The sequence below is a fragment of the Molothrus aeneus genome, chromosome 4 (genome assembly GCF_037042795.1).
Source record: "Molothrus aeneus isolate 106 chromosome 4, BPBGC_Maene_1.0, whole genome shotgun sequence".
In the NCBI taxonomy this organism is placed as follows: domain Eukaryota; kingdom Metazoa; phylum Chordata; class Aves; order Passeriformes; family Icteridae; genus Molothrus; species Molothrus aeneus.
The window spans coordinates 41,224,152-41,368,330 of NC_089649.1; the positions used below are offsets into that span (position 1 = coordinate 41,224,152).

The 144,179-nt window shown below is 41.0% G+C and overlaps 5 protein-coding genes across 12 annotated transcripts; 2 read left to right on the top strand and 3 right to left on the bottom strand.

Annotated features, from left to right (window-relative positions):
* Positions 1 to 5,499: 5,499 nt before the first annotated feature.
* CASP3 (caspase 3) lies at positions 5,500 to 17,762 on the bottom strand. Its single transcript, XM_066548319.1, has 8 exons — positions 17,653 to 17,762; positions 13,383 to 13,519; positions 12,203 to 12,295; positions 11,238 to 11,362; positions 10,612 to 10,740; positions 8,569 to 8,744; positions 7,959 to 8,076; positions 5,500 to 6,896 (listed from the first exon to the last, which is right to left on the bottom strand). The coding sequence occupies exons 3-8, from the start codon at positions 12,274 to 12,276 to the stop codon at positions 6,670 to 6,672; spliced, it is 849 nt and encodes a 282-aa protein (XP_066404416.1). The 5' UTR covers positions 12,277 to 12,295; positions 13,383 to 13,519; positions 17,653 to 17,762; the 3' UTR covers positions 5,500 to 6,669.
* Positions 17,763 to 17,813: 51 nt separating this feature from the next.
* PRIMPOL (primase and DNA directed polymerase) lies at positions 17,814 to 34,025 on the top strand. Of its 6 annotated transcripts, none has more exons than XM_066548321.1 (14): positions 17,814 to 18,093; positions 20,231 to 20,301; positions 21,513 to 21,697; positions 22,774 to 22,865; positions 23,832 to 23,973; positions 25,427 to 25,574; positions 26,907 to 27,191; positions 28,835 to 28,997; positions 30,193 to 30,290; positions 30,702 to 30,788; positions 30,874 to 30,982; positions 32,158 to 32,240; positions 32,319 to 32,365; positions 33,354 to 34,025. In XM_066548321.1, the coding sequence occupies exons 2-14, from the start codon at positions 20,283 to 20,285 to the stop codon at positions 33,657 to 33,659; spliced, it is 1,764 nt and encodes a 587-aa protein (XP_066404418.1). In that variant the 5' UTR covers positions 17,814 to 18,093; positions 20,231 to 20,282; the 3' UTR covers positions 33,660 to 34,025. The 6 variants fall into 6 exon arrangements, with proteins under 6 accessions (XP_066404418.1, XP_066404417.1, XP_066404421.1 ...); XM_066548320.1 differs by having other exon boundaries at positions 17,814 to 18,038; XM_066548324.1 differs by having other exon boundaries at positions 17,814 to 18,038; positions 33,529 to 34,025.
* An 84-nt stretch (positions 34,026 to 34,109) lies between these two features.
* Positions 34,110 to 44,918, bottom strand: CENPU (centromere protein U). Of its 2 annotated transcripts, none has more exons than XM_066548328.1 (12): positions 44,805 to 44,918; positions 44,632 to 44,700; positions 43,146 to 43,263; positions 41,746 to 41,851; positions 41,334 to 41,424; positions 40,567 to 40,636; positions 39,431 to 39,548; positions 38,971 to 39,049; positions 37,885 to 37,932; positions 36,487 to 36,548; positions 35,113 to 35,269; positions 34,110 to 34,451 (listed from the first exon to the last, which is right to left on the bottom strand). In XM_066548328.1, the coding sequence occupies exons 2-12, from the start codon at positions 44,680 to 44,682 to the stop codon at positions 34,314 to 34,316; spliced, it is 1,038 nt and encodes a 345-aa protein (XP_066404425.1). In that variant the 5' UTR covers positions 44,683 to 44,700; positions 44,805 to 44,918; the 3' UTR covers positions 34,110 to 34,313. The 2 variants fall into 2 exon arrangements, with proteins under 2 accessions (XP_066404425.1, XP_066404424.1); XM_066548327.1 differs by having other exon boundaries at positions 44,632 to 44,703.
* A 1,402-nt stretch (positions 44,919 to 46,320) lies between these two features.
* Positions 46,321 to 84,454, bottom strand: ACSL1 (acyl-CoA synthetase long chain family member 1). The gene is made up of 21 exons (XM_066549073.1): positions 84,349 to 84,454; positions 75,261 to 75,488; positions 69,217 to 69,331; positions 68,783 to 68,847; positions 67,452 to 67,553; positions 63,761 to 63,860; positions 63,415 to 63,593; positions 60,657 to 60,689; positions 60,428 to 60,479; positions 59,586 to 59,659; positions 58,747 to 58,824; positions 56,294 to 56,428; positions 54,603 to 54,737; positions 53,778 to 53,873; positions 52,690 to 52,762; positions 51,909 to 51,997; positions 49,453 to 49,569; positions 48,952 to 49,095; positions 48,328 to 48,429; positions 48,153 to 48,224; positions 46,321 to 47,953 (listed from the first exon to the last, which is right to left on the bottom strand). Exons 2-21 carry the CDS (start codon positions 75,453 to 75,455, stop codon positions 47,813 to 47,815), a joined length of 2,097 nt encoding a protein of 698 aa, XP_066405170.1. The 5' UTR covers positions 75,456 to 75,488; positions 84,349 to 84,454; the 3' UTR covers positions 46,321 to 47,812.
* Positions 84,455 to 136,397: 51,943 nt separating this feature from the next.
* On the top strand, positions 136,398 to 137,843 carry HELT (helt bHLH transcription factor). Of its 2 annotated transcripts, none has more exons than XM_066549088.1 (4): positions 136,398 to 136,506; positions 136,876 to 136,980; positions 137,127 to 137,223; positions 137,347 to 137,843. In XM_066549088.1, the coding sequence occupies exons 1-4, from the start codon at positions 136,480 to 136,482 to the stop codon at positions 137,841 to 137,843; spliced, it is 726 nt and encodes a 241-aa protein (XP_066405185.1). In that variant the 5' UTR covers positions 136,398 to 136,479. The 2 variants fall into 2 exon arrangements, with proteins under 2 accessions (XP_066405185.1, XP_066405184.1); XM_066549087.1 differs by having other exon boundaries at positions 137,350 to 137,843.
* Positions 137,844 to 144,179: the final 6,336 nt, after the last annotated feature.

Sequence of the window (144,179 nt, forward strand, 5' to 3'; positions counted from 1 at the left end):
AGAGAAGCTGTGGCTGTGCCATCCCTGGAAGTGTTCAAGGCCAAGTTGAATGCGGCTTTGAGCAATGCAGTGTGGTGGAAGCTGTCCAGGCCTGTGGCAGGGGGTGTTGAAACTAGACAGTCCCTGAGGTCCCCTCCAACCCCAAACATTCTGTCAGTCTGTGCTTTCACCCAGCAGCATTTCAGCAAGCAGAAGCTACCAAACATAAGGCCAAGCTCCTGCTGTGCTGCTGGAGACGCAGTAAAGCTGGATCCTTCTTCTGATGCTTCTCCCATCTTCCGTAGCTCTCAGGAGACAATTTTATCACAATAGTGCATGCATTCTTGTGTAGAACACATCCTGGGAAAGAAAAGGTTTACCAATTATGGACTCTTGGCTTTAAAGGTCGAGCCTGAAGAGCAGTGAGATCAAAGCCCACTTGGGGTTTTTTATTGGCTTCCTGACGTCTTAATAACAGGCAGGCTGAATGAAGAAAGCAACACCTGTGAGGTCACTAGTTGCAATGGGACCACATGGCAGGTGGGGAAGCCACAGTCTCCTGAGTGCATGTCCAGGCTCAGGACCTCCTGCAGCCACAGCATCCCCATCATCTAAAGGTCATCCCTCATCCAGAAAGCTCATAGACCCAGCTGAGGAGAGGTGGGAGTGTGCTGGGCACTGGGAGCCAGCTGAGGATGAGGAGGCAAAGAAGAGTGAAGAGGCTCAGCAGGAAAAGCACTCAATGCAGAGAAGGTTACTCCTGCCTTCAACCAGCTGCTTGCATTGCATCATGCAGGAGAGGTATGGGCTGTGCATTTGAGGAAGTGGCTTGTAGCTGAATGGAATAAAAGGGAACACAAAATGTTCTTGTGTTCAGTATCAGAAATAGAAAGAGGAAATGCTTGTGTCTCTCTTAAGAAGGATTTTGCAAATTTAAATCACCCTGTTAGTGTTTACTATAAATTATGTTTTTATGCAGATGTTGGCAGCACTGTGCACAGTGATGGCTCTTTCCACTACTCTTTGTAAAGGTCTTGTGGTTAAATAAATAGAAACAACAATTTTTAATGGTCATGGAGTACTGTGGTTGGTACATCTTTGCATCAGATACTCTCACACCACTCAGACAATATTACTACTGCTTTATGCCTATTCTGGAAAACCCGTTACTGCTCATCCTTCAGCGGTAATGAGAGATTTGCAAGGTAGCTTTCTGTATACAATTTGAAACCAGGAGAACCTATTAGATCATCTAGGTTGGTCTTTTAACACCCCATCCTATGGAATTTCATCAGGTAAGTCCCTGTAAAGCTCACCATGTTCAACCAGACAGAAATATTCTGGTCTTGTGCTCAGAAGCAAAGGTAGAGCGTCACTGCCAGTCCTTTGACAGTGGGGGCAGCACTGGTGAGTTATTTAACCTGATGTCAAATCTTGCCTGTAAACATTAAGCAAAATCACTTTTGGAAAATGACTGCTGTGCATCTTGTTTTCTTTTGACACACTTTAATTATGCAACCATCTTCATGAAAGAACATCTTGGTCCCTAGGAAGAAAAGAACATTTCTTCATTTGTTAGGAGAAGACAGGTCCTAATTTTTTGGTTTGTGATTATGCAGGAAAATCTGAACTTCAGAATTTATTCGAAGACATAAAATTAAAATTAAGAGCTTGCAAGGTTTTGTTCTCTCTGTTTCCACTAATTGTCATGATGGAGGCAAAGCAAGCTATTGCACCAGTTTTGTTTGAAGACCATCACCACAGATACAGCAGAAACCTGTTTTGGGGGGCTGCTGTATTTTTGAATTAAATGTAACAGGACTATCAGTGGTATGACAGGGATCTGCAGGGGGACATGCTCCATAGTTGGAAGTATTCTCTGTGTAGGTCTAGGGCAGCAAAGATAACCCTTTTTGCCTCAAAATCAGCCAATTCTTGTTTACTCTGATATGCAAAAAGACAGTGTGGCTTTCTTGGGAAGCAGCAATACAGTGTTCTCCCATGCTTTGGGATGCAAATCCCAGGATGTAATAAACACACCAGCTGACGGCAACCAACCAGTGACAGCTGTGAAAGCATTGCTTCATTCTGCAGGCCTTTGGATTTCATTTTGCATGACTCATTAATGTGGGCTTTGGAGATTATTGTGCTATCTGCAGTGACACCCGGTGGTGATGAAGCAGTAGTTTGTTCACCTCTGGCCCTGGTCCCTCAGAAAGGCAGAGTTCTGTGACAGTTCTGCTGTCTGCAATCAAGAGCAGGAGGAAATACACAGCTGAAAGGTAGTTTTTCCTGGTAATGAGTACCATTCCTTACAGAATATGAGGTGACAAGTCTTAATTTAGCTGTTATTATTCATACTGCTAATATTTCCAATCACTAGATGTGATTTCATATGCATACTGCCTGGGTTTAGCAAAAACTAACTGATATGCATGTGATTGTATTGTAATCCAGTGAATATATAGTAATGCAATTTAAAATTCTAGGAGAAACCATAGAAACTTCCAAGAGCAATGCATCAAGCACAGAAGGAGACCCAGTACATGTTAACAACCATATCATCATAGAAGCAAAGAGTGATTTGTGTTGGAAGGGACCTTTAAAGGCCATCCTGTCCACCCCTCCTGCAGCAAGCAGGGATACCTTCCACTAGACCAGGTTGCTCAGATCCTGTCCAACCCGACCTTCAGCATTTCCAGGGATGGGGCATTTACTGGGCAACGTGTTCCTGTGTTTCACCACCCTCATCATAAAAGAACTTCTTCCTCAAATTTAATTTGAATCTACGCTCTTTTAGTTTAAAACCATAATGCCTTGTGCTGTTCCAACAGGCCCTACTAAAAACTGTCCCTAGCCCCCTTTAGATACTGACATGCTGCTCTAAGGTCTCCCTGGAGCCATCTCTTCCCTAGACTGAGCAACCCCAAATTTGTATTTTAAGTAAGTTCCATGAGTTTTCTTATGGAGCAGAGTACTAAAAGTGTGGATTTTGTTCTCAAGGAAAGACTGTTTCCATGGGGCTTACTAGCATTAGTGTCTGACTTGCCTTCTTTTAACAAACTCATATTTGAAATGGGTACTCCCAGGGACTGTTAGAGGAAGAAGGCAGACTGACTGCACTCAAAATAAGGATTTGCTTAGCCAGAAGGGAGTATTTGACCTGCTGTAAACCAGGCAGCATGAGTTGCCTCCTCAGTTTCAGCCTGGGTCTTTACTTTCTTTCTCCTTCCATTGCTTAACATTAAAAGTGTTTATTCAGAAAAGAAATTGGTGCTGGTCTTATTGGTTTGGTTTTTTGTTTGTTTTGTTTTACTAGAAAACAGTGTAAGTTTTTAGGTATCTCGTATGCCATCTTTTTTAACCTCTTAAATTTTGAAAAGTTTGTGGCTCTGTTGGCTTTTCAAGTCAGCAAAATACTAATATCAGAATTCTTAAAAGCCTTCTGGACATGATTTAACTGGACTTTATAATCCAGATAGTCACAGACCTTCAGGTGAAAACAGTTGTTTACTTTGCAGCTCAGCATGGAAACTGCAGCCATGGCTGGCATGAAAGGGCTCCCTCGTGCAAGTGAACTGCTCCCATCTGGGTGATATATTCACTTTCATGGAAGTGTTTTCACCCAGCCTTTCACCTGACTTGGCTTGGCAAGGAGGTGGTGAGCTACTGAGCTCATGGATAATTAGGAAAATGTGATCTAGTAAGAAGGTTGATTATGGGTAGGAGGCAGTGAGATGAATTATTACAAATAGGGTTGTTTAGGAAAGACATGAGAAAAATAGGAGAGACAAGTAAGATGTGAGCAAAAAGGATGTTATCACCTCTCCTTCTGCCTTCTTCAACAGGCTCTGTCTCTACAAGCAAGTCCTACACACTGCAACACCATCCCTCAGTCAGAAGTATCTAGGTGTCTCCTTGGCACTGCGAAGGAATCTACCAACTTGGAGTAAAACATGGCTCTTGTCCTGAAAGGACTTGATGGGAACACCTCATATCTTAAGCCCTACCTCTGCTAAATGATTGGTGCTTAGAGTATAGAAATTCATTAGAAAATAAACTCCCCTGCTTTCCAACTAGTTCTCAGAGAAGCTGGATAGGGCTAATTAAATTTCTGATTATAACCAATTCAGCACTGTAAGTCTGGCTGTGTTCAGTAAGATCTCAGATGCACAATGTGGGCTATGCTCCAAGTCTGGTCTCATTCATGACCACACATTAACAAATAGTGCAGTTCACTGGAGCAACAGGCAATTAACAGATTCTTGTTGGATTGCCAGTGATAAATTCACTGACCTACATAATCTGAGAGCACAGCACTATGCACAAGTATTTCCAGGCATGCTCTGGTACAGGTGGAAATCTTACTGGAGATGTCCCTGGTTTAGGGAGGAGACAGGAGCAAGCCCATCACCCTGTCTGCATGGTGGTCACATTCCCATCCTCTGCCATGGAAGATTTCAAATACTTTCTGGAGAAGTGAAAGTGAGACTGTAGTCAAGTATCCTGTTACTGTCATCATGAACACTGGGTTGGTCCAGCCACTTTTATACATAAAAGATGGATATGGAGAGAGTTACAGAGAGAGAAACTACAGAGACTGTGGGTCATGCCCAGGGTAGAACATGCAGTGTCACTCCCTCTTCCATGTGGCCAGCTGCAGAGCTAAGGTGAGATCAATGAGAGCCCCTGCCCCCCATCACCAGGCCAGCATGCCCACTGTAATCCCTCCAGCACCAAATCTCATGGCATGCCTCAGGAAATCCCTTTACCACATATGCCTCAGTGTATCTCATGGGTGCAGGCCTCATTCCTCCAACTGGATACTCATTGTGGCCTAGCCTAGGTTTTGCTTTGCTCTGTTTTAAGGACCATTGAAAAAGCTGTACAATAATTTTCCTTTAAAGGACCAAGACAAATCCAGACTAGAATTCATTAAATCTAAGGGAAGAGCAAACTCTGTGACGGGAGTTTTTCATAGCAAAATAACTAATAACTCAAGGAACATCCCTCTGCCCCATTACTCTGAAGCAGATTAAGAGAAGTCCCGTCAGTTATTTACAACCTAAAACCTTGCAAATGCTTGTTGTAATTCATAACCTATGAGAAGAAGAGGCCCATTTAATTTTGCAACAGGAGCATGGGCAAGAATCTGCCCAGAAGTGAAATTTCAAGGAGTTAAAATAGACCTACCCTCTCTCACAGAACATTTCTATACGAGAGAGACAGAATTGCTCCTATCCAGCAGGCAGTCATCAAGGAACTCATTTACAATGTTTAAAATTGCCTCCTCTGCATCCCTTTTGAACCTGCATTTCCCATGTCTCAAGTCACTATTCTACCACCTGGCTATACAATGGCATTCAATGCTTTAAAGGGGATTCTTTTCAATTTCAGGTGGTAAGGTCGATGGGGGAGAAAAAGGACAATAGTAATTTGAGGAAAGGATAGAATTAAAGTTCAAACTAATTTGCAAAAGCTATCAGATCCTAAACAAATAACACACATAGAAAAGCATGATACAATCCAGGAAACAGTATTTAATTTAAAAAAAACAAGTACAAAATGCCTCTGGAAGTGGACATCATTTTTCCAGCATTGTTTTTGCTACAGAATTTTAAAAGGGTTTCAAGTCTTGTTTTGCAAGCACCTATAATAATATCATATTCTTTCACTGATCTTAAAAAGACTGCTACAAGTTGAAATATCAGCAAAAATGTTTTGCAATTTTGTAAAAGTCTGTCTCACAAAATTCAGAGTCAAGAGATATAAATTTACTATTTGTTAACACATGGAATTACCATTATGAAGTGAAATTTCTCCAGTACCACAAATCTAGGTTTTCACACAGATTACATGTGACATACACAGAGCCAACCCATTCTTATTTAAGGCTAAATAGAGGAAAGCAGACTGCTCAGAATGCAGACTCCCTTTTGCACTGGTTCTTATAGCCCCAAATATGCCCCAACAGCTCCACCCTTAGGGAGCTGCAGAAAAAGACATTTTGGAAGACTGGTCCCTTAGGCACTCAGCTTCAAGGTCAGAATACAAAATTTATTTTGAAACAGCTACCATGCTGATATAATTGTTTTATCTAATATTCCACACACAAAGTTAGTAAATTATCACAAATTATCAGGAAAAACTGACTGTACTCTAGACATGCTTTGTAATTGTATGCAAAAATATGAAATGGCTGTTTTCCACAGTTTATGCCCAAAAGTGTAAAAATAGTTTAGGTTATAAACTGACCTAAACTTTGAGAACTTGAGTTAAGAAGAAATGTGTGATGACACTACTATTGTATTACCAGCAATGACACTCTGAATCTTCTTTGTAAGATTTGAAACCAAACTATTTACAAGAGCTGTTTATTTTCTGTGCCCCTTCGGCAAAGTGAAATGTAGCACCAAATTGCTCCAATAAACAATCTGATCTTTCTTCAGTCTCCCTTTCCTAATTTTCTGCAATACTCCAAGCACTACTTTCAAATCTGCTTCAGCTACTCAGCTTTGCATTTCTACACAGCCATACTATGTTTTATCTCTAACAACAGACAGATATCTAACTTTGAGACACTTCATTGTGCCACACACAGTAGTGAACAGTTATCCAGATTTAAAAGTGGTATTTTGTACTAATATTGCATATAAAATGCAGATAAATAGCATGAACTGAAAAATTATTTTAGGAAGGGAAATAAAATTCTTTGGTGAGCATAGAGACAATACATGGAATCTGTTTCTTTGCATTAAAATCCTGTTGAGTTGAGCAGGACTCATACTCTGCCACTTTGCGATTGACACGAGTTAAAATCTGCATGAGTTCAAGTTTCCCTGCATGTTTCTTCAGCATTTCACACAGTGACTGAATAAACCATGAGCCTTGAACTGCATTCCTCCAGGAGTAATAGCCTGTGGAAAAGAGCAATGTCAAAGTGATGAGAGGGAGCAGCCTTTGATACAGGACAGGTCAGCAATTAGGAGAACAATGCATTGTTTCCAATGGCAACCAATATTTTAGAATAATTCAAAACCACCAACCAATAACATTTAGATTTTATAATCTCCACAAATTCCAATTGAAAATTTTTTCCTAATCCTGTCATCTTTTATAATCTAAGAAAATCTTAAGTAGGAAGAAAATCAAAAGTCAGGAAAGTTATCTTCTGCGGCAGCAATCTTAGTCATTAATCACTTACTACTTTTCATGGGGTACACAAATACAAAGAGGTGACAGTACAGATGGAAAACGGGTTTCAGTGTCATTAATTTCACAAATACGTGCAGAATTAAAGACTGAACCTACCTCTGCTAAGTGGAAATAGGACATATGAAGGGCTCTGTCACTACCAATTTTGCTTAAGGATGCAATACAAATACAGTCAATAGACAAGTAACATGCTGGTACTTATCATCCACTTCTGCACATCTGATTATTTTGTTCTCTGAGAATAATATCTTTTCCTCTTGCTGTAAATTATTTGCACAACTCCAATTAACTGAATTTCCAGCAGATGAACATTTGGGGGTTTGCTAGTGAGAAGGATATATTCAGTTTTGTAGGAACTGAGAATAGCAACTACTTCAACAAGAAATCAAGTCAAATTTAAAAAAGTGATTGAGGGAAGTAAATATTTATTTCCATGAAGGACTGTATTGGGTCTGGCTGAGCAAGAGTTCATTTTCCTACAGCAGCCCTCAGTGCTGTGCTCTGCACTGGCAGCTGGAAATGTGCTGATAACACCCCAGTGCCTTGGGGTGTTATCAGCATATTTGGGAGCAGTGCTGCCTCCCCAACATTCCCCCACCAAGGGGCTGGGACTGGGCAAGAGCCCCTGAGGGGACACAACTAGGACAGCTAACCCAAAGTGACCAAAGGACATTGCACACAAGTGAATTCACCCACTGGCTGGGTGCCACTCCAAGCTGTAATTTATAGCATGAGTACAGGCTGACATGGATACAGTGCCTCACCTGGAGCTGTAGAGTAGGCATACAGGAAGTCTGCCTCTACAGGTATTTTCTGACACACAGTTTCTTGTGATCCACTGTCTGCCTCAATACCAGCATCTAATTCTGTCCCTCTACAAGCCTATTTGGTAGAAAGAATGGAAAAAAAAGTTAAAATAGAAAAGTAAAATAATGTTAAAATAGAAAAGTAAAGGCAGTGATCATTATAAAAACAATGATATTTTGTGTTTTAAAAATTATATCATGATTAAAAAACTGCAAAAATAACAAGAATTTATGTGTCACATTTCCATTAGACAGACTCAGAAGATAACTAGTAACATTTATTTAAATCAACTACACAATTTGAGTATTCATTCAAAAGTGCACTCAGAAACTCATTAAAATATTACCTAATATTTTATTTAATGCATAGAATTAACACAATGCCAGCTGTTATAAATACAGCCTACCTAACAGGGAAAATTGTGCCACTTTAGAATCTTACTCTGAAAATAACTACATTCAAATCTATTTTAGAAAGGATTAACTTTTTGCACTAATAATTAGTGGGAAATGGTATTTTTTTTAACTATCTGGCTGATTTGATCATCATTGTTCAGCTGTACATCACCTGAATGAAAAAGAGCTTGGGTTTTCCTGCTAAGCTTCTGCACCTGTCACCTCTGAAAAGGCTTGTTAGTGCCTTCAGTTCAAGAGGCCCATCTGTACCATAGATCAATCCTTCGTCGCCATGGCTCAGCAAGACACAAACAAAACTGCTTCGCTCGCTGTGATCTTCTTCAGAAACTTGAAAGAAAAAAGAGAATTATCTTAACTTCCTGTACTCTGTAAAAATTTGGAGTATTTGATCTGTCCTTGGTTACAGAAGTTTTTAAGAACTAATTAGCATGTTTAGAAACCTCCAAAGAGTTTTCACTTCTAAACACAAGAAGCCTGCCTACTTTACTTCAGGAGGTTGGGCACAGGAAACCCCAAATTAAGGGCCCACCCTCCCAATTGCAAGACATGGCCACAGAGCTAGGCCAGGAATAGTCAGGAGACAAAAAGGGTATGCCCACAGTGTCTCCAAGCTGGAATGATACAGCTCATTCATGCAATAATGGTCAGCCTTGTGGTCTGGGATTGGACTGACAGAATACCCTGGGGTTTGGGAAAGAAAGGAGAAGTCCTTCCTCTCTTTCCAACTGGGGATGCTTCAACTACTTGGATTACATGGGAACTAAATTTAGCATGACCATGGCTGTTGCTGCTCCTGCAGGTTCTAGCAGTACACTTCTCTCTCACTTTTTACCTGTGATGAGGTCTAGGAAGATTTCTGAATCCTCTTAATTTTGTTCTTACAGTTATTTAAGCTTGATATAAAGTGTATGTAGTTTTATACTTTTTTTTCATCTTGTGGTATACAAATAGCATAGAATCTATATTCTCCAATGTCTTTTGTTGTCTGACATTGTGGGAAATGTACTTGAGGACCAAGATGACTTTTTCAAATTTATGAAAAGATACAAACAAGGTTAAAAGAAAGGATCCAAAAGAAATTATGAGTGGTGATTCAAAAAGATGTAAGAGTTTGTAGATGAAAAATAAAAACTGTCCCTAAAATCTGAAGTCTTACTGTTTTGTGCTTAACAAAGCACTAAATTTCTGTTCTGGAAGAAATTAATTGCTTCAACTTTACTCAAGTGATGTACACTCAGGCATTTCTACAATTATGGACAAGCACTGCATTTAGAAGAGTCACATTTTCAGCTACTTTCAACAGACCAGCTACAACAATACTAATGAATTAACCACGTCTGGGAACACTTTCTGGCATAAATATTAACTGGCACTAAAGACCTACATCTATGTTAGCAAACACTTTCATTAAAAAACAAACAAACAAGAAAACCCCAAACAAAACCAAACACAAAACCCAAGACCAGGATCGCTGCAGGCTAACTGCTGTTGGGAATAATCACTGGAACACTTTCAGTGTTTAAGTATGACTTGGAACAGTCTGGGAGAGCACTAGTGGGCATGAGGCCTAGTCATGGCAGAGAACCTTGCACAGTTAACTGTAATGGCCTGTTCCAGGGCACTGATACCTCCAGCACCATTTAATGTACAGGTCTAGATGCAGCCAAGTCCAAAGCAAGCAGGACTGACACAGCAGTATAAAGCTCTCACTTGAAAGAAGGGTGTTTTGTTTCACAAGGTAAACAAAATGTGAGTTGTTTATCCAAAAGAAAATTCAGTCTACACACCTGCAGTTCTGGTCCCTCAATCAGAACCTTTCTTTGGGCTACACCATTAAGCATTAAGCACAGAACCCCTCCACCCAATCTAGCAGCTTTCTTTCCAACTCACAGAGCTTCAGAGATCCCAGGGTCAGAATATAAATCAGTCTGCATTTAAGTTTCAGCCTTTTTTCCATCCTTCTTTAGAAGATGAGAAAGGATATGGATACAACAGTCATGGCACAAAAGATGGAGAGACAGCTAAGATGAATAAACATAGAAACTATGATGTACGTGTCATCCTTAGCAATAAATCACCAGAAGGTGTGAAAAAGCATCTAAAAGAACCCAGAAAGAAGAGATGTGAGGGCAAGAGGTGTATTTGGAAACAGCAGTTGACTTAATGTACACACACACAACATATAATAACTTACCCTTTTTCAATAGTTTAAAAATGTTCCCACATGAAAGATCATTGTTGATCTTTACTTTATATCTCAAATTCATAAAAACTTCTCTGACACTTGCAGCATCTGCATCTGTACCTGAACGGGACGACATCCCTATACACAAGAGAACTGTGTTATTTCTTCATATTATATAGATGACATGGTCTGATTGAGCCAAATTATTTTTCTTGTTTAAAGCTGTATCAGTCTGAAATATTCCATTACTCCAGATCCACTCTAGCAGAGAAAACATTGCACTTTTACATGGGCATACCATCTCCCACCCTCTGTACCGATTGTAGATTTATCTGCATCTTATTCTTATATCTACTTCCCTATTTAAGGACATGAGAATTTCATTTGCAAAACAGAAATCATGACTAAAAGGTAAGAGAGACTTGTATTGCAGATCAGTTTTCCTCCTCATTACTGCTACACCCTAACGTGCTCCCTCTATGCATATTTGGAAGAATGGACTGAAATGAATCACACCCATGACTTAATTTTAGAGTGCAATCAAAACTGGTCTGCATATTTAATTTTGAAGAGTAACACACAGCACAAATTTATCTAAATTAACGAAAAAAGTAAAAAAAACTTGTGAGTGGTACTGGTATGTGGCTGGAAGTTCTTATTGTTTATTATTACACATTCCCCCATCTCTGGATAATCCATTCTGTAACTGTAGTCTGGCAGAATTCCAGAGTCCATAGACTTGCTAGCAGGTAGGCTCTTTCTGTATAGGAACCAGACAAAATGTAGGTGTTAATTTCTGATCTCTCTTTTCAAAATAATGACAACAATAGGCTATTTTAGCAACCCCAATGGAACTGGTGAGATTGCATTTGTAGCAACCTTCTGTGGAACTTGCAACAAGCTCGAAATTAAAAGAATCAAGGAAGAACTGTGTTTAAAATTGTAATGCCTCTGCACAGGAGAATATGAAAACTATGAAAACTTATTTTAAGGATGCCAATTACTGTATCAACAAGAAATCAGTTGGGCTTTTTTACTATCATCTTTTGCAATCTATGTACCTGGAGGATAGGTTAGCTCTGAGAAAGCAAATCTGTTCTGAATTCTAAACAGAAGTTATCATTGAATTTACACAAGAAAACATTCAAAACCTAAAGAGATGTGGCAGATGTGTGCTCCTTTTCTGCTTAAGCAAAAGCTGCCAGCGTGATGGCTACACCTCGATGAAGCTGGACTTTGGGATACAGCTAACACAATGGCTAAGAGCCATAAGTCTTCCTCAACATCTAGGGGCTAGCTGAGCATGCACTATCCCAAAACATGGCTCATAAGCAAGTTTGACTGTAAGTCACTTGTCCTCCTCCACATACAGCAGGCTGCACACCAGGATCTCCCTCAAGCAGAGATGCCTCTCTCAGTTACTCCTCGAGGCTGAGACACCCCTTGCCACAACAGCTTCTTGGTAAGTAATTGGTAGCATGCTAAACTTTAAAATCTTAGCTCAGTGATATCAAGGATTGATTGTGCATATATAATCCCTTAGACATAAGCTGCTGCCCAGACTTATATTGAAGACTTAAACCAAAAGTACCTCACTTACCCTTTAAAACCTGGAACAGATTTTGCATCTGTCTGATCTTCCCCCAGATGTGGTCCATCTCCCATTTCTGTCATTATTGCTTTCAATTATCAGCTTGAAAATGCAAGAAAATAGAAGTATTATGACAGTTCACAGAATAACTTTAGCCAAGGATATTAGTAGGCAAAAAAAAAAAAGCTTTCTGAGTAATCTCTACACATTTTATATTTGAAAGAAGAACATTATTGCCTTCTAAAAGAGCTCTGGGGAAAAGTCTGCAGATCCCTAAGATCCCTATGACCAAATCTTTGAAAAAACCTACAAAAAGCAAGGTAAGAGAGAAACAAATCAAAAACAATCTTTAAAACATTGTAATGTCCCCAGACGCAGTAGAAATTAAGAACCAAAAATCAAGCAATACAAGTTATTAGATATGTGCAAAGATTAACACAGATTAGAAATTAGGTCATAGTAGCTTGAGAAATGAGTAATTTCTCTGCATTCCATTTCAAATGAAACATCACTGCATCCCTTTCTAACTGGTGTATGTGAAGGCAATTGCTATGGTAGTAAAACAAAACCACAACAATATAACTTAAATCATTTGATGGAATGACCCCTATGCTGTGGGCTATTTACTTTTATGAGAATACAGGCCAATAAATTATAATGGATACCAAATCAGAAATCAATTTAAAAGCATTAAACCTCCTCCATGGTTACTTTGTGTATATTCATGGAACATACTACCAAAAGTTACCTTAAACTCAAGTGTCAGAAAACAATTATGCATCAAATTTAAACCACCAGATAGGACAGAGTAATAATTGCTTAGTAGTGCCAAGACCTCAAGAAGGTCAAACAAGGCATTTCAAGGCAAGAATTTTAAAAAAACTTACTTCAGCAGATATATTTATGGTAAATAAGAAGGTATGAGTAACCAGACCAAGTAGCAAGATTTGCTGGTCAGATATGATGAAGATTCTTATTTAAGGCTTAAGTTCTTTGGGGCAAACTATATTTGCCATCTTACATAATGATATTATTATTATTATATTAAGTCTCAACTTTGTATCTGTACTCTTGTTAGTACAACACAAACACCCCTTTTTGTGGCAACAATTACTGATGCATCAGAAGCAGTAATTTGGTTATGTATAATCTGCATTCCTAACCTTTTTCTAGGAAGACATTTACTTACATTTTTAGTGGCTTCAAAAGATCTTCTGTGTTGCTCTGAATGTTATTTCAGAACACTGATGTAATTAAGTCTTCTTCTTCACCAAATTATTCCAGACTTGACAACTGTTTTATGTAATGCAAGAAACAGGAAATTTCCTGAAAATCAAATGACCAAAATACAAAATAAGCTTAGTATTTTAGAAATATAATGTCTAAAATACATTTTATCATTATATTTTAGATATTTACTTTAAAGACAGTATCATAGGGTAGGAACTAAATCTACAATGCTGAACTAGACTGCCTAGCCTCTTGATCTGGATTCATCCATCCTAACTTCAAAGTCTAACTCATTATAAGTATCTTGTGGGAAGAAAAAGTCAAGAAACTCCAAAGGGCAATTCAAATACTTATGACCTGTGGCATGACAAAGATCCAACCCTATGCCCTAGAGAGCAGGGAACATGAGCACTGCCAGCAAAGTCTAGTCTACAGTGACAACTGGTGTGTGCACCCAGCTCTAACTGGAGGGCAGAGCTTCTGATCCCCAGCAATTGAAAAGAACACCTTTAATTGACAAGGATGCTTTAAAGTTCTGCTCCAGCACAGCCCAGCTTCAGGAGTTTCTATGACTTTTTCAACCATCCCTACTACAATATCCTTTGGTTTGGGTCCTAGCTTTCCTGAGCTCTCAGCCTGAGCAGAATTTGTAGGAAAACATCCAAGGAGACTGACCCACCATTCTGATGCCACTCATACTCTTCCTTGCCCTGGAGAAGAACTAGGTGCACAAGCACAGCCCACACCCTTCAATGTGGCTGGGATTAATAAGAGATAGGGAAATTATTACTGTTGTTAGCCAAAGAACAGATGAAGGAAGTTAATAATCAGCCAAACAAAACAAAAAAAGCACAGCATTATGTGCCATCTCTATTATCAAAACCAGCTAGCAGGTGCACAGACAGCAGTGCAGCCATGTCAGCACAGAAACCAACTTCTCCTAAACCCCAGGTGCTGATCCCAGCTGCCTGGCACTGTGAAGTTCTGCAGCGCCAGTGCTGCAAGTCCATGAAGGAGAGAGTGTGAACTAGTAAATATGTGCTTCCATAAGCTGTGGCTAGCTCCTGTTTATCAGATGAGCCACATACCAAGAGCTACTTAAAGAAAGACTCAGCCAAAGTACAGGGAAGGCTAACACACTCTGGCCAGCAGATGAGCCCCTAGAATCTCGAGGGAGGCTGAGTGGCTTATTGGGCTCTCCTGCATTCACATCAACCAAACTACTGAACAGCTGCAGCCTTAACTAAGCAAACTGCAGAACCCTGAGAGCACTGAATGCTTCTCACAACATAAATACTAAGGCAGGATGCAAACACTAAGAGAGATATTCAACATTTAAGTGACCTTAAAATAAGACTTATGTCTTTGACACTTTAGCGACCTTAAATTTTAAAGCTCTCAAACTGCTGTCCTTGATCCAGCACCAAAGAAACAAAGAAATTGGAAGTAGGTAGCAAAACCTACAATTACAACAAACTATATTAGTTTCTTTCTGAAAAATTTAAAACACAACATGCAATACTGTATCATAAAAATATTTCTTACTAAGGCCTCTGGGAGCCTAGTTCACAGCCTACAGTTTCAATTGTTCAGTGAAGTGTTAGAGCTTCCAGCACTCTGCTTCATCACAACTGGAGCTGAGAGACTTTACAGAAGCTATAGGGATTGTCTAGAAAAGCCGGTTATAACACGTTGAGTATTTGAAATGCACATGGTTTATCTTCAGAACAGAACCTGTAACTCACTTTTAATATCCATCAATTCCTGAGCACTCTCAGGCACCAGGTCACTGCACTCTTTAAAGAACAAAAGACACCCACAAAGAGATTTCTCTTTTTTTGCTCGGCACTCCAATACGTGTTTGAGCCAGGAGGGTGTTCTGTGCTCTAAAGCAGCAGTCAGGGTAACAGCAATGCTCTCTGGAGGATGGTGCTGATTCTGACCAAGGCCACTAAGAATTGCCTCATCTTGCTTTAGGTAATGCAGTGATGCCATGCATTTCCCTGTGGAGGATGATCTCATCCTGGTGGGGGAGATGTGGGGGGAAGAAATCACAGCAGTGCTTTAAAAATTTATTACAGATTTTTATTCTGCTCTTTGATATTATTTTCTCTGAAAGCTTAGATAAAACGAGGTTTCAACTGTAAAGAAATATAAAAAACAAGGTCTTGAAAAGAACAACAGCATTTTTATATCTAACAAAATAGATTCTGTAGATTTTAAGAAGCTTATTTTATAATATTGTATCTGAAAAAAAATACAATCAAAAAAAAACATGAGACAGAGACAGCAAATATAAAGGTGATGCTACAATGATCTTTACATATACTAAGTAGTAAGAAATAAAGTGGCTCTAAAAGGTCCAAAGCTATGCTCTGCAAGCTACCAAAAATGACCAATGTCTTTCTGTACAGCAATAACAGCAAAAATATTTTTCCCCAACATAAATGCAGTTGTTCTAATGCTTTTCTTTTGATAAGAGAAAACAATAAATAAAAAACAATAAATAAAACAACTTTTTACTCCATTCCAGCCTGGATTTACTTATTCTACCTGGACCTAAGGAAAATAAATTCATATCATCATGTGTCACCACTGCCATAAGAACCACCAGGTTGCTTTTTAAAGCAATAATTATTTGAAATGAGAATCAATTCTCATCAACAGAAATGAATGGTATAGTGCTAAAAATAATACCAAAGCTTCTGAGATGGGAGAAAGCAAATAACTAAACTGTCTTTAGTTACCAACTGGATCCTTAAATATGCAAACCACAGGAGACAACACAACATAGTTAGTATCTATCTGCCACTACTAAGCAATGAGTACAGCACTATTAAAACACATGTTCAAAACAGACATCAGCAATGTAAAACATCTCCCTAAAGATAGGAAAAGGGCAGTTTTCTACATCACATGACTGCAAGAGAAAATGTCAAGCATTCAAAGAAGTATTTTTTGTACATGAACATATACATGACATATCATGATACTAATGCAGACGTGCAAATTAAAAATTTTCCCCTCTACAATGTGTAACGCTAAACAATCATTATCTGACTAGTAACAGAAGGAAAATATAGATACAGACTATATGAAAAAACGAAAAACATTTGAAATACATCATTACGTTTTCTGTGTGACACTATCCCCTTACTAAATACTGCTACCACAGACGGAAGCAGGCTGAGACCGCTCTTCCCATTGCTTCTGGTCTGGATGCAGTTGCTGGAAAGCCCTGACACTGGGCCAGCATTCTGATCTTCCAACACTCAGCATGAAGCTGTAAAATCAGCTGAAATACTCTGAGTGTAGCTGGGAGCCTTGAGTTATTAATTTGCCTGTAGCTATTAGTCACATCACCACCGCTATAAGCAACAGCCACATCGTGTTCCTTAAAATGAAGGGCACGGTGTGCTAGTTCTAAACCTACCACCTGGCAAGCAGATAGTTGAAAGAAGAAATGTGAGTTACAGGGTAAAGGACTACAGATGGCCAGCCCTATCCTTCAGCCGAGCCGGGAACAGACAGGACACAACCCACCTCGGGCAGGGCCTTTTCCATGCTATCTAAAGTCAGCCACAGTGCCTGCCAGGCCCCCAAGCATGCTTTCCGTCAGGACAGACGGGGTTTAACACGCTTTGTTCTGGAAGATCCAAATACAGCTCTCGACCCCGTGTTTCCGGTCAATGGGTTCCGAGGGGTCACCAGAGAGCAGCTCGGAATTACAGCGCCTTTCTTTGCTTTTCCTTCTTTTTGCCCTCTGTTTCAACAGCTTCTCCACAGAGACAGGCTGAAAGGGCACAGGCTAGCTGCCGTAAGCGTCTGCAAAGCTAACACCTGATGCCATGGCTCTGCTCCCGCGCAGGGGAAGCGGCGGGCGCTGGGCTGGCACCGCGGCCGCTCTCTCCTGCCTGGCCCGCGGGCAAGGCCCGGGCTCACCCTCATCCGCCCCCGCCACGGACCGACCGACGGACGGACTTGCGGGAGCCCCGCGGGCAGCCGGGGGAGCGGCGCTCTCAGCCGGGCCCGCCCCGGGCGAGACGCTGCTCCCTTCCTGCTCCCCTCAGGCGACTTGCTCCGGGAGAGATGCGGGCGGCCACGCGGACCTGGAGAGCCACAGCCTCGTCCAACCTCCCCCCCGCCCCGCTTTGTTCGGCTCCCCCGCCGCCGCCGCCGCCGCGCCCGCATCCCGGCCCCGGCCGCGCCGCGGCACCGCCGCCACCCACCGGCTTCGCCGCCTGCTCGCTGCGCTCCGATCCGCGTTTTCCCGAGCCTGGCTTAGCTAAGCGCTGCTCGGCGCGGAAAAAGTCCCGCCGCCGCCGCCGCCCAGCCCGCCCCGCCCGGCGCCCCTTGGGCCCGCCCCGCGCAGGGCGGGCCGCCCGCTCAATGGCGGCGGGCGGCGGGCAGCGGCCCCGGCGGTGATTCGGTGCCGGCGGGAGCGGCGCGGGTGAGGCCGGCCTGGCCTCTGGGCTCTCCCGGCGCGGAGAGAGGCGTGCGAGGCCTGGCTGAGGAGGCACGGGGTGGCTCCTCTGCTCTCCCGGAGCTCGTCGGGCCGGGCCCTATGGCGGAACACTGAGCCGCTGCGCCCTGCGGGCTCTGAGCGCTGAGCTGGGTACGGCTGTCCTTGCTGCTCCTGGGTGCGAATGGTGTAACCCAAACCTTGTCAGGTTTGCGCTGTTGCTTGAGTTCCTCTGCCTGCTGAAACAAATGTGCCGTTCTGGTACATTTACACTCATATTAAATGCAGTGTGCAGTTTTGGGCACAGTGAGAATGGTGAAGGGCTTTGGGGGGAAGGAAGCCATATGAGGAGCAGCTGAGGTCACTTGGTCTGTTCAGTCTGGGGAAGATGAACAGACCAAGATGAAAAGAGGCTAAGGAGAGATCTCATTGTGGTCTTCAGCATCCTTGTGAGGAGTCCAAGAGGAGGGACTGATCTCTGTGGTGACCAGTGACAGGACCCAAGGGAGCGGCCTGAAGCTGTGTCAGGGGAGGTTGAGGTTGAATATTAGGAAAAGGTTCTTCACCCAGGGAATGGCTGGGCACTGGCTCCCCAGGGAAGTGATCGCAGCACCAACCTGACAGAGCTCAAGAAGCATTTGGACGACATTGTTGAGTACATGGTGTACGTGGTGACTCTTGGAGGTGGTCATGTGTAGAGCTGGGAGTTGGATTAGAGATGATCCTTCCAACTCAGAATATTCTGTGATTCTGAAAAAATGGTGGTTTGTAAAGGAAATGGCCATCTAGAGTAATCAGTGGGGATAATTCCTAAATGAGCAGCCCTCCTCTTGATCTCAGTGAGCGAGATCCCCGTGGGTGAGCTGGCCTGTACCACAGCAGGACCACCCTCGGACAGGGTTTTTGCCCACCTGCATGGTGACTGTCCCTGGCTGCCCACAGACCTGCCTTGCGTAACAGTGCTCTGATGCTGAGGGCTGATTTTGGCTTTATCATCAACTTTCAGGTCAGTTGGTTTCATATTTGTACATTGATCTTCAGTAGCAGAAGTCAGATGACATTGGAAGCTGTGTATTCCAGCTTCTCATAACAGGTACTAACCTGTTTTTGCAGGTCTTATCACCGGGTCTGATGTATGGAGTTTTGCACTTGCAATCCTAATTTGAGGAACAGGTTGTCCAGAGGAGTTGTGGAGTCTCTTCCACTGGAGATACTCAGGAACTGACTGGACAAAATCCTGTGCCACGTGCTCTAGGATGAACCTGCTTGAGCAGAAAGGTTGGACTAGGTGACCCACCGTGGTCCCTTCCAGCCTGAGCCATTCCATGATTCTGTAATTGTAGAGGCCACTTCCTCTGCTAGGAGGGCAAGAAGAACGTTTGTTGTTGGGAAGATGAGTAGTGTTTGTTAATGTGCCACTCGTCAGCTCAACCTAAGGATAGCTAGGCTAATTTTCACTATTGTTAAGGAATTTAATGTGTTCTTCTAAGGCTGAATCAGTAGCTTGGAGAAAATCTCAGGGATTTATTTGCGTCAAGGACCATGAATTCTGCCATAGAACTATGTTGTATGATACATACCAGCCAGGAAACAAGTGTAATGTTATTTTGGGTAGCAGCTGATTTGCATGTCTCAGCTTCAGTTGTCAGGAGGTGTGCGTAATATGTTTTGTCATTATCATGAGAAGTAAAGGGAGAAGTAGTCTTCCATAAAAAGGGAAAATGAAATAGCAAGTTCTTAAAGTCAGTGCTCAGGAGACATTTTTCCAGACTCTCCATGCAGTCATCCTGCTGAGTCACTAACACTGAAGTCCAAACATGTTGGTGACAAAATTTCTTTCAGCCAAGTCAAACACAAATAAGTACTGCCCTTACTTCTGGTGGGACATAGGAGAGGAGGATGAAGTGAGAATTTCTCAGTGAACTCAGAAGACTGGTTTGTAAATGTTAATTGTATGTGCTCTAAATAGATGTGTTGTGGTATGGTTCACACAGGAATTGAAATTGCCTTGAAAAGACTTGACATGTTGGACTCTTGAGAGACCAAGTGTTTGGGCTGCAAGAACCATGATAGGTTTCAGTTTAAAGTAAGGGTCATTGCTCTTCTCCCAGGTTCAGGTATCCTCCCAGCTGATATAACTAGCAAGTTTAAAATTAATAAAGAATTATGGGGCTTCTCCTTTGCTTTCCTTTTTTATTGGTCACCTTGTGGGAGAATGCTGATGTAGGGATGTCCTTTTCACCCACCCAGTTAATTTACAGCCAGCAATATCAAAATGAAACTGAAAGTTCTGTTAGCACTTCTGAGAAATGCTGATTGCCTATAATCTAACTTTTCATTCCCAGAGAAGAAACTAAGAGCACAAAAAAGGAGTGAAGAAAATGCACAGGTCAGAAGATGGACAAGGGGGATAGAGGTAATATGTTTGACCCCTGTTGCAGAAAAAACATTCTGGTTTTAGACTTGATGCAGGCACTGACTATCAAGACATTTGCAGGCTTAGAACAGTGGGCAGAAATGTAAGTGTCCAGAAATGTCTGCTGTGGAAAACTTGGAGGGGGAAATGAGAGGATCTAAAATTTGGGCTTTGGGGCTCCACAAGAATATTTAAGTACTTAATTTGCCTTGTGGATCCAGCTTGTTAAATGTTTGAATACTTTTGAGTATGCTTATTTTCATTTTTATCTTTCACTGCAACCCAGGGGCTGTTAGGAGAAGCAGATGGTTGTGCTGGGCAGAACAAGAAGATTCCCCTTCATGTTTGCTACTTCCTGCCTCTCTTCCTCTGTTTCACAGTTTCCTGGCAGTGCTTTTTACTGATTTGCAGGTGTTCCACTTACAGATAATTGTACATATGTGTGTTTATGCTTTACTACATTACTCTGCAGCATTTGGATTCCTTTATGGGAATCTAGAAGCTTAAGGTTGCAAGATAGCAAGATTTACTGCATGGTTCTATTTCTTGAAAAGAGATAAGATTGCTGTTTTAAGGTTGTGAAAAATACATGAGCTTTTAAAGCAGGTGAAAGTATGAGTGATCAATAGCAAAGGTCAGCAGTGCAGAATGGAGCCCTCATTTTTGATTTCAGTTCTTTTACTTCAAGATACAGAGCTCAGAGCTAAAGTCCTGAAGTCTTAACTCCTCCTCTGAACTCAAATATTGTACTTCCCATACACTTAATTATCTCATTTGTCTCCCCAGCCACAAAGGAAAAATATTTTTTTATTCTTAGCATTTTTTTACTTTTAGTATTTTTTTACCCCTTACTGATATAATGTGCCTAGCCAACAGTTTGTATCCTTTCTGAGGAGTGTAATACCATTCTGTAGACAAAAATGAAAATTCCTAGGCCTTGTTCTGTCACTGTCTTTATTCTGTTGTGTTTATCTCTGATAGTGTTAATATGAAGCTCTTGTACTTCCAAAACAGTGTAGAGACATTTAATATTAAAATGAATATCATAGCTAGGTTGGGCATTGATTTGGAATATTGGCTACTCCCAGTTAATTAATAAATTACATTCAACAAAACCAGAATCAAAAGCAGTGAGGAGTACAGGATATCTTCAAATTAAAATTGCCTTGCAAATGGATTAATACTGATTTGACTATCTGTAATTGCTTTAGGAGAAATGGAGAGAAAATGGCAAGAAAGACTGAAGAAAGTGGAAGAACTAGCATCTCACTATGAAAGAAATCCTCTTCCTACAGTTTACAGACCAAGACTGTCCAAACCCTCTATGCCATCCTCTGTTTGGAAAATATTTTCTCGACAGGCTGAAGCATTTAATTATGTAAAAGCCTGTGAAGAGGTATGTTAGGTGTTAGGGAAATGTCTCTACTCTTTATATACTTCATCATAAGACTGACATCATTTAAAATTGCTGCTGGCAAGTGAAGGCTTTCTCAATTTACAAGATCTCTTTCCTCCTAATCCTGAAACTGCAAGTATTTTTTTTTTTCCTTATAGGTCACGTTGCACTGGAGGTCTCTCTAAGTTGAAGTACTAGTTCTGTTCTAACATACAAGTTGATATGTGGTGTTAACTTTGAACAGTAAAATTGCTTTTTGAGAACATTGTAGTGATAAATTTGCTCCTCAAGATGAACAAGCTGTCAGGGTGGGCAGGAGAATGGGAAGGTTAGTGAGAATTGAGTAGGAAGAAAGAGAAGGGAAAAAATAAGGAAGAAAAAGAGATAAAGAAGAGGCAGAGACTAAAAACAATACAACTCTCCAGTGGCATCTGAGTAGCAAGTTCAGATGATTAGAAGTTATTAGCCAAATAAATATTGTGTGAAAGGTATCCTCTGCTTTCAGTTTAACACTTTTTAAATCGATTGCTATTTTTAAAGAAAGTATTGTGTTTTTCTCCATACTTGTTTCAGGTATTCAAGTCATCCTAGCAGCCTGTTTAGCAAAATGGGTTCTCATTGGCTTGGCAGTAGTTTTTTTTTTCTATTTTCTTCTCAGATTTCCATTTTTGGATCTAAACAACATAATGTCTGAAGAATATTTGCCCATAAAGCTTATACGTCATGTCCATAAAGCTTATACATCATGTCCATGAGGCTGCTCCTTTCAAAACATTGTTCCTCCTCCCTTTAGATCCACCTGATACTGATCAGAAAGAACAAGAGTTTAAAGAGAAAACAGTTTAAATTACTGCACAGCAAAGAAAAGCTTCAAAGGTTTACCCATGTAACTGAAATCAGAACGGTGTTCCAAATTAAAATTAGATGCTACTGAGTGTGGAAAAGGATAAGTGATCTGTTTATAGTTCTCTAGTATTTACTAACCTTTAACTGATGCCAAGTAGGAACTTAGGAAGATTTAAACTGGTTTTTTGAATAAAACTAACAAAAAAATGTCAATGTTTTTACTTAAAAAGGATGTTCATGTATTTGCTTTGGAAAAGAACACACAGAGTGGACAGAGGTTTTACCTTGTGACAACATACAAAGAGCTTTGGTTTTATTACACGTGAGTATTGGAGCAGGTGCTCTGTATGTTACTAAAAGTTAGTGGTACACTGGATATCCTACCTAGTAAGAGCTGTCAGTGGACAGTATTCCCAGAAGCCATCTGCTGCTCTGAGTAGCACAGAGCTGGACTGGGTTACCTGAGGTTTCATCTTGGCAATGGGAAAAATCTTTACAAGGACAAAACAATATATTCTATAGTGGGTTTCAACTTTCTTTTGAGTAGCTGGTTGCCATTATTTCCTGTGAATTAAGTACTCTGTCTGTTGAACTGAAATTTATTAAGAGTAGATTTGCTTTTGCTGTCAGCTTTCCTCAGGGGATCATACCAACCCATGACAAAAACATACTTCTCTGACTAGTCATACACCAGTTTCAGTGGGCGTTAATGCAGGTGTCTGGAAACTGATTTATGGGTTTGCATTTGCATGATGTAGTTCCAAGTATTGACAATTCAGTCATGTACTGAACTTTCCCCCCTATTTGTTTTGCAATAAAACATTTGGCTGTGAAGTGAAAGAAATCAGACTCAATCTTTATACGTAAAACTTGATTTTTTTTTTCTCTGAAACTGATGATGGGATTATTTTTTAATTTAATTAGAAAAAACTCCATATAATCTCTTTGTTTGTGCTAAAGACATATGAGTGATAACTTAAGTTTTTTTACTGTAGTTTTCATAGTTCCTTGAATTCTCAACATTTCTGTATGTATTGTAAGACTGGGGGGGCGTGGGGAGGAGACTACTCTACAAAATTAATTCTAGGCCAGACAATCTTGGCTGACACTTGATGCTGGTGTTAGTTACAAATTTTTCAAAGCATTATAGGGCTACTACGTTTTTCACATATGGATGGTTGATTGCAGAATAAAATATATGGGATCCTTGTTTGCAACTGATAAGCATGTTTATCATGCTCATAATGTTTATCATGAGAGGCTGTGATTTGTTTTTGTTTCTCCTTAGTCAAGGTTGCAAAACAAGTCTTATGCATTGCTATGAAGTAATTCCTGAAAAAGATGCTTGCAAACTTTACTTTGATTTGGAGTTTTACAAACCAGCAAATCCTGATGCAGATGGCAAGAGTATGGTCATGAAGTTAATTGAGGTAAACTGGAGCAAAGTCATGCTGTGGATGAATATGAATTTGTTGTTAATTTAATAAGAAACCAAAGTATTTACCACTTTATATTGATTATGCTATAGTAAAATTAAAAGAATTGCAGACCCAGTGTAAAAGTAAAAATCCTATTTTAAATAAAGCAAGGGTTTGATCTAAGAGAGACAAAAATTTAATTGAAAGACAAAGAATGACAGCTGTTGGACTGTTTGTATTCATGGTAGGTTTACTGACATTGGTAGATTTACTTTTGAAGATTGTGTTATGTGCTCTGCCACTTCAAAGCTGTAAAACTGAAGGAATGTTTAGGTACTCTTTAAAGTAGCATCAATAAAAGTTCCATTCATATATTCCTCAGTTCATTCCCTTTGCCTAATGGTGCAGTCCTATATCAAGGCTTAGATGAATCTCTCCTGAAAGTTTCTTTAGATGACAGTTCATTATAATTTAATTAAATGATGATGTAGAGAGCATCATGTGACTGCATGTACCAATTTGATACCTAAAATTAAATACCTTTGCTAATTATAAATTTTTATTAAATAGTGCAGTTTCCATTTTATTGCAATTTTTTTGGTAAATGAGCTCTCTGCAAGTTCAATATGGCATTCATATGTTTTTAGAAGAATATCTTCTGTTTTAAAAAGATCTAATTGTGAGTGGATGTCTGTTTGTGAGACTTCTGTCACCTACATGTCTCTAGCTAGAAGTGAACAAAAGTAAAAGATTATTGAGGTAATTCCTTCATAAAGAACCCTTCATTGATACAGAATCTGGAGGGGTTTGTCCATTGTGGATTTCTGCTCTGAAATTTAGAGATTCCTCAGGTTAAGAAGAGGATTTTGGATTTGCTGGGTGGAGGATCTGAGCTGCTGAAACCCAGAGCTTCCAGATCTTTAGGTTCTGAGTCCGAGTCCTAAACATGAGTAATCAGTAGCTTGGTGGTTTATGAAAGGTTTTTTTAGAGCTAATTTAGAGTGAAATCTGTTTTCTGCTTAGTTGTTGTTCATTGGGTGGTACCAATGAATTAGCTAAATCATCACAGTGAATTATCTCACCCGTGCTGTGTATCATGACAGCCTCCATCTTCTACTCCTGTGAGTCTGCATTGCAAACATTGTCACTGTGGGTGTGAACTGCTTGGTGGTGGAAAACAACCTGCAGGGTAAAGCCTCCTCACCAGACTTTGACCTGAGAAACTGGAACTCTTCTCAGCTTATCACTGTTAGTTAAGTGTTAAGTGACTTGCATGTTTAAGGAAATAAAGTCTATGTCAAACTTGGTTAAAACTTGATATAGGTTAGTTTGAATAAAATTATTTGTATGCTCAAAATGAGGGAAAAAAAAAGAACTTGAGAAAAATGTAGAATCTGAATTTGTATTAGGTTTTGTAGATAGAACTACTAGAGTAAAACAACATAATTAATGTTTATAATTTCAGCTTGTTAGCCAAAAATTAAAAGAATTTTATGATGTAAATTGTTCATCAGAAGATGTCTTGAACTTGGATTCCAGTACTGATGAAAAATTTAGTCGGCACTTAATTTTTCTACCCCAAAAGACTGTATTTAAGGATAACACTCATATTGGTAAGTGTGTTATTTCTCTTACACCTAGAAATAAAAGGTGAGGTTTTGACTTTATACAGTGACAACTCCCATACAAGTATTTCTTTTAATGGAATTATATGTAGAAACAAATATGTATTCCCAGCATACACATAATTACTCTCTATTTCATTAAGCCTCATTTTTTTCTCATCTTCTACTTTCTTTTCCTATAATTAGCGTGTGTTTACACGCTAATTATTAAGTAACTTTATTATTAAGGATTACACGCTATTATTAAGTAACTTTTTTTTGTGCCTGTATGTTTTATTTACAAAAATACTGATTTCTATGAAACTGGCAAGTCTATGGCTCCTTAATTTTCAGATTAATGTCAGTCTTAACAATTAAAGCTGCTGGTTTTTGCTCTAAGTACAGTTAATTTCTGCTCAGCACATTGTCAAAAAGGCAGGAGAAAGATGATTTCAAGCCACCTGTGCATAAACATGCTTAAGAGAAAGCTGAAAGCAATTTTAATTGTTTACATGAGTCAGGATTTCTCAGATATGGAAACTCCAACACAGAGAATTGCCAGTTTAGGCTTGTCTTGACTCATTTGTGTGGCCCAGTAGTCCTGTAATGAATTATGAGGATGATTTTGATGCTTGATATGCTGAGTGATTCTGCTGAGATGTAGCATGGGAGGAACAGTATTTCATATTCATTCATGTTCCCCATGGAAGCTTCATCCCACAGTGCAGAATCATCCTTGCCAGTATTCCTTCCACTTCATAGTTTTTTCCCCACATCTGTATTTATTATCTTCTCTTGCTTTCTCCCTAGAACTAATTTGGCCATGGTTTTTATTTGTCTGTCTTTGGTTTCCATCTAGCAGAGCCTGGAGTTACAATGGGAGTTGAAATACAATACTGGGAGTTGGAAAAGTCATTACAAAATACTTCTGTAAAAGTAATTGTTTGTTTGAGTAAGCTTTGGTCAATCTCGTACATCAGTAAATACAACATTTCAATCATTCTGAAAGTGAAATTAGGGAAAGCAATAGTGAGGGGACAGTCACAAGCTTTTTAGAATCCTAAAGCTGAGCTTGTTACTATTTAAGTTTTGGGGTTTTTTTAAGCTGTTTAGTACAGATTCTTGTGAGGCATTGGTTTCTCAGTCACTGGCCAGAACCATTTTATACAGTGGGCTGGTCATAAGATTTCTTTTTAAATATCCAGAAGGGCTAAAAAATCCCTGAACTTCAACCACTTCCATCTTGGCTGTTTTGAAAAATGTTTGCACAGAAACTCTCTAAGTTCTTTCTTGACTCATAAATGACTTCTCCTGCTTCTGGCCTTTTTGGTTGTTTTTAAGGTAACTTTGTGAGAACCATTTTGCAGCCTGCCATAAGATTAATGCAGAGTAGGGCTGCTGTGATTCCAACAGAAGAAGCAGGGAATGTTTTCCAGTGTTCTGCAGGAGCTGGATTAGATGGTTCTCTTACAAACCTCCCAGCTGTTGAAGATGATTCTAAAGACAGGCCAGCCATTGCTCATAAAACAAAGGATGTGGAAATGCCACACCAGGGAGAAAATTTGGATTTTTCCTTCCTAATAGTAAACGATAAAGAAGGCAACAAGCAGCTTTTTGTGGATCTAGGTAAGTATAAGTGTTTTTAAACCCCTTTGGAATGCAACAAAGGTTAAGAATGAAATGTTCCTTAATCTTTGATTAATGTTGTCCCTATGGTCAGACTTGAAATACATGCTGAAACTGCCATCATAAGTGCTGTTCTTTAAAGGAGCCTTAGATTCATGGTCTATGCAACTTCTTATATTACTACATTTAATTATTTTGTTCTGAAGTTTAAAGTGGTTCTTTCCACACAAGACATTTTTTTTCCCTTAAGGGCTTAGTGCTCCCATTTGGATTGAAAGAGGATAGCGTGTATTGCATTTTTGTTATTTCAGTTAAATTAGAAGCTGCTTAATAAAAGAAGTCATCTTACAGGCACAGCTTTCTGTATTCTTCTACTTGTATGAATTGAGCCTTCTTTCCCTGTTTGGAATGGCAGCTGTTAGCTTTTAGTGATGAAATAATAGAAATTTTGGATTGGGCACTTCATGGCCCAGCTGGGCATAGCCTATTCATGGTATTAAAATGTTACAAATCTCCAGGAGCATAACTCCCATAGTCAAAATAGAGTTTGAAAGTTCCATCCTCCTTTAACTCCATATCTTTTTTTTTTTTGCTTTTTGCCTTATCTCAGGGAAATGAAAATAGCTTAGCACGCTTTTGCACAGCAGTGTGTTACACGTTTCAGGATTTTACCTTGGGCTTTTTATTCAGACTCTTCTGAAGAACTTCCATTCCTTCAAATTCTTCTCATGGAATTCAAGATCACTTTTATTGTGGGCCTCTTCAGTATGTCTGATCTATTGAAATGTAATCCCAAAGTTGGCTACAGTAGGCTTCTCTGTTACTGAGTCAGAAAGGTTACTTTCAACTACTGTTCAAAATTTCTTCAAGCATATTTGTAAATGGAATTCAAATCAAAACCATTTGTTTCCTGTCTCACTTTTTAAGAATTTGATGTTAGTTTCCCATAATTAACCATCCTCAGTATTTATGCTATGCACATTACCTCAGAATTGGAAAGCTAAAGTCAAAATTGCTGAACTACTGAATTATATAATGAGGCTGCAGTGACAGAAAGCTTTGTGGTGTTCTTCTTGTATGAGCTCTCTAAGGGCTTTTCTCTTAATGAAAGTCAAATGCAACCTGCAAATAAAACTCACCTTCTCAATTAATTATTAGATAGATTATGCCATGTTAAGATACCTGATTGTTGTTTTGTTGTTTGTTTTTGAGATTGGAATTAAGCTTTCCCTATACACGTCTCAGAAAAGCTGTGAAGAAGTCCACAGAAAACAGAAAGGCTGATTAAGTTCTTTCTGGTTAAAATAATTGTGCAGCTTTTTGGGCTCAGTTGTATTTCACAAAGTAATTGTGAAAGAACCAATTTGTTGTACTGAAGGGAAACTTTTAACAATTCTAATGTCAGAATGATTAAAATGCCTGTGTAGAGGTGTTGAGCATTTGCCTTAATTTGTAACATAAAAGTGTACGTGTGTGCATGATCTTGCTGTGTTGCATTTCTTTTATGGGATGTGAGCTAGTCAGTTTTTGTCCATTCATTAGACTCTTAGCTGGACCTAAGGAAAATGGTTTAATTTACAAGTGCTCAGTATCTTAATTCCTAGCCAGCACTGCTGTGGTAAGAAATATCTTTTTTCCTGTAGGAGTTTATACAAAGAATAGAAATTTCCGGATGTATAAGTCATCAAAAGCAGGAAAAAATGTGATTCTGAAGATAGCAGAGGATAATAAGTTTATCCCCAACTGTGAAAAGGATGTTTCCTTGGAAGAAGCATATTTTCTTTCCTCTTTAATCTGCAACATTGGGTAATTACTTAATTCCAGTCAAATGTACAGTATTTTTAAATATCTATTTTAATGATAATTCTCCTGTAGCAGTTATAAACAACTATTATGAATAAGCAGTTATTCAATTAACATTGTTACAGTGTAATTTAGGAGTTCCTAGTAGAATTTCTTGGTTTTGAAGAAAAAAAAGTCTTGGCAGTCATTATTTTGTTAAACCTGCCTTCAAATTTGTTACAGCCTCTGAATTGTGCCTCATTTCTCTATACACACTCAAAATGCCAAAACATAACCATTATTAAGTTGGTCAGATTCTGTGTAGTTCTGGAAGCAAAACTTAACAGGTTTCTAGTCAGTTAAATATGAGAATTCTGAATATTTTTCAAAGTAAGATAAGAAATAAAAGGGTTTCTGTCTGTGTTTTTTGCATACCAGATTTCCCATTTGATGCAGCCCCCTCTGTAGGCTGGGTACTTGTACAGACAATAATCAAGTTTTCTGTATCTAATCTAAACCTCTGATGTGTCATACCTTATCTTAAAAAGATCCTAATCATTGCTGTAGCAGAAAGGTTAAAATAGTATTAATATATTTATTGAAAACATGTATTTGTTCTGACTTCAGGTTTTATAGCCTGAAGTGTTCATTATCCTGAACTGATGCCAGTAAAGCACACAGTGTATTCAGATCATAGGCATCAGCTGAATCCACCATAAATATGGATGAGAAATTCTGCTGTGTTGAATTCAGACTTCTGTTATCATCTGGCTTCCAGTTAGCAATATGGCAGAGAAAAACAGTTCATTGTAGAGAGAGGGGAAAAATAAAAAGAAACCTTCCAAAGGATATATTTGCATCAATACTACATCTAGAGCCCATCCTGCTGTAGGAGTGTGGACCAGCAGTTGTTAAATGGGTGGGTCCTGGGACTCTGGCCAAGAACCAAATGTTGCTGCTGGGGAGGAGAAACCCCTGTCCTGTGATGGGAGTCAGGGAAACTGCCAAGGCCAGAAGGGAAAGTGCTCCAGGAACAGGGAAAGGTGCACAGTGAATCACAGGCTGGTCAGGGTTGGCAGGGACCTCTGGAGGTCTCCTGGCTCACCCCTGGGCCCAGGGCTGTGTCATGTTGTTCTACCCTGTGGGATGTTACAGGGAGTTATATTGTACTGTGTTATGCTGTAAGAATCTTACTCTTTGTATTCTCCCCTTCCTTTAGAGCGATTGATGACGTAAAAGTTCTGTCATCTGGCTTTTCAGAGGAGGAGAGAAAAATGTCTGCTTTTTTAAACAGTAAAACTGCCAGAAGCAGCAGAGGTACCTCAAGCCTTTTCTACTGCATAGAAAAAAAAATACTCTTAATGTAGATGTTGTGTGACTTGTACACCTGGTAATTTCTGGGAGGGCCCTTCTTCAGCTGCCTTTCTGCAGGAGGCAGAGTACATCTGCACTGAAGGATGCTCTGCAGCACCTGAATGCCACTGACCCTCCCTCCTGTACCACAGCTGTCTTGCTTTGTCCCAGCTCCCTCTGCACCTTGGGGATGGGGGTGGCACTTTAGAGACCTACAAGAAAGCAACAGTGGCTTTCTCCCTGGTTTTATTTAAGAGTGTGATGTGATTCATGTACATTTTCTACCTGTGGTCTATATAAAGTGTAAGTGTTCCAATGTCATATTACACTGGGGAACCCTCTAACAGTGTGTGTTTGTGGCCTTTGGTTTTACAGATCCCATGGAAGGTTACCAGGGTTCGCCATATCCAGAAATCGATAATTTTGTTCGTTCCTTGGTTAATAAAGATGGACTACAAGGAGGTAAAGAGACCACCTTACATTTACAAATGAGTCTTCTGCTGCACTATTTCTAAAGAATTTAAAGATTTTGGTTTTTTTTCCTCAGGGATAAGACAATGGAGTTACTTCTCTCTCAAAGAACTACTTATTTATGATATTTCTGGTTACCGTTGGTGTGAAAATATTGGAAGAGCTCACAAAAGTAACAATATAATGTATGTTCTTTAACTATTCAGCTTTAAACAGCTTTATTTATTTTCCTGATCAACTGTTATTCTCTAGAAATACTGAAAAAACTCTTATGGGTAGAATCAGCAACTGTTACAACTTCTGCTGTCTTGCTCTGTGGGGATACAATGTTTTAATGACAAAAAAACCCCCACAAAACCAAAGAAACTATTTATGCCCTCCCCAAGTCTACTTTGTGATAACTGGACTTTTATTTCTACTAATTCTTTGCAGTAATCTTCATGGTATTTAAAATATGGCCCCAAAGATGCTAACATAAAAGTCAGAGTATATTAAAGCTATTAAACAATACTATGGTTTGATACTTCCCAGCTAGGAAGCTGAAAAATAAGAAAGCAAGCAGATTGCTTTTAAATTAATTTACAGTGCTTCTTAAATGACATTCTTACATTATTAAAATGACTCTGTCATTTTAACAATTGAGAATTGGTATTTTAGAATGGTAATTCCTGCCACATGAATCAAGATAACTTTTGCTAGTTACTCTACAAGGACTCAGACTTCCCATAATTTTAGCAAAATAAATGACGGAAAGTCAGTTTTTTAGATTATATTAGAATTACGGTATATAATTAGTATAAATATTTTAACTTAGAAATAATTTTATGTAACATTTGAAATCACTGAAACATAAGGAATGTGTTTCTGAGAAAGAAAGATATTCAAAAAACCCCACAGCTGGATGAACTTGCTGTTTCTCAAGTGAGTTGCTTGAAGTTTGGTGTTTCTAAAGCACAGTTGAAAAAGCTGGGTGGCCTTATCAGCTGACAGAAAATAGTGATTTCATGTGGCTTTTATAATTTCATTATCTGTAACAGCAGCAGCAGCAACAAAATCTTATCTTACACTTAAGTCCCATATGCTAATCTTAATTTGATGACTTTCCAAGCTTAATGTAATGAAATTGACTAAATTTCACTTTCAATGTTAGTCTTAAAAATTTATTCCTTTAAACTTAAGAAATCTGAAGTTTTCTGAAAATTCTACAAAACAAATGCGTAGTAAGTATGCCAAGAGTATGAAAGCAATGTCCCTAGCTGAGGACAAACAAAACCTGTTGATTTAGTGTTAGAGTTTCCTACCATATGAATTCACTTCATTTATGTACTGATACTAAAAAACAAAATAATTTCCTTCTTAGGATTCTGGTAGATCTAAAGAATGAAGTCTGGTATCAAAAGTGTCACGATCCTGTTTGCAGAGAACAAAACTTCAAATCACAAAGTATGTAGCCTGTGATCTCAATTATACTTAATATATTTTGGAATGTTAACTTTAATTAACGTCTTATATTTGATTTAGGTTTTCCATTGCCGCCTGGGATATGCCTCCCATCTCTTTTCAAAGAGGTACGTTTTTGTCCTGTTGAGATGCTCAAGTTCTTGTGAGGCTCTGGAAGCCCTTGGATAATCCCACTAACGTCCCAGTCTGCTGGGAGAGCTCCACACATTGTTCCAGTGGTATAGGAGAGGTTTCCAGAGCAGCTGTGCTGGTGTGGTAGCTCCATATATTCATTTTTAAGTTCTGCAGCAATGCTAAGTTACTGGAATTGTCTAACTTCACCTGGGACTCAAGACTTTCTGTTCTGATGTGAGCAGCAGTTCTCAATGTCTAAGCCACAAGGTTGCTCCAGGTGCAGAACAGAGAAACTGCCCAAGTTTAGATCTGCTGCACATGTCTGACTTCATGCAAAGTAAAACAGAACTGGTTCTGGAACACTGGAGTCAGTCAGAGCCAAATGTAAGGCAGCAACCCTTATTTCTGAAATTCATTTATCTCCACTGTAGTGTACTAAAGCAGCAGATTTCCCCAGACAGACAGAATATTTAAACTGACCTGATCCTGCACCTAGACTCTGGGTGAACTCCCTGAACAGACGAGTTTTTCCAGTGCTTAGGCACTAAGAATTGATATTTTTTCAACATTTAAATTTAACTATACAGCTCTAAATATCATACAGCAGAATGGCATGTTAAGCTCTACTCAAGCAGCTCAATAGCTATTCATTTTCAGAAAGTGTCATTTAACTAGATTTTTCAGGTCCTGACAGTATCTTTGAACAGAAACTTATCTTAGTTTTAACCTTGTGTTATTTTATGAAGCTGTATTCAACAGGCTACTTGTAGGGTGCTAGAAAAACAGTGGATTTCTACTCCTATTAAAATAGGCTTCCACAGGTTAATGTGGCTATATATAATATGCTGGAAAGTCTTGCAGTGTTGGCCAGCTTTCTGCAGTGTCCATTCTGTGTGACAGCACAAACTCCAAACTTGCAGAGCAGTTGAAGGTATCAAGAGTATTTGCATATGAAATGAGTAGTGTTCTTGTTTCTCAAAGGAAAAAGAGTCCATGCTAGTGGATGACAGGGGGCACACAGAAGGAAAAGTACATCCACATTCTAATGTGTCAGAGTTGTCAAAAAGCTCAGTATCCCCAGAGAACAGCTGGTCTCAAGACTTCCTGTTGTCAGACAGTGAGTGGGAAAACACAAGTGATGATGCCTGTTTCCTAGAAGCTGCTGAAGATGTGGAACTAGCTGAGGCTGCAGATGACAGTCTGAATTATGCCATGGAGGAAATCCCAGATGAAGTTCTTTTGGAAGCTTTAGGGAAAGAAGACCTCCACACTAAAGAAAGCAAGTAAGCACAGGCCTGGCCAGCAGTGAATGACACTTGTGTGGCTCATGTTGGTGTGAAAGGTCCTGCAGGGTGGTTCACAGGCACCACTCCAGAGCTGCAGGACAAAGAATGGAGTGCCTAGGTGAACTTCAGCAGGCGTGAGGAGATCATGGAAGGTTACGTGGGGGCTGAAGAGAACTGGATTAAAATATTCATTATGAATGCTGCTCCAAGCTTAGCACTTTTAACGCTCTTTGCTGTACAGTTTCTGTTTTGTTAGTGGTACGTCCAAGTTTTACTGAGAAGCCAACAAAACAGACTTCTTATTTCCATAAACAAGATTAAATTATTTATTTCAAATGCAAATTTAATAAAAATATTTCTTTATTCATCTTTGTTGAACCAGAGTCTGTGTTCTTTTTATGAATATAGTCTTCTCAAGATAACTTTAATAGGACAAGATTAACACCCAACATTGTTCAGAGTACAGAAAAGTTTTATTAACTGTGATCACTATTTCCTTTCATTGATATTGAGACTATTTAACAATAAAAAGAAAAAATCTCTAAGTTGCTGACTTCTTTTAAACACTGAAACAAAACAGAGTAACAATGATTAAACAAGCTTTAAGCACTGACAATTCTAATAACTGTTCCTACTGAATGTCTTAAAAGGACACTTAATTTTTCTTTGATTTCTGCTCTTTTTGTACAGCCAGAGCCTCTTCGAGTTTCATATTGATACTCTCAAAGTGCCTTTCTGCTCCTAGAATTCTCCGAGACTCCACCAGAAGAGCAGGGAGGCTGGAAGGTCCATACTGTTGATAAGGAAATAAAATTACAAGGCAACATTTTTAACTCTTGGAAAGATCACTTACATATCAATATTTATTTTTCCTCTAAAGTAGTGCAAGATGACCTTTAAAAGTGAACAGCCACAATTAGAGCGTCTTCTGAAATGTGAGGATTTCCCTTGCACAGGGCAGGCGTGTAAGCCTTGTCCACAGAAAATACCACACCAGGTCCTGGGTACAACGGGAATGGGTTCTAAGGCTACATGAGAAGTTACTCTGGTCATGACATACCAGCACTGTTCTCAGCATTAAATATCTTACATGGAAGTGCCAGAGCTTTCCCTACTTCTGAAAAACAACACAAAAAATTAATTACTTCTGTCCCATTGTTAATCTTCAATTTCTATAAAAAAAGTTACAACTAAGGACAGCTCATTTATTTCTATGTCCTTTGAATTCCTGGATACTGAGAGCAAGGCAGCAGAATCTGCTCTGAAATACTCCAGCTTCTAATATGAGACCAAAAAAAACAAGTGAGATACTACAATAAAGTTCAGCAGTGATTCTCAAACTGCTTCCACAAAGACAATTAACATAATACTGCTACTTAAGAGATGTTAATAAATGTCATAAATTAAAAGAAAAACACTTAGAAAACTGAAACACATGCAGAATATGTACTTACTACCACTTTTTTTTGGGGGTTTTCTTCTCTATAATCCAAACAGTCTTGCTGTAGCTCCTTTAAATCAGTAATTAATTCAATTGTTTGCCTCAAGGAAGATTTCCTTTCCTGTAACTCAGCAAATTCTCTTTGTAGTTGCATCAGTTGCGGTTCAGCTCTGAAAGAAGATCAAGACTTTGATGCTTACATCTGCATATTTATTGCATGAATAACTATGACCCTATTTCCTCTGAAGGAATTCTTAAAAGGTTGGTCAGAAATACAAAACAAAGGTTACTATAGAATAGTGCTTAGGCAGAACAAGCATAGTACTTAAACAGGGGCACGAGTCCAAATACACCAAAAAGACCCAAACCTGTCTTTTGAGTCTGCCACTCTTAAGAAAAGCATTTATGTTTTTGAAGTGTAGTTTCTTAAATACAAGGTGTTCTATTTCTGCACACCCCTGCCTGCAAAGCTGTTGGTCAGTGCTTATGCTGAAGCATATTCAGGATCTACAAACTACCTACACCTCTGCTAAATAAACTGGAGTGCTTAATCTGTTAAAGTAGCACTCCAAGAACTGAGCACCAACAGCGATTTTCATTTAACAGGGTTGCAGGAGAAAAAACCTTCTAAAATGATCAAAGGATTAAAACACAACACATATAAAAATGTGAAGACAGCTTTCAGGGGCTTCAAATAGTTCTTTGAGAAAAGTTTGTCCATAGTACTACCAAGAAAAACACCTCTCATGGCCATAGAGAAAAGGTTTTTGCCTTGTTTTTTGTGGATCCAAGCCCGTGGTTCCCTACAGAGTTACCTTACAGGGTGTGTGTTAAATGCAGCTTCAGTACAAAGCTTGTCACTAGCAACCCAAGGGCTTTGGGGAAGTCTAATGGTTCTTCCAACCACATAATTCCTGTGCTGTGTATCTAAATGACACTTAAGATTAATGCCAAGTTAGAGAGGGGGAATTGTGTGGCCACATGAGAAGGGAATAAGCCATGTACTAAGAGCAACCCCAACCCACCTGCAGAGCTGAAATACACTCTTCCACCTCAAAACCAAAGAAGTCCTCTGTATTACCTTTCTAATTTATGATTCAGCACCTTTGCAATTCAAATCCTAACACTGGTGTTCTTCCTATGAACATATGGTGAGAAACACCCTCCCAGTAACTAGTCAGCTAAGGGAGCTTGCAAGAATGAGTGCCTAGGCAACTGAAATATGTAAAGGAGAGGTTATCATGAGCTTTTGTAAAAACAAAAAGCAAAGTGGCAATTTCATCAAAATAAAATGAGAGAACAAAAGAAGTTACTTTCCCTTCTGAGTTACAAAATACCAGAATCTTTAAGTTCTTCAGGCTATTATTGTCCATTGTTAGAAACACACCTAATTAGCTCTTCTCTGACTCGCATCAGTTGCTGTCTTTTCTTTTTGATGTTGGTTATTGCCTGAAACAAACAGTGAGCAAAGTCTGTGAAACAGTTTCTAAAACTTCAAAGGCAAACAACTCAAATTTTATTGCCTTTTTTTTCTCTGACGTTTTATGCCGATTGTCATTGTGGACCATTCTAAGATACCAGATCTGAAAAACTGCCATATGTTACATCTCTATTTGAAACAATTTAAAGCTGTTTAAAGTATCAAACTCTAATCTCCATCCAAAATTTTTCTTAAAAAACATTGGATTTACAAGCATACAAAAGGAGTTTGTGACTTTTTCATTTCAAACATTATGGACTCTAGGAGGTTTTAGGTTTAAAAATGAAAATTAATGCGAATGTATGTTCAAGATGATTACCATAACTAAGCTTTCTTTAATATAACATGCAACTAAAAAAGTAACACCCAAAACTCATAATAAATTTAAATTTAGCAACTAAAAATTTAATTTTAAGCAAATGTCTAAGAAGCAAACTAATGATACATCCGAGTGGCTGTGAATGCTCAGTGTGTATTAAGATTTTCATTTCACATGCAGATTAGTTTACCATATCACCCCAAGTCAACAAGACTTTAGCATATTAATTGCTACTTCCCAGGATAAGCTTTATGGTGACTATTTGTTAAAGCTATTTTGCCATTGAAAATTTTGCAGAGGATGTTAATTTGGGCAGAGATCCAGACAGTGCCTCAGCTGCTCTTAAATCTCTCCTCTGTAGGGCATTCACCTCTCCCTGATGAAACCACTGCAATGTCTTTATGCCCTTACACTAGTGCCTCCTTCTGACAACATTCCTATTGCATTTTCAGCAAATTCCTACTTGCTATAAATGAAGAGAGGAACTGTTTTCCTCTGAACAAAAATTCTGCATCTATTTAGGGAATGCAGCTGCCTGAGTCTTCCCTTCTTTAAATTAAGCAATGCCATTCTATCCTCACAGGTTTCTATCTCTGCTGCTCTCCTAGATTTTATATTCATTTATGTTTCTTTAAGGTTACCTCTCATTATTTAACTGGCTCTCCAGAGGCCTCAATCATTAAAAAAAAAAAAAAAAACAAACCAAAAAGACAAAAGAGTAATTGACATGCACAGATCTTACCCATCCTAACATGCACTCATTCTTTTTACACCATATAGCAGTACACATCTGGAGTTTGCAATCCACAACATTTACTCAGATCTTGTCCAAAAAACCTCCTGTAGTTCCCTAACCTCTGTTTGTGCAGTTGATTCTGAGTACAGTACACCTTTCTGGAAATTATTTTGTCTCTTCCAGTCAAGTTCTCAACATTTCAATGTCCACAACTGTATGCTCTACAATCTAGTGATATGTATGTGCTTACCTTAGCATTTTTCTTCTTCATATTCTTTAATTCCTGGACTCCTGCTATCTACAGAGAAGAAGAATTAGAGGTTGACAGGTCATCACTATGCTCCTAAAAACATGGCTGCAAGAATTACTTTGGAATACCATAAAAAGTTGTTTTTTATTTTTAAAAAAAACAACCCTGGTTCAAAGGGACATCACAGTTGTGTACTGATTCTTTGCTCTCTCCTCATGCCAGAGGAAAACTGTTGCACAAAAGGAGCTTGTGCAAATAATACTCCTTGTACCAATTCTTGTAATATTACCTTCCTTAATTTTTCTATATCTTTATATAGATGTATAAATCAGGTAATCCCAAAACTTGTTACTGCTAAGGAACCACTCAGAACTACAGCTTTAGTACTTAGCCACTGTACTTGGCACAAGTCCTGCAAAGTTCTGAGTTCATTTTACTCATCAGAATCACCTTGATCTTTCCTGCCAATAAATCACAGGATAGCTCAGGCTGGAAGGGACCACAGTGGGTCTCCTGGTCCAACCTCCCTGTTCAAGCAGGGTCATCCTAGAGCACGTGGCACAGGATTGTGTCCAGATGGTTCTTGAATATCTTACACTTACAGATATGTTCAAAATGTTAATTAAAAAAGGATGATTTTTCCTGGAATATGTTAGAGGTCTTACTAAGAAGTCACTGGGACAGCACAAAAATTAAACCCACCTTTTAAACCTCTAGTCAATGAGCTTTGAAAACAGTGTTTGACATAGCTGTAAGCTCATCTAAATGATGCAGCTCACCAGTTTTACTACATAATGACTTTAATATGACTAACACTTCAGGATTATTGGATGCTTCCCTATTCTCAAAAGGTGACAATTTGGCAAAGTACTTGCATGACCCCAGCATTGTGTCTAGAGGCAATTCTTGTGAAAACCTGCACAGAGGCAGCCAATTCTAACCTGCACACAACAAATTGTGTTTTCATATTTCTTATACTGACAAGAGACTGGAAACTTTTACAGCTTGTAAAATGAATGTGTAAAGGGCAATATAAAACCATAGGTATTTTGACCCCAAAACTGATTTTATCTCTGGTGTACTTACAAGATCAGTGATTTGATCCTTGAAAGTGGAAGAAAAGTCACTGATAGCCTTTCTGCAAATGTTTGATTCTATGCTTTGTCTGAAGAAGTCAGAGGGACAAAACATATTTGGTTTAGTAAAGGGGAAATCTCATCCAAAACCCTTCCTTTGAGTAACAAATAAAACCCAAAGTTAAGCAGATAGACAATGGAAGATCTTTCATATACTAGCAATAGCTTTATTTCTGCCTTGCAAAATAGCAGCTGAGATGTGCTGTTCATGTTTGGAAAAATACCAAATCCCTGGAGACCATGTCAAGATTACATGTGAAGAAACATTTGTATCATAGATACATAATAATCCTTAACATCAGAATGTAACCATGCAATACTGATTCTCTAAAGGAGAGCCTATTACCATAACCACAGCTATTTCCTTTTAAAACTTTGAATATCCACTCATGGAAAAGCAGACTATTTACCTGTAATTTGCTGCTATCTTCTCAACCTCAGCTAGAACAACATCCAGTTCTGTAATATCTCTAGGAGATCTCTTCAGATCTTTGGGACACCAAACCTGTACAGAATGTGGGTTATCCACTGGAACAACAGAATGAACATAAGCATTGCACAATTCTGGTACACATTGTAAAACAATAGAAAAACTCTGGTGCCCACCATCAAAATAACCATCCAAAAGTTATGAGTATTTTAACATGAAATTTGAGAAGAGGAATATTCCAATTATTTCATCTGTCGTTGCCTGTGCAACTGTGATAGATTTACCTGGGAACACCTTAGAACTGGTATGATCAATGACATGTAACTTAATTCTTATTATTTATTGATTCAAGCAAGCCCAGGAATACATCAGTAAACTAAGTAATAAACTACATTGTGTACTGTAGATGTGATTTTTTGTGTTAAAAAACTATTAGCCTGAATTTGCAACTTGCATTACTCAAAGAATCATGAGCTTTTGTATTTGTATACATTCTTTTATTAATACCACATATGCTCCAAAAACCCCACTCCACACAAATGCATTTCTTTAAACTTTGAAATAGCATTATAAACCAATTCCACAAAAAGTTAAACCATGTTTCTTCACACACTCCCTAGTGTAAATCTAGTACTAAAACGTGATGGGGTCCTGTTCAAAGGAAGCAAGATGACCCAAGGGACAGTGTCTTCCTGCTGAAAAATGCCACTGTCTTGGAGCTCCCTGTCTCAAGGGACCTCACACCGACAGCTGCTCCTGCACTGCAGCCAGGGGCGCTCCAAGCTCTGCCCCACAGCTGCTGCTCCAGGCTTCAGACCAAGGGATGTACTGACACCTCCTACAGCTTCACAGCCATAATTCCAGGCTTCTCTCCAAAGGAAACCAGGCTGACTTAGAGATGTAATGCACACCTATGCTTTACCCCTTCAGGAGAGGAACAGCCACATCCAGGGATGCAAACCATGGGGATCAAATGGGGGTCTATACCAAAACTGAAACTGAAACTTCCCATTTCTAGAAGCACTGTGTTGCTACGTTCCAGAAATGAAAACCATTGAAAAACTTTGATCTTGAATAAAGAAAAGATATATGGGAGTTCTGAAAAGTGTACTTTACCAGAAGGATCTGATGTGTTCTCCTCTGAAAGCTGCTCCTTGTCTTCCTGGAATTTAGTATTCAGAGTTTTCTGTGACACGAAAAGCAGATTAACTTCCAGAAGAAACCCTAGGTATAGTCATCTGAACTCCTGAGAGATGACAATCAGGCAGCATGCAGAAAGCATTTCCTGACTGAAGCATCAGTAACATTTCCTTTGGCCTGTTCCACCAGTCCCAGCCCAGTGGTCACCCTACTGCAGGACAGAGGCTGCCTGACTGCCCTGGCCACTGATCCTCCAGCCACTGGCCAGGCAGCAGGGAGTGGAGTAAGTGTTCAAAAACACTTATTCAAAACTGAATGGCTTTTAATTCTAACACATATTCAAAATTAATTTTATCAATATTCTTTTTCCCATAAACCTGTTTTGCTTCAATACCAAACAAGTACAAAGGATTCATGTTCCATCTAGTATGCCATTCCTTGAGAACATATATTCCAGATAATTGAAAAAAGGAAAGAATATACTCCCAAACCAGCAAGAGAATAGGCTACAGGATCCAAGAACACCTGGCTATTATATTCCTTGATGACATGATGACTTGTAGCTTTGAGCATTTCACTTGGCCACCTCATTGGAATACTCTGAGGACTGATTACCTGGGATACAATTAAGTACTAAGAAACAAATGGAAGGTCTTTGTCTCCCCCCACCCTCTAATGCAGGCATGGCATGAAGTAAACTAAAATTAAATTGACTGAAAATAATCATGAAACTTTTTTGGTACCGCAGTCTCCTTAACGGGTTCCTCTCCAGCATCAGCTGTGTTGAATTCCTGAACATCACCACTGGAGGGCTTTGAGTGACGCTGTTTTTTACTGGGAAAAGAAAAACATACACTACTACCCTCTGAGGAAGGATGAGCCATATACACAAAACTCTGTGTTTTGGGGAACATTTGTACAGCTGTATCTCATACAAGTACTATTAAAGTTCTTACTTGAATTAAATAGCAAGACAATTTCAGATTTAAACCAAATTGGATTATACATATTGGAAATATACTAAAATTTTAATTCAAATATTTTAAAAATAATTTTCTTTGTTACTCATAATTTAAGCAAAACACTTTTCCCTTCAAATCTAAATATCTAAAGATTAAATTAAACGCTGACAATTTTATTTTTTTTCCAACAGACCGTCTGTCTGTATTTTGCCTTTGTGGTGCTGAAACACGACCAAGTGCCTCGTTTTGTGAATATTCCTCTCCATAAGCATCCACAGCAGTACTGTGCAAAGGGTGATCTATAAAGAACAAAAAATAAACTGTGTGAGCACTGCTCCCATCTGTTAAGGCAAAGAGCACTGCCAGCCATGAAGCATTTAGTTAGAATATTTGTGGTTTGCTAACTAATAAAAAGGAAGTTCTTGTTACAAGTATTATTTGAGGATTATGTAAAAATATAGAGTGAAAGGTTTCATAGTTTCTGTACCCATCCACCTGCTATTTCTTTATGAACCCAAATCAAAGGTAGCTCAGCATGTACACATGGCACAGAACAAGTAAAATACTTGGTACAGTTTATTTCAAGTTCTTCTTTGCTATGGCATATATGCATAAACCTTCTACACATTTAAACAATTACTTTCTTTTTCTTTAAATAAAATTTTAGTAAATGTAGAATTCTTGAAGATAGCTACCAAAATAATTAGAACTCTGAAAAATTTAGGTTTTATCATGCCTTCCACAGCATAAAATTCTTTTTCAAGCACACTGCCACAAAACTTTTGTGTTGGTTTACATTAGTGCCAGTGGGCATCCTTTTTGCAGTCTAAATACATACCACAGAAACAAGAGCTTTTCATTTTGCAGCCTTGCCTTACAAACAACTCTTTTGCTAAATTGTTTTTATAGCTCATTGTCAATGCTGTTCCTAAGTTGCATTTATATTTCATGGTTTATTCAGAGTAATAATTCTTACAGTTGAGAAACAGTTCTTAAAAAAAAAGTACAGATAGCTATAACAGAGGACTCCACACAGAAGGGCATCTGCCCCATCTAAATTGATTCTCTTCCTGTGTATTGAGGCCTCATTACACAAGTCCAATATAAAGCATGGAAGTGGTTTTAGTCCTTCACCACAAATTGTATGGCTCTATGTTATTTCTTTAAGTAACACCTGACAGCGGCAGAAAAACACCCCTGCAAATGTCCAGGTCTACTACCGTGAATGTTCTTACAATGGTAAAAATGTCACTTCATAATTTGTGTAATTTAATAGAGAATAAGTTAACTTTGGTTTTTAACTGTAAGTTCTTACACAACTGCAATACTATGATGTGTGAAATTCTACCATTCAGACTATAAAGGTGGAATAGCCAGTATTTTCCCATTGACTTTTATTTGCACATACCACGGCATTATTCCTGTTACTTCCTAAATTACAGAAAATAACACAAAATCCCATCTGTCTTTCCTCTCTATTACTTTCTCTTGCAGAGAACCAAAACCTTTTCCTAGGAAAGCACCTGAAGTATTTTGTCCATGTGGTTGGTTTGTGAAAAACATGCATTAAATGACATTCAAGATACTACTAACCAAAGGAATCATCAAGCTCCTCAAGTTGGTTTGTTTCTGCTACTTTCAATATCCTTGAGACATCTGGTTCCTCAAGCGGAAGAGATTTCCAACGAAGATTGGAGTTGGCTTTGTGCTCCTGCATGGGTATGAAATTAACAGCCACTTTACCCAGTTTTCTGAATGTACAACAGATTAAATGTGACAATACATTCCAAGAACATTTGGCTAGGAATACACTTAACCAGAGCCATATTGATTCCTAAGCTATGACATAAGGATTTGAAGCATATTTTTGTCTCAGGCTGTGGGGTTTTTCCCATAAAAGAAGTGATGGTATGAAATGTTTATGTTCTGCTATTTGATACTGTATTCTACTGCAAGCTTTGTCTTATTTCATAAACGTACACAAGCTTAGAAATCTTATAACACTCTAATACCTGGTTTCTATGACCTCTAGTCTTTCTTTTCAGGTACTAAAATATTTTTCTTTCATTTCTATATCACATAAATTTCCACCCTTGTCCAATTTAATTACTTTCATCTTAAGAAACTGAAAAGCTATAGAGCAACTTCTTATAAAAAATGGTGGAATTTACAAATCAAGGATTACAGAGACATTCCTGTAAAGCAGAAGGGTAAGGGAAAATGACACTAGTTTATAAAACAGCTGTATGCCATTCACAAAATGCACAAGTGATTTTCCTCACTAATTTCTGTGTGTACCTGTAGGGTGAATTATAACCAGAAAAGACTGACTACTGGAGCTTTTTAATTTTACCAATGCTTAGCAGTGCCCCACCATTTCTATTATAGTACCAAATATACACATCAACTACTTTCACTATAAATCTTCTTTTATGAGATTGTTTTTAAACTTTTGCCTGTTTGAAAGTCAATGATCCATTTTGTGCTACTCCTAAAAGGAAAAAAGAAAACTCCACATCAGCACCCCAAGCCCACCCCAGCAGTTCCCAGTGCAAAACAAGCCCTGCATTAACCCCTGTGCATCCACCTCCGGAGACAATGCCATAACTGCACAGCAACACAACACAGAATCACAGAATATCCTGCACTGGAAGGGACCCACAAGGCTTGCACAGGACACCCCAAGAACCACACCCTGTGCTCAAGAGTACTGTCCAAACAGTCCTTGAATTCTGTCAGGCTTGGTACTGTGACCACTTCCCTGGGGAGCCTGGGCCAGTGTCCAACCACCCTCTGGGTGAAAAACTTCTAATATCCAACCCGAACCTTTGAGGCCGCTCCCCTTGGTCCCCTCGCCGGTCACCAGAGAGGAGAGATCAGTGTCTATCCCCGCAAGCCCTTGGTGAGGAAGCTGAGCCCACGATGAGGGCTCCCCTCAGTGTCCAGCTGAGCAGACCGAGACCTCAGCCACCCCTCACACACACGGCTTCCCCTCAGGGCCCGTCACCTTGCCCGCCTTTGAACACTACAGAACCGAAACACTGGCTGTCTGAATTCCGCCCTGCCTAGCGAAACTTACCTCTGGCTTAGAGCTGGTACGATTCTTCTTTATTTTCTTCTTTGAGGACATTTCGCTATTCAGTATACGCTGCTGAATACAAAACCGAGGATGAAGTTAGTGAGAAACTGTCCACGATAGAACTCAGCTTTCTCTGTGTCGGCACTTGGGAGAGAACGGGATATCTTTGTTACCTCAAACTATTCTTTGTTCCTTCAAGCTATTACGCTCAGCTCACTTCAGAAGCGGTACAAGCCCGTCCCCGCCGGCCCGGCCCCTCAGGGCAGCCTCCCGCCGCCTTCGGAACGCGCGCGCCACGGCGGGAAGGAAGGAAGGGGAGGAGCGGCCGGCCGGAAAGGGAAGCGGGACACGGGACAGCGCCGCCCCCAGCCCGCTCCGCCGGAGGCCCTTCAAAGCTCCGAAGAATTCACCTAAACATCACTCTCCTCCGTAGTTTTCTGTCAGTTACTCTGATTAAATACAAAAAATAAACCTCAAGTAGTTCCCGGTTTTTTCTCCCCTCCCTTTCCCTAAACTGACGCTGTGCATCTGGAAAAGCAAGCGAAAGACATCGCTTCCGCAAAGATAAAGTGAAAGCTACGGTCACAAACAGTTCAGAAATTAATTTAAACAGCGCCAAAAAAAAGTAGGCTTTAGCTTGAAAATATAAAATTCCATCTCTGGCAATTAAAGTGTTAAGAGGAGATTTAGCAATTTGTCACGTCCCGTCAGTTGGAGGGACTGCCACAGCTCTTTATCCACTGGCAGTGGTGACACCGACACCCACACACACCCCTTTGGCTTTAGCCAGACAAACTAAAACGGTGAAATACACACTTTAGGCTTAAGAGGTGGTAAGTTCTCTTTAGACTTCTATTTTGCTGGCTATAGCACCTAGCCCCATGAGCCACAAATAATACAGGACAAATTTGTTTCTGTAGTGATAGATGCTTTTCCAGAAAGGTTTCTTCAATAGAATGTTGTTAAGAACATAAACCTTGGATCCAATTCTCAGCTAGCTCCAGTAGGTGATGTGTGGTGACACTTCCCTGCCTTTCCAAGCAGCATAGACACAGATTTGAGTATGTTATTCAGTAAGTGACAAATTTGGTTTAGGTTTCCCTCAGTATGGAAGAAATGTATAGAAGAAAATACAAAATTACTTGAGAGGAGAAACTCTATAGTGAGTAGGAGCAGAAGTTTGCTTAGCATCTTGCACTGACATCTATATTCTCATGGAGCTTTAAATAATGTGTGGGTGGTGGTGCTTCCTCTACCCTGGTCTGGTAACTCCATCCCTGAAATCTCTCAAACCATACCCCTGATTTAAGCCAAATGCATGGAGTGAGGGCAGGAATAAGGAAACCCACTACCACCCAGGCAGTGTTTCAGAAAACTCCACCTTTCACTTAAGTCATTTGAAGTGATGGTAAGAACACTGCCAGGAAAAAGACAAAAATAAAATATTTGCTTGTTTAGTAAAGAATTGAAAGAGCAAGTTACATACAAGAGCATCCTTTTCTTACAAATATTGGCCAACACCTTAAACATAAAAAGTCACTTTCCAAAAGCAAAAGTGTAAATAACCAGCCTTTATACTGTATTTAGTATGTCTGTAGCAGTGGAGTTTTACACCTTGTCAGTTAGCATATTACACCTGGGCTCATTAGTCAGCAGCATTTTTCCTTGATAAACAAACACATCACAGCATTGAAATGCAGAAATATTTATTTTGGTTTCCTTCATTGGTTTTGAAAATTGTTTTGGTTTTATAAAACATAGAAATAGCCAACACTAAGCAAACATTTGAATTTCAATGTAAAACTACTGCTCTAACAGTTGACTTGGATTTGTGTACCTGAATTGTATACACATACGAAATTATGCTACAGAGTAGTGCATTACAATCACACACAAATCTTAGTGCAAACCTTGTTGTGCTTGTATTTTACATATATCCATGTTTTCAAAAAACAGCAATGAATGTTAATGCAAAACCAACTCTGTTAAGGATAGCAAAAGACTTATGCTGTAATAAGGCTTATTTCTGCTGATTTTTCAAACAAAAGGTAATAACTAGTTATTTTGCAATTTATCTGGGAATTAGGTTTTTATCCCTGAACAAATACCTATCCTGGGCCAACACACAGTTCTGTTGGCGTGTATAAATCATTCCAATTGCTGCAAAGCATCAGGCAAAAACATTCTACCTGACCTATTTTGCTATTCAGTGAAAAGTACTCCATGGCTCATACATAAAGCACAGAAAACAGGTTATGTCAGAAGCTCTTCCACTTAGAGAGGGCCTGGCACATTTTTATAAAAACACATTTTAAATACAAGTTCATTACAGGGCAAAAAGTGTCTGGTACAGGTGCAATGTTTACCCTGACTGTTAGCATAGCCCAGCCTTCTGATTTGGTTTTTAGGTCTCTAGTGTTCTTGCCAGAGTTGGGATCTGCTCATTTGCAGGGCTGGCACCACTCCAGAATCATGCTAATGTAGCAGAGGCTACACTTGCTGAATGAATTGCATCCACACAGTGCAGAACCACCATATGCAGACTCTGAGAAACTTCTATTCATCAATCTTCTTTGTGTGGAGTGCTGACTTCTACCTTATAGAAGTACATCCCATAACTGGCTGCAGATGTAGAGGGGAGATACAGCTCAGATGCCTTGCCCCAGTTAATATTGGGACTAACAAAAGATGTGATACCAGCCATGCAAACTGTAAGGGTTTGGGGTTTTTGGTGGTTGGGTGGGAGGGGGCAGTTTTGAACAGCTTAAGTAATTTTTCTGAGAATGCAAGATACTTAGAGGCATTTTCAAAGCTGTCAAATCCTTTCTGGAATTGACAACTGCAAAACACACTGCAGACAGCAAACATGCTGGCAATAAAACCTTAGCCCCTTGGTGAAGGTGAGTCCCATTTTTGACCAAGGAAATATTAAATAACTTACATATAGTTACCATTTATAGTTAAGGCTCTTTTTGGAAATTGTAGGTCACCATAAAAACAGTATGCAACACGACTTGACAGTAAGGCAGTGTTCCATTTCTTCAATGTTCCTATGGCAAGTACCCATTTTTGTACAAGTTAATGATTGCACAGTTTCCTTCCCTATTTTTGCTGTAGTCAAAATACAGATACGAAGGCCAACAGTAACAGACGTGTGCCACTTTCCTCATTCCATTTGCAGTTACATTTTGGCATTAGCATAGAGTTCATCTATCTGTGACTGGAAGTATTTTCGCAGTTCTGGTCTCTTCGCTTTCAGTGTTGGTGTCAACAGGCCGTTTTCAATAGAAAACATTTCAGTGTGCAGGACGATGTCTTTCACCTGGAAAATAAAAAGTTACTAGCCAAGCTGTATTCCTTGAAATAGACAAGACTATTAAAAACTCGCCCAGATATCTTACCAAAGCCCATCACTTGAAAAGTTTTCCAGACACAAATTAAAAGCAGTTTTTGGAGAATCAGATCATATTGGTGATGACAAGCTTAAAGAATTAGGTATTTGGTTCTCATAAGCATCATACCTGTTCAAATGACTTCAAACCAGATTCTTTCCCAATTCTCACCATGTCCTCCAGAATATATTTTTTTACATCCTGTGGATACAGAAATATGCTATATAGCTTCATGCTTCCATAAGCAGCAACTTGAAAAAGTGGATGCAGAACAGCTAACCATTCAGTTAGATATGCCCCTTACCTTGTTTCTGCATAGCTCTTGATAGGAGCCTTCCAATCCCTTTTTCTTGGCCCAGTTGTGCAGAGTATCAGGATCAGGTACCACAACACCTACTAAGAAGGCCTAAAAAAAAGAGAAAAGCTTGACAAAAATTCCTAAGTCAACACTTTAGTTCCTACACATTTCTTTGGGGAGCATTTCTGATCCTGCTGTGAAGTCAGCAGCTTTCTCTGATGCCCACCTGAACACAGCAAGTGCAGTTCAGTTCAGCTGAACTGAAAGAATTAATATCCACATTTTTCTTTACACTTGAAAACCCCCAAGATATCCAGGTTCTTTCTTGGTATGCACGGGTTTTTCGGTTTTGTTTTTTGGGTTTTCCCACTGCACACTGTTAGCAATTTATATACAGTCATTGATATGCAAATTAGTTTAGCTCCACTACCTGGTGTGAAACTAAATCCAGAAACATGCTATGTAACTGCTGGAATCCTATCAGAACCAAAATGCATAATGATAATAGTTTACAATAAAAAACTAAATTTCAGTCCCACAATTTGGGGTGAGGGGAAGGAAGAAAGGAAGGAAGACTTCGCTGGAGTCTCCTTTTGCATTCATTTTTAAAATTACCTGAAAGATGCTTACCTGCAAGCTCTCTCCATGGACAAACACCTGTGCAACAGCTTCACATCTCAGATACACATTCTCTATTTTCTCTGGTGCTATGTACTCTCCCTGGGCTAGTTTAAATATGTGCTTTTTCCGGTCAATGATCTTCAATGTACCATTCTGTTGGCAGAAATAACTTTTACTCAGAGGAGGCACTTCAAGTGAAAAACCAATCTACACACCATAGGCATGCCACACTGGCACAGTGAAACTGGTAAAACCAGAGAATAGTCAAACTAGTGTTAGAAGAAAATAGGTTATGTATCCATCTAATCTGAAGTGGGGAAAGCCTCAGCACTGGCACTGTCGATACTTTTTTAGGCCCAGGCACACAGATTCAGCTACAACAGTGATTATCCACAAATTCTTGTCTTTCACCTAACTAATTCTGTTCAATACCAAATGTTTTCTAATATATTTATTAAATTTCTGCCAGTAACTATGAAAGTATTATTGCAGCTGTGTAAGTTGACTTACTGGTAGCCACTTCCCAATATCTCCTGTGTGAAGCCAGCCATCTTTGTCCAGAGCCTCCGCTGTTTTTTCTGGATCTTTTAAATAGCCACGAAACACATTTACCCCTTTAATACACACCTGAAAAGAGCCATTTGTTGAAGGAAAGTTAGCAATCACTACTATAAAAAAATTCATCCTCCAATGATTCTTAATGCCCATTAAAAAGGAAAGAGGAAATTTGTGTTTGTACAGGAACTTCTACTCATGGTTTTTGGAGACCTAATGTTTTCCATTGGTATGAAATTGAATAAGAAGCAATTGGAAGGATGTAATCTCTTCCAGTCTAGCAGTAGTCTTCCTACCCACTATTTGAATAATTGGAACCTATCAGAAAAAATTTGGTTTTATTTATGTGAAAAAATTCTGCTAGATCCAGAAATACGATCTCTCAGCCTGGAAACATGTTCATTTCAGCTTTGGTAAACAGCAGGGGCATTGTGCTAAAACTAATGGAGAAAAAAACAGTTGTGTATCAAGCAAATAACATTTGTTGTCCAAAAACTAGGCTAGAATGAATTACTAATGTAGCACAGCAATCAACTTTTGAAAAACTTTCGGTGCCTACCCATTATGCTGGTGAGCTACAATATAATGAACATGAGATGTTGTCAATAGGAGGGAGATCAGTATCAGTGAGGGTTCTCATGACTTTATGGAGACAAACTTAGGACCAAACTAATGTAATATTTGCAAAGCAAGTAACTTCTGTTCTAAAATAGACCTTACCTTATCTGGAAGGATACAAATAAAAGAGGACTCTACATGTCCTAGTCAAGTCAAAGACTGAATAATCAAATGTTAATTTTTCACAGCCCCTGAGATCACAGCAGGTCACAGCTTTTCCCAGTAAGTTGGCTGTGACAGATAGCCAACCATTTATCTGTATCCTGCTAGCTGGCACGGAGACCTCTTCTGCATATGCTCATATATAATTCTATTCACATATTTATTCTTCTTGACTGGCGAAAGTGAAAACCAAGGCTGACAGAGCAGAGAATATTGCAAGCTTACTCTCAGAGAAGGGACTAGAAATACTTAACCCAAATAAAAAAACCCAGAAAATAAGGAAGAATATTTCTTTTAGGCAAATGCATAAGGAGAGCCAATTCAAAAGCAATGGGCTTTGAGTTCTGTGAAGCAAGTTACAATACTTTTTTTGTTATATTTAGAATAGTTTATACTGAGGAAATTAGGCCTGAAAGACTAAGAGGGCAGCTGATACATTAAGGAGCTACCATTTTTATTCAAGTCCAAAGTAATTCCTAATGCAGCACATTTACACATTAACTGAAAGCAAAACACTTTTAGGAGATTTAAAAAAAACTATTTAACTATTTCTCATTATAAGAATTTATACTCAGTTCCTCTAGCAAACCAAGCTCTAAGAACATACTGAAAGTGAAGCAAAACTTGCTGTTGAAGACTAAATATGGAGTCATATGCAAGATAGATGACTTTTGACATTGATCTTCACTTGCAAGCAGTTTCCCACCACAAAGACCAACAAAATCCTTGAGTATTTCTGGGAGTTAAAGCTCAATCATTTGTTTCTAGTCTCATACGAATCACAACCAAAACAAATAAATAATATAAATCCTTTATAGCCACAGATGAGTTACTTGCTTAAGCTATTTTTAATTTCTCACTCCCCCAGTTGCCCCCACAGCCTCTTGAAAGCATATGAAAGACACCATAGTTAATCTGCCTTCAAAGCTTGGGGAAAATAAATTACTACATGAACATCTCTTCAAAGTAGATACAAAGTTAAATCTGTATACACTTAATTTTGAAAAAATATTTTAGAAGACAGCATATAGCATCACATGTAAAGGTGAGTCCTCAAAATGCTATTTGTAAAACATACATGTTCAATTTGTGCAGATTGCATAAAAAAGTTCAGAAAAATGTGCAGGCAGGCATCACAGATCATCAGCAACCTTCATGGCACTTGATGTCCATTTCTCAGAAGTTGCCAGCCACTTTAAGTGACCTCATCTCACAGATCACAAGCTGGGTAACTGGCTGTACACATCAGCTGCTCTCTGGCCCTTGGCAGCAGGGTGGGAGGGAAGCCCTCTGCCAGCATTCTGCTGAAGGGTAGCTGCACTATGAGGTGGCCACACTTCCCAGCTATTCCACACTTGGAAGATGTTGCCTTGTCAAACAGCCTTATGTATGGTCATAAAACCATCTGCTAACCTGTGGGATAACATTGCTATGTAAGCTCTTTCTTCTCCCCCCCCCATTTACTATTTCCTGATTTGCTTCTTTGAATCATTAACTAGTATGGCATGCAGGCATTTTAGATTTTATGTAGCAGGCCATGTTTAGCACTTTTACTAAACTCAGTTATTTCAGGAACAAAAAACAAAAATTCCAAAATTTCCCAAGAGGCTCATATTGCCTTTCTTACTTACCTCACCCTCTCCTTTGGCAGCCAAGTAATTCATTTCTTGTACATCAACAAGCTTGATGATATTGCATGGCATTGGTGCTCCAACATGACCTATTAAATACAGTAACACTTCAATAGCCTGATGCTTTTTAGTCAGATTCTGAAAAAAATAAGCTGCTTAACACTGAAGAAAGATGGAAAACTGATTTCTGGTAGCTTAAATTTGCCAGGACTGAAGCATTAAACTCTCAGATATCCCTAAGAATGTTACAAGCTGAACCATGTATTCAAGCTTGCTTTTTCTTATAATCAGGATCCTCACTCTACAGACATATTTAAGCAGCAGAAGTCCCATACAGTTTCCATTAGCAATATGATATCAGTTAGAGAGCTAGAGATGTAACAGCTCAGGGAAGTACAAACTCTTGATTCCCAACACCAAAAAATGCCATTTTTATTTCTAGAACTGCCATTATACACAGAAGATTTGTGCTTGATAGAAACTACAAGGGTTAATACTGTGACCTCCCTTCTCCTAAAGCAACTTCAACTTACAAGAACAAATCCTATTAGAAGTTTGAATTACTGAACATTCATAGCTATTTAGGGCAGAAATGTCAAGGGATCTCTTCAATTTTTTTTATTTCACTTGAAGAAAACCAATCTTATCCTTCGTGATAGGTGAAGAATAAATAAAGTGATCAGGGATAAAGTTAGTGAAGATTAAACAAAGTGATCAGGGACCTCTAAAAATTTCAGTAATCCTAAAATTTAACAGACAGGTAGACAGCTGAACATCATACCTGCAGTCCAGTCACCAGGCAATGACAGGGAGCATCCAGCTGTGCATTCAGTCTGTCCATAACCTTCATAGAACTAGAAGGTGAAATCAAAATATAATCTAAAGACCATTATTTTTCAACACAGTTTCTTCATTAAAATGCAATTAATATTATGTTTATTTTTTCTAAAAAACTCCTGAAATATTAGTTTTATCACAATACAGTTTTAAGTGCTAATATTCCACCTTCAGTTCCAATATATACTCCAAAGTTTCACACAGCATGGGACACCTGTGTAGACTAAAACAGAAAACAGGAGAAGAAGCAAGAATGAAGTGAAGAACCATAGCACTAGTAGTGACTTCATTCACATAATTTAAAAATAGGTTTGTCTGAGACAGCCAGAAATGGAATCCCTATGCCACATGACAGCTCTGTGATTGCTATACACATGACAGGCTTCCCTTTTCTATGCAAAATGCATTGTTACACCAGCACACCACTGAAAAACTTCAGGAAATTATGGAAGCCTGACATTTTAGATTATTTTGCTTTCTATCCTTGAAATTTAATTTTAATTGAATTTATTTAATTTCAACACATTTGTTCTATTTTATGCCATTGCTGTTCAAATTTTGCCTCCAGAAGCTTATACTTTGAAGAGGCTCTGAAGATAAATGCAACATGTGCAATTTGATTCACCTCATGTTCAAAACAGCAACACTACAATATTACCACACGGATTATTAGATTTTCTACAGTAGTTAAAAATACTTCTGTAAGCAAGGCAAACTCCAGAAAGTTAAATAAAGTAGGTAATTTATTGCTTACTGCAGCCTACAAAAAAAATCTTTCCTAAAACAGGTCAGCTGGTTACTTCAGTTAAAAGACTTTGGGATGATACAGAAATTTAGGGGACTGAGAAAAACTCAGGAAGAGAGCATGCACTTGTATCATCTCCAAGAATACTAGAAAGAGTTATCCATATAATCAGACTGCTAGAAAAGCTCTAACAAGGGAACTCTCTAAGGGAGAGTAGAGATGTTAAACACTCCAGGAGCCAAGTATTAAAATATTTAGGGTTTGGGACTTAAGGCCAGGCAACTCACCTGACAACCAAGAGCTGTTCTCAAGAAGGTCAGTACACTTGCAGACACAGGTGCTGCTCCTGTGACCATCAGCTTTACTCTTCCTCCCAAACTTGCCTACAACAGACACAAGATACTGTGGACACCAAAAGCATTGTAGAAGTATTTCCAGAGTCATCTTCTATGACACCTTTAGCCACTGTTCACCTACAGTGCCACCCACAAATGTTAGAGAGTAAAAGTTTAGTCTGCTATTGCAAGCTGTTTTTCTTGCAGTGCTTCTAGTCTCATTAATGGCTGGAAGATAGAGAATCTCAAACAAAGTATCTGTACATGGTGTCACTGCAATGCAGACTCTGCAAAAAGGAGCTTAGGCCATGGCCCCAAGCGACGGCTTTATATTTAACTGCCTTGTATCAGTTTCTCATACATCCTGAATGCTACAAAAAGCAGCAACATAGACATGTTGTATGGCCAAGGTTAAGGCCATATCAAGTGAATGTCAGATATAACAACATGCATGACTTAGTGACAAACAGGGAGACCACAGTGGGGGTTACAGGTGGCACTGTGTTATACTTAGCATTCTTCCTTCAGAAGGACAATGTTTGCTTTCAAAGCAGTAAGAGAGAGGCACCAGACTGTCTCAGGTGACTTAATACAGTTAGCCGATACATATGACAACTAAGGGAATTGAAAAAATGAGGTTGAAAATAAAAAGCCAGCTCTGATTTTTACTCTGAGTAGCCAGGTAGTCTTAACTCAGTGAAAAAGCCATAGCAAATTATAAGTATTGGTATGAAATCCACCAATTGCAAAGTTTAACACAGAGGCTTTCAAGCATACCTGTATTTTACGGAAGATGACTTTATCCCAGAAACTGTTATTTCTAACTATACCACTTCTGAGTTCTGCTTCTTTCCTCTTGGAAGCAAAGTCCAGCAGCCACCTCTTTATTGAGGAATCTGCCTGCCCAAAAATCTATTAAGAAAGATGAACTATGGTTAGAATTCTCATAGACTACCATTCCCTTTTTCTAACATATGCATGCATAGAGACTCTTAACAGTGAAAACCAAACAAATTAAAACAACTTTTATTGATAGGCATCTTAATTCTAGTAAGAAATACTTGTGAATTTTTATTTTGATCTCAGTTCAAGAGTTTAAATCAGCGCTTAACAAATTCTTGATATGCATCAAACTTTGTGATGTTGTTTCAATGCATAATTTCTTCATTAACATGTATGAATGAAAATGGTTTACTTCTCTTTTCTAGTATCACTAAAATCCAAATTGAGCATAATCCTCAGCATTTTCTGAAAAGAACCCTACCATAATACATAATGTAAAACATGGTGTTGTGAGCAGATGCAGGTCACTTCAGAAATACCAAATGGAGATCTGTCTTGCATATACAAATTTGCCCTTTAGATCACTTTTCAAAGTCTCCTAGTTGTTCTTAGGAAGGCAGAGAGCAGGCTCAATAGCAAGCCAAACATTAGTACATTCATTTGGAAGGAGGAAGACTCAGCATTATGACTGAAATGACTGCAGCATTATGCCCCCCTGCTATGGCAATTCCCCAACCTGCCAGCTTCACATGCTAGGTCACTGCAAGGGTGGGTGAGGTGGAAGCCTCAGGGCAGCAGACTAAAGAAGCAAGAGGAAATCATGAGAACAAAGTCCCAAGCTTTGACTGTGCTTCTCCAATTCCAGTAGAGAATGTGTGAGCAGAATAAGGAGCTACATTTTAAGTACTAAAAGCTAGTCTCACATTTTCCTCCCCTCCAAATGGACTCCCGAGCCAAACAGAACCTTGTCTCTAGCCTCATGATCTGAGAAATTTCCTGGCTAAGACAGCATAGACAGCTCTGCCATTTCTTTAGCAGTCAGAGGATTTATTATATCCTTTAGCTCCCCTGGTTGTACCCTAAAAGGAGTCAGTCACCCATATGCAAAAGGCCAGTTAAAATCTGAAGCTCAGGAAAGAATCTACTTTCAAATTCCCATCTCAGTTAACTGTGAGCAGGCACGCAGCACACACAGGAGAGTGAGGCTACAGACACCTCCCCAGCACTCCCAATTGGCTGGTTTACAGTTCTCCCAGCTAGAACACACTCTGGCTGCCATGTAGGAAATTTGTCTGTGTCCATGCAAACGCAGGCAAACACCTGACCTTGCTTTGCAAATTCCACTCCGTGAGTCAGATGCTAAAAGTGTGGCATGCAGATGCCAAGCCTCATTTTCGTGTTGTAGACTAGACTTAAATAACTTGCTCAGAGCAAACACTAAGTCATGAATCAAGATAGAGAGAATCAAGTCCCCTAGTCAGACTTTTCAACACTAGTATTTGCTGCCTGAAAGTGTTTTAATGCAACTAGTACTATTCCCTGCATTTTCAGCTCTCTTTTAGAAAGAGATGCACACATTTGTTAGCATGCCAATTTAATATCCCAGACACAGCAGTTACTCCTACTCTGCCAGCAGAAACTTTATGGAGTCTCTTAAAAGCCTGCACTCATGCCTGTAGACTTACCTTGTCAAACATTCTGTTCAACAGTCTTGGTACTACAGGAAATACAGTTGGCTGCAGTGTTTTTAGGTCATCCATGAGGAGTCTGATATCCCCTTGAAAGAATCCTATCCGGGCTCCATGGCACAGAACCACACACTGTTAGAAAAAAGTAAACGCTCTGAAAACACAGGAGGTACAATGTGTTCCAGCTCTGTGTGTATGACAGTCCTATGCAGTGTGGATTGACCTTAAACCCTCTCAACTTCTGGAGTAGTTTTACAGCAGTCTCACACTAAGACAGCACTAGAAAGATCAAGTAGAAAGACACATCTGGTGTACACAAACCACACTTTCAAGCTTAGCACAAAAGCCTCTATCCAAAAAGGGCAGTTGGTCAAATAAGGTAATGCTGGTGAGCATCAAGACCTAGCAAAAGACTGAAAAGGAGAACTTCTCCATTTGAAATAATTAGCAAGCTTGTTTAAAAATATTAGACTTGTTTTTCCCCTACTTTATACCTAGAAATGTTGCATTTATAGTCCGCACATGCTATTTTACTAGGCCAGTAAAATAGCATGGATTAGAGGATTTCTGCCTACTTGCTACTTCATTTCCAATCCCTGCACTCTGGTTTTCCTTCTCATTTCACAGGACTGATGTGAGCAGAGGACTTGTTCTTAACCAAGATGCTCTTCAGAAGATTCTAGCAGAGCCAGAGCTTATTTGTGTATCACTTCAGACCCACATAAAGGTAGGCAGACTAAATCCTGTTGTGTTAGATATTTTCTGTCTAGAAGCTAGAAGACTAGGAGTTTCACCACCTACTTTACACACCTCACTTTATTTTCCTACTTTTTTAGTGTTTAACATCTCTCCTCTCCCTTGTGTTTATACCTATCTGCTTTTCCTTCATTCCCTACTATCCATCCTCTTATTTACTGCATGAGACACACAAAAGTGTCACTTTCCCCCCTACCTATATTTTACCACCATCTGCTAAGAGCAGCAAATATCAGTCCTTATGGACTGAGCAGCAACTGCCTTTACTAAGCAGGAACAGTATAATTGTCAAGCCAAGTTCATTGACCCTCTAACTTCCACATGATGCCAAAACCAAGGAAAATCAACTTTACAACAGGACTGTAAAGACTGGTTCTCACAGAGCCTGTGTTCATATCTACCCCAAACAGCAAGAAATCTTTTCTACTTTCTACCAATAATGTCTTGGTTAATTTCCTTATGTAGTTATGCCACCTATTTTGTACAGGCAGAGAAATACTGCAATCCAAACACTTTTAATTTTTTCTTTTAAAATGAAAGCTCCTATCCTGTTTCTACTGCATAATCAAGAGCAGAGCTGTTTGCATGTTCTGGTGCAAGACAGGGAAGTAGAACAGACATGGAGGTATAACTGATATCAAGGTGACCAGGAAGAAAAGTGCTGAATGCCCAAAGGCACCTGTAGACCTCAGCTGTGTACTATTCCAAATCTTTGTAGCATATATATCTACACACAAACACATATATATACACACACAGACATATATATACATACACACACAGACACACATGAATATAAACATTTTTGCTTATATATATACACACACAGACTTTCTACAGAAAACTTAGGATTCCTAATGGAAGTCATACAACAATTTCTGGCTTCATATGCATTTTTCATGCTTGCATGGATGCTCCCTCTATAAAACTTCAACATATGTATTTGCAATCTCACCTGAGGAAGAGGTGTTAATTCAACTTCAGTAAGTGCAGTAATTAATACATGAACTTCTTACATCCTGTAGAGCACAATTGCAGGAATTGCATCCATTCAATAATGAATAGCACCCAAAATGGGCCCAGAGGTCTTCAAGACTGCCAGCATTAAGACAACTGCAGCCATTTCATTCTCAAAAATTAAGCCTCAGATTTTGCTACATGTTAAAACAAGTGATCCCAGAGAACTTCAAAGTTTGTCATTGACATGGCTTTAAAAGCCACTTCCATTTCCTAGAAGAAAATTACCCTGAAACAAAATCCCTTCTTTACTGAAATTTCTTGGAAGCAATGGTGAATTTAACTTAAAATTAGTTTTGTGTAAGCAAACAGAATGCCTCCTTATAAAATAAATTTTTGAAGTTTACAGACTAAAGAATGGCATGGATTTTTAATAATGCATTAATTATACTGGAGGGAATTTCTAGGCAGTGTACATGTGCTAAGGGATTGCCTCATGTTCTAGTAAACCAGTTTCTAATTAACCCTAGCTCTAAGGTTAACGTTTATATTCTGGGATGAAAACCAATTGTCTAGAGCTCACCATGTACTGTTTATGGGACACTGCTTTCCTGAACCTTATTTCAAGCTTTCACACAGATTTACAAGAGTCAAGAAGGAAGAGCATATTTCACCTGGATGCATTCTGTAAGAGAAGTAAGCTTCTCAGTAATTTAGTACAACAAACAGATGCTTACCTCAACAATTCTCTCAAACATATGAGCCAGGGGCAGGAATGATATCAGCACATCATCAGAAGACGGCATAAATGATTTCTGGAAGTGTTAGCAAAAGTTTAATTCTCATTGAGTCTATTTTGCCTAAGTTAAACACAACAGTAAAATCTAGCTCTAGAACACAGCCTCTACTTTAGTTTTGCTTGTAATGAAGCTGCATTGTTTTTTTTTTTTTATTAAAGACTACAGCAATGACTTTCTAGCATGAGTAAAGACACACAGCAGAAACAATCTTTTAGAGTTGAGTATAGTGACCAAATTATTACAACTTATCATTCATAGAATTCTGAAAAGAAATAAATTCTGATAAAAACCACAGAGCTCCATTACATATATTGGGAGAGTAGGGGGACAATAGAGATTAAAATAGCACTGGTTTGAAAAAATATACTTTCATCTAAGATTAGGAAGTTTGTTTACCTTATTTACCCCAAGATCAATATCAAAAGTACCTTACCTGAGCTAATTGTGAGACCAGTTGCTTAATTTAGAAACAGTACTCCTTGCACTAATGAGAAACACACTGTAAACCCATGGCAGAATGTAATCTACATTCACATCAGGATCACTGTACCACTTTAGTTACATCAGAACAGATGGGAAATCTGTTGGGGTCTTGACCCTGGCAGAACAGCCAATAAACATTGACTTCTGACTAGTGGACACAGAGTGCTGTCAAGTAACATTTTCACTTGGATCTTACTAAAGCTTAAGACCAAAGTTAGAGATTTCAATGTTTGTTTCACTCATGAGATTATTTCCCTTCAAGCAAGTTCACAATGTTTATATTTTCAGTTTACCTCTGTAGTTTTCATAAAAGCTGAAGCATTGCTGACTATGTTTTGATGAGTGATCATAGCTCCTTTAGGGTTTCCTAAGGAAGAAGGACAACAGGATTCAACAGTGAAATTCAGATCCTTGAAGTTAATGTAGCAGTGGCAAAACTAATGTGGTAACATTCTTTGATACTAATACATTGTGTATCAACTAAACAAAACACTGTCAAGAACAGCTGGCAGCAGTTAAGTAATCAGTTTATGATGAAGTCTTATAACTCTTTAAGGAGCCCAAAACTTTTAAGAAATCATGACATTTTTTGATATGTCTCTCACTCAAAATTCAACTCTTCTGTGAAGATGCAGCTATCAAATCCAGATTAATTTCTGTTCTCACATCTGTTTTAAAAATATAGCTTGCTGCTCTATTCTTTCCTTATGCTCCATGCCAGTGGGTATGAACTTCACAAATGTCAAGTGAGTGACATCTAGATGGTCTGTTTTGGTCTTACAGCAAGGTTCTTAGACCTATGGAACAATTTTGCTGATAAAGTACAAAAAAAACCACTATGGAAGAATTGATAGTCTGAAGTCTGATGCAGAGCCCTTATTGTTATGTAAATATAAATTCATTATTTGTTTCTAAACCCAAAAACATTAACACCTCTACCCCCCAAGACTGCAACTCTGTATTAACAGGAAAAAAATTTAAAAATCCAAGGGAACTTTACTGTAACACTACCCCAGCTACTACTTGCCAAAAAGATGCAGCAGCAGGGGGGAATCTTGCAGGGGAAGTAGGAGGGCATCTGAATTAATTTTGCACATACAGAATAATAAATTCCACATAATGCAACAAGGCGTACCTGTTGTTCCACTGGTGAAACAGATGACTGCTAGATCTTCTGGCTTTGGAGGCTACAAGAGTTAAGAAAGTATTAGTATGGTTAAGACAGCAAGGGAAAATATTTTCCTGGACAAAACATCAGGGTACTAGTGTTATTTCTGAGCTATGGGAGATAGGGAGATTTGCTAGCTTGATCTAAAGAATGCTCACCAGCTTCACATTGTCACTTGAACCAATTTCACACTTACCATAGGTTTTTGCCTGTGTGCTCTTCCTAGCTCCTGCAGAAAGGAGAAGAAAGTGTAGACATAAACATGTAGCTTTCTTGCTTTAAATTTACCAAACATTACTAAATACCATAATACTTCATTATTTAGACTCTCTGCTAAGGCATTTAACTTGTTTAGCAACCCAGTGCAGCAATCCCTACCCATGGCTGGAGGCTGGATGGGAACCAGATCTTTAAGGTTCCTTCCAACCAAAGCATTCTGTGATTCTCTGGTTAATGTAAGAGTAACAAAAGCTTTAAAGCAAAAATACATAGAATAACTACCATGTTCTACAAATGAAAAAGTGATAAATTATCTAAAACTCACAAGGCTTTCTCCAGCTAATGAACTAGAAGTCACTAGGGAAGCTCAAGGTTATGATAAGACAGACAATTAATCAATCCTATACCTCATGGAGATGTGCCACCAACAATTATTGGTTAAATGAAGGAAGACATTGGTGGTTTGAACTCCTTCTATACAGGAGGAGTTCATTGGTGGTTTGAACTCCTATACAGGAGAAACTCATCCAGAACCCTTCTTCCTCCTTAGTTATTCAGACCTGACCACTGATGTCAGGGTTCTTCAGGCAAAAGGGAAAGGACACCAAAACAATCCTTTTACCACCAAGAGTATAGCAAATAAGAGGAAACATTTGCAAGTCAATGTTTAGTATCTATGAGCTTTAAAGTTTCAAACCAAGACTTACTACTGTCATGCCTATTTAAAACTAGAAACAATACTACCTTAAGGGCTTATGCAAATTAAAGAGGTCCTTCTGTTAAGTATATCCTTGGAAGAAGGGTATATTTGAGGACAGACATCAACTTCACCACTGCCTTTATGTTCCAATTGCATAATAACAGCATATTCATTCCTTTGAACCCTAGAGTTCTTTAGTATCATGTACCTCTAAGATTTACCCAAGGAGGTTTAAGACAAAGGGAATGTCTGGAAAGACAGTTAACATTCCCATGCCTGTAGGCTTGCCTTTTTGAAAGGGTTCATTATGCAAAGATTTACCACTATGGCAACATAGCTGTCTGCTCAAAACAGCACCTCCACTTGATTTACGACCACAAGCTCAGTACCTCCCTACAACCTGCTTTGAGTAAAATCTGGGATTTACTGAATATACAGCTGAAGTCTCCAGACACTTGTTTTGATCTCTTACAACAAAACTCCACCATCTCTTCCCATTAAAGAGCCATTTATTTACTCAGCTACAAGTAACCACATGATACATATTGGGCATCAGAAACTACACTGATGGCTTCTAGGGCATACGCAGCAGAACAGTTCACATAACCCATGCACAGCTGAGCAAGAAACTCAAGCCAGAAATCCAGAAAACAACTACTCAAAGCTAGAAATAGTCATTCTAGTCTAAGCTCCTAAACAGCTCATAGTTACCTTTCAGGAGACACTCAGTCTCTAAGCCCTTAAAAAAAAAAACAAGTGACAAAGCTTTCCTGTTCATGGAAGGACTACTACAATTACTTAAGCTTGCCTCTAACTTCTTGTCAGAGATTTAAACAAAAGGCTCTTGGAACACCTATTACTTAACACTTGATGTTTGCATTAATGAAATAAGAGCTATATACTACTACTGAACATCACTACTTATGCATACAAACACCTTTTGTAAAGGCAACATTTACCCTCAGTTTTGTTTTTCCATAGCTAGAAGATCCAGTGGAAAGCATCTTCCTCTGTCAAAAACTGCAGTTCAGCTCAAGGAAAGAATCTCATTTTATTCTAACAACTTACAGTTTGGCCACTCTTTTTTTAAGTTTAATCCAACCCTTTGGCCAGTGAACTGTAAGCCATTTAACTCTAGCCCTACTTCATGTTTTTAGCCGTGTTTTAACCTGGCACTCAATGAGGCCAGTTTGCCAGTCAGTCTTTTAAAAGAAGGTGTGCTGACATTGTTGTATCTTTACCAGAAGGTGGCCCTATTAACATAGCTGTCTTAACTGCTATGAAAACAAGTTCAGTGAAATGAGGCATTTCACACCAGTTACTGACACCTGCACAAGACAAGTACATTTATCTGGAGATAGTCAAAGCCTAGTGAGCCAAGCCTTCATCAGAACTACATCTGAAACCAGGCTAAACCAAATTTCATAATCTCAGAGCAAACATATACAACATGCAATTTGATCCTGGAAGAACATTCTCCAAATGAGTGAAGTTATGAAATAAACTTGCATAAGAGATCTATGCACACAAAAACTACATGCAAAACCAAGACTTGAGATCGGGTGGTTAATTAAAATGATTGCTACTTTCAAAGCCTGAAAGTTCATTCCCCTGTATCACCATAACCTTATCCTTATAAGAAGCTGACTGACATGTTCCTTCTCCCCCAGAAAACATCTTGTAGATTCAGTGTACAGGGAAAAGTGCCATTTTTCAGAAGACCAAAGCCTACACAGGCTCTCCTTGAAATAAGAATTTCTGAAATATTAGTCACAGTATATAATTATCACATTATGCTTCACATGGGCAAGCCTTAACACTGAGATCTAGTCTTCAGTCTTCGACTATGTTAATAACCTTTCATGCTGTCATCTTGGTATATCTACTTTTATACTTTGAGCATTGTGAAATACCATTAGCAAGTTGTTTTCCTCCTATTATTTTTTATATTTTTGAGTAAACTCCAATCCAAGAGATAGTTAAGGATTTTGAAACTAATCCATGGCAAGCAGTTAAGCAGGTTAAGCATTCTTACCTCTATTTCTCTCATGCTGAAGACTTCCACACCACACTTTTTACCACGTTCCACAAGATCCACATCAAAAGAATCCATGATAACAATGGTGTTGAGTATTGGAGTTTCTCCCTTTTCCACACTGGTTAGCAGAAGTCTGGCCTTGTCAGGTTTGTCACAGAAAACCAATGACAAGTCAGCTGATGAAAAAGAACTATATTATCAACATGACAAGTTCAGTTTAGACTAGATCCATATGTACTTCAGTATGTTGCAATGGAAGGCTTTTCTGAAGAAGGCTACAGTTCTGCCCTCACTCAGCTCTGCCATCATATATTCAGTTGCTGAGCTACTCAAAGTGTCCTACCTTTGTTCACAATGTATGTAATAGCTTCAGCCCCCAGTGTATCATAGAGTGGCACCACCACCATGGAGAATGCATAGCATGCCTGTTCAATGATGACCCACTGCACAAAGAGAAGAGATGAAAGTCACGACATTTTGCTTATTGTTACAGACCTCCAAGAATGATTCATTTTTAAAATCTAACAAGGAGGCTAATAGGATACAGCTCACATGGACAAGTCTTTATAGAAAGTGGCAGTTTTTATTGTTTTTTCACTTTGAATACCTACTCAATTTTTATCTGTGTAAGGAAGAAAAAAATCCCCAAATAATAAAGAACTCTAGGAAAGAATCCAATAAAATTCAACCCTATCCCTAAAAGTAATATTAAGGACTTTTGAAAAAAGCAGTTAACATTAACTGTCTCTTTAGCTTACCTACTAACAGAAAGACTTTGAGCAAGAGTACTCTACTTTTTATTGGGTTTATGTTATTAAGGTAGGCAAAGCTTTTAATTTCCCTTATTACCATGAATCAGTGAAGGACTCACTTATGTCTTGACCACACATTAAATTTATATACACACAGTATTCTTACCCCTACATTATGCACATCTCATTTGATGGTCAGACATGCAACACATGCAAATAAAGTAAAAGTCCTTTGGAAAGTCAGCATCAGAAAGTTTCTCAGCATTTCTCAAGACTAACCATTCCTCTTTATTAGAAGACTTCTATTAAAAAAATGCAATTACATCCCTGCAAGCTGCAGTAAGACAGATTTACCTGCTAACGAGTATAGTACTCAAACATAATGATTATTGCAGCCTTATGATGTGTTATGTGAGTTATGCTTTACAGCCAGCCTATTTTCATCCAAAGTATCATCAAGGTAAGGCAGTAATGCAATTCCTTTTTTCTGATAGTAACTCTTGGGTGTAGTTTGTAACCAACTAGCTACACCAAAATAGAGAATAGCATGTAGCTTCTCAAATAGGAACCTCCAGACACATGAAAAGGTGAGCAGAACTAAAACATTTCTGATTTTCCCATCAAATTCTGACAAAAACTCTCAGTACCTTTAGTCAGTTCCAATGACAGGAAGAAAACAGCATGCATCTTTAAAACTTACCAGAACTTACAATTCAACAAGACTTGCACTAACAAGGGTGTTTCCTTTACCCTCCCTCAAACTGTTACACTTTCCAGGGCTTTTCAGGACTAGCAGCTACCTCCCCCCCCATGATGACAAGTTTAAACATGATTCAGCTGATTATTCCATAAAATATCTAATAGAGACTATGTCAAAGTTGCCAAATCTCAGTTTTACTGATTTTAACTGTTTATTAGGGGCTAGTTTCCCAAAGTACTCTATTGATTCAGACAGGCTTAAACATAGGAAATTTTTCTGACAGCATTCATGCAATGGGCAAGTTGTACACCTCTTGTCCAAAAAGACTTCTTATAAAACTAGTGCAATGCCAGCTAACAGGTAACTAGACTTTCATTAAGACATTACACATACAGGTAAGTCTAAGCAGGCACATTTATAATAGCCATGAAAGGGTCCGCTGAATAGTTCTTGCTAAACGGCATCATCCAGGACATGTAAAAAGGGAACAACTGGGCTGCTGTTCATCAGCCAGAAGTCTAGAAGTTATTTTAATAGGGTGGGGGTCTTCTACAAAGACTTCAGAAGCCATAAAAGCTTCTTGTTGCAGCCTCCAACAACTCTTGCACATCATTCTCAACAGTACAACCAGCATCTTTATTTTCTGGGCTACCAAGACACTTTTTTCCATTTTGCATCTAAAATTATGAGTAAATGTAAATATCAAACCATGACACTCAAGTTCTCTCAAAGCCCAAGCAAGCAACTAGTACTAAATATAGACAGTCAGACTTTTACTTTCTTTTCTGACACGGTTCTGATCTTCTGTTAGGAAAACCATACTTCATTGTTGTGTTTTCTTTCAATCAAAACAAACCCCCCCCACTTCCAGAAGAGATGACTGTTTTCCAGGAACTCAAAGTAATACTTTTATTTACAAATCCAAGTTTTGGTTTTGCTAGGATTTTCCCCATTAGGGGATTTCCCCAGCAGCTGTTCCCTGCAATAACAAATGTGAGTAATTTCACACACAAAAAAATCTTCACATATTCTCCTGTCTGGATTAGTGATTATGACTGGTAAGTCACAACACCCATCCAGTAGTTTTGAGCAGGGAAAATCCCAGATTTGAAATTGTTGGTTAAAAAAAAAAATCTTTTAATCTCATTCCTGACCCAACTCAAAGCAATACAACTTAAGAGTTTCATTTCTGCAATCAGAAAGAGCAAAACTCCATGCTCTCCTTCAGAAATACCCTAACCCAGCAGAGATCATGCACACTTAGCTCTCTAGAGAAACAATTCAAATGGGCACAACAAAAATATGTCTCCCTTTTTTTACTTCTGGTTCATCAGGTTGTATGCACAGGAAGCTGAACTGTGGAGTCTGTAGCTCCATGTCATTTAACAGCTTCCTAACTGAATATATTCCAGCCTTCTTTATTACAGAAATAAATCTACAGCTGTGAGAAATAGAATTCCTTCAGGAAAACCCAAGAGCTTGGGAGTTTCTTGGGGTGTAGCCTGAGAGAGCAAGAAGGAAGCCACAGTCACTTGTCATACAGCTTGCATTTTAGTGACAACAAGAGACCACGACACTGATAGAACTTCTAACCCTGTCAGAACTGTGCATGTCCTTTGATAATGGCAAACAAACAGGAGTGTTTATTAAAGAGGGACAGCATCCTTTTGATAAAGGGTAAGAAGCAGTCCCCTGTCTTAAAATAGGTCTACACTGAACTAGCTCAGTGCAGCAAGTACTAGCTCAAACTATTAAACAAATCTAGATTAGAGAAATTCAGTCCTATAAAACAGATCTAATAAATAAGTCTAGAGAACATATACTTACTGAATATTTCATAATTTTTTAGAAAGGGGAATCTAGAACCACTTATGGGTTAAAATGGATAGGCACTATCAACCTGAATATCCCCATGGCTGTCTCAGGTGATTTTTCATTGTGCCACTTTCAGTCTTTCTACCCATTTTTATTAAATTAATTTCCTATTTTTGCCTTCAGCAGCAGTTTTCCCCTTCCAGAATCTTTGTTCCAGGGCCTCTGGCAGAAACAAGAATTATCACCTTAATACATTTTTGTCCAAATATTTAATCACTAACTGTTCCTCGGTGTTTTAAGTTTAAACACCTCCTTGTGATTTCCTGTCACTTTCAACTGTCTAGGTTGTCCAATATTACTTTTAAAGAGAAACTAAGCAGTGTTTACATTCACTAAGAACTACATTCACTTCCTATTAAACAAGCCACCTCTATAACATGAAAACAAGGTAATTAGTTAAGTTCTTCTGAATTCCCTAATTTCTTTTCTGCTCTCCAGCCTTCTGCATTTAGCTCTAGGGGCTAAAAAACCAAAAAAAAAAAAAACCCAACCAAAACACAACAATATATGACATTATGTCAACTATTAGTTTTGGTTCTTAGGTAAAAAGTGCCATGTCTATAGCTCATGGGTCTACAATGTCAGTCTTTAGGCTTTTCCTAACACCAAATAGGCTCTCAGTAGGGAAGTACACTGACAAGAGAGAAAGGAGTAGGCCCTTTCAGTAACGGCCAGACCACAAATACACAAAATGTTAGTTTAATTACCTCAGGTCTGTTTTGTGAAAAGATTCCTATGTACTGAACATGAGATGGTTTGAAGCCTCGGTGCAGTAATGCAGAACCCACATACTCAGCTCTGTCTGAAACCTGGAGGGGCAAAAAAGAGGGAGAACAAAAAAAAATAAGAGCAAGCTCATAATTGCTAACTCTCCTCAATTATTAATTGGTATGAATGAGAGAGAAGTTTTTTAGGTTTTCGATGCCCTCCATGACTCTGATAACCTAAACACTGCAGTGCCATTACATGGCACTGATTGTAATTATTACATTTGCACTCAATATGCAGCAGAAGAAACACTTGATCCAGTCAAACTTGAAAGTGTTAAGTATAAGTTTAGAGGTTCAGCACACAAACACAGAAAAGGCTGTTTTGCTGTATGTGTGTTAAACCCAAGAAGTGACCCTGGAATGATTAAACATAATATTTCTGTTTAATCACAAGCATTACATACACCCCTCCTTTTACTTCATTCAGTGCCTATGGGAGTAGCATTTCTCCCTTCAAAAAACAATAGAACAAGGAGCCAAAACCCACTTAGTTCTATTAACAAAGCTTGGGAAGGCAATTTTCTAAATTCTTTTTGTATAGCACATGACTCGAAACCATGTTAGTCACATGACCCCAAAAGCAAAGCTTTAATAAAAGAGGTATGCCTAACAAATTCACAGCAAAGTCACCTTGGGAAAAAGTGAGGTCTGTTGCACACAGAAGGTGTTTAATGACCTTAACAGTATGCAATAGGCAAGGTTTATGCAAATTTGAAGACCGACTGATTAAAACAGGAACAACCTAAATGTGCACAGCTGTTAATGGAGATTTGCATACAGATATTTTCAGGGATCAAGAAGCAGAATGCTGCTAGTTAGAAGCACATCTGCTAGCACCCTATACAACTGTCATTCAGACTATGGAGACAAGGTGTCAGGAAGCCCAAACATCACCTGTAGACAGAACTCCTGGTGTAAAGTGAGCCTCTTGGAAGCAAGCACAGTCTGAGTCCCTGAACATTACTTCAAAGCTGCTGCTTTGCCCAAGTTCTAAACAATTCAGCATTGAGATGCCAAGATAACAGTTTTATTTCAGAATTGTTTGGGGTTCACAAAACAGGTGCAGGAGGTGCTCTTCTTTCTCTCTCTCTCGCACATATTTAAGGCTGTTCCTTTAAGACACTGTAATAGGAACTAGCACCTTTCTGCAATATTCTGCTACTACTTTAAAACATATAAATAATTCAAATTTGTTATATCACATTACTGGATGTTGTATCAATGGTCTCAGCAAACAAAAGCAAGTCTAGCACTAAGAGACTACTTACCTCTTTATAGGAGATCCATTCATATGGCTGGTTTGGTTTTCTAAAACCAAGACATGGACCATTATCTAAAAAAAAAAAAAAATAGTCACTCAAAATTCAACCCCAACTCCTCTGTTCTGACACCACTCTTGGTGCTAAGCCCCTAGATTCTCAGCAGACACTTTCAGATGAAAAATGGGTTTTTTTCAGGGGTGCAGGGAAGGAAGCTGAGAAAGACAGAAGCTACAAAGTTTAGGCCAAGGAATGCAGCACTGACTTTATTCACAGAACTCTGTTTCACAAAATAGCAGTTTAATTTTTCCTCAAGAAAATTCGCATCCAATACATCCATCATATTGCTAGACAGAGACCCCCTATGCCCAGCTGCATTTCAAAAGAGTTCAAATATGTAGTTCCTGACATATTTAAAATATTATCTTTAATTTTAGACTTACTTGATACTTGTAAACCCCTTTGGAAAATATCATAAACTGTTCTCACATCATCATAGTAGTAGGACAACAGTTCGTTGCTGCTGAGAAGAGAGGACCTTCGAGCATGCTCACCGCCCTAAGAAAGGCAAGCAGAAAGGTCAGACACCCTTGGTGGCTTGAAGGAATATTCTTCTTGAGAGAACTTGAGAACTATGCAAGGTTTTCCAGGACATTGTTTCAAGAGTCAAACTGCTCCCTACATTAACAAAAACCTGCCAGGCAAAATCTTATTCCCCAGCTACCTATGATAGCAGAGAACAAATGAGAATAGTAAAGTCTAACAAGGGGCATTTTGTCAAAAGCACTTTCTTAACAAATATTTTACTCCATTAGTGCAATATAGACCATAATTAATTTCATCCAGCTTCCTAAATCCAGCCTCAGAGCAGTCTAGACAGAATATTAATGGTGCAATCCCAATATATTTTTCTAATTAAGATGACAGAACATAATCACACTTCAATTATGTGGTTTCAAACCCTAAATGATTTTAAGCATGGTCACCAATACTCTAAACAAGTGTTCTCATAAGCAAAATACTCTGTTCCAGATAGAGTCCTTTAATCCAATTAAAAGTTGCATCTTACAAAAAAGATTTATTTAAATGCAGTCAAGACAATACTATCTTGAAAATTGAAATCACCATTTTTAAGCTATTGAGCACTTAGAGAAGCTGAAATTGGAAGTCAATACAAGAATCTAATAATTCAGATATAACACTGCCTTTTCTAGAGCGACTGATTAAATAATCTCATTTTATAGAGAGCAATCAAGTTTCACAAACTACAATTATGCAATTACTATTAGGCCACAGTTCTTAATTAGTCTTGTTATCATGACAGACACCTACAAGCAAGTTTTTATCAGGAACAGCCCAGCTGGTTAACCAGAGGGTCTTGAGTAAACACTGCGTAAGATTTTCTCTATCAGTGTAATCAATTTCTGGCTCTTTCAGAAAGTCAAACCCTAGACAATTCAGGCACAGATTTAGTTAGTCTATCCTCCACAACTAAAATTTCTTCTTATGCAGTCATAGGTTCTTCTCCTGTTTTCAAAGTATTCTGGAAGACCAGACACCCCCTGTTCATGTATAAGCTAGATAAATACAGGTTTGTGTACAGAAGATGTCATATTACCCATGTCTGTAGAAATCAGCTAGCACACAAAAAGGCACAGAGAGGAAAAATATTTTTACACTAAAACAAGCCTAACTTGTTTTAGCAAAACAGTATGAGTAATGCAGAGCTTGCCACTCCTTTAACAGTAAGAAGAAACATACACTGTGAACATGACCCAGAACAAGTTAATGAGTGGCTTACCTCTAAAACTTCGTAACATTAGAATTCAAGAGTCTACTTGCTCTCAGACCAACATCTACTCTACAGGAAATTAACAGATCACTAGTACATGTCTCTGCCCGGAAAGAAAAGCAAGACTGCTTGCTTTATTTCACTGGGTTCTCAGATCTTGGATAATCAAGGTCATCTTATAGATTTTCCCAGTGTTGCCACTCTGGAGCTAATCTAAGAAAGTTCACACAATGTAGTTTGTTGCCATGGCCACGGGTAACATCAACAAGTGCAGTGTATCACATGTACCACGTCTGACGTGCTATAATTCCCACATCAGGTGAAATAAAATAGCCTAAGCCATTCCTCAGCAAGAGGAGTCAAGAAGTATTTGCTTCTCCTCATGTGGGCTACTACTGTTTTGTTTACATGCCCTATTACACAGCACCACAAAAGCAACTTTTTCAGGGCCTGAGGCACTAACAAAATTTTAATAGGAGTTATCAGACAGTACACTGCTTAGATACAAGACTGATGGCACTGTCCTTCTGAAAAAAGAGGAACTCTCGAAGAGACTGCTGTTGAAAAGTTCCCATTGGTTCTTATAAGTTTTCAGTAAGGGGAAACAATGAACTTTCAGTTTTGCTTACTTTGGTCTTTTTCTTATAGTAAAGTAGAATTAACTAGATTTTCAACAGTCTTAGAATAAAAGTTTTTCAGTAAAACATCCATCTCCTTGTGTGAAGGCCATAGGGAGTTCAACATTATTGATGCAGTGAAATACTCCCAGGTATGTTGAAGGTCAAACCAGGAGCATAATGCAAGGTCTAAACTTACTCATCTACTATAAGCAATAGATCTCATCTACATTTTGCTTGAAAGCAGCAAGAACTACTGCTTTAAGATCTAGTCCAAACAGTCTTTTATCCAGAATGTTTGTGCAGTATGAGGGAAAGTTCTGTTTGCAGAAAACTTTTTAAAAAATCACTGGTCATTACCACCAGATATCTGGATCCCAGGACTGGAATGTTTGGCTGACTTCACATAGGTTAGTTTGAATGGCACCTAATAGGTCTGTCCAGTAAAAAGATAAGCAGTCAAAAGGGTTGCCAGTTTTAATAACTGTTCTTAAAATAGCCAGGCAATAAAATCTGATTAATTTGAGAACAGAATCTAGTTACTTGTGTAAAGCAGCCCTTGCAGCAGCTCAGGGACTTGCAGGAAATTACCCTACTGCACATCAAGTGCTAGTCATTAAGTAAAACCTTGGCATTGGTTAAAAATAGCAGCATCTGAAGGAAACAGATTTATTCTACAACAGAGTGTATATTACCCTATCAAGGCCTATTCAGGTCATATAAAGTAACTGCTTTTGTTCAAGCCATGGGTTTGACACAGGGTTCTTAGGATTAGCAGTAATGTCAAAGCATGCTGAAGACTCCACCATGCCTCAGAGATGAGAGAAATTTCCCTTTACCTGGGAGGAAGAGTATACTAGCAAGTGGTGCTTAGGTCACCAACATACTTATTCTGAGCAGCAAGTAGGACAAACCAGAGTTTTCAAACCAGCCATGTAGTTCTAAGTATGCTATTCCCTACAAAAGCATACAGCACCTAAAACTGATCATTCATAGAGAGATAAGCACATGTATAATCAAGTGATTCTTGAAAGACAAGGCATACTAGAATTCTGGTAATGGATCAGAAAAACATAAGACTTAAAAAGTTTTCATGAGTTGAATACTTCTCTCCATATTTGAATATTTTTTCTTAAGGGAACAAAAAAGCCAGTCAAATCCAGTCTTACTTCTAGAAAACACTGACATCCTAATATTTATTTCTATCCTATTCTTCTACATAGCATAAGTTGGGAGAAATAAAAGTTTTTAAAGCAAGAGTTAATATATTTGACAGCCATACACCTGCACACAAAATCAACAGCCAAAGTTACTCAGCTGTTAGTCACCAGTGGAAGGAAAGCAATCTACAGGCAGAAAGATCCAGATGTGGATGACATCCCTGGGAAGTGTTAGAGGCCAGGCTGACAGGGGCTCTGGGCAACCTGGTCTAGTGCAATGTATCCCTGCCACTTCAGTAACTCTTTGCACTCGTTTTCAACTATGTGTGCAACCTTTTTGCTCATCCAGGGATTGTTAAAATGGGTCATAGGGTGCTGGCCTACCAAATCAAAATTTTGGAGAGATGGGAAGTGACCTGGAACAACAGTAAATAGGATCTTCTTTCTCCCATATGAAGTTATGAAGATACAATATCAAAACATGTAGAAACCCTACTCCAGTCAATGACCTCACTTATTTCCTTGGCATCTAACAAAGTTAAGTCACAAGTAAGAATTATGTAGAAGCTTATTTATAGCTCAAATTTTCTGTAAATGAACTAGTAGACCAGATAGTAAAACAGTAGTAAAGAGGCATTGCCTTCTGATATGTCTTTTTTGGAGCAACTGCTCAGGCCTTTTAAAATCGTATTGTTCAGGCAGAAAAAATGTTTAGACAATTTCAGAGCAGTATTTGATTTTTTCCCCCCTGTAGAAGACAACCCACCTTAACATATACATAGGAAAATTGAGTATATGAAGTTAAATTTTAAGCAAAATGTAGTGAGAATCTGAATCCTGAGCACTGTAATGAAGTCTTGTCACTGTTACAGGAGTAGTAATTCCAACATACACTTGAAACTTGATTCAAAGCATACATTCTCATTTGATTACCATTTTAAACATTATAAATAGCTCATTATTAATGGAAACAAAATTGGACAGATCTTACTCATTTCAAGATATTCTCCAAGTTTGAGCTCTTATCACTGCAACATGCTAACACATTCAGGTGTTTTTATTTAAGTCCAACAAGTATTTAGCCCATTAAAACACATTTTCTAAAGAGGCAGTGAAAACTAATACTGTTATACCTATCTTGCTCTGATCAGAGAGCCAATTAGTGTAATTGGATCAATGATGCATTAAGTAGCTTAGTGAAGTCTCATACTGCCAAACAATGATTTCAATCTCAGAATCCAACAGTGACAAGTAATTTAACTTGAAGAAGTAAAGGCAGTGAACTGAGACTGCTGTCAAGAGTCTCCAGCAAATAAGCATTTGTCATGGGATTTATGGACAGCTAAAAGCTACTGTCTTACCATCTTAAAATGCAATGCTCCCCAAAAGTCTGCTGAAGTCTACACTGCCTAATGAGGCACTCCACAGCTGGAAAACTTGCACTGCTAGCTCATTCCAGCAACCAAGATGTGCTGGTTTACAAGACTACTCTACCTGTTGTCTACACGTCTGCTGACAGACTTGGAAAATCTCACCATGAAGTGAGATCTAACTCCTAGATCCTTACTCTACACATTGCTTGAACATAGGTGTTTTTTGGCAATTATCACATTGCAACTGCATTTTTTGTTTCCCTTTTGTGTACTACTCATAGCAGACCATTATGTGCTACAGTAACATGATGCATCCCTACACTTGCTGCATGCTCCACCGAGATGATCAGGAAATAAACTGAATGGAGGGGTCAACTAGTGTGTCATTCTTCAATCTCAACACAAAACATTGAAGAAAGTGCCCAATTTGAAGTAATGACAGGAGTTTGCTAGAGTTCATGAAGATGACCTACTCTGCCACATTTGTTTACATCAGTTTGTAATCATATCTGGTCTTAAGCACAAAAGTCACGTTAATTTCATTTGATACAGGACAACCAGATGCAGTCTATCCATGCAGAAGAATGTAGTGTAAAGGGAGACTTCAGTTCCAAGTATATATGTATAAAAATCTATAGTAGTAGTCTCTATCATCAGTAAGGCAAGAAGCTGTCAGCTTTAAAATTCTACATTTTCTATTTATCTCCCTTAAAGATCACAACCTTCCAAAACTCCCCTTCCTTCAAAAGCAGAAAACACCTTGTCTCTCCTGAAGAAAGAGAACACTCTTGAAAGAATTAGTATCTGACTCTGTAGTGTGCAAGAGAATCAACAAAACCACAACACCCAAAAAAACCAGCCTTGCAATCTGCTGTCTGTATTTGCTCACAAAGCAACAGCTTCTCCCACTCAGACTATTTGACTTCACTTTTTAAAAGCCACCACCTAAAAGTAACTCTGCTTCTAAAACATGTAAGACAAAAGCTAAGCTAACATCCAGAGTTTAGCAGGTGACTGGTTTAATTTCAACTTACTCTATGGCTGGGATCTTGGCAGACTAGTATTTCTTTCCACAGATCATCTGAGGACAATTAGTACCCCCTTCATGCTTGTAACACAATATAAAGTCTCATGTGTCAGCTATTATACACTAAAAATAACAGAAGAGTTATTAGCCTATTCAGTATATACCAGTATACATACTCTGACCCCAAGACCTAATTTAATAGGTCATCACGTGGCCAGAAATTGAAAACTACACTCTGCCAATTCTAATATGAACAAGTTTTATCACTAGTGAGATCAGAAGCTCAGTTGTCTCAGCAGAATCTTCTTCTCCTGTGATAAGTTATTTCCTCAGGCCTCAAGCTGGTTTTCATATTCAGAAAGCCAAAATAATGAGTTCAAGCCACATTTCAGAAATGTATTCTTCCCACACTACAGGTTTAGAAACACCCTAATGTCAATCAAGTGTTTGGTCTCTCTCAATGCTGCATTTAGGGTTCAAATTTCAGTGAACTACAGCATCCATCACGTGGCACTTACCTCTACTTCCACAGACTGCATTGCTAAATCACATGGTGGTTTTATTGCTTTTGGTCTTGTTGCATACCAGTAGGTTGTGAGGGCTGCAAAGGCACCGAAGCCCATCAGCGTGTTTGTCGGAAGGGTGCGCACATACTGCCTGACATCCCCGAGCTCTGGCATCCGTAGGTATCTGAACAACTCATGTGCTTGCATTGCAGTTCACTGCAGTTGTTCCAATGCTGGAATCTGTTGGTATGAAAAAAAGTTGCACAAAAAAATCTGAAATGCACTTTTGATTCGCTGTTGCTGTAGGGCAGCGATGTATGCTTTGTCCTACTGGCTTCCCACTGTCAAAATAACCTGATCCGCCACTAGGCAGGCAATACCTTTAGAAATTTGTGCTGCAATTAAGTAGGCAAGCAATTATTAGTTTATACTCCAGAAAAATAGGTGGGGCTGAGAAGAGGGAATTTCTTCAGGGTTTTAGTATTGCTTTCAGCAGAGACTGCACTCAAGTTTAAAAAAAAAAAAAAGACCTTTTGTTAAAGGACAGAATTTCACAAAGGTAAAATAGTTATTTGTAGAGTATATGTACTGTAAGATTGTTTAAACAGTTAGTCATAAAGCAGGGAAGTCTGGGAAATGAAGGGCAGGGACATATGTTATCTTGCCTGCATGTAAAAGAGAGTATCCCAATCCTATAGGAGCATAGCAGGAGCACAATTTTTCCCTTCTTAAGTCCAGTAAAATAAACTCTTTCCTACTCTCCCATTCAGACATGCACAGAAAGGTCAGTACAACAAGCTGCTTTCAAAGCCAATATCGTCCCATAGCTCCTCCAAGGTACTTAGCAAGTTTCCTATTTCTCCCAGCACCATGCCAGTAATTTCTCTGGTCATGAGGCAGACTACGGCAGTGGCAAATGAGGCCCACGGCAGCAGCACACAGCAATACAATCAAGCACAGGAAGCACATCTGATTTGTCACGTTCGCACAGAAGAAGAGCTGGAAGAGGCTGCTCCCTGCCAGCACTCACTGACACGGATATTCCACAGCAAGAACCAGCTGCAGAAAAAAAAAAAAGGGATTGCAGTCCGCTCAGCTGGTGCTCTCCTCTAGAGCCAAGGTCTCCCGGGACGTGCGTCACATGCCGAAGGGCCGGCCGATGCCCACTAGGGGAGAGGTGAGCGGGAGCAGCCGGCCCGCGCGGGGCCAATGGCAGCGGGCAGCGCTCACCCCACCGCGCTCAGGCCCCGGCACCGGCACGGCCGCCCGACACCCCGCCACGGCTGGCAGCGCTGCCCCGCCGGCTTGAAGAACAAAGAGATGTATTTACTTCGGTAACTTAGGTCCTAGCCATTTCCTACGGACAACAGAATTAAACAAAGGTCCTGGAGAATGTCAAAAGAGATAGCTAACAGCTACAGTCATACTGTGTAAGGAGCCACCGCTGCAGGATGATGACACACGAGAGACTCTGACACCCAAATGCGCAGAATTATAAGTTTCAAGAACAATTATACCAGGTTAACATTTCATATTTCTACAGGACAATCTCTAGTTTACAGTCTGACCTTGAAACCCTTAGTGCTGCAATCAGTTATTCAGCCAGACAACAGAAACGTGGTCCAATTCACAAAAAGTCTAACCAGTATTTGGACACGATTTGCTAGAGACAGCAAAATAGTAATAAAATTAGTTCAAAGGGCCCATGCTTTCACAATGTTAACAGGACAGGCTGAAGCAAGGTCATGGATGGGGGCAGTCGGGATGGAGTCAAGTTCCATCTCTGGAACAGTCCTAGACCCATAGAGTAATCCCCAGGCAGCAAGCACTGCTCTCTCCCCCACACTTTTCTCTTCTGGCACAGCCTTAGGGCACAGGGCTGCATCACCTTGACAGGCAGCGCAGGGCGACTTCAGAAATGCCTTTTTGTTATTTGCACAGTGATATACAGCAGACTAAAATCAAAAACCACAACACATCAGGCTGTAACAATAGAAGGTAGAGATAACTGAATATATAAACAAGCTCTTCATCTTCCTTTGTTAAAAAATCAGTTATTGACTTAACAGTTATGATCACCATGCAGTTGCTTTTTATGCACCTGATCATGTTCATTAGCATTGCAGGTGTGAAAACTACTTAAGTTTTACTATACACAGATGAACAGTAAGAATAAAAAACCTTATACACCAACAAGGAAGTCTGGACTTAAAAGTTAATTTCACATTTATCATAGACACCACATTATAAAACTAGACAAGGGGGTGAAGTGGGTAATGGCTAAGAGCAAGCTTAGCTCTTTCCTCCTCTCCACAATGAGCACCTTTAACTTTTAAAACTGCTTTCCTGTCTGCATTAGTCATGACATGTCCTGCACACACACTATGATTTAGGAATGCAACATAAATTGAATTACTCAAAAGGCTGTGATGCCTTTACAGGTAACAAGAACTGAAGCAAACATCATTTAATTCACACAGCAGTCCCATTATAGTCAAGGATCAGCTGTGATTTCAGCCTGGGTGTAGAGAAGAGATACACACGTCTGCTTTTCATTTCCTTGACCAGCTCTTTCTAGGGAAGCCTGCAAGATAGAACTGCTCTTGAGCAGTTATACCACAAGTTATCAGGTATGCAATGATACATTTTGCTGCTTATGTTTATATTGAGATAATATCTTATTATATCTCCTGCCTCATCCACACAAAAGACGAGGACACAGTTTTCTGCAAGACTAAGCCATTGCAAGCTTTAACACTATCTGTGAAGTCATATGAGCTCATCTTCTGCATTTAGGACAAAGCCAGATGTAACCAAGACAATAAATTTGCATTCTTAACATATGCATCCAAATATACCCCATCAAGAAAAGCAGCTTCAATGCCTTCAAGTCATCTCAGTATCTAGTTGGCTCATGCTCCCACATCATCAGACACCCTGGGTTTTTGTCATGACCAAGGAGAATGGTTTAGAGTCCTTATACTGAGATACAAAGATCCTCACAGTACAGCTTGCATTTAGCTTTCAGTTGTTTTCCTCAAGGAAGGGCCCAGCTAAGTTTGCTCACTCAAGGCAAGTAAAAAAAGCCACGCTCTCTTCACAAATTCTAGTCCTGCAATTCTTTCTTACCAAGCAGGATCTGGAACACAAGGGACAGGCTCAAACTAAGCCCCAGTGTGAGACACAGCTGAAGACCAAAAGGAAGGAGATGCCAAACGAAAAGTACCAGTCTGTAATACTCAGATTGCTACATGTAGGGGGGGAAAGAGCAGAATCAACATTTGAGGTCAAAATCACTTTTTTTTCAATGCAATCAGTAGACTTTGCTATTTTTTTTTAAAGACCAGAAGGAAAGAAGTTTGGGTAATGAGACAAAACTGCTTCAGAGACGACTATCTGTCTTGACCACCTCCAAAGAAACAATTCCCCCAGTGCAGCCCAAAAAGGCATCCCTCTGCACTCACCATATCAATTTGGCTAAGGAGATCTGTAAGTTTCAGACAAAGCCAGCTCTCTCTGCTCACACACACCCACCCACACTGCAGCACCCAAGACTCATTCTTTACAGCACAGCCAGTATCTCAAGGCAGTGACCCAAGCTGGCAGGGCTCTGCCGCTCTTTGCTGCTCCTACTCTGGGCATACAATGGTCTATTTACAGCGGGCAGCAGCCTGCCTATTGTCTGCCCATAGCCAGACATGGTTCGAGTGCAACAGAAGAGAACAGGAGAGCAGCCACGGCCTTCTGTATTGCAGAGAAAACAACCCCAAGAACCAATGGCCTTTCTTTCTCTCTGTGCTAATATTTAGATAAACAACACACTAGCACTGCCATAAAGGCAGGTCCATCACACAGTGTAAAAGAACAGGCTGTGTTATTTCTACAGCCTCTTGCAGGGAGGAGAAATCTACAAGACAAGCTGCCTATCTCTTATTATCAGCAATATAGCATTATGATGTTTTCATTATGATATGCTGCAACAGGGAACCAGCCACCCACATACCTTTGAGTTGTCCTGACAGCTACCTGCCACTGCAGTCTTTTTTTTACTTACTCTTACAGGTTACACTGCACAGCTCCCATGGATCTCTTTTTTTCTTAAGCCTTTCTCCACTCAGCCTTCAAAAGAACAAGCGCAGAATCATGTTCTAGCCCCTTTATTATGTATAACAAACCAGGTAGAACAAATAGCTTTGGCTATTAATCTGAGAAATCCTTTTGTCTGAATAGAATACATAATCCTAATCTCAGAGTGCATTTACAATCACCTTAAATTTGAGTCCATCCACCCTGTCCTAGGTAACATGCTGCCACAACCCTTTCCACGCTAGCCAGGCAGTCACAAGGGAGGTGATCTGGCAAACACAATCTTTCTGTATTATTCCTGATGCTAGTTCTCAACTAGATCAACTCATTTCAATGACCAGATAGCCATTAGCTCCCAGAAGGAAACACAACAGCACAGCTGGGGAAGAGGGTGGACTACTGTAATACTACACATTAAGCACAAAACAGTAAACATTGCTTACAAATCCTCCCAGGATTTTCTGCCTGTCCTGCAGTCAGAGGAGTATCTGACTGAGGTCTTGCAAACACCTGTAACACAGCCAAACTAACCAGCAAGCAAACCACAACCACCTTCAAGATACAGCAAAGCAGCTTCAGTATTTGAGACCCGAAGGAGAAATCCTAGTTTAAGCTCTGTATAACAAACAGGACAGCAAGATGCCTACTGTGGTGCAGCCTGTCATGTCATATATGACTCCTCAGCTAGAGAAAATTTGTCTGAAAAAACCAAACACATTGAACTGTCTAATCCACTACTATGACCTTCTCCACCACCTCTGCCTCACCCCCAGCCCCTCCCCAACTTTTTTTTTTTTTAAATCTTACCCAGAAATCACCTAGTTTATCCAGCCAAGCACGAGAGCTACAAACCCTTCTTTTAAAGCAGTAACTGACCTATTTACCTTCCTGCAAGAGTGAAGAGGAAAGAACTAGAGAACTAGGAACACATCCCAGGCAGGAGGAACCACCAGGTCCTTAATATTCACACTTCACATCCAACTCCTCTTCAATTCCCTAAGTCAGGCTCTCAGCAACCATGGGGCATCACATACTGGGGTGTACGTTCCCTCTACTGGTTCAGATTCTCTTCCTGCATTTGGGACAAGGCAGAACTGGAGGGAAACAACCTACAAGCTGGATTCAGACCCATAAGTTAGGACACTGACTTACTCAAAGTCCAATCAAAGTTCAGGTTTCTGCCACAACCTTTAAGGAGCACTAAATCTGAAATGGGTGTGTCAAGGTTCTGTTCACATCAACAAGAAAGTCACAGGCCTCAGACATTTGGCCTCAGTCGCCTTGCAATCAAGTGGAACTCCACCTGGATTCCTGCCTCTCAGTGAGGTCCAGTAAGTAATTTGAGTGCACACTGGTGAGGTCACTGGAGTTTATTCCAGTTCAGGAGTTGAAACACGTGACAAGAATCTGTTCAATGCCTTTTGTGCAATTACAGTCCTCCAACAACATTTGGTAACCCCGTGTATGAAGGAAAACCAACACTTACCACTAAAACCTTTCAGAGAATGATTGCTTTGAGTTACCTTTAATCCATGCCTGTACATACACACCATGGCACTAAGCAATCTGGCTGGTTTCTCATCTCCAAAAACCAGATAAGATGCCTACAAATATTTATTTTTCAGCCTACGCTGCTATCCATTAGAACTGCATCCCTGCAACTCTGACTTGCAAGTACACCATGGCACTACTCTGTCAATCTAGTGTCATTCCAAACACCACTTTGATGGAAGCCACCATACAGAACCAAACAGCTTTTTCCTGGTATGACCTACTCAAGCTGAGTAAATCAGACTCAAGGTGAGTAGATCATACCAACTTATTCATTCTACTCCCCCCAGGAAAAGGCTACTATTCAGAAAGCCCAGTATGCGGTATCAAGCTAACACATGGTTTAAGTGCTCACTTGAGACTCTGTGAGAAGGAGTTTCTCACTCATACTTTGGATATCTGAACTCTCGCCGAAGGCAACCTGGGTCAGGCACACTAAGCCCCACTGCACTGCACTAGACAGGGCTTACATCCAGCAGGTTGTTACAAAAAAATAACCCTTAACACTCTGAGATTGGAAGATCAGTAAGTACTTATGAGAAGCAATTAGCTCACTGAATGACCTCCCAACACCAGCAGCCCAAAAAATAGCATGACAAACAGAACAATCTTCTGACCACAGGTATTAAAGTATGCCTGCATCTACTCTGACTCAGTGATAGTAAGCATCTTCTCGCTTTCCTAGGAAACTAATTCAACTTTACTAGGCTATTATTGCAGTCAGACTGCAGAAGCCAAATTTCCAAACCATGGCACATGCAGCATCAAACTAAAAAGCTTAAGAGTTCCAGGTTCAAGACAATAATTCATAAAAAAAAGGGAGAAATCCTCTTCTGGAAATAGAACATCATACACTTCTGGTATAGCACTTAAATGGTTCAACTACAAAAGCAAAATCCATTTTTCCTCTACATCTCTATAAAATCATGCAAGCTGTTTTCAATCAGTTTTGAGCAAACTACCAGTACTACTAAAATTCAAATCCTAACAACAACAAAAAAAATTTACTATCACAGAATGGTTTGGTTTGAAAAATACCTTAAAGATTATCTAGCTCCAAACTCCCTGCTGGGGTAGGAAATCATATTTTACCCTGTGTAGATGAGTAACTCTCAACATGAAAGGCAGCAAGAGAGCAGAAGCCTTATTGCTATCAAGTGTCCTTGTTTCAGGAGTCAGGTGGGATCTGCGGAAATGCAAGCCCCACATCCGCTGACAGGGTTCAGCCTACAGCCTGGAAAGGTCAATACTGTACAGTAGAGCTTCCCTGAGCCACACAGCATTGTAAACTCCCCCACAAAACCATTCACCAATGAATAAACGATCATCCCTCTTACTTGTGAGGATTTCTAGGGAGTTACCACTTGTTATATTAACCATAGTGAAATATTTAACATATCTGAACTTTTAATTTAGCAGAGCAGGGAAGCAGGATATGGCAGGCAGTCTGTTTATAAGACTACCAGAAGCCCAGTTTATCAAGCAATGTATCCCTTGGGCCAGAAGATCTCTCTTGCCTCTGCTGCACATTCAAAAAATTTCATGCCATTAGTTTTCTTCAGTCTACCCAATTCCATCAACCATATTATCAAGAACAACAAAACACAAAAATCTATTATTACCTTCTGTTGTCCACTTTAGTAAAAGCGTTGTTTTCTTGGAAGGATAAGAAAGAGAAAATTTTACTCTGCCCCACTGGAGAACAACACACACAAAAAAGGGAAGGTACAACACACCTCTGCCTCCTCCCAAAAATCCCATGAAGTATTCCTTTCTAGCGAAGCAAGGAGATGGGAGAACCAGCTACAGAGACTTCGCTCAAAAAACAGGCAAGTCACTTACCCACAAAAATACTTCAAAGTTGTCTTGCCATCCACTGTAAATTGCTGGGTTTGTTTTTTCTACCAATATCAACCTTGTACTTGTCCTTGAAGCAAAAAGCTACTTGGGGGTTTCCTTCTCAAAAACTGAAGACTTATTTCCAGCCTCATGTTGCTCAAGTTGTAGTTGTAAAACAACATCTACCAAATTTAGAAGCTACCTTTGTAATTTCATTGTAATCATGCAGTCCTCAGACTAGGCTAAGGCTGTTTGCTTAAGACCTTGAATTGATAACACTACACACAACAGCAACTTGTAATGACAAGCTTTAGATTTTTCCCATCAGCCATCTTTCAAACATTTCCCCATCCCAATACAAACAAGCTACATATCCTTAAACTTTAAAAAGGCAGCAACAGCAAGAGTCCATGAGGAACTCTATGTATCAGTTTTTGCATTATTAATACTGCTATTGTTGCAAGAGGCAGAGAAAGGTATTTTTCAGTAAACTCAATGCCCTCTTATATTCAATTTTGATGCAAGAAATCTGATCCAAATCCTGAGGCTGAGAAATCTCAGCTTGTGAGTTTGAGAGCACGTTCCAAAGCTAAGAGGGAATAATAAACTTTCCTCACCAGGCTCAGGAGAGTGCATGATTCCCTGTAAAGCAATGCAGATGAAAATGGAAATCTATTAACACCACATGGATGAGGTCTGTTCTTTCCTATCAAGAACCTGACCATCACATCTAGGAGGCTAACCAAAGTGAGGCATATGTTTAGATTACATAGTCCAGGAGGGTGTCCGCAATACTCCAGACAGCTCACAGACATGCCGTTTAGAAATTTAGAAGGCTTCAAGTGTTGCAATTCCTGCTGAACAGGAACAAGAAATGTATGCATCCTAGAACAAAAGCGTCGGTAACCAGGCTAAATCTCTGTGCTGTAGCACTTCAAGTCCTACCTAGCAGCAGAGGAGGCCTGCAAAGTCAAAGCCATTCAACCTTCCATTTTAGGCCAGTTTGCCTCACGCTGCATTTCCACACGTACTCTAAACTGCTTTAAAGGAAGAAGCAAAAAAAGCTGTATCAAGTACACGCTGCACTCACGCCCGAAAGAACAACGTACTCGAAGGCAAAGTCCGGCAGCTAAACGAACGCGAAGCCGCGGGGCCGGCGGGCAGCACCGCGCTGCCCTGCCCGCTACCTGCTGCTTGGCCCGGCCGAGCCGCCCACCCCGCGCCAGGCCGAGCCGAGCCGGGCTGGAGGGCAACGCCGGCGCCGAACAATGCCCGGCCAGCCCGAGCTGCCGCAGCGCCGGGGGGAGGCCGGAGACAGACCGCTACGCTTTCCTGAAGGCTTTTGTGCGAGGGGAAGCTCAGCCGGCTCCGGGGGGGGGGGACGGGGGGGGGACGACGCTGATCCCACTGAGGGCCGGGAGTAAAGCCCCGCGGCCCCGCAAAGGCAACCTACAGGGACCGGCGGCGGGAGAGGACGGGACCGCCGGGCCCCGCGGTGACAGCGGCCGCGCAGACCACCCCGGCCCCGCGGCGGCCGCTCCGGCAGGCCCGGTCGCCTCCCTTGGCGGCGCGTCCCTGACGGCCCCCGGCCCCGACAGCAGCAGAGCCCCCGATCCCCGCTCACCTCCCGGCAGCAGCAGCGACCACGGCTGTACGCGCCGCCTCGGCGCCGCCCTTTTTAAGCCTTGCACGGCGGGAGCGGCGTGTGCGTGTGCCGGGCCCGCCTCCGCCTCCGCCTCCTCCCGTCGGCGCCGCCCGGCGGGGGCTGCCAGTCGGCCTTCCCCGTGTCTGTCCCCCGGCCCTCCCCCTTCCCTTGCCCCGGCCCTTCCCCTTCCCTTGCCCCGGCCCACAGTAACTCACACAAACCCGCGGGGTCTCCGGTGGAAATGTTGTCCCGTGCGGGCACAAATGACAGAGATGCACAGGGAGCTGAGGGGAGCATTGGCACTACTGCCACTTAACACCTTACAGGTCTGAGGTGACAGCTTGCAAAGCAGGGGCTTTCTTACGGCTCCCGAAAGGACATCTTCATCCAGTATAAATATGCTAAAAGGACATATGTTGAAATATGAAGGTGTTGGAAGAGGACAACGACCTTGTTGGAATTTGTTGCTTACCTCTGCCAAACTTTTTTTTGTGAGGTGCTGTGAATTTGAGGGGCATATTGAGGTGGCTAGGGCTTGATCAGGACCCCGATAGTTATCACAGAATCATAGACTGGTTTGCGTTGGAAGGAACCTTAACAATCGGCTAGTTCCAATGCTTCTGCCATTGGAACTTCTGCCACTGGAACTTCTGCCTGCATACACCAGGCTGCTCAAAGCCTCATTCAACCTGGCCTTGAACGTTTCCAGGGACATGGAATCCACAGCTTTGCCAGGCAACCTGTTCTGGTGTCTCAGAACTCTCATAACAAAGAATTTCTTGTTCAGATCTAATATAAACCAACCCTCTTTCATTTTATAAGCCATAACCTATTTTCCTATCACTAAATACCTGTGTAAAAAGACCCTCTCCAGCTGTCCTGCAGATGCCACACCCTCCCTTCAGATACTGGAAGGCTGCTGTACTTTTTCTCCAGAGCCTTCTGTAGGCTAAACAACCCCAGCTCCTTCAGCCTGTCTTCACAGGAGAGGTGCTCCTGATCATCTTCACAGCCCTCCTCTCGACCTGCTTGAGGATGTCCATGTCCACTGTGTGCTTGGGACCCCAGAGCTGGATGTAGTATTCAGATGGTGTCTCATGAGAGCAGTGCAGGAGCAGAATTCTGTCCCACACCCTGCTGGCCACTCTCCTTTTGATGCAGCCCAGGAGACATTAGGCTTTCTAGGCTGCAAGTGCACATTTGCTGGCTCACGTCCAGCCTGTCACCCACCAACACCCCCAAGTCCTTCTCCCCAGGGCTACACCTCAATCTGCTCTCTGCCCAGCCTGTATTCATGCTTGGGATCGCCCCAACCCAGATGTAGGACCTTGCACTTGGCCTTGTTGAGCTCTATGAGGGTCATGGCTCCACCTCTCAAGTCTGTCCAGGCCCCTCTGGATGGCAGTTAAGTTACCTCAACTGGTTTTGGTTTGGCAATGTGCTGCATTGGTCCATTAGACATGTAAATCATCATCTCACATGTCAAAGTCCCACTATGTTGCACATTCTGCATTGCCATAATTTCCCTATGTTTCCTGGATATTTTTTATTTTAAGTGTGTATATGCGGGTTAAGGCTGTACACTTCATATAGAGATACACACATACACACACAAATATATATAGTATTCTATAAATTACTGGAGGTACTTTTATTTTACATAAAGGCAACTAGAGTCTCCTAATGCTTCAGTTTATACTGGAGTATAAACCAGGCAAAGGACTTCCCATAGAACAGCATTTTAAGAAAGGAAGGAGCCTATATTCACTTTTTAGCACAAAGGAGGAGGGCAATTGTGAAGCTGCTGATAGTCCCCACGTAACTGCACTTGGTTCACGCTATGGAGTGACTCAGAAATTCAAAATAAATTGCTTTCCCAGGAAAGGAAGTGAAAGCATTTAATCCAGGAGTGCATCTCACTGACTGCTGCTGCTGATGGGCACAGAGTCTCTAGCACCACACTAAAGCTACTTGAGGAAAGCCCCAGAGCACAAGCAGCATGGACATCAGCTGCTCTGCCATGGGTAGGCTGTCCTGCTTCCCTCCTATTGCACCACACTTCGTGCTCATGTAGACATAGCCAGACTCTGCCAAATGATTTTTGCATTTTGTCCAGGATTTTGGATGAAAGAACAAGTGAAGTAGAGTTGCATACATATCTCAGGCACAGGTGATTTCATGCTTTGTCCTGAATGTGTTTATGTTCCATCTGCCAAACACCAAAGCTTACTATTATTTTATCTACTATGCTAGTTAATCCATTATCAGCACGTTTCTCCACACCTGGGTTTCTAAAGGCCATAAACCACATTTTAGTGCTTCCTCCAAGAAACTTTAGTGAACTGGTTTTGTCTTGTATTCCACTGGAAAGAGAGTCTCTAAAAAATCTCTCTCTCTTTCTATGTCTTGTACCTTTTAATGAGTTCTGTCAGCAACATGAAATTGCAAAAGTCTCAGCAACACAATATTTAAATAGGTATCTCAGTAGTGCCAGTTATCACTCCTCTGATGCCCCTTGATGCTCACGACATTATACATCCAGGGACTATTCTCTGAAATCAGCTTTCTGCCAGCTGATCGGAAAAGACAGGAACTCAGTCTCAACCAAACTGTGTAGGAAAAAATACACAGGTAACACAGAAGTAGGAGCATAAAATCTACAGTGAAAATATTGGACTGTCTTACACAGGGGAACAAAGGAACCTGGTGTTCCTCTGGATCAGGATGATCTAGGACCCTTTACCAATTACATACACATTTTAACTATATTTGAGGTTTCACCAACTCTTTTTATTGGTGTACAGGGCATACAGGCTCTAAACCCATTTCATTATGGAAATCAGCTCTTTAAGTACATCAGATATACCAAATAAGTAATAAAGACATCCAAAAGGAGATTCTGGCTTTCTTGTTTAAAGGGAGTTCCCTGTATTGAAGTCTGTGTCCACAGCCTCTTGTCCTTTCATCAAGACGGGTCTGCCTTCATCTTTCCCTGTAAAATAGATATTTACACACCAGCAAGATCCTCCCCTAGCCCCAGGTTTTTCCTTCTTGAGGTTTAACCTCACCTCATACGACAAAAACTCCAGTCCCTTTACCATAGTCATGGGCCTTCACTTGACTCTTTCCAGTATTCCATGTTTCTTTTGTATGGAGGAGACCAGAGTGGGCAGTGCTCCAGCTGTGGCCTCCCCAGTGCTGAGTAGAAGGGGATGATCATCTCTGCTTCACTGCATGTGAGGATGGACCACTCTTGAGCTTGGAGAAGGTGATCCATAGAAAAATCAATCAATTTTCTTGGATCCCTTCTATCTCCAGGACCATAATATTAACACAATGTTAACAGATGCTAATAATTATCCCATAAAGAGATTACCCAAAGCAAAGGATTTCCATTTCAGCATATGAACATTATAGAATTTTCAGCTTGGTAATTTTTCTCTGTAATATTGATATCAGAGTACTGTTCTTATATATACGTACTGTTTGTCATTACTGTTTTCTTTGTATTTAATTGTACTCTTTTTATTTTTCTTTACAGGGTATGCAGATCACTCTACTGAATCGGGTAATCCTAAGTGTATCAGCTCAGAACCATCCCAAGTGTATCAGTTTTACACAAAACAGACTGTTTAGCCTTCTACCATACTGTATCTGCATCTGCTAACACTTGTGTGCAATCTCAAGAGAAGAAAACCAAAGAAATGTTATATAAATAAGCACTTCAAAATGTCTAACATATATAGCAACTAAAACACATGAGCTACTGGGTCAGGAATAGTTGCTTCTGTCTTGACAACCCTCTTCCTAGTGAGAAATGGAATAATGCTCGTTTTGCATTTGTAAATTTCATACACTTGGGAAATGGAATGTCAGTACTGACAGGAAAGCCAGGGAGCAGGAAAGGGGGGTGGGGTCCCTCCAGAGTCAGGAACCAGCAGGACCTGAGGACAACTCCACCGAAGAGATGCTTTTCCCCAGGAGCTCTGCTGTCCCCCAGGGCACCCAGACAGGTGATACCAAGCAGTTCAACCAACAGCCTTGGGCAATTTCAGGTGACAAGTCATGTCTGGGGTCTATGTGGAGGCCCAGTGGGGAACAGCAGGAACCAACACTAGGACTGAGGACAAGACTAGGACATATGTCACCTTCCTTCACCTGCTGGCCACTCTTCTTTTGATGCAGCCCAGGATGTGGTCAGCTTTCTGGGCTGCAAGTGCACATATTCCTGCCACGTATCGAAAGACAATGGTGACATGGGGACCTAAGTTTGAGGTTATATGACAGTTACATAATGGTTGGATTTCACCTCAGAGGTCTTTTCCAAACTAAATGATTCCATGATTCTATGACAACTAGAGCTGGGATAAAAAAGTAGTCTGTGAAGAAGATACTAGAATAAGATACTGTAGGCTTGCAACAGATGAACTGGTTTGTTGAGGACAACTGAATTTGGTTATCTCTACACCCTTTTTTCCCCCTGATCTATGTCATCATCATACAAATGCAGTTTCATCTAAGAAACAACATATCATATTGGGCACTGCAGCAAATGTCCCAAAGCTAAGAGAGGCCAGAAGTAAGAAACTCTGTCCTAGGTCAGAGATGAAAAATATATGTAAAGGAATTCCCACAGACTACAGTCATCTGCCTTCCTTTCACATGGATGAAAACAAACTCAGACAAACTGAGTTAATGAATGAGCTGTACTGGCAGGGCCCTAGATAAAAAGGTCTGTGCAGAGCCAGCCTAAAGCTTGCTTCACTTACCCTCAGTATGTTGCCTTAAATAGTTCTTCAACTTGGAAAAACAGAAGTAAGGAAGTCATGAGTGTGTTGAGTATTAAGTCTTCTGAACAATGAGATACCTAACCAGAAAAATAAAATGTTTAAAAATCCTCTGTATAAAGGCACAGATAAAAAAATTGTGACACCAGAAAGGAGACCCGATATATATGTATACACAGATACATACATACAAAAAGATATCTAGAGAGTTTTTCAGAAAAAAAAAAAGAGGAAAGAAATTACAAAGCAAATTTAAATAGCAATTCCATGGTTTTAAGCATGTAATGACTTTGTTGGGTTTTGAGGACTTTGCAGGTTTTTTTTTTAAATACAGGAAGGATTTTTCAGCTATGTTTACTACTCTTTCCACTTTCTATTGCTGCCTCTGTTTATCAAATATTTCTCCATCTCTTGCTCCCTAACCTCTATAATAGAAATGTGTATTTTAAGGTTTGGGATCTGAGGAACTTCTGAATGAACTGGAAAACATCTCTGTTTAGCTCACACTCAGCACACAGGAACTGCCCTTTGCACAGCATTAAGGTGTCAGTTTGAATCCCAGAAGATATGAAGGAGACAGAGGAGTTCCATGGAAACAGTATTCTGTCCAGTAAAAACAAGACAATCTGGTCATAACTGATTCAGCTTGCTTATGTCAGGCTAACAAAAATGTTATTTCCTCAAATGACAAGGTGCCTATGTAATGACACAGGACTGGAAAAGTCAGCCTAAACAGCAACAGACTAAATTGTGCCAGTTCATTTACTGCCAGTGCTTCTTCTTTCTCTGAACTTTGGTTCACAGTTCAGAGAAAGAACACCTCTTTCCTCCTCTAAGCTGTACACAGGTGCAAGTTTACTAGCAAGTTCACTACTTACCTCATCAAAATGATCAACAGAAAGCTTTTCAAATTTGAAAGTTATTTAAGTGAAATTACAAATATAACAAGAATATTCTGCTGGTTGTTTATGCCAATGCAATATGAACGAGCTGACTTGTTCACTTTCTCTGTTGTAAAAATTTTCCCCAATCACTATTCCTCTCTATATCAATCTTTTTGAGGGTTAAAGGTATCACACAAAAGAGATAAAGTATTTGTTCTTTACTTTTAATAACTACTTGAGAACAGACATTGAAATGTATAAAGCTATATTGCTAAAACAGATGAACCAACAATAATGTTTCATCTGCTTAACTGAATATCAAGTAAAATATTACACAGAAATAATCAGAGCAAGAAAGCTCAGAAGTTAAATATTTATTATGTTTAGACTCCAACTAAGAAGCAAAGTGTATGAAAAATAAAATACCATCTTTTCTGCTGAAACGTATCTTGATCACAGTCTTTTCTGGCTGACAAAAGGAGTAAGTTGTTCTATTCAGTAGAATTTTCAGTTGACTGGCACAAAACCAAACAGGAGAACCCCAGATAGTGCCAGACTACAGTATATTGAATATCCCTCACCAGCAATGACCTCTAAATGCACAACATGTTCTCACATTCTTCACATACCCACACCTCCTTGCAACTATCTCTACTGAGAATTGATGCACAAGCCAAGTTCAGCCCCAGGAGCAGGCCAGATGTCATGGTAAGGAACATCTCCTTTACAAGATGTCAAATCTGAGTGTGCTCACCTCCCCAAAGCTGTCAGCTAAAAAGCATGCTCCACCTTTGCAAGGATTCATTTGGGCTCCTCCAGCTCAATGCTAGTGCCTACAGGAGACAGAAAGGGAAAACAGAATGAATTAATGAGCCCCAAGTTTTCTCCCAAAGCCAAAGAGCTTGTACATAGTGATTTTGAGGCTCTGATTTTAAATTAGTGCCTAGCATTTCAAAAAACCTCTTATTTCTTACAAAACTCATCTGCAGACTGGAACATATACATTAATCCTGTCACTTGCATTTTCATGTAACACTTATGTCACAATACTTGATTCGTGTGTAAACAGAGCTCTGCTTTTGAAAGGTTGGCCCCACATCTCATCTGCCTCAGGCCATCAAATGCCAAACAAATCAAACTTGCAGATGCCAGACCAAAACAATGGACAAGCAGGCATTGGAAGTTAGCAGCTACCTGCCTTAAATGAATGGAGAGGATGCACAGGAGCCACCCCTGTAAGCACAAACAGGTGCCAAAGCACAGGCTTCTGGAAAAAACTTACAGTTCCTATGTGTGGCAAGCCCCATTCCAGTGCTTAGCTTCTGTGGGAACAGGGGAGTAAGTGCAGGGAGCTCAGGCTGGCAGCTGGAGTAGCTCAGGTATTGGTTCATGCTCCTTCACACCTACAAAGCTGAGGTTGCACACTCCTTCCTGCTTCAGTGCAAAGCAGTGTTTAGACATGGAGAGAGATAGAGAGTTGATGTTGTGGTGAAGAAAAGTCCTGGGAATACTTTCAATAAAAGGCTTGAGGGATATGGATAAGATCATCATACAGCCCATGAAAGTATTCCACAGCAAGGTATGTCAGTAAACTACATCTTCATTTGGGATAAAAGCCAGTCCAGGGATTAAGTGAACAACCTGTCAAGGCCCTTCATCATCAATCACCTCCATTGTCTCTGAAAATGTGTGGAAATAATTCCACCCTCCTTCCTCCACTGCAATGGGGTGATTCACAGAGTTGCTGCAGGGAAAAAAAAAAGGTCTGGCTTGTGAATAGCAAACTTGCCTATACAAACTTGTGTTTATGGGAAATATACATGAAAAACAGGTTAAATATGCCTTTCCTTAGTTAAACATTGGTTATAAGAGGAAAATAAGCATTTTTTGGCCATGTCTATGGTATAAGGAACCACCATAAATCAAGTTATCTGTAGCACATGTATCCAGTTGTCTACACAAAACAGGCACCAGGTATTGGCCTGTTTCCCTGCAGGTGAGTGCTGGCTATCATGAACTCTGCCACCATGCATGGACCCAAGAAACTTTTAGAGCTGGGACACCAAGGAGTTCTTGGAAATGACGCCTCCCTATCCTATTCCTGAACAGCATGAGCTGTTCAGGCCATCACTTCTGCTTCCCCAGCACATCCCACTTCCATCATCTACCACTCCAATTACCTATTGGAGAGATCTCACTCTATCATATACCTGACCTTTCCTTGTTCCAGCCATGGCCTGCCATCCATGCAACCCTCCATTGCCCATGTAACACCACAGCCCAGCTGGAGCAGAGTTCGTTCTGTTTTGTTTTCTTATATTTTAAGATGCAGAACTCCTAGAGTAATGAGAAGGCATTTATTTATTTTTGGAAATATATCTTTCTTATGCATCCTGGTAATGAAATTCCCATTTCTTTATATAGAGATGGGCCTGTAGGAATATTTGACTATTACTTCTTGTAACAAACCACTTAATGGTACTAAAAATTATTATTTGAAATGCTTTGATTTATTTTTACATAACATTAATGGACACCTACATATTGGTATTTTAGAAAACTGATTTTTCAAAATCTCTGTCTAGAAGTATCTAGTAGCAACAAAAATTTACCAGACAGAAAATCTCCCAACTTTATCTCTCCCAAAAATTAATACATCAAGTTTCTTTCTTATATTTTCTTCTATGAAGCAGTGACAGATCCTACTACAAGGTTGTTTAGCCTCTGTGTGATAATGCAAATTTTATCTGACCACACCTCATATGTATTCTGAGCCTTGAATCACTACCATCCTGAATGCTGATATATAAGCAGAAAGCCCAGCAGTTGGGTCACTATTTAGATAATGACTCTTTTTCTCCACAAGGTAAAGGCAGCATATAGATATGCAGGAGAGCTGTAAACAGTTAGAAGCTAAGAAATTGATAGATGAATATGATGGATGAAGAGAGCAAAGATTTTAAGTTCAGACTTAAAGCTTAATTTTAAATAAAAATTATTTAAGCTGATCTAGCCAAACTTTTGATTAGCTAAACTAAAGGCAATTATTTTATGTGAAGTTACATAAACATTTTATGGCTTCTTTTCCTATTTGATCCTCCATTAATTGTTTTTTGAAATTTTTACTATTACAAAGATGCTTGACACTCAATCATTTTGAAAGAGTAATTTTAAGCTGGGCTCCCTGCAGCAGCAGCCAGCAGTGCCTGCTGTATCTGGCCATGGTAGTGGCAGTACCAGGTGCAGGTGCTGGCAGTGCCAGCAGGCAGGAGCAGAGCTGGCAGCGTGTGAGGCCTGGGGCTCTCATCCCACTCACAAGCATTTCATGTGCTCCAAACCAGACTGTTCTGCCAAGCTGCTTCACTGCCCTCCTGAGCTCTTCTTGCTTCTCCCCAGGAAGGTCAGTGCTTGCCCTTGCTGGCTGGCACAGGCTACTTTTGTATAAAAAGGGCAACAGGTGGCAAGGCTCACCCCAAGGTCATGGAGAAGCCTGTGCCTTCCAGCTGCCCAGGAAGGAAAACTGACTTCATGTTCCCAGTTCACCTGCACGGCAGTAGGTACTGCTGTAGTTACACATGAAGTTTCCATTACATAAGCATTTACTGACAGAACTTTAAAAACCCCACACATTTAGGGCAGTTCTTTCTTTTTTCAAATTTTAATTTCCTGATGTGACTATGGAGAATGATGACCCAGGGATATCAGCTTTGAGCACTGAGTACATTAAAAAAAAAAAAAAAACCAACAACAACAAAACACAAAGTAAGATAGAAACATACTCCTAGATGAAATTACTAAGGGTTGAAACATATGATTTGGCACAAATTATTGAAGACTGTAACATATATCAGTTTGGCTTGACAGAGTTAATGACAAGCTGAAAATTATTTCATAAGCCCATAGAAGGAAGCCTTTGCTTCTTGTTTTTGTTCTTAGGTTGTTAACTGGATGCCTACGAGGTTAAATACAGCCCAGGGTGTCCTAGAGTGAAACCGCAAACTCCAGAATTCCTTACCCCATTATTCCCCTTCAGGTTTTGACATTAAATGAATTGCAAATGTGCAGCTTACATAGGCTTTTTCCTATTGCAAGAGGGCAAATGCAAACTTCCCTCTTCTCTCTTTGGCTAACACACCTGAACTGGCAACATAAAGCAGAGGTAACTTTTCAATAACAGTTAAGATATTAGCTGGTAACAAATTAGAGAAATTAGAAATTTAAAATTAAAATTAACAAAACCAAACCAAAATAAAAATATTTCCAATAGCTAATAACCTTTCCAGAAAGTGGGATAATATTTTCACCTCCATGGCAAGTGCTTTATTGTCCATAATGGGACTGCTCTGCCTGTGGCCTCCTCAGACAAGGCTGCAGGGTGCATGATCCCCATATGCTGTACCCCCTTCAGAAAGAAAGCAAAGAAAACAACACCAGGTGTGTCCAGTAGCATGTCCTTCTTAGTAAGCACACACTAATCTTGGATTGTTGATGGTAAGTGATGAAGCTGAAAGTAGCTTTTAGCTTTGTAAAAATACAGGTTCATTCAGTTTCCTTCAATACACTCAATATTCTCTTTTTACCTTCAAACACTTGTTGCAACTTCCACTCAACTGTTATCTACCCCACTAAGCAGAGAAAAAGAACTTTCAAAGCTCACACTATAAACCCTGAGCAGCCACAGTCCCAAACTATGCTGAGTTATCAGAGATCTTCCTTCCACAGGGATGAAAGGACCTTCATCATATTCCCAGAAAGCAGTGGAGGGCATGGCTTTGCCCCATGCAGAAGGAGTTATCCCTCCCATGAGAAGGGGTTTGAGCTTGCCTGGAATGCCATGATGGTATGATGGTGTCCAGCTGGGTGCTGACAATCCTTCAGAACACAGAGTGAAAGCTGTATAATTCTAAACTTCAGGAAAAGCACCCAACTGAAGCACATCAACAGATGGTTCCTGACATATGTTATCACCTTATGCAGCATAGGGTGGTGAAGCACAGGGACATTTCTGACATTAATTCAATAAGAATTGTGAAATAGAAATACAAAGGGAGCAGGAGGAATGCAGAAATCATCTTCAACCATTTTTCAACTAGTTCAAATAGGCCAATGTTCAGTAATGGTCTCATCCTTAACACTATAGTAACTAATAAGGCAGCACTGAATTTTTTGAAGTCTTTTAGCATGATTACATGGGCACACAAACACTGTGGTCAGCTAATAACCTTATTTAACTTCTTCTGGAGTTGGTGAAAATCTTTCCCCTAGCTTCAGCAGAATCTAGATTAGGATATTAATTATACACAGAGTACTGCCTAGAAGATCTATTGCTGCCTAGCGAGTTTTTATCTATAGTAAAATGGCACTGGCTTTCCACAGTTTTATTTACCCTTGGTACACTCAGATTTTAAATGCACATACAATTTAGAGAATTTGCATATCTTAAAGTGCAAGTTCTCCAGCAAGTAGAAAATTCACTTGATCATCCACAAAGGATTCCCCAAGAGTATTACAGTCCCAATGCAAATGGCTTTGACCAAAGTGTCTCTGAAAATTTTAAAACTTTAAGTATCTAAACTCTTCATGGTATCAAATGTATCTCTGAAGAAAGAACCTTTACTGAGCTTTTCCACTGATAGGCCATGTTGACAGAGCAGCAGCACCGCCCCACTAAGCAGGGTCTTTTCTGCAGGACATGAAAATATGGATGGGCCTCCTCACCAAAATGCAGTTTTGTAGATGCACAACCACAGATCCTGGTTTGAAAAAGAGCAGTCTAAATTTGCAGAAGCGGGTATACTCAAGGTATCTTTTTTTTGGAGGCAATGTCTTTCTTTTTAGTCTTTTGAAACAACAACTGTGAAAGTAATTTGTTCATTACCCTTTGGAAATAAAAACACGAAACAAATTCAAAGTGGAAGGTCAAAAATACTGTTTTCATTAATAAGAAGCTATTAATGTCTTTCAGATAATACTCCAGATTCAAGATTTATATGATTATTTTTATGCATCAAAATTCTTGCAAATAACTCCCAGTCCAACAGAAACAAGTTACCATTGATGCTGAGAGACTCTCAGCCCTACTTCCACTGAAATCTAGGATAAGATTCCCCTGGCTTTCTATGTGGTATGGTCATGTAAAAAGAAGGTCATCACCAACTTGCCTATTATTTCCTCTTTAAATCAGCAACTCCAAATTCAGACCTAAATCCCTAATAAAAGAAACTTTAAAAGAGTTTGTTCTTCCTCAGAGATTCTTGCTCAGCTCAGTGTACACTTGCTTACTCAGTAACTTTCCGGCATAAAAGTGTTTCAGCTTCTCAGTTAGGGAAAGTGTGAGGGTTCTTTTAAAAAGCTTGTATTAGGACCTGGGGCTTTTAAGCAGGAAGAGGATCAAGAGTGAGAATATGTGATCAGTGGGAAGAAACAAAGGGATTTCACCTCTGATAAATTCCCCTTTCTTCCTCAGGTGCCACATTTCTGTCCTGCTTCCTTCCATGCAGAAAAATGGATTCTTTTCCAAGGCAAAGAAAAAAAAAATTATTTCAGTCCTTCAGGTCATAGAAAATCACATTAGTCAGGATTAGTTCTTCTCTTTCCTGTTTGCAATGTCCAGAACTCATACACTTTGTTTCAGGATGGTTATGAAACATTCATTTTCAACATGATGTGATCTTGTAGAATTTCACTTTCCTTATCTGTTTTATTCATACACATTTTGTGTGCATACAGTTGAAATAGACTTCAGAAAATTACGTGTATACAGTGATATAAGACTTGCTACAAATTTCACAAGAATACTTGGGTTAAGTGGAAAGCAAAAGAATTGTTCAGCCAATATCTACATTTGTCAAGGGACCAACAAAATGGAAAATATTCTCATTTATATGTACAGCATCTGAAAATACGTAGTACAAGTAAAATTCAAAAAGATTATGAGAGATAACTGATCAAAAGATCTCTGCCCAGTGAAGAAGCATGCAACTGGCATCTTGCCTTGAGTGAATGGGCTTGCAAATAAGTATAGGATGTAGTAAGTATTCACAAACTAAAGCACCAGGCATAGAATGGTACATCCATCTTAAATTTCAGCAGGCTAATTGTTCTGATAATACTGACAGTGCTCTCCAGATAAAATCAACAGCAACAGCAAAATCTTTGGATCGTGGTTAGGAAGAAGAAATCATCAGGATAAGCATGTTACTTGATGAAAATTTGTTTTCATACCTTAATCATTACTTCCAAACTTTTTTGTTCAGTTGTGAATCTCTGGATTGACAGTCTGCATGCTGTTGTCACACCATGATCTCATTTTTCCTTTCCTCCACTACACTGCTACCCCACACAGTTATTCCACAAGTCCCACACTAGAACAACAGGTCACTCTAGGCACCAAAGATTATTTTAAAGGATTAGAAATGAACAGTTTTACACAGGTGGTGTATAACACTGGCAGATTGTGGACCAAGTTGAAAGATGCAGTGTTTAAAACAACATTTGTCTGGGGTTCCTGTTGGGGACCCTGGTGTGTAACCAGTCACAGGGTTGAGCTGACACATGCACTGTTAGGTAATCCAAATCCCAGGCTGCATAAACAGAACAAACTAGCAAGGACTTCTGAAACCAGCATCACTGGGTTACTTAGAAGCCTCTATATGCTCTGCTGCTCTCTCTGCAGAAAGCTACTATCACATCTAGGCTGGGAATCAGCCCCAATCTGGCTTTCAAGAGCATGACTGTGAGACAGATAAATTAGGAATTAAAACGTTCACAAGCAGCTGATGGCTTAAGCATGGTTACAAGGAAAGAAAACCAAGAAGCTTTTCTCAAACTAGGGGAAAATCATCATTCTCATGGATGAAGCCTCCACCCCACACCTAGGGTGCAAAACCCCAGAGAAGGGAAGGCTTGCAGGACCTTTCCCTTCAGTTCACCCAGGCCCTGCAGGCAGCTCATATGCATCTTCACACAGTACAGCAAAAAAATGGAAGCATAGGTATAAACTGAGTAAACACCATGCAAATGATTAAGTGCTCCAGAGATATCTCCGCACTTGTGCTCTCAGGGTAGAAGATTATTAAACAATTCACAGGATTAGCCTGGAGCTGACACTCTACTTAGACAAATGAGTCCAAATGGCTTTGAATAGCTCATTATCCATCATGGTTGCATAGAGCAAGCAGAACCTGAGAAGTGCAACAAATGCAGCTCCCTCTCTGCAGTCACTAGGAGTTAGAGAGGCTCAGCCATCAGTGGACATTCATCTCATTGTTACAGCAGAGAACAGCATAGTGCAGCTCTTCATACTGTGCCCCAGTCTGTGCTTTAGCTTTATTCCCCTCCATTACAGAAGATTCAAGACTCCTCACAGCAGGCTTCGCAAAACTCAGTGTGGATCATTTTCATGGGAACAACAGCAGCAATAAAAGGAACACTTTGAGTTCCAAGCCAGTGCCACTGCACAGCCATAGAGGGCTGTTCATTATCTTTCGTGGCCATTAGAAGAGGAGAAGTAGGTTACCCTACTGTCCTGAAGGAAGGGAAAAGCAGAAGTGTTTCTAATTCCAGGGAATTCTTCCAACTCTGTCTGCCCTGTGCAGCATCCCACACCTTGCAGTGACTTCCAGAGCAGTCAAGTGCCAAATACTGTGTGTCAATGCATTTGACTCCTCTACAATTCCTTCAAAAATGCACACCATTTCCTCCTTAAAAAGCTTGCAAGCTTCATTTATGTGAAGACAGACTAAACTTCTCCTTTAACCTTTAAGTTCTAGAAGAAATTAAGATCAATATTTGTTCTTTCTAGCAATCTTCTGTGTAATGAGCTGAGCCCAAAGCAAAGCTTAATCACCTCCAGGCTTCCAAAGACATATGAAATCACACTGAGCCTTTGCTGTAACAGGCTACTCTTCTCCAGCCTCTTACCCAACTTCACTTACACAGCAACTAAATTTTGAAACTCAGACATGCACAAGTGCTACTTGCAACCATCACCTGTTGAAAGACCAAGCATCTGAGTGTTATTTTGGTGGAAGTGCTGTAATAGGAGCTTACCTGAATCTTTTTATTTTGCTACCTTGTGTTCCTCAGATCTCCAGTGAAACATCATGTTCACTTTCACATCCAAAACCAGCATCAATTTCTATTACACAGTGTAAGGCTCAACAACCCTGGGCTCACAAGGATTGCTGGCAAGCTTCCTTATTTCAAGTCCCCTACCATTTTCCAGGAGTTGAACTTCCATTTTCATTAGGAGATAAATAGTACAAATCATCTACAGGGAGGTTGATTGATAAATTCTGAGTACAATATTGATATCCATATCTCAAACACCTGCAGTCTGTTACCATCAGAGCTATTTACAAGCATTAGTATTGAGCCCTTAATGAGACAGGAGTGGGTAATACAGTGCTAGACTGGACCTGAACACAAAAGGTCCCAGAAACTTCTGACTGATAAGAAGGGCTGATCTGGAAGTGTTACATTTAAGCAAACCATTAACAATCTTAACAGTTATTTAGGTTTCGTTTCTATGGTAGGTAAAAACGCAAGCCTGGATTTTGTTATGAAAGCTTTCTCACTTTAAATAAAACAAGTTAAAAATCTCCAGTGCACAGGAAGAAGGGCACTGGAGGCTTGGCTGAGATGGATAAAATTAAAAGCAAGACTGATTTTTCAGCCAGTTGTGGCACAACAGTGGCAGAGTGCTTGATCATTACCCCTTGAGACACACAGCACTGCAAACACATAAAACCAGAGAGAATACCCACAAAGAGACAGAAAGAACTGTTTTAAGATCTGTGACATAGCCCACTACACACAATTAGTCAGGCCACAACAGGAGAGGAGCACAACAGTGAAGACAGTCATAACTACATCTCTAAGCAAGCCATTGGGTCTCCATAGGTAGTAAGCACAACTCTGACTTACCTTCCAACATAGCTCACAGTCGTCTGTCTCTTTCCTTCTGACTAGCTCAGCTAGGAGCAAAAACTCCCTGACTACCCAAAGAAAAGGTTAGCTACAGTAATATCTTGAAAGAAGGCATTCAAATAGCTGATGCTTTCCTGGATTAACTTCATTCTCTTATTCAATGTGGATTGCTAATTCTTCATTAGTGTGGTTACCCACTCACATCCACACTGCACAGGTGCGGTGTCTACAGACAGCAGAGTTGGGAACTTGCAAAGCTTACAAAGTAATTTAAAGATGATGGATGGGCAGGAAATTATTTTCTAACTGCAGACTCTCTGATAAGTACATACTTCTTGCTTCCTTTCTCCTTAACACAGGTGCACATGGTGATTGGAACTCCACCAACCCACGACTCCACACCACTATATGCAAAAGCAGCCCTCTTCCCATTTCTGCACTACAGATCAGTGCCATCAAAACCAGATCATCTCCCACATTAATCCAACAATAGTGGCAAAAGTCCACTAATCCCTTGGTACCTACCCTCACTTCTGGGTTAAAATCTACTCTAGGGTCAGTTCAAGGATTTTACATGTTAATAAGTTGGGAAGGGAAATGTTCTTAGGGTTAGTTTGTTTCCAGGTGGGCTATTCCCTGCTTCTCCTGTCTGGAGAGAGGAATTTAGCACTGAAAGGTTCACTTATAGAGCTGACATCTCTTCAGAAAGGATGGAGCAGCTGAGTTATGAACTCACCACCTCTCTCTGCAGTGATGTTTTATAGCTTTGCTGCTTTATGGCCATGCTGCTATGAAGCACCTTATGCCAGAACAGTCTGATATAGTGAGTGCTTGAGCCATACATTCCTCCATGCTCCCTATGAAAGTCCAAGAAAAATAGTATTTATTCAGGTTTATCCATGCACTGGCATATTTGTTCAAGGATGTGTTAAAGAAACAAGAACTCCTGAGCTGTCCTCTGTGACATGAAGATATCCTAATACTGCAGCTGCCTTTGAGGAGGAACCCTTTTTGCTTCAGAGAGCTCATGTGGTGCAAGGTGGGGAGAATCAGAGGTCTGACTGGATTAAGCAGTGCTGCTGCAATCCTGAGCTCAAACCACCCTGCCTATGCTTCAAGCACTCTGATAAGCACAGCTAATTTACATGAGTGGGGGAGGAAGGGAGAAAGTTTCCAATATCATCAGAGAAGGACAAACAGAGTAAGAAGCAAAAAGCACCTATGTGCTACAGTAAGGTCAGAAAAGTTCAGACACATCTGAAGAACAATTGCAGAGACTCTCTTTCTTAAAGTATTGGTCATAGTTTTGAAACAGGAACAGAAATAACACCTGATGCAGAAATCAGGAATCTGGGAGATAGGGTAGTACTTGACCCTTGCATAAATCTAGGCTATAAAACTTGGTGCTCACTTAAATAGTATTTGTTCTAAATATGTAATCTGGCCAATGGTCAGACAGCAGCAGCAGAGAAATAGTCTGGCCTACCCCTGAGTCCCACCATGCCTGTGAGCACAAACCACCTGACTGTGGAGCCTCCACACATTTTTCCAGTCCGGCTCAGAGAGCTTTTTAATCCCTTATGCCAAGGTGCTATGATTGATCAGTGATCACAAATATTGTTTCTACACCAAGGGCTCCCTGCTCCAGTCTCCTCTCTTGGTAGGTAGTTCCTCCCCCTTGTCATTTCTCCCAAGGCATACACTTCCTCTCTCCTGGCAGTAGTTTGTTTGCTTGCTCTCCCTCAGAAATGGCAGTCAGCTCACACCAGCACATACCCCAGCCTTCCTTCCCACACCCAACTCTTCTTACAGGCACAGCATCAGCATGGTCAACTCTCCCCAGTTTCAAGAAGACAATCCACAAACTTGGCATCACAAGTTTTCTGCTGCTCTAAGCAGAAGTCCAAACATAGAGAGGGGAGTAGTAACACCCTAAAAGAAAAGACCCCCAGTTCCCTTCCCACTCCAGATCAGCACAGATGTGTGCCACAGGAGTATCCCTGGGACTAACTTCCAGAGACACATCTGCAACAGCCCCTTCCAGGAAAGCCACCTGCTTCCACTGCATGCTGCAAGGCATCATCAGACTAATACACATGTGATGCAGTCAGAGAGAAGAGGAAGTCCTGACCCATTTTGTGTAAGCACAAGTTTCTGGTATGTTAAGAAACTTCCTGGGGGCTGAGCAGCCAGACAACTGTGATTAATGGGATCCTGCAAATCCTAATGGCCTAAAATTGGAAGGTGACCGTTTTCTGCTATGATTTTACTCTTTGTATGCATCAGTTCTCTGATGACTCCTACCTACCCCAAACACCTCTCAGAGAGAAATAAGAATGTACCAGCTACATCAGCTAGCAGCAATGCAGCAAAAGCTCTGGCATAGGGCCATTGCAGGGCCTACATAGGGAATGGAGAGCCAGAAACAAGGACTTGTGAAGACACCAGTCTCCTGTCATTCCAATCAGTGTTCTCTAGGATTTTACTTTTCAGGTAACATGTCAAATTAGACAAGAGCCCTACAGTACATTAAACCCCCTCTGCAGAGATTTTGGGTGATCTCTTTTTGCTGCTTGGGTAGTTTTGAAAAAAACCCAACCAAACAAAAAAATACAATCAGCATTATAACCTGGAGTAATTTTGTTCTCTTCAAAGCAGAGAGGAACAAGAGCAATAGTACAAGGGCTTAAGAGCCTCCAGTGTGGCAGAAAGACAATTTCCCACAGCACAGGTACAGCCTGACATTTTTCCTCTGAGCATATCCTCCAAGGCTTAAATAGGGGGTGGTGAGACTATAAACAAACCATGGACACTTTACAGGGGCTGCCCAGAGGGCAAGGTGGAGTGTGACTGAGGGGTGGTTGCTATAACTAACGGAGCCAGCCTTTCAAGAAGTCTCTTTGGAATAGAATTTATCTTTTATCCAATCATAAAAGAAAACAGTCGATTCCTGTTATCCTATAGCAGAGAGGGTAATTGTCTCCTAGTGCTCCAGTCAACATATTTTTTCTTTCACAATCACATTTCCTAATTTCCTTCCAGACCTACAGCTACCACAGAAGTAACCACAAGACAATTACATCTTTGAATGTACCAAGAGCACGTCTCCTTCAACAGTGTGGATCTTTCCTTGCATTTCACAGCATTGTCATCACTAGTAGAAAAGTCACAGTTTCAGTCTTACCCTCCCGAGGTCAATTTTTCTGCTGACACATACCTAAACCAAACCAGGACTGTTCCCAACTAAGTCGCAGTGATGCTGATTCCTTCAGGTTTCTGAAACTGCTCTGGGATTTAGACCACAATGGCACTGTCCAGCCATCTCAACTCTCAGAGCAGAAGTATCTCTGTTTCACAGATTGAGAAAGAAGGGCAAAGAGAAATGCACTGATTTGCCCACACAGCAAAATGAATATCAAGAATAAGATATTCTTAACCTCCAAATGTTTCTCCCTCTACACCTACTACTAAGACTTCAATGAAAAGTGGCAAGATAAAAGTATGTGTTTGTTCACTGTTACTCTGTTGTGTACTCATTAGAGAATAAACCTGAAAAAAAAAAAGATCTTTACTTCTATTTTGCATTAAACAGATCAGATATAAATTGCAAAACTTCTCTGATGTAATTCAGGGAAAGCTGACAAAAGATAAAATCCCATATCAACAGTTTGGTAAGGGCCCCTGGTGACAACACAATGACTCGAAAGAACTGGCATGGTTTATTTCATCCAGAAAAATACGGAGTCTTACCATGTCTGCTCTGGTTATTAAGTGCCCCAACAACACATTCCTTCACCAGATTTGGCTGTGCTGCTCCACTCAGGATGGAACTGCTGTAGCTGAAGTTTCCACAACTCCCTTTAGTGCTAAAGTCACTTATTGAGTGGTAGCTGAAAAAAAATCAGAGAAAACCCCACCCATTCTATGTATGTTCTCTTTTACACATTTCTCAATATCAAGCACTTTTCTTAAAGAACATAAAAAGTGATAAAACATTTTTCAAAGCAGAATGTCAAAGTATTCTAGTTTATTTTGTAATATTTTTTTTGTATAATTGCCAGTTTTGAGCTTTTAAATTGTATAGAATGTATTCGGTATCTAAGATGATTGCAACAGGAGTCAATAAAAACTAGTTCTTCCTGTTCCAACCATAGCACTCACTTTTTTTAGGCTCTTCTTGCTCACAGCTTGGCAAATTCCTGAATTTCTCCTCTTGCAGACATCCTCAGAAATTATGCAGGAACACCACAACTTGAATCACACTGTTGACAGCATCAAAGCTAGCAGATCTCACATTCAAGTGCACAGCAACGTCATAAACTTAACCCTTGGGTTTTCCCTACTGTAGTAAGTAGGGAAAGAAATCAGCATTGAGACCAAATAATTTCCCTCTTGTTTCTAAAATTATTTTTGGTGCTTTGTGCCCTCTACAACCTCCCAGGATTCCCACAGGATATCTGGAGTCAGAAAAGGAATCATGCTCATTCACCTCTGTATGATGATCATAACAAAAGGAAACAAAAAGAAATTCTTTCTCTGAAATTTCAAGAAAAAGTTCTACAATATTCCTGCTCAGACAAAAGCTGTGGTAGGACAGAAATTTAAACTCTGGGTATTTTTCATTACTTTAAGGATAATTATGTGCTGAAGCTGATGTTTTATCATTAAAAAACCTTCCATAACAATAAAACCTCTGAAGAAATGAGGTTGAGGTTGAATGTAGAGTGGCTAATGTCATCAATGCTGAGCTAATAAGTGACTAAGCTTTGACTTATATTGGGATGTCATGCAAAGCTCTTCTGTGTCCTCTTCCTCTTGAAGCTCCCCAACAGCTTTTGGCAACACTTGCCCTTCCCAAGATTAGCCCAAATTGGGTCAGAGTTTATCTGAGGAGGGGGGAAACTCTCTTTTCTGCTGTCTGAATGCACACTGCTGGGGAAGTGGTAACAATAAGAGCTAGTGTTAGGATCTGTCAGATGCAGTGGCATAAATACAGAAAAACTCTCCAGAAGTAATGAAAATTGAGTGATGAGATGCACATTTTCAAGTTCATTCTCAGATTACCCCTTGTGACTATAAACCTCCTGTATAATAGCACTAAACTCCAAGAAATACTGTTTCTTCAAACTGATGAACAGAAATCTGGACTTTCAGAATTGGCATGTACTTTTGTCTTTCCATAAACTACATTTATGGTAAACGCAGGGATGTTACTTGTGCTGATTTTCTTTTTTTAAGGAATTTAAGGTCATTTGAATACCTTGAGATATATTGGAAAGTTGTTCAAATTAGTGGCTTTTCAGGGTAAAGCCTCCATCCTACATTGATCCACTATGGAAAAACTCTTTTCTGCAGTTTGAGGGAGAGTAAATTATAGAAGGAGTCAGAGTTAAATAAGAGCATGATTTTCCTTTAGTGATCCACTAATGGCAACAGAGTGCTGCAAGAAGATGTAGTGGATACCATATAAAGCCAAGATGAAAACAGTAGTAAAAGGACCCACAGATACAAGATTTGGGTAAAAACTCAGGTATCACTGGAATGATAAGATGTTCTCCAGATGTTACATGGCATTCCCTGAGCATTTGTTCAACTCCTTTGTTGAGGATTCCTTAACAGCAGGAACGGACCTGAGACTTTACTGGGCTGCACACTATAGGAACAGCAGAGATGATCAGTAGAACAACAAAATCCTGGGAAAAATGTGTCAGATTTGAGATTTACCTGAAAAACACAGAGGGAGAAGAAAATGGGAAGGAAGCCAAACACAGCCCATAGGATGTGAAGTAAAAGTAAAAGTAAACTTAGTTTACACATGCAGTGAGGATTCCTGAGCCAGTTTTCTCACTAGAAGAATAGGAGTCATGTTCACTTTAAACAGAAGTATTATTTTTCTGAAAACATAGAAACTTTCTAATGAATAAAAAGATCATGAATGAAAAGTCTCTATTCTTCAGAGGTGGTAAAAATTCCTCCAAGTTACTACAATGCTACTGTCAGCATTTCCTCACATACTTGATAGTCACTGTTTACAAAAATCTGCAAAGTAACAACGCTGCTAAAAAGTAAGCACTAAAATGTCACCCTGTTAAGTGTGCACAGTGGGAACCTTGCTCTTCTTGGAAAGCCCTCTTTTGAATGCCCTCTTTTGAATGCGGCACAGTTATGGCCAGATGAGGAAAAAAATAAAAAGGAAAAAAAAAAGCTGTACCTTCCAAATGTCCAAATGCCATTTATAAAGCCATTTTGGTACAATCCATCAGGAAACATTAGTGAAAGCACACAATTATCCTAGGACTGTAAAAAAGATAGCCCAAAGGAATTTTGTACATGAACATAATTCAATTTTACTGTTTTGCAAAAAAATGTAGCCTCCCTATTGAAGGCAATGTAGTCTCCCCATAGCCAGTCATTGAAAAGGACAGAAACTATGTAGGGACTTATATAATATAGTAGTTGTCAAAATGTAGATGCCTGTAATAAAGATCACTACAACTGCTCAATTATTGCTGCTTTCTGCAACATGCATTGACAACCAAAGCCCAAGGCCTTGCAAAATAACCAAAACAGACACAAAAGCTCACTGAGATTCTGAGCAGTGTGGTTAGAGCAGGGGTAAAAATCCACATCCAGAATAAGGCATGCATCAAGTGATTTCAAATCCTTTTAAACTATTGTTTGCTTTAGTGACATGAGCTCCCCTCCTGCCATCACCCATCCAAAAAAAAAAAAAAAAAGAAAAGAAAAAGATTGAAAATTTTCTCTTTTCTCTGCAAGCATCTAACATTTGCCCAGCACTGTCAGGGTGGTCCAAGCTCGTACAGTCCACAGGCACAGCCCCCAGCACCCTGCCCTGCCAGGCTGTGCTCATTCACCATGCTGTCTCCTCCCTGCCTTTTAATGATGAAGAACAAGGGAACTGAGCTCAATGGATCGAAAAACAAATTAAGAAGACATGCATAACCTCAAAATTTACTCTCCTATACATTACCATCCAACTAATCTGCTGTATTTTCAGGATATGTGCATCATGCCCTTGCAGGTAATATAGCTTATGAGGAGCAATCCTGTTGCTTGCAATCAGGTTACTTCTTATGAATAAAGACTTCAGAATCTTGCCCTAAAGGAGAAAGAATTCAAGACTCATGCAGTCTGAATTAAAAAGTTAAGTGACAGTATAATTTGCAACTTCATTTCACATAATTTGTTATCAGATGATTTTTCTTTCCACAAATCCACATTAGCATTGCCTACGATGAAGGTGTATAATAATCTATGATTTAATAAACAAGACTTTTTAAAAATACAAGGAAGAGTCTCCCTACCCACTGCCTACAGAAATTGATGTAAATATCAGTCACCCACTATTTTTAGGCAGAACTTACTATCAATTTGTTAAACTCCTTTTAAGAGTCATACATAAATATAGCTGAAATATATAAAAAATCAGAATTGTGTCTGTAATATCCCAGATTCACTAAGGCCAAACACTACTTTTCCTACAACACTGCTTCCTAAGTAGTAAGTATTTTCAGATAGTAAAGCTGAACTGGGGATTATCTTTATACAGCAAGATCTTGGCAGCCTGACAGAAAAAATTAAAGGAGCCTGCTGATCAGTTAAAATACTACAGCTCCAAGTATGTTTGGATGACCGCCAAAGTCTTGGAATTGTTTTGCCATGAAATCTGCTTTAAGACAGGAAGAACAGGAAAGTTTTCAGTCTGGAAGAGGCTTCATGATGAAAAGCCTGGAAATCAAGCCCATTATTCACATCCAATCAAGCCTACCCCTCCCTGCTCCTTGCTGTCCTCTCCATTCCCAGCACAGGAATGTCCATGCATACAAGTGCACTCCACACACCACATACATTCCACACCTCTTACATGCCCTTGGACTTTATTTTTGATAAAATTGCTCAATATTGAATTCAAAATTATACTCTGTCATTTGAGTGAGCTATGCTTCTTTCATATACTACAGGTCACAGAGATGACTGCCATTTAAAATAAATATTTGTCAGTATTAGATGTAATTTAAACCTTCTGGCTCCTAAAGACAGAGTAAGTTCAGGTGTAACAAAGAGGCTCTATCTGCTTTTTCCTCTGCCTGCCTGCACTGCAGCCTTTCAATCATCACATAATCTTATCTGACACATAGGTTTCTACACAGTCAGTGCAGAACAGATACTTATTTAAAACCCAGGTGACATGTAGACCTCTACTACTCTTGTGGCTGTAGCACAGGGAGCTCTCCAGGGCAGCTGCTCTTGGTAAATTATTGTGGTCATGCTCTCTCTGAAGTCAGCAGGAACACAGTCCAGGGTCTAATCCCGGAAATCACAGGCAATTAAAAAGCAGAATCTGCACAGCTGTAAAACACTCCCTGAAAAATATTTAGCCATCTTGGTTCCTGGGACACTCAAGGAGACCCCTCCATTCCTACCCAGGCCTGCCTGTATCTGAGCATCTGCCCTTTGTGCCCAGCAAGACTGGAGAAGCAGCCCCAGCAGTTGCAAGAACACTTTCTCTGCACTGATCCCATATTTGTTTCCATACAGAGTATTCAAAAGCTTTTTGTAAGAGCAGCTTTTCACCACCCTAGATATTAGACTGTATAGATATTGTAGTGGTTTCACAACAATAAACTGAGTTTCACAACTCCTTCTATTCAATTAAAATTATCTCCTATCAGATGGCAGAAGCCTCAAGTGTGCTAACTCAAATTTCTCTGAGAAATTGTGAGAAGTTAACACTGTGCTGGCAGGCTTTGGGCTAGCTCAGGTCACCTCTGTCACACTGGCATCAGAGCATGGATGTCATGGACCCCATGTCAACTGTTCCAGTGCAATGGATGAAAATGCAGCTGTCTGTCCTCAGCTGGTCTGTGTGCTGCTGTTCCTGGCACAGCAGCTTTAGTGTGCCTGAACCATGCTGAGCTGGTGTGCATGCCTTCCCCACAGCCTGTGGAAAGCCACGGTCACTGACACAGGGTGCTGCCACCAGGGCTGTTACCTGAATTGAATACAAATCTGATCAAGCCTGTCTCACACACACCCTTTCCCTTTCTCCCTCCCACAGAACCACCAACAATGTGAACTGAATCTTAAGTCTGAATTCCAAGTAAGTCACTCTTTCTTAAACTCCTCACACGTGTTCTAATACCTATTTGTTCTAGAAAATGCACTTAATTGAAAGATTTCTTGGTGTAACTTAAATGACCAAAATACAGTTTTTAGACCAACAGATGTAAAGCAAATAATTTCTAATTAACATGGAAAGACCATTTGCCTTTAAGTTCTCTTGTTCCAAGCTTGGAGGCTCTGAAAATTGGTAGGGATCATGGCAGTTTTACTCACCAAAGCTTAAACATGACAGAGAGATATTTATGTATTGTGCTGAAGCCTTTTGTCTGTGCCAGTCTGTACTTAGCAAGTCATGGGCAATTTCATAATTACAGTTTTACCCAGCTGTATTTTGGATCACTTGTAACTACTGCAGAAATACTGAAGTGATCATGCAGGCCCTCATGGCTTTTGGGTACTGAAGAGAGTCCATTACAACCCAAATTGAGTTATTTCACAGCAACTGAGCATCTCCTTGTCAAGCCATGGCAGTCAAAGTCTGACAACCCTGGCTCTCAGAAGCTGTTTACATCTGTCAGCTCTTGATCTCACCTTGTCCCCTCAGCCATCAGGAAGAGGAGAGTCTGCAGAAAGGACAAGACAGCTCTAAAAGAGCTGGATGAGGAACAAGTTATGCCTCCAAGACCTGAAGCCCCTCAGTGATCTTTCTCCTGCTACCCAGGCAGGGTACTCTTACCTATGGTTAGCCCTGATCTCAGAGAACAATCTTACAGCCTTTGAGGAGACTTCTTGATGGAACCCCTCCAGCACATCTCTTATTTGGCTATATGTTTTATCTGTAAGCTATTTTCTCTTGTTACAGAATCATCAGAGTCCATGGATCTTATGCATCCTATACTCCATCCAGGTCATGAAACCCATTGTGTAGATTTTTCAAATTCTTCTGCCTTCAGCTCCAGGTGAGGAGTGAAATGGGTGGGGTGGCCACATGACTATAGTCTAGCAGAGCTCAGCTACCATGGGATGCCAGACTCTCCTGATCCTATCTGCATTAGGGTGGCACAGGTTTATCAATGGATGGCAGGGGTCAACTAATGGTAGATAAAATTAACCATGGACCCCTTCCAAAGACATTAACTTTCTCATCCTGGGCACAATGATGTAACATTCTCAGAGGAATAGATGAAATTGCCTCTATTCCTGATCTATTGCTGTCATGAAACTTGTTTACATTGTCCTGAAAACTGTGTTGAGAGGGATTCTTTTTGTTGCGAAAAGAATGCTAAATTTGTGAAGATGGTCAGTTATTGAAAACCTGCATGTTACACAGGGTGATATGTTTTTATATTATGCTGCATACCTCCTAGGAATATTTTGTTTATGAGGATACTTTACTGCTTCATTACTTCTTTTTGATCCTGAATATCTTCAGAAAACAAATATTTCATTTAAATGCTTTGAACATCTTTTGAAACATGCAGAATAAGGCATTGCAAACATTCTTAAATGCAATGCCTCTCAAAGCATGGTTTATTTCCTCTGCTAACTAAGCTTGTAATGGATTTTCTGCCAGCTTAGGTCTGTAGTCTATTACACCAAAGTAACAGTGCTGAAGTCCACTGTTACAAGTCCAAAGGTTTCTGTTTCCTTCTTCTGTGTTGCCAGAGATTTGACTTTGCTCTGGCAGCCCCATTGTACCAATCTCAGGGGGTCAGATCTGCAGGCTCAGCACTTCTCAGCAGTCTAGGCAAAGTTGAACCATGCTTGCTCTGAGGATGAAGCAGAATGGCACACTTTGCTCTTGCTTTTGGAGACATCAAAATTCAACTGAACAGCGGTGGCAAAAGGACTGCCTCAGAGAAGTTCATGGTACTAGGGCTAGGTGAGCTCCCTGATCACAGAACAGGAGGCCACAGTCTAGTTCAGCTCTTTGCACATATAAATGCCTGCAGTATTCAGCTTTTATTTGTTCTGCACCCCATCACATTTGAAATACATATATATGGTACAGCTGACCTGGGGAGATGAAGGAAGTGGAAAACTACTTGGTGTGTAATTTCCACCCCAACTCCTTTGTCAGGACACCATTTTTCCACTCATGTCTGTCTGCTCTTGACCAATGGTCAACTTTGCTTACATCTAATGCCAGATTTAGATGCTACCAAGTAGCTTAACATATGAAGACAGAGAAATTCAGGTTTAACCTTGAGACCCAGGGTTATCTCAGAACTCCTGACTGAGAGAGTCAGGTTTCCCCTACTCTAAATTCAAGTAACAAGCAAGTTCTCCTTTGCAGGCTACTGTGCCCATACTGCCTAACAGTGATGAGGTAGTCCCTTGAACTGGTGTCACAGTCCACAGAAGTACCCTGAATTTTGTCTGACCTTCAAAAGGGGTCATGTTCCCTGATTCATTGATTGGCTTTGTAGTTGATTTGGTGTGACATTAATGTTATGTTCACATGTATTTGTACTCACCACTCAGAGCATTTTGACAGAGTATGGTGCAGACATGTCACTGCATAAAAACTGAGAGTTTGTCTGCACTAAGAATTCAAATTAATTAGACCACAATAGTTTTCAAATTGGTTTCATTTTACAAACCTGTACAACCCTACTCTGAGGAACTTACTAAAAGTATAAGAACACTTAGGCTGGCATCACATACACTAACAGCAGAGTATTTGCTCAGAGGAAGAGCTGTTGAGCTCTTATGTATTTGCAGATACTGTTTTATTAAATCAGATTTCATCTCAAGAGAAATTAAATAAGAGAAGGGCAAGGGAGTGCTGGCTATTATCATTCTCTGCATCTTTCTTGCATTGTTAAGTCAGTTTATGGAATGGTTATATGGGTATTCTTGCAAAACTAATTCTAATTCACTGCATGATCTTATTTGTTTAGTTTGGTTCCAAAGAAAGGTGAGTGTAACATACCAGTGTATGTGTTCTCAACACTAGAGCTCTCTTACATGTCACCATAGATATGCTTTATCTCACATCTAGCACCTAGATTCTTATTTTATTCCCCAAACAATCACAAGAGAATGGTTTCAGAGAGACAAAGAGAAAATATCTGTTCTGTTTATGATTCAAAAGTGCACAGGAAAAACTTAAGAGTAAGTAAAACTATCATATGAATTGTGAGGTCAATGGAAGCCAGCCATTGTTTTGTTTGCAGTTAAAGTTCAAAGTGATCCCAAATTATGCCAAAACCCCACCCACTTTGGCTGAAAGACAATCACTGTATTTGAAAATAAGTCGAGAAAGGGATGCTTAATCAAACTCGAGGCTTCTGCCTTCAAGCCCTACAGATAGACTTAAAAAGGCAAATATACCCTGACCTGACAATCCAGTACAGTATCTACTTTTTCTCATCCTTCTCATCTTTGATCAATCCCAAGAAAGGGAGGAGAACAGACTTCAGGAGGTGGGTAGTCCCTGCTGTATGGCTGCTGCTTGCAATTTCCACTATCTCTATCATTCTCATGCAACCCTGTACAGTCTCTTCTCTGTCATGTTATTACTTCAACTTCATCTAGCTATTTTCCATCAGCCTTCTGATTCAAGACTTTTCTTCCTCTGTTTTCTCAATTTGTCACATTCATCCACAGTAATTCCTTTTTCTTCTCAAGGAACCATTCCATCTCTCAGTTGTATGTCATCACAACTTCATGCAATTCACAGCTCTTTTTACTTCCAATCAAAAGAAGGGTCTTGAATTAAGATGTTTTTTGCAACAATTCACCTCCATTTCCTCATTTAATGTATAGTTGTTCTTTGGTCACCAGCTCCCTAAGCCTCTCCCCAAGACACTCCATCCTCTGAGATGTGGTCTGCAAGGAATTGTTATACTTTGGCCCTTCCTTCTTGGTTTCACCTTCTCTTACCTACTAGCACAGTATTATTTCTCACCATTCCATATCCTCTTCTATGTTTATTTCCCAATTTCATCCATTACAACTTCTCCTACTAATTTATCAACACCTGTCACCTGGATTGATACTATAGTTCATCTCTGAGAGAAATCCTGCGGGAAGGATGGTCTTCCTTATCACAACAGTGTTCTGTCCTATTACAGAAACATCATCCCCTTGTTACAGTTTGGCTCCTGCCTCTAACATTACATCCTCCCGCCAGTTCTCTTTGCACAAGTTGTTACTGATTTAATCTATTAAAAAATGGACCATATTAATTTTCCCACAACTCCTTTTATTCTTCCATATCACCAGATTAGAATTTTTCATGTTCACAGGGGCTCATCTTGCTTCCAGCCTGGGACAACAAATGCCACTGCCACTACAACAGAACAAAATAAACAAAACAACTCCAACATTCCCACCACAACAACCAACCCCCTCCCCCCTCCAAAAAAAAGCAAAACCAAAGAAACCAAGAAGACAAAATCTGTCAGCCAGAGCTTATTTCATAAGCAAGAGAGTATAAAGAACATTCAGTTCCTGAACAAAATACCTCAGCATCCTTTCCAAGCAAGCCTCAGTGATGAGGTGAACCATTAGATACAATGCAATTCTTCTCCAGAGTTCTTCCTTGGGCAGGCAAGCATGATCCCCAATAGATCAACTGGGGATCATATTCCTGGGCTTACCTCCAACACCCGTTTGGCACAGGGCCACCTGCTCCCTTACATACTTAAAAGCATTTTCTCCCTATTACTCTGCTCTTTAACTTCTCAGTGCACTGGTGATCCCATCCAGATGGATGTAGCTCACACCTGTGCCCATCCCCTCCCCTCTCCCTGGACCTAACCTGCCATTCTTCCCTCCAGTGCAAAGCTAAAAGCCTCTCCCAGCTATTGACATTCACCCTCAGTCACTGCCTTCCCGAGGTGCTGCCATGCTTTCCTTCCATCTTAATGATTTTTTTAGAGCCCTGCTTCACTAAGAAGACCTTCAGGAAGACCATTAGAAGAGATCTACTGGCATCATTGTCTATCAGGCTGTACTGCAGCTTCCCAGCTTCCTCCTATCCTGCCAAAATGCCTTTAGCCTTTGACCCAGACTAAGCTCCTCAGGGTGGGCTTTGACACAGACCAAGCTCCTCGGGGTAGGAATATTTGTTTGCTCAGAATCTGTTAGCACTCAGTCCAAAAGCAATCTTCTGTGCTCTGGCAATTAATAACAACAATTCAGACGCCTATGGCAGAACATTTCCATGCTTGACAACTTTATTTAGGGAGATATTTCCCTCCTATTTTGTTTTCAAGTATCTGTTTTACTTAGCTGCCTTACTGGTCCTCAGGCAAAGTGGGGGAAAAGGAGGACACTGCACAGAAATCTCAAGATGAATAAGCAGAATGGCAGTGTTCCTTGAAGACAACTGCCTTCAGGCTGAAAATAATTGTGTCTCAACAATTATTGTTTTAATCCCTGGCCCAGTACACAGAGATTTCAAACCCATGATCTGTAGGTCACTGTGTTTTTCCCTGCAGCTCAAAACAAGTCATAAATTTATATCAATATCAACAGTTTCAGGCTTCCACCTCACCATTTACTCACCACTACATTTTATTTTTTCCTTTTGACATTTTCAGTACAAAAGTTCAGCCTGTCATTTCAAATTGCTCTTTCAACCCAAATTTAATTTAAAATAAATAGAAAACAAAAAGGAACATTTCTTTGGGTTTTTTTCCCTGAACCAGTGGAGATTTGTGGGATGTTTCAGGGAAAAAAAAGAAAGAAAAGGGGGGAAAAATTACTTCGTGTGTCTCCAGTTTTTCTCGCATTTTTACTAACCCAAATATTGTTATTCGTAAAACTGTAATTTGCAAGCAACTGCTTTAGTCTGGATAGTACATTATCTTCTTCTGGTTTCCAGTGTTGGAAAAAAACATGAACATTACTGATGCCATTGCCACAAGAATGCCACTTCAGATAACTGAATGGTCGTCTACCTCTTCAGCACACCTTGGTGGCAGAGTGCTCCATCAAAGCACAGCCTTGGGCTTTTTGCCCAAGAACTGTTTCTGCACAGAGCTGTGCAGGCAGATTTCTTGGAGAACATCCCTGCAAACCCTATGGCCACATCCCTGTGATAGGAATGTCCTGCAGCCAAGATATTCCAGGTGCCCTTCCCATGACCATCCATCATTCTCTGTAGAGCTTCTGTGAGCCAACAAGGTCAGATCCATGAACCTTGGCATGGATGCAAGCTGTATTTTAAACACACCAAAGAGCAAAAGACATCTAAGGTGCATCCTGACCTTGTAGATCACATTACATCTGCACAGCCAGGCTGAGCTGGGTTCCTTGCCCAGGGTCATCAGCACCATGGTGACCCTTGGGCCAGAGGCAGCTTCCCGCACTGGAGGCTGACTGCATGACCTCTGCACCTTCTGAGGCTTCAGCAGACTGGGTTTCCTGGAGTCTGGACTCTCCACACTCCCAGCCCCCGTGCCTGTTGCTCACCTCTGCCTGACTTGCAACACTGCTTTTTCCACAGCATTTCATCAGCCTGTTGTAGCAATTTGGGCCCATGCTCGCTTTCAGGCTGTCTTTGCCAACCCTGTTGTGACACTGCATGTTGGAGAAACATGCACAATTCCAACAGCAAAACTATTTAAAATGGTCATCCCTGCAGTTCCTTCAGCAGAAAAGACTGGACAATAACATGGAGGAGAATGTTAGCATTTTGCAAGTTACAAGCATATGTGTTTGCATGCATTATGTATTATGTGTTATGTATTTTCTGTGAATACCTGAGCCTTTTGCTGGATGTGCAAGGTAGGTAGAGCAGAGGGAACTACAGTCGTTAGGGAAAAGTTAAGTAGGTAAAAGGTTAAAATAATGTCACTGGCTTGGGCTTCCCGAAAGAATGCAACCAGTTATCTGAGATCAGAGTTAACCATTCACATATGCTGAGGTGCCCTGAGGGGGCAAAATAGAATCAAACTGCTCCCATTGGTACAGAGAATTAGAATTCATTAGGGAGAGGATCACTGAGGCAAGAGATAACCTAATAAAGAAGGGAGGAGGTTACAAAAGGCCGACTCTCATTTTCACAATGATTGCACAACCTGCACAGTATGCCCATCAAATGATTCTACATTAAAAAAACCAAACAACAAACAAAACCCCTTCAGTCTCCCAAAATACAGTGAGCACAGTTTTTAATGAGATAAACTGAAACAAAAACATTCATGATCTTGCATATTAATATTCACATCTGTGCATTTCAATATGCTAATTCACCCATGCTCCTCGCTGTTGGCCCAGAGCCCACATAAACATGATTATATATGCTGTATTTTATAGGTGGACCCGTATATCTTAAGACTAACCAGATTAGACTGGATTTGCACAACCTGGCCAAAGACTGAAGGAGCCCCTGCACAACTGTTTGGCAGCCAAAGCAACTCTTTGGTCCCACTCAAATACTTCAAAGAGCTTTTTTCCCAAGTCACAAAATGTTCTCAATGTATTACTGATGGAAGCTGTGCATGTTGCATCACTTCACAATACAATTTTAAATCAGTTATCCTTTTGAAATACATCATACATGTCTACTGCTTGTAAAGATTGTCTTCTATTATTTGTAAAAACTCTGTAAACAATGTTGCCATTTCATATACAACAGAGATTCACACTTTTGCAGGAGAGTATGCAGACAGAAGTGTCCCAAGGCCGTTTTAGCACCATTTCATAATGGCATTTTTAAATAACTTTTTCCTTATACATATTTAATGTTTACAAATACCCATTTGTTTTTAAAATACTTTATTACATTTAAAGGCTTACTAGTAAAAATTTCATCTTAACATGTTTCTATTTTATCTAAAGTACAAAGTGCAGACAGACTCAATCATGGCAATGATTCAGCTGAAACTCCTGGTCTCAGTGACAGTTTCTTGAGTAACAGAAGAGGATTAAGTACCTAGCTTAAAAGCTACTTTCAAATCAAGTAAACAAACTGGTCTGAGGTTCACCACACCTTTCTTACCAAGGAGTCTCTAGCTGAAAGGCATAATGCAAAAGAAACACCTGTCAGAAAATTCAGTGGCAATGCTTCTAGGCATCCCACCTCAAGTAGTTCCTAATATGTTATGTTTACACTATATTTTAGGTTACTACTCTTTCCTATCACACTCACAAAAGGAAAAAAACTATCTTAAGCATAAGAGAAACAGAATAAGGAGGTATGATTACTAGGTGAATCAATATTATTTTTCAATGCTGACTTGTCAAAACAATCCAGCTTTGCTCCTTGGGGTCCTCCTGAATAAAATGTGCTGTCTCACTAAAAACATCTACCAGTTCCATCAACTTCTTCAGGGGCTGGTCAGCTCACCTTGTTACCAAATAAAATACATCAGTCCAGCCACACTTCCTCCATAGCTCAATTCCTCTTAAGCCGTTCCATCTCTTGTTTTTTCTCGAGTCCTCATTGAGATCCATCATATCCATGTGCAGAGTGGGAGGGTAGCAGCAAGTCATGCTTGCAGGGAAACAGACCTTTAAAAAAACTGCTGTGAAACTAGTCCTAGTGCTGTACAGGTAGAGCTCAGACACCAAAAGACAGATCTCCATCAGAGTCACAACTCTTAGTGTATACTGAACCCAGGAAAAGAAACCAGGAGAATCACCTTGGACAAGACAACCTATGTTTTACCCACAAGCCCTGAGTCCCAGCAGAAAGGAAAACGATCAGAAATAAGTCTAATTTCTAGGAACAGGCAGCTCAAAACTACTTTGTAGGAGCTTCCAGCTGACCAAAGAAAATGGACTTAACTGTGAAAGATTGTAAAAAGAATGAAGAGTAAGGTGCCTTATGAAGTTGAGATATGTAAGCAGTATAGTTTAAAGTACAAAAAGAAAGAGGAAACAGCAAGCAGATCTGTGACTAAGAAGTTTGGTGAACTTCTAACAAGAGTCATAATTACATACTTGGGACAAGAAGTGTTTTGCAAAATAGTACAGGGAGATTCAGAATCAACTTTGGACAAAGCAAAGAGAATTTGATGCCAAAGAAAGGCACAGCCATCACACTGACCTATGGCAGTGCTCTGATACTGTGAGCACAGATCCGAAGCAGCAGATGAAAGCACATGTGAATCAGAGCCATGAAGGACAGCAGTGCCAAAATCCACATGAAATCAAAGAATACTCTGGAAAGATGTTCAGTGCTGAAGTTTTTTCTATACTTCATCATAGAATCACACAATGGTTGTGGTTAGGAGGGCTCTCTGGCTCTCTTAACCCCTTTGCCAATGCAGGTTCACTCAGAGTAGGCCACACAGGATCACATCCATGTGGACTTTGAATGTGTCTAGAGGCGATTTATGTCAGCATTGCTCTGTTCTTATCATGCCAAGCTGTCTGAAAGGGTCTCCCTCTTCCCCTGCTCCTTTGAAAAATGTTGACTTTTTTAATCTCCAAATGGATGATTTTTGATTTAGACTGCAAAATTGTAAAACATGCAGAATGAAAGACTGGTGAAGGGCAAAATTCCGGGCTGAGCTGACATGTCAGTCCAAGTCAAATACACATTGTTTGGTCTCTCGTGAACTGCAGCTGTGTCATGGACCAAATCCTGAATAAAACTGTCAAATGTCCTAGCATGGATAGCCAGAGCAGTATTTTTGTGACCTTATTACAGATCTAAAGAAGAACCGTCAGATTTAAGCCAGGTTCCATTTGAAGGAATCAGGGAGATAATTCCTTGCATTAGAAAAAGATGAATGGCAACTGTGAAGAACTTACAAAACCTCAACTAAATGTCTCATCTGGAAAATGACATTAATGGTGCTGCAGAAGCAAACATACCCAACAGAGAAAACAAAAGAAAAATGTGGGAAAAACCTCCCAAGGGAAAGCAGGCATGGGTGCATTGGTGGCAGGAAGGTAAGCACTGTCTTCCATGTGCCTGGCAAGAGTAAACACCAGGCTACGGTGCAGAAGCGCCTCAGCTCTGGGTGCTGGTCTGAGGGATGTATGAGATCTCAAGCATTGCACAGGACATCCCTGGGATTAACTGAAGGGTCAGGTCTCCATTTCTCCAGTGGGATACCTGGGGTGAGACTCAAGGCTCATTTCCAAATGCAGCTCACAAATGCCAGAAAGGTCAGAGAGAGAAAACACTACTTTCTACCAAAACAACAAAAATTAGGTCAAATAGTAGAAAATATCAAATCCACTGTTTAATCTAAACCTAGTATTGCTGCAACAAATCTTTATCTGTTGGAAGAGCTTTCCTCAGTCTGTAGGAGATGGCCTGGACTGTTTACCAATCTTCCCAGCATGTTTGGAGGTCAAATTGTATCACCTTTCATGTATGTTGTTTTCTGAGAACCACAGGAAAACAACACCCCCTTAGCAAGAGCTGATTTAGGTATTTGACTGTTTGCTTATCGGGTTAAGTCCTCCATTGACAAACCTTTCACACTGATTGAAGAGTACAAATTCCACTGGAAAAGAAGCAGTCTTAAATACAATCTTATTTAGCAAAATACTTGAAGCACCTGAGCTTATCTGGCCCTTTAAATTTCTAAAAATCTTAAACTTCTTGACAATGCATCTCATTGATACTGACCACCAGCAATTTGCCTTCAGCAAGTTTATTACAAAATCTGCTTCTGTGCTTCTGGAAACTAAAAATTACACTGCTAAATAAAGCCCCCAAAATCCCAAAATAGTACTGGAAAATTAATTTCTCAGAAAAAGAGGGAAAACTGTCTGATCTGAAATGTACGACTTCTGCCATCACAGCCATTGCTGTTAATGCTCAGTGATTAGGGTGAAATGTAATAAGGATTACAAATGGAGAATAGCTTATTAAGCAATTTATTTCTCCCTTTTACCAGGGTTGGAAAATTCCCTACAGTGTTCCCCTGAGCTTTCTGCCCAGGATATTTAAAGATTACTGCTAATGCAACTCTGAAAGATCATGCCTTAGTATAACAGATCAAATCAAGAAAATTAGTCTGGTTTTCTTTCTAAATTTTCTTTTAATGTCATCCTCCTTCTCCCTTTAACTGTTTTGCCTGAGACCACAATTTATCACTTTGATAACACAACAGTGGCACATTAAAAAGTGCTTTGAATGAAAAAGAAGGTGTGCTCCAACTTCCAGTAAGGAGAGTCTGTATAAAAACTATGAATGAAAGCTGCTTTTTTTTCTTTTTCTTTTTCTGGACTCCCATAGATTTTGCTAGTGCTAGTTGTGGGCTCACTGCACCATGTCCTGCTGCATGGGATACATTCTGGGGCTTTTCATTTCCTTACAGATCTTTCTTCTCCTGGCACCCATCTGGTAATTGTTTCTGCTTGAACATCAACATTACAAGACATTTTTGCAGCTCAAGTGCTTTTTTATGTTATGTACCCCCTATTTGGGAATAAAGAAGAAATCTCTCTCTCTCTCTTAACCAAACACATCTCCAAAACCTATTTAAGAGGTTTTTTAACAGTGAGGTTAAAGACTAGAGCAGATTGACTGGAAAGGTTTGCTCAAATTTAACACTAATGTAAATTCACTGAGTTCAGAAGCAATACAGCAGAGGTAAATTAAATCTTTTGATCCACACGTATCTGAAAACCACAGACTTCTTCAGACATTACCTGCCTTAAAAAATAAAGTTGTATTTTTCATGGAAATAAATATTCAGTGCAAAAATCAGTAGTATCATTACCACAGAAAGTATGTACTGACACTTCAGTGTTTTAACTCCATGTTTAGAAAATGACCAAGATGAACGTGCAAGTTTAAAGAAAAATACTCCATGTTTAGAAAATGACCAGGATGAACATGCAAGTTTAAAGAAAAATAATAAGTAGGCTGAAACTGTTAACAAGTGAAAATAGAACTTTCCAGTGCCATCAGAGACATAATTTAATGTCCTCTGGTGTTAATGGAATTACTCCAATAGTTTCACAAAGACTGTTTTGGAGTTAAGAGGCCCAATAGCAGTGAAATAAAATTACTTTTGGTCTGGAAGAGAAGATTCAAGATCAAGAGTGGCAGTAGCCATAGCCCCTTTCTTCCTTCTGCTCATTGCCCTGCACTGTGCAGTTAGTGCCTGCAGTACCAGCTGCTGAGCCTCAGCACTCCTCTGCAGAGAGCTGAGAGGCACCCAGGCAACACTGCCAAAGGGAAAAGGCCTAAAATAATAATATAACAATACCCTAAACACTTACATTGCCATGACTAGGGTGATTTCCAAGACCTCCTCCACAACAGAATGGGAATGGTTTGAGATGCAAGCAGTAGCAAGGCCAGCTCACACAGAAACAGGAAGAAATAAGTAAACAAAGACCAGAAACGGTGCCTAAAGGCTCTAGTGCTGACATCAGTAGCAAAATGACTTGGTTAGTGTTTGTGTTTACCATATATAAAGGAAAATATCTATAAGCCAATGTTAGGTGAGGATCCAAGTAACAGAACTTGCAATGCAGGGTCTTACAAAACTGTGGATAAAAATCATTGCTTAATAAAAATAGCATCCTTGTACTTCAGAATTAAACAATCCTGTTCTCGGTGCCATCAGGCACAGTTGTGTGCATCCAGCCTCTCATATACATCCTTGACCAACTTCTCCTGTCCCCCATTTCTGTCATGATGGTCAAGAGGACAGCTCAGACTTCTTACCTTGGTGGGAATCTAAAATTAATATTAAAACAGCCCCTTAGTGTTCAAACAGCCCCTCAATGTTCATGAGTCTATTAGTTCATCAACATATTTCTTGGCAGTCTCCTTCCCATCCTGCAGAGCAATCTCATCTGGCTAATATGACATTTTAAATAAAGATACTTTTTTAAAATATGGAGGTACCAAAAAAAACCACCAACAAAAAAACCTGTACTCACCTAATTTCACTTCCAGATTCATTAGTGCTTTTAGCTTTCAAGCCAGTTTGAAGGTTTATGAAAACAATCTGCTGATGCATGTCACTGATATATCTCAAAAAGGTAGACCATAGCAGCATCACTTCACATGCCCCTTCTGATTTTAGGTAAATCTGTTTAGTTTAGCAGTATGAAGAACAGGATTAAAGCCATAAGTGGTGTTTGTGTTTTATACAACAAATGCACTGAAATGCATTTCTTGCAGTGCTGTGTGTGCTGCTTGCCAGTGCTCTTCACTGCACATTTGCTCTTGTGTACCATCAGAGTAAGACAGCCACTATTTTCCCCTGTAATTATTTCAAGCCAAATTCTTTCAGACAGATACAGCATAGCATACTCTGCCTAAAAACAACCTGCATAGGTGCTGAATTAATAACCTGTTTCTGTGAGATTATCTTTGGACAATCTTCATCTCAAATTGTCAAGCAACTACGTTTCCTATAGGTTTTTGATCACAGGTCCAACACAAATGAGGGAGGCTGTGGCTTTCACCTCCACAAATCACTGGTGAGAGGAAATAGCAATATGCAGAAGACTGACTGTGAATGTCCTGACCACACGGAAACAGATGGATAGTGGAGGAAGAGATTCCAAAGCACAAAAGAGAGAAAAAAAAGTAATGAAAGATGACAGAAAAGTTCTGGGAAAATAAACTTTATAATCTTGATGATCTCCCAGTCTATCTCTTATCCTTATCCAACTGCCACTGAGTATCCTACGTATATGTCAGTGGTGCTAAACATTATTTATTACATCAATATTAAATGGTTGTCGAAATTCTCCTGGATGCCTCATTAATAAAAAGCTGTATTTCCTTCCTGCTGATCTGCAGTGTTGTGGTAGTTTCCTCAGATCGGGGCTTTGTGCTAAGAGAACCTGAGCAGCAGTTAGCATGGGCAAGTCCACCATTTGCATACAAACAGCTTTATACAGGCCTGAGCAACAGACACCAGAGGAAAAACTTCCAATGTTTAAACACCAGTTACTCCCCTTTTATCTTTCATCATCCTCCTCCCTTGTTATTCAGTTAGCTGAGCAGAGCAGTGGGGTAGGCTGCTGGCAGCTTCCCTGGGCCTCCCTTGTGCAACCCAGCCCAGCCCTTAAGTCAGATCTGCTGGGAGAGGACTCTGTCCCCACATGAGTTTTTTCACATGGGATTGCCAGTTATCAAACTAGACAGACAGAATAACTTGTGACAATTCAGGGATTAAAGTCATTTATTATCACTTGCTAATATGTATAGGGTTCTCTCTTCCCAGGAGCTGCATGTTGGCAACCAGGAGCAGGTCAGAAGGAAGGACAGCCTGAACAAAGATAGGGCTCTGAAGACCACCATCTCCAAAGGGAGGAGGCCAGTTATAACACTGGAGAAAGCTACTGAGATGCTGTTCCCTGGGATGAATTATTTTTCTTCTTCCACTGTGTGGTTTTAGGTGACAGCACATATTCTGGCTGGTGACCAGTCACTAGTAGGGTTCCACAGGGTTCCATTTTAGGGCCAGTTCTCTTCAGTATCTTCATAAACAACTTGAATACAAGATTGAAAGGTAGTCTAAATTTGCTGATAATACTAAACTAGGGAGCTGTTGACTCCCTCAAAGACAGACAGGCCCTGCAGAGAAAACTCAACCATTTAGAGAGCTGGGAAATCACCAAGTACATGGAGTTCAACAAGGAAAAGTGCTGGATTCTGCACCTGGGACAGAGAAACCCTGAAAATACAGACTGGGAAATGAGAATGCTGGAAAGCAGTGCCATGGAAAGGAACCAGGGGGGTTGCTGGTTGATAGCAAGTTGAACAAGAATCAGCAGTGCCCTGGCGGCCAGGAGAGCCAACTGCATTCTGGGGTGCATCAGGCACAGCATGGCCAGCCAGGCCAGGGAGGGGATTGTCCTGCTCTGCTCTGCACTGGGGCAGCCTCACCTCGAGTGCTGGGGGCAGTTTTGGGTGCCACAATGTAAGAATGACATAAAGCTGTTAGTGAGCATCCAAGGGAGGGCAAGGAAGATGGAGAAGGACCTTGAGGGGAAGCTGCACGAGAAGCAGCTGAGGTCACTTGGTTTGTTCATCCTGGAGAAGAGGAGACTGAGGGGAGACCTCATTGTGGTCTCAACTTCCTCATGAGGGGAAGAGGAGGGGCAGGCACTGATGTCTTCTCTGTGGTGACCAGTGACAGGACCTGAAGGAATGGCCTGAAGCTGTGTCAGGGGAAGTTTAGGTTGGATATGAGGAAAACAGTTTCCACCAAAGGGTAGTTGGGCACTGGAACAGGCTTCCCAGGGACATGGTCACAGCACCAACCTGACAGAGTTCAAGAAGTGTTTGGACAAGCCCTCTCAGTGCCTCTCAAGAGGCACCTGATGTGACTCTTGCAGTGTCCTGTGCAATATCAGGCACTAGAGTTGATGATCCTTGTGGGTCCCTTCCAACTCAGAATATTCTGTGCTTCTATGCTGTAATATATTAGTCATGTAAGTTTGACTTGTAGGCCAAATATCTGCAAGTGCCTCCACAGAAACAGCAGTGTGGGATGTGTTCAAGCAGCAGCAGAGTCTATTGCTTCATTGAGCTGCTGTTTATTAAGTTTTCAAAGATTTGAAACCATTCTCCTGTGGACTTTCTGGCTGTTTTCAGAGCATGCTTACTGCAAGCTCACTGATGCACCTGGAGCAATGAACCATAAGAGATGGTCAGGATTTTCACATTTCAAATGCTGAACTCCTAATGATACTTAAGAGATTCCTCTGTATCTAGTATCAAAAGGCATTGCTGTAGGCTGATTTTAGTGGAAATCAAGTCTTTCCAGATTCCTGGCTTTTGCTGGAATCAGTATGACTCTGATAAGAGTGGGAAAAACTCCTAGTGGGTTTCTTCTACATAGGTGTATGCAGCAGCAGGGGAAAAAGGTTTTCAGAAGACCAAGGGGCAAAAACCGGCCTAACTCAAGTTTAGCTAGATTTTAGAGAACACAAAGCTACTCTAAAAATTTTCTGGTTTACCTCACTACCTGGAAAAATCTGCTCTGTTAGCAAAGAACCTGGCGAGATCCCTGTTCACCTTTTTGAATGGCCCAACTACCAGCTCAGGGGACATGAGACTTTCCTGCCTCTGCAGCTGTCAGCCATAAATGGGGTTATCTTCAAAGGTATCTAGGACACAATGAAAACCATAGGAATTGAGAGGATGCTGTTTTGGAAAGTAGTGTATTGCAGCAGACAAACATCATCTTCCCATAGAGATGAAGACAGTATTGTTTTGCATAGCCAATAATTCTGCTGACATTTTAGGGAAATTACTGGAAAAATTGGCGTCTCCAGTATCAAGCTATTTTTAGGACCATTCAAGATCATTTCAAGACAAGTGATTGATGAATTTGAAACAACATCAAGAAACAGAGTAGCTATCAACATGGTTTATGCAGAGGTGATTCAGGATCTGAAATAGGTTCTCTTCTAGCTCATAATTTTTTCCACACATTTTTTTTAACCTTCCCCTGCCCTCAGCTGATGGATGAATCATTATCCTCTGACAGTCCGATGTTAATTAAAGATTATTTGCTTTCTATTTGCTCCAGAACCTTTCCTTATAAGTAACATAAATCTGGGCTTTGTAAATTATTCTCATGCCTTTGTAAGGTTTCATTTTATAAAGCTTCCTTAAGGACATTTTTCTACAACACACAATTTTTACTGTATAGAAGGCAGCCTGACCAGCAGACAAAGCGAACATTTTATTACCCAAACATATCTCCAAAAATATCAGTAGATTACACAAGAGACTCTCTGCTGATGCAGCTTTCCTCCTACATGATATGGCAGATGCCAAGAACTTTTGTAACCTTTGCCCTACATAAGTCTGAAGGATAAGCAATGAAATGAGAAGACATGGTACCTACAGATGATGGTAAGCAGTGCTCATGGGCCTAGAAGCAAGAGGCCAAAAGACATGGCAGAACAAATAAGCTGCACTGTACATATGTCTGGAGCAGTCTGTGTGGTGCTGAAGAGAACTTCAGCACATTCATTTCACTAAGTTGTGTTGCTGAAAAGAAGTCAGAGCTGTGAACCACTCAATTACTCCTGCAGGATAAAAGCAAAGGTGACTCCCTTGCCTGGTGTGTTTCATACACAGGCCAATTAGATCAACACTTGTTGCTCTGAGGATCTGGAAATTGCGGCTGTTCCACCTGCAGAGCACTCGGGCTGCTCCTAACCCGGCTTGTTGATGTTCAGCAGTGAGCAGCACAGCTGGGTGCTGGGCTTAATGACACAGGGGGTTTTAAATGACTGTTCTGCCTTTAGAGCAAAAATAGCCTCAAGCTGCTTTAAATTAGATCCTAGCCAGACTGATATATTAAAAAAAAAAAAAAATCAAATAAACCCTCAAGGCTGCCCTCTAATGCCAGCATCAGAATTCTGCTCAAGCAGCCCTTCCATCAGGTAACATTTGATGAGAACTTAATCGGGGAGCTGAGCACTTTGCATCAATAACTAGAGCAAAAAACCACACATCCTACTTCTTAACTAGCAGATATTTGATCATTTTAGCACAGAGGGAAAAAAAAAGAAAAATGGAGAGAGGTGTCTAGTGCTACTCACAAATTCAGCTAAACCATGCCCTGAACCATATACTCTGTTTCTCAATAATTTATGTTTTATAAAGCTTCCCATAGTCATTGTTTGGTTATGTTGAGGGTTTTGTTGAAAGAAGGGTGACTTGCTTATTATTGAAAGGCTGTATTTAAAATGCAGCAATGTTTTTATTTAGGCAAAAATTATATTAATAAGCTTAGTCTAACCAGGGTATATCAGTTTCTTAAGAATTGGGAAATATTAACTTAGGTGACAATATAAATGCCTAACAGCATGCTTGGATTGCATTAACTGTATTTTTAGAGCTGTATCAGCTGGTGTCCATGCTAGCAACATTTCATCATCTGGTGAAAATTCTGAGATCTGATGAATCAGGCACTGTTTCATAATACTGAATTTCATGCATCTGATCACACACACACAGTTTATTTTTAGCAATTTGATGAGACAATAAAAGGAGAGTTAGAAACCTCAGGCGCTGGTGACGATCACTAGAGGGCAGTAGCCAACCCCTAATGTTCCCACAGTTCTGCAAAGCTTTGTAGGCTTCCACAGGGGAGCGAGCGAAGCAGCCTTCCCGGTGGCGACGCTCATGTGATGGAAGAAAAGCCTGCCTGTTTGCCACGAGTGTTAACACTGTTCGACATCAAGCTATTTTCTAAAAGTTCGTGGTGACAAGTAATACAGGCAATGTCGTTTCTTTATCTAATGGTGCCTGTCTTCAGCAACACAAATGGGCTGGGGAAGAATTTGGATATTCCCACCTTGCAAATGCCAGAACCAAACTGTGGGACTTATTCTCCACTCTCTCCTAGCTTGTCAGCCACATGTGCCATGGGGCACAGTGACATTCCAATCAGCATTTTATATAGATCTTCACATATTCATATAACAGTGCAGAAGTTAGTGCTTTTTATACCACTGCCATTTATATATTATTTTCATGTACATACATATATTGGGTGAAACAATGCCAGATCAGTAGAATGGAGTAAGTGATTCCAATGCTTGTCACTGAGAAACTCTTCCCAGTTCACCTTTCTAGCATTGACACTTTCATGTTCTATTTTCCCCTACCCCATAACCAAACAAAATTTATTAAAAAATGCAGTAACTAATGTTCAAAGCACCACAACAGACTGGTTGCCCAGACACACTCTTATATATGAATGTGAAGGAATAATGGGACCTCAGACCATGCACAAGATGGTTATACATGCTCATGTAAAGTAGCTGTCCATCAAAATGCACATAGCATTAAAGCTAGAGGGGACATGGGTACTTCTTCCCTGCCTGCTATAATGAATTTAAAAATGAGCCAGATGAAATGAAAAATGGGTGGCACTATATCTAGCACTGAATACACTTTCTAGTATTCCTAAAACCGTTATGTTTTCACTTAGAAAATCTAACTATATTTGTGCTTTACACTTCTGCTTCAGAATCTAAGGATTTCATAAAAAATACTTTTCTATTCTAATGGTTATGCAGAATGCAGAAATAACCAACCTTCTGACTAACCAGCTTGTTGTTATTGCTGACAATTTTACGTTCCTGACTTTTCACTTACCTTAAGAATTTGGGGGCTCATGACTTATGAATTCAATATGCTCTTAATTTTACCCAGAAAGGGAGAGTTGTTGCAGAAATATTTGGTTACCATCTGCTACTCCTGTGTCAGATATACACAGTTTTGGCAGAAGAATGTCCCTACAAGGTATGATCAGGGCTCTGTTATTCTCTCTCAGACATTAGATAGACATGCACTAAGAAAGAGTCAAAGAACAGGGCGAGCAGGGGATGATGCTTACCCAGAATACTTTGACAGCTTTTAAAGAAAGTGTTTGCATTTAACAGTCATGTTTTGTTGTCTAGCAGAAGAGATCTCACTCTGCTATCACCAAAGGTACACTTATGCAAGAAGTGATCATTTTAAAGCCAGGACATGCAAGCAAATTTCATACTTATTTTTGAGGAATTTTGTGGGATCTTCACATGCTATCATAACCTTTTGGATTGCCTTTGGGCAATGAGTTCAGAAACAGGAGAGGGCTATTGGCTGTATGCAAGACAAAGAACTTGACTTGAAGAAAAGCAACCTAAACTTTCCAGAAGCAGAACACTTTTCAGTGCTCAGTCAGAATGGTAAGACTTTCACAGAACAAAAAGTCAGATTGCAATGGAAAGCCTTTAACTCTTGAAACAAGCCTTTTCCCAGTAGCAGACAGAACAGCACCTCCGAGCTGCATGTTCCTCCCTTCCTGGCTGTATTCATCTCTCCTCTCTTTGAATAAAGGAGACAAGCAAACCTCTAGATAACTCAAAGCTGCTATGGGATACAGAGAAACAAGTGCTGACTCAGCCTTCAGCCACAGAGACCACTCAGTATCCACGACAGAGAGCCAGCAGGAGGGCTGGCCACCCCACCTGCACAGCAATAATGAGGCTGCAAAAGGCAACTGGTTGGGGCTGCAGTCCTTGTCTAGAAGACAGGCAGACTCTGAAGGAACCCTGAGGCATCAGTCCCTCCCTCTTTTTTATTTCACAGTATAAACTTTATATTATCTGCCTTCACAAAGTCTCTGAAATTTTAGACTTATGCTGCTTGCCATATGCTAATACTGGATTAACCTCACAAAAGCCAGCCACCAGTGCAGCATGCAGGACCATTGATATCACCTCCTTGTTATACAGGGGAACCTTAAACCTAAAAAGCTTGGCACAGGCTGTGCATAATGCAGCATCCTAATTCTCTGATTTAGCAACAAGGGCACATTTCAGAAATAATTCTCTAGAAGCCAATGTAGCAGGGACTAGTGTTTGGTCCACTCAATCTCTGGGAAATCAGAGCAAAGCTGGTCTGAACCAAAGAATATTGCTTTGCTGAAAAGTCCTGTAAGTCCCCAGTCCACTTGATAAGCTCAGTACTGAGGGTTCATAATAATAAGATGCTTGAACTATGGCATTACTAAATTAATAGGCTTTGCAGAGTCCATAAATCTCTCACAGGGGTCCCCTTTTCCACTTCAGCTAGAAAGAAGGTAATGGCTAGGAGTTACAACAGACTCTAGAGGGAATTAAGCTCTGAAGTCCTATTGAATTAGCATTGTTTACAAAGCAGTCATAAGTATAATGGATGTTAATGAGTCTTTAATGGGCCAAGTTGCAATACAACACGTGGTGAAGTACAATTAACAGAAAGACTGTGCTTCCCTCCCATTTATTCTGCTTGACACAGGTGTAGAAACCCTGAATCTAAATTAATTGTCCTGTTGAGAACAGAGTAAAAGAGCTCAACTGCTGTGTAGAGTAAGAAAAAATACATTTTTTCTATGCCAAACCAAAGTGGGGCTGAATTACACCAAAACTAAATGTTCACAGAGGAAGTGCACAGAACTTGGTTGAGGTTGGCAGACATCTCTGGAAGTCATCTGGTCCAGCCTCCTGCAAGCATGGCCACCTAGAGGCAGTTGCCCAGGACCACATCCAGACCCACAACCTCTGTGGGCAACTTGTGTCAGTGATTAACCATCCTCACAGCAGAAGTGTTGTTTTCTATTACAGACAGAAACTCCTATGTTTCTGTTTGTGCACATTGCCTCTGTTCCCATGACTAAGAACCACTGAAAACAGTCCAGCTCCAACTTCTTTACACCCTTCTTTCAGTATTTGAACACAATGGTAAGCTTTTCCTGAGCCTTTTCTTCTTTATGCTGAGCACTGTCAGCTCCTTCAGCCTCTCCTCCTATATGAGGTGCTCCAATCCCCTGATCATCCTCATGGCCCTTTGCTGGAGCCCCTTCAGTGTGGCCATCTCTCTCTTGTACTAAAGAGCCCAGAACTGGATCCAGAACTCCAGATGTGGACTCTCCCAGTGCTGAGTCAAGAGGCAGGGTCACCTCCCACAACTTGCTGGCAATAATCCTCCTAATGCCCCCCCAGGATACCACTGGCCTTCTTGAGGCACACATGCTGGCTCATGTTCAACTTGATGCCCACAAGGACCCCCAGGCCTCTCTCCACAGAGCATCTTTCCAGTCAATCAGCCCTCCAGCAGGTGCAGGGGGTTGCTTCTTCCCAGGTGCATGACTTTGGTTTCCCTTTGTCGAATTTCATGTCATTCCTCACAGCCCATTTCATCAGCCTGTTGAGACCCTTCTGGATGACAGAATGATTCTCTGGTCTATCAGCTGCTCCTCACAGTTTTGTGTCATCTGTGAACTTGCTGAGGGTATGTTCCAGATCAATAATGAGGAGTTAAACATGACTAGACCAAATCCTGAACCCCAGGGTACACCAGGAGTTCTAGAAACTAGATTTTGTGCCACAGATCATCCTCTCTGAACTTCACAATTCAGCCAGTTTAAGTTCTGCTCATCCATCCTGCACGTCATTGGCTTCTCTTCAAGGATGTTACAGGAGACAATATCAAAAGCCAAGCAGATCACAGAATCATAGAATAGCTTGGGGATCTTAAAGATCATCTTGTTCCAACACTCCTGCTGTGGTCAGGACACCTTCCACTAGACCAGGTTGCTCAGAGCCTCATCCAATCCGGCCTTCAACACTTCCAGAGATGAGGCATCCACAAATTCTCTGAGCAGCCTGTTCCAGTGCCACCATCACAGTAAAGACTTTCTTTCAAATAACTAATCTAAACCTACTTTATTTCAGTTTAAAGCCACTACCCCATGTACTGTCACTATGTGCCCCTGTAAAAAGTCCCTCTCCATTTTCCTGTTAGGTTCTTTTCCAGTACAGAAAAGCTGTAATAAAGTCACTCTTCTTCAGAGCATCCACTCCTCTTTCCTTATCCACCAAGCTAGTCACTTCATCATAGAAGATTATTGGGTGGATTAAGTATAACTTCACCTCTGTAAAGCCATGCTGAGCAAAAGTTTTTACTCTTGTTTGGTTTTAGTTTTTACTAAGACTGGAGAGGAGGGGCTAGACATTTTTCAGCATTAGACATGTCATTGCAGAAAAAATCCTTGTATTTTCTGCCTCTATTTGTGCCAGTCACTAATCTAGCTATTTAGCTATTTAGAACACCTTGGTCACAAGCAATTTAATGTACACCTCCCCACTGATTCATGATTACCTAAATCCCATTGAAATTAATTTTAGCACTCTGTTCTCATTCTGACAGGCTGTCATTTAAAGAGCAACATATTCTGTCTCAATAGTGACGTGGCTGAGAAGATAGCTGTCATTGGGAAAAGTGCAAACATCTATCCACTGTCTTGGGGGGACTCACCTTGTACAAACACGCAGTGAACAGTCTTAATTTTTGCCATATATACACATTTGATGGACAAAAGCTGTATCAGGTCTTCTGTTGATGTAAATCAGCCCCTATAAATGGCTATAACATATATAACTACACCTGATTTTAATCAGTGAAACATTTTACCCAATGTAATTCTGAATACATTAGCTATACTACATATAAATCTAAACAGAAGCTTAAAATCTTGTATCTGGGAAGAAAGTCAACAAAGAGATATTACAAATGACAGGAATGTATGAAAATGACTTTCAAGTAATCCGTACTCAAAAAAGTTTGTACAAAGAGTAATCTAAAAGTAATCCATATCGGAGTTTACATTCCCGAAAAGCTTTTAATCATGAAGAACAGAGTATGTTATATTGAAATTATACCACAAAACATACTTACAGTGAACTGTGCCTCCTCAGACATAGAATTTGACAAGCACATAGCAGCACTCAGGAGCACTACTGATCTGGAAGTCCTGTCTTCCACCACAGAGATACTTGACAACTTCCTATGACAAAGATCAAAGTTTTAGAGATTTTAGGATCAAAGTTTGGCTTACAGGCTTATTACCATATCTCACAGAATGAGAAGAACATCATCTCCTGCAGCACAAACAGCACCTCTTTGAGCACTCTAGGATTTTGAGGAGAGCCCTCTGAATCTACCCAACAATACAAGAGACTCATAGTTACAAGAATGGCTTCTTCTGTGAAGGACCATATTGACATGGAGTCCCTATCATGTTCTCATCTCCCCCCTGCTGATGCCACAATTCGTGGCAGGTGAGCAAACAGAGGAGCACGGTCCTTCCATTAGGAAGGAAGACACGGAAGTAGAGTACAGCTGGAACAAACAGTATCATTGAGGTAAGGAATACCTCTGCACCTGAGGAGCAAGACATGGACCAAGCATGCACAGAGGCAGAGTGCATTAGGAGCTATGAAAAGACTGGAAACTTGCTAATCTAGCCTAGCCTCACTGAGAATGCAAGAGTAAAACTAACTCACAGCAAAAGCTGGCACCACGTGATGAACTATATACAGCTGAGGGTTAAGCCCCTAAACAAAATGTTTTCTCTTGAGTGGAGTTCACTGCTTCTGTCCAGATCCAGGATTACCAAGTAATGAAGCTATCACTTCTATAAGTAGGATCTTTTGCACCTTGTGTGTTCTCCCATTCCCTAGCAGCCATGAGATCATCCAGAAGTGTGAATGCCTCTCCACATTACACAGCAGGATCTCCAGTATGGAGCTGAACCATGCTGGCAGGGCCAACCCCAGCCCTAGCCACACAAGGACTTTGCACTTGATTCACCAGTTGCATGGACAGCTCTTTCCATGGGAGACTGGTTATCTGATTTCTTGCTTGCACACAGCGACAATTATTGTCAAGCCTAATATCCACAGTTTTGATTATTTGGTGAAGTAATTGTGTGTAACCTCAACATTACATAGGAATCAAAATAGAAAAGAGGGGGTGAAGAAACAGAGGGAAGACGATCTGTTTTCACAAAAAGGCAAACCTAGATGCCAATTCAAAGCAGCTTGACGACTTCCAGAGGATCTCCACCTCCCTGTCAGAGGCCATGTCTGGCAGACGTCGGCAGCGCCAGTGCCCACGGCACAGGGGCCACATGCCGCTGAGACGCGGCACCCTTGCGCACCTCGGTAGCGAACCGGGGGCCCGAGTCGGGCCGCTCCCTCGGGGCGCAGCCCCGCCAGGCAGGGACCCCCGGGCCGGCCGCGGGGAGGGGGAGAGAGCTGCAGGGCGAGGCAAGGCAGTACTGCCCCGGCCGCCCATCCTCCTGCAGCCTCCGGGGCGAGGGCGAGCTCCTCCTGCTCCGCGCGTAGCGGACAGGGCTTTGCGCCCCGGCCGCCGGCCAGCCCCTTGCCTGGGGAGAAGGCTGCGGCCCCCGGGGCTCCTGGGCGACAGGCGACAACCGCTGGAGGGTGATGGGGACGCGGGTGTCCGCCGTGGGTTGCCAAAGAGCCGTGCACGCGTGTCCCGCAAGGAGAGCCAACAGTCGCTCGAGGGAAACTAAAAAATAAAAAATACTCAAAGCTGAGTATTCTCTTCTCCTGGCTTCCCTACAAGGGTGGCAGTCCGACAGCAGCAGTGTCGGGTGATCTCCCTCTGCCTTCAGCCCCGCCGAAGCCCTCCGAGGACGAGGCTGCGGTACACACGGGGATGCCACGGCCACCCCGCGCCCCCCGCCGCTGACCCGGGCAGCCCGGACCGCGGGGAAACCAAGGAGGGAATAGCCAGCGAGCAAATAAACAACTTCCCTTGTGTAAGAAGTTGCCTCGCAGCTGCCTGCATCGGGCGGTTAACACAGACAGTAAGAGGATCAACTCCATCTCCGCCAGTGCAGCAAAAAGAGGAGGAAAAAAATAAAAGCCCCCTCATTTGCTATTCAGAATTTAGTTAATTTGGATGATAACGGTTAGTGTTTAATCCCATTGTACGAGAATGAATATACCGAAACCTACAAGGCTCCTGGAAGAATAATGCGGCCGGCGGCATGGCACGCAGGGGTGCCCAGGCGGGCAGCCGGCTTTGCCCGCTCCGTCCCGCCGACCGGGGTAGACGCGCCCCGGGGCCACCACCGCCTCCTCCCGCCGAGTCGTTCGGCGCTCCCGACCGGCCCGGAGGGGTGGGAACCATCCCGGGACAGTGGGGCGAGGGCCGGCACCTCGCCTATCCTCCGGCCGCTTCTGGGGAAACGAACGGGCGAGAGCGGCGGTGCCACCCGCCGTGCTCACCCGGGCACATGTGGTGGGGATGGTTTCCCCATTTTAAATCGCAAAGGGAAAAGGGTGGAAAAACGCGGAATACAGGAGAGGACGTGGGAGTTTCCGAGAGAACAACTGCCCGAGCTCACATGGCGGGGATATAGCTGTTTACCGCAGCCCTGCCCGGGGCTCGGTGGCGTCTCCCGTGAGGGCACAGCCAGGCTCCGGGTGGCCCCGCCGCCGGCCCGGTCGCTCTCGGCTTTTCCCTCCCCCTCGGGGGTGGTGGAGCCCCGCGGCAGAGCCGGGGCCGGGGGCTGTGGCGGAGCCGGGGGGGGAAGACGGGAGGGCGGCCCCGCGGTCCGTGCCGGGTTCGGAGGCGCACCGCCGGCCGTGGAGAGGCCCGGGGGGGCCGCGCCCGCCGCCGCGCTGTCGGGGGGGCGGCGGGCGGCGGGGGCGGGCGGCCCCCCCGGCGCGGCGGGGCGGCCCCGGCGGGGGCGGTGCGGGGCGGTGCGGGGCTGTGCGGGGCGGGTCGGGGGCTCGGTGCGCTCGCCAGGCGAGGAGCGCGGCTGCCCGGGCGGAGGGCCGCGGAGAGGAAAGCTAACAATGCTGTGAAAATATGTTTGCAGAAAATAGACAATTGTTGGATTAAACGTATTCAAGTATGAAATAATGCCTTTTTGTGTAAAAAACCTCAGCAATGTGAGCGTACAAAAGTTCCCCTGTGGCAGTTACTTGCTCCCTTTGTGAGCTTTGCGCTCCGGCGTCTCCACTTGGCGCGTTTAACTCGGAGCCCCCCTTTAAACGCGATTGTTTCTTTCTTTTTAATGACATTTACCGGATCAAAACATGCTGTTAATTCGATCAGAAAGCTTTACCCTCCTTAACAATGCCACAATAATTTCTCCTGAAGTTTGTTAAATTGACCAAAATTAGGCAAATGAATAGGGGGTCTGTCGGCGATCCCGCTCGCAGGTGACACCGAATAATGCACTCTCGGACCAGCTGCGATCCCCTCTTTATTTGCCCCTCTTTTCTTTGACCCGCATTATTAAAATTTAGGCCCAATGAAACTATTCATACTTTTCAATGGGACATTTTCCTATAGGATAATAGGCTACAAATTGAGCCTCTCCAAAGGAGAGGGGGAGAGCAGGGGGGGTAAAACAACAACGCACAGACGCGCACACCACACAAAAAAGGAGCGTCGTGTGCCAAAGGCTGGCGAGAGCCTCCCTGGGCCGACGGAAAAAAAAAGGGGGGGTGATGGGGGGGGGGGGGATATCGTGTGCCAGCCCCCCGGTCCCACACCTGCCGGGGTGTCCCCGGCGCATAAAGCGGTGTAAACAAAAAAGTCCTCGCTGCCATCTCTTATAAAGATGGACGTGTCACCAAGTCGTGTGAGAAAAGCCTGAGAACAAACGAGGCCACTCCGTCTCCAAGGGTTCTCCCTTGAACTGGGCGGAACAGCCTATTAAGGGCTTACTTAATTACTTTAATGACTCTGGACAGGCTTTAAAATGCAGTCAGCTCCGGGGCTAAGGGGAGGGGTAGGGGGTGCCGGGGATTTGAAGGCTGGCGGCGGGGACGGGGCCGGGGATGCGGCGAGCGGGGCGCAGGGCGCGATACCGCGCCCTGCGCCCCGCTCGCCGCATCCCCGGGCCCATCCCCGCCGCTATTGTGGGACAGTCACGTGTGTCCCCGAGGTCCACGTGGGGCGACACAGCTGGGCCGCCCCCGGCTGCGTGGACGGGGGCGAGGAGGGGGAGAAAGGAAGAAGAGAGAAGAAAAAAAAGCCCCTCATCCCCTCGCCCCCTTCCACCCTGATCTTTAATGCATACACTCCCTCGGCGCCGCTCTCCCGTAATCCTATGGGATCAGCGGGCCCGTGGAGGCCCCCCGGGGTCCCCCCCAAGTAGTGATGGCTTTATAAGGGGGCCGGAGAGAGAGGGGATGCAGAGCCCACCATGGCCTCCAAGCTCAAGGAGCGGAGGGTGAGTCGTCGCCCGCCTTGCGCGCACGGGTCTGCGGGGCCGCCAAGCCGGCCTAACCCCGAGCCCTTCGCCGCCTTTCCCTTTGAAAAGCCCCCCCACAAAAAACAACTACAGCCCCCTCACAAAAACAAGGCTGCCCTGTCAGGGCCGTCCGCGCAGTCGGGGAGCCACCAGGGCCGCGCGAAGAGGACCGGCCACCGGAGCATCATCCTTCCCGAGACCGCGTCGCGCCCGGCACCGCTGCTCGGAGCGGGGTTGGGGACTGGCTTCCCTGGAGGGGTCGAGACCGGGGCCGGGGGCAGCTGTCACAGCGAGACTGGATCCATCTGTTTTCTCTTCCCCCACTAACGCGCCCCATATGTTTTGCAGAGGACGCCGGTTTCCCACAAAGTGATTGAGAAGCGGAGGAGGGACCGCATCAACCGCTGCCTCACCGAGCTGGGGAAGACGGTGCCCATGGCTCTGGCCAAGCAGGTAGGCAGGGGGGAGAAGCCCCTACGCCCTTTTCTCCCCGGTGCGCCGCGATACCTCCCCCGATACGGCGGGGCTAGGGGGCGGCCCAGTGGAACGCAGAGCAGTCTCAGGAGAGAGGTGATGCCCACCTGCCCTGCCCGTTGCAGAGCTCGGGGAAGCTGGAGAAAGCGGAGATCCTGGAGATGACGGTGCAGTATCTGCGGGCCCTGCACTCGGCGGACTTTCCCCGTGGCCGGGAGAAGGGTAGGTGGGCGGGAGTGACCTCCCGCGGCCCCCGCCGGGTCACTCGTGCCATGGAGGCGGCTTTCTCCGCTCCTCTCCCGGCCAGACCCTGAGGAGCTCGATTCCCTTCCCTTTCCTTTCCAGCAGAGCTGCTCTCCGAGTTCGCCAATTACTTCCACTACGGCTACCACGAGTGCATGAAGAACCTGGTCCACTACCTGACAACGGTGGAGAGGATGGAGACCAAAGACACCAAGTACGCCCGCATCCTGGCCTTTCTCCAGTCCAAAGCACGCTTCGTTACTGAGCCTCTCTTCACGTCCCTGGGCTCCATCCCGGAGCCGGACTTTTCCTACCCGCTGCATCCTGGGCCCGAGTGCCCCGGGCACGTCCACAGTCCCGCCGAGGGCGTGCTCCAGCCGCCCTCGGGGGGGCCATTCCCCTGGCACGGCGCCGCCCGCAACCCCTCCCTGCCCTACCACTTGCCCAGCGCCGCCGTACCCCTCGCCAGCCCCGGCCAGCAGCGCAGCACTTTCCTCTCATCCGTGCAGGGGCTGGACCGCCACTACCTCAACCTGCTCGGCCATTCCCACCCCAACGCGTTCGGGCTGCCCCCGGGCCAGCACCCCTCCATGCTATAGAGACTCGTCCCGCCTGAAAGAACACCTATTTATGACCGCGGACACTGCGGGTACCCGGGCGCACGGGGAGGCTGCCGGGGGCAGGGAGATGCGCAGGGGTCCCGGTTGGCGAGAAGGAGCCCCCGGGGGCCCAGATCTGCCCCCGCCCGCCCTCTCCGAGGGCCTGAAGCTGCCCCCACCCGCTCGTCTTCCCACCTCCGGGTCCAGTGCCTGTACAAGTGATGCCTTGGAATAAAAGTTTATACCCGCCGCTGCTTTTTGTTTCCGTGAGGGAGCTTCCTCGGGTGGCGGTGGGAGTCTCCCCACGTAGCCACCAGGGCAAAGAAACCCACGAGCGAGAAGTGGTCAGCGAGGGCCAGGGAGCTTGCTGCACGCTCCGGCCGTGGCCGGCGCTTCGGGCAGGCGGGGCAGGACGTGACGGGCCGGGTGCCGCCCGGCTTCTGCTCGCAGGCTGTCACCGGAGGCTGGGAGGGAGTCCCGGGGTACTCCGGAGGTGGCGGATGCCGCACTCGCCCGCAAACGCTGCGGGTGCTGCCCTCCCACGCTCCAGTGTCCGAACCGCATCTCCCGTGTACTCTGTCAGAGAATTTCTCTTCGGCGCAGCTCGTTCAGAGGAGGATGAATAATGGTGAAGGCACAGGACGGGGCGGGGAGAGCAGGGGGCCGCTGCGGATGTGCGGGGCGCTGAGAATAAAACCGATGGAAACTCCGGGAGCGAGTCCTTCCAGCCTCGCCGCTGGCGCGGAACCGCGCACGGCTCTCTCCCGACGGGGCAACTCCAGCCCCGCCTGAACCGAGCGTCCCCGGGTGTCTCCATAGCCCCTGCAAACGGGGCAGCCCGGCCATGCCCGGCGGGGCCGGAGCCGTCGAGGGGTAAATTAACTTATTCCAGTTGGGTGGGGAGGCTTTGAGGAGATTTGACCTGGACTGTTTGCCCAGGTCGTGGAATGGGCTGACCCGCAATTTGTAAACCAACCCGACCCTTTATTCGGAGACAGACAAAAAGATCTTCATTACAATGAGTAAAAAGTGGAATGTGTATCTTCAATTTAACCTGTAAATACAGGAAAAGCTCCTATCCGAGATTAATGGGGAAAAGGTCACACGGCGGGATGATGGTGAGGAGTCAGCTAGGGAGGGGAGAAAAACACCCCCATTTCCTCGGGACATCTTTAGGATGGTAAATCCAGAGGGAACTTCTCTTTTGGTCAGTGTACACAGAACAATATGGACTCAACCAAACACATTCAGCAGCAGGAATGGCTGGTGCCTATTATGAAAACACATGTCCAACACTCATTTTTATCAGCACTGGGTGCAGAATATGGTCAAAATGCTATATGACTTATATTCTTTGAGCTTTAAGCTCTTGTGATCCCACTTTGTGCCTGAAGCATAACAGATATGGCATTTTCCTGAAAATATAAATATATTCAGCATTTTGGTCCCTGTTAACCAAATTAAACAAAACTTTCCTTTGCTAAGTAGATTTTCTCTGTGGGATTAGCAGAGGGCCACCATGGTAAAAACTGGGGTCATTTGCATATAATTTTGCGAACTCGCACTGGTCCATGACAGTCTTTGTCTCTCCAATGTTGCTATCCTGCATTTTTTTTCTTTCTTTTTTTTCCCCCCTTTTCATTTTCATTTAGCTGTGGAGGATAAACCCCTCTTTGGCTTTACAATGACTTTAGGATAAAGGTTTCCCCTCCCTCCACTCTTTCAGGGCTCTGAGCTCACCCTCCTGCTTTTGGCCCCAAAATTATTTTGGAATTTGCTAAAGTCAGCTGTAGCAGGCATGGGAGCTGAGCTGCCTTCCCAGCTCAGATCCACACCTGCACACCATGCTCTGTGCACACAGGTGGGTCAGCATAGGCAGTGGGGTACAGAGCTCCCTTGGGACAGGCATCCCCTGTCTTTTGACAGAGGTTCAGCTCATTTGTCTTGATTTTATTTTGCATTTCTGTGCCTATCAGACAGAGACTTCTAGCCTTTTTTCCCCCTGGGATTTATTTTAGCTCTGCCATGAGCATCACCTTCCAACCTTGCTGGGAGCAAGTGGGAGCTGGATGACACCTGTGCTGGGCCTGTTCAAGGCTATACCTGGTCTCAGGTAGGGTGCCTGTCTGGGCTGGCAATGCTCATTGTCTGGCATAGGAGTAACATTTACTGGTGTCCAGGAGCAGCTAGCACAGGGAATGAATAGAGAGGAGCTGATCCTGAAAATAAACTACTTTAATTCCCAAAGCCCTCAAAATACTAGATTCTGTGTTATGCACCTGCTTGGCTAAAAACCTTAATGGTGAATGATTTGCTCTATCACGTCCTATTCCTTTCCTTCAGCTAGCATCTTTCTCATTCCTAGCCTTTCACATCTCTTTTGCCACAGTTCACCTTCCCTTCCTTTCCCATGCCTTTAATACCCTCTTTTCCACCTCCTACTATCAGAATTCCTCTCTTTTCCTCACACATTCCACATCCTACATGTACTGCAATTCTTCTCACCCCAGAAAATAGTTGTACAGCATGGTTACACATCAGTAATTTCTTTATGTTGAGAGTAAATAATCATGTTGGGATCAAAGGACAGCAAAATGTAAGTTTACAGTTCTGTATCTGATACTGACTCTCTCTTGCTATTCACTCAGACAGTAGAAGAGTTTATGTTGATCTTTGGAATATTGCATTACTGAAAACATCTCCAACTCCCTAATTCTTCCCAAGGATTTATTTGCATTATTATTTAAATAAAACATCACCAATTAGATCAAAGGGACATAAGTAGCCTGTGCATAAACTCTCCATCTTAAAGCTTTATGTTTTCAATAGGTAACAGGCAAAGCCTGGAGAAAATTCTACTGTCTCACTCTTCCTATTTAAATAAGTAAAAAATGTTTATGGACTTTGAGCATATATAACACAGATCAGAACTCTTCTTTCTTCCCATGATTTTACACTAGTCTGAATGCATTATTCAAAGACCTAGGGGCTTTGCTGGTAGTACCACACTGTGGAGTTTCCAGCCTTGGAAGCAAGAGCTGATGCCACTGAACAAAGTCCCCAAATTCAGGAGAACACAGTCATTCTTGGAGCATCTCATCAATCAGGTCAGTAGCTACCTAGAAAAGAGAATTTTTATTGTACTTTGGGTCCGTGACCCTGCTTGCAGCACTGGACCACAAAGAGCTGCATCAGCACACCTATAGGGACTGAGCCATGAGTTTAAAAGAAACAACTGACGGAAAGAGAAGGAACTGCATCAGCAAAGGCTTTTAATTACAGATCTGTTCCAGTAGAGATGCACACAATAATTGGCTTCCTAGTGGTATGGATATGATCCCTTTCCCATGGTGAAGATCCTGCCAGTTTATAAGTCTTGTGGTGCCACAGCTCTGTGGAATGCTGCTGCTATTCCCCAGGATCAAAGGTAGCCTGCATGATTTGACCAGGACCATGCCAGAAGTGCTTAGGAGAGCAGAGGGTCTTAGCTGCCAGGGTACAATGATCACCCCAATCAGATCAGCTTCTTGCCCTTCTGCCACATTCTTGGAGAGAATTAAATAGTGCCTAGAAGTCCAAAGGGATTGTTTTTCCATTATAAATTGTATCAAATATAAGGAGGAGGAAACCTTCTGTTTGCCTGTGGAACAGTCTGTGTATTAGACACAGGCTGCTGAAGCAGCTGCAGGCTTGTCCAGCAACCCTTTTGCAAAGGCAGACTTTTGGAAGGAAACCCTACAGCCAACAGTTCCATATTTGCTGAGATGTAGCATCTGATCTCACAGATTTGCCTCCTGCCTTGGGTGAGTCTCACATCATCATGTCTATTTCTAGCAAAATTTCCTGCATAGTCCATGAAGGCTGTTTTAGGAAAAGAACACTAAATTCCCTTGAAGAGAAAAGGGATTATAGAAAGAAGTACAAGAAAAGTCATTTTAATGTGTATGTAAGGTTAAAACTTGGATACCTACCCATGCAACATACTGCATACTGAATTTAACATAGGCATATCAAAACAAACAAAACTCATTTTAAAAGATGAGAAAAAGCAACATTGAAGACTATTGGATGAAACATCACATGGCAAGAAAGAGGAGTAGTTTGTAAGATTCAAACTCAGAATATTAAATTAGGAAATTTATCAAACAAAAAAATAATAAATTCAGCAAAGAGATTGTTTAACATTTATCTTCAAGCTACAGCAACTGAATGTTAATGCACATTATGCTTAATCAGAAGTAATACAAATAATTAGGTTGAAAAAACCCACTTTTGCTAACAGGAAATCTAAACTTTAGTATGTATGGTCTGAAAAGTTAAAGGCAATTTAATTTTTAATTACTGTAAGAATACAACACCTCCAAGTGCAGTTCTAGTCTATGTAATGATTGTGCAATTAAAAAATGAGGCCCTTAAAACAAGGGAGTCCTTCAAGGCAACAGGGAATTCATTACAGGGTCTGTGACTCAGTTCTTATGCTTTTGGTGAACATTATCAAGTTATTTTTACCCCTGCTGAGGGCTTAACCCAGAGCATGTAGAAATATTTACACCAGCTAACCCTGTAGCACTTGTTTAGAGAATCTTGGTCTCCTACTAGCTTTGTGGAAACCAGGCAGTGCCTGAGCTCTGAGCTCATCTCCATCTCTTCATCTCTTGTGAATTCCAGCACCAAAATTATGCTTTCAATCCCATAAAGGGTGCAGGTATTTAGAGTAGGGCCCAGTCCACCTGGAGCCCTTAAGGCCAGGATCATGGCAGAAAGTGCCTTCATTGTAATTCAACCTGTATCTCCATCTCCCTGCCCTTAGTTCCTAGCCTGAGGCTTAGACATTCTTCCAGAAAGTTGCAGTCTCAAGGATGAATGCTAAAAACTGTGTTCCTCTTTGGGGGCACCTTCTTATAACCACTCTGCCCCTACAAAGCAATTTCTGTGTTCTTTTAAGAAACCATTGTGTCCTGGTTCAACCTTTCAAAGGAGAGATCAAATGGTAGTCAGCCAGGAGAAGGTTTGGTCTCAAGGTATCAGCTTGAAGGAGATGTTCAGTTTAGAGGCATTAGCAGGAAGCTGTGGCATGGCTTCAGTGCTTTCTCACTGCTAGGGAGGAGTGGAGACTGGCTTTTGCCTTTCCCTCCATTCTCCTTCTCTGGAGGTACATGTGATCATGTGTATACCATTGTGTACTACACACAGAGGAAGCTTATACAGGCCCTCTTCCATAGTATACCTGGATTCAGTTTAGTTTTTCTCAGTAATTCCTAGTTTGGTTTGGCTGCTATTTGTTTAAATGTGGCTTTATTCAATCCTCATAGTTTCCCATGCATGCTACATTAGTGCCATTCCAGGGGAAGAATTCACAGAGGTTAGCCTTTAAAGGTTAGTCTTTTATGACTAAGATATAGGATTGGTCTTTTCTACTTTTTCCCCCAAACTAAAATGTCCTTCAATATATCCTAGGGCAACCTCAAGGTTTGCCCTGACAGGGTTTTGATACACCTGTACAACCTTATTCACTACAAGAAGTGATACTACTACAGCCATGAGTAAAGGTTAGGGTATAGAGTTTTCCCCTAAATGTGGTAGTATGGAAATAATTTACCCTTACTATGACATTGCTGCTGGGGTTCCAGGACTGGAATATGTAGAAGGAACAATAACAACAAAACCTACTGAACAAACCAACCCCACATGGCTTTAAACTGAGAAAAGTGTAACAGAGATCATGGACATTCACTGAGAACAGATAACCAAACTTTAAGAACCTCAGGAAACCCTGAGACAGTATGTATCCCATCCAACACAATTATACATTAGAATGCTCAAAGGGAATCAATATAACCCAAGTCTTTCTATTCCATTACAAAATGCCTTTTTATCATATGATGTATAATAATTTTTCTATGCCACAAACTGTTTTTGTACAGTACCTTCTCCTCTTTTGAAGAAATGAGAGAAAAACTACTCTTGGAGTTTTATTACTGAAATAATTGCCATAATTATTGCTGTAATAATAGTAATTGTAATTATTGTTTTAAATTCTCTCTGATGTCTAGAAAAGGCAATAAAGTAATTGGGAAAAAAGTATAAACAAGAGTATATCATTTACTGCATAATGTCAAAACCCGCTAGACAGCAAAGATCTAGGAAAATGAATACAATTATGATAAAGGTACCACTGTTTTCAAAGAAAAGAGAGTACGTTAAAGCAAATAAGGGACTCCTAAATGCTTGTTGGCTATATGCATATACTGCCTGTATTCCTCAGCTAGTTCAGGTGGCAGATCCCTGGCCATCCCTGAAGCTATAGGTGCTTCCACAAGAAGAACACATAGTGGA

Bases quoted from the DNA above. Each gene is read 5' to 3' on its own strand.
- CENPU (XM_066548328.1), bottom strand. From the start codon at position 44,682: ATGTCCTCAAAGAAGAAAATAAAGAAGAATCGTACCAGCTCTAAGCCA. The intron at 40,637-41,333 runs GTACCAAAAAAG...TTCGTGTCACAG, and splicing joins AACCCGTTAAGGAGACTGCG to AAAACTCTGAATACTAAATT. The intron at 36,549-37,884 runs GTAAGCACATAC...TGTTTGTTTCAG, and splicing joins TGAAGAAGAAAAATGCTAAG to GCAATAACCAACATCAAAAA.
- ACSL1 (XM_066549073.1), bottom strand. From the start codon at position 75,455: ATGCAAGCACATGAGTTGTTCAGATACCTACGGATGCCAGAGCTCGGG. The intron at 49,570-51,908 runs GTAAGTAAGAAA...GGCTCTTTTCAG, and splicing joins CTGCCAAAGGAGAGGGTGAG to GTGTGTATTAAAGGGGTAAA. The intron at 49,096-49,452 runs GTAAGTCAACTT...TTCTGCCAACAG, and splicing joins ATATTGGGAAGTGGCTACCA to AATGGTACATTGAAGATCAT.
- PRIMPOL (XM_066548321.1), top strand. The intron at 27,192-28,834 runs GTAAGTATAAGT...TTTTTCCTGTAG, and splicing joins GCAGCTTTTTGTGGATCTAG to GAGTTTATACAAAGAATAGA. The intron at 32,241-32,318 runs GTATGTAGCCTG...TATTTGATTTAG, and splicing joins ACAAAACTTCAAATCACAAA to GTTTTCCATTGCCGCCTGGG.
- HELT (XM_066549088.1), top strand. From the start codon at position 136,480: ATGGCCTCCAAGCTCAAGGAGCGGAGG. The intron at 136,981-137,126 runs GTAGGCAGGGGG...TGCCCGTTGCAG, and splicing joins CCATGGCTCTGGCCAAGCAG to AGCTCGGGGAAGCTGGAGAA. The intron at 137,224-137,346 runs GTAGGTGGGCGG...TTTCCTTTCCAG, and splicing joins TCCCCGTGGCCGGGAGAAGG to CAGAGCTGCTCTCCGAGTTC.
- CASP3 (XM_066548319.1), bottom strand. From the start codon at position 12,276: ATGACAGAAATGGGAGATGGACCACATCTGGGGGAAGATCAGACAGAT. The intron at 10,741-11,237 runs GTACCACTCACA...TCTTGTGTATAG, and splicing joins GAACTTCCAGCCACATACCA to GGATGTCGTCCCGTTCAGGT. The intron at 8,077-8,568 runs GTGATGTACAGC...TCTACCAAATAG, and splicing joins CCAAGCTCTTTTTCATTCAG to GCTTGTAGAGGGACAGAATT.